Source organism: Apostichopus japonicus, chromosome 21 (assembly GCF_037975245.1).
Source record: "Apostichopus japonicus isolate 1M-3 chromosome 21, ASM3797524v1, whole genome shotgun sequence".
Classification (NCBI taxonomy): Eukaryota; Metazoa; Echinodermata; class Holothuroidea; order Aspidochirotida; family Stichopodidae; genus Apostichopus; species Apostichopus japonicus.
The window spans coordinates 12,555,788-12,699,966 of NC_092581.1; the positions used below are offsets into that span (position 1 = coordinate 12,555,788).

Below are 144,179 nucleotides of genomic sequence, written 5' to 3' on the forward strand. Positions count from 1 at the left end.
CGGATAAACCCTAAGTTATAGTCCTGAATCTGAATGGGCTAAGTCGGCAAAAATCTTACTAGAGGACATAAACGCCAACCGAGCGCTACAAAGTATGAGTATTAGATCAGGGAGCTGCTCCCTGATTAGATAACACAACAAGAGTTGGTAAGCTTGTCTTTGCATGAATAGTTCCTCTCATGATGGTTCCTCTCATGATCACTCAAGTGATTTATAGACCTCTATAGACCTCGTGCTAATCTAGACCGCTGATTTACGTTACGCCTATACCCACGTATTCCTATTGTATTGTTCAATCATGCAAATAAAACTTACTCTGAAATTATAACTGAATTATGCAAGAGCATAGCTTCATATCACTTTGGGGACATAAACAGGAGCAGAAAAGAAAACACCCTTACGCATATGGCAAGCCATGTGGGACAAACACTGCATAATATATCCGCGTATTAATTGGAATTTATACGCGTATTAATTGGAATATACACGCGTTTATATTATTAGCCAATCATATGGCTTAAATATACCCGCATATTAATTCGAATATATATACACGTATTAATTCGAATATATACACGTATTAATTCGAATATATACACGTATAAATTCGAATATATACATTATACACATATTAATTCGAATATATACACGTATTAAATAAAATACATATGGGGATTAAATCCAATATATGCACGGATTAATTAGAATATACACGAAAAAACATTTCCGCTCTTGCTGTGTACATATACCAACGATATATGTTTTGGCAGGCTCGCGAGATCGCTTCAAAAAGCGAAACTTTACACATGTAGGCTACAACACTTGTATATTCGAATTAATACGCGTATATGTTCGAATTAATACGCGGATATATTATGCAGTGTTTGTCCCACATGGCTTGCCATATACGCACGTAGATATTGCATGACGCACCCATGTACACAGTTGTACTTTAGTGTCGGCAAAAATAACATAGGAAGAAAAAGACCATCTCAAAGTTTCATCGAATGAAACGGAATAACCCCCTCTATTTTGTCTTCTTGTGTACAAATTGCAGATATGAAATAAATTGCTTTAATTGTTTGTAATACTTCAGTAAAACAGAAAAACAGACTATATTTACGATACGTGAAACTAGAGCAAATTCAAGCCGAGGTTGATGTTTCAAGAGATGCTCATGAAAACATGCAACTCGGGTGAAGTGACATTTTTCCCTTCAAATTCTATCCATTGGATCATACTTTTGTAAATTACTCCGGTGTATTCAGTAACGCAGAAATTGACTACAAGTCTACGAAGTGTTTCGAACATTAAAAGTACCATACTATTCTTTTCTTTCTGATTATACTTAAATTAATGATTATTTATTCTTTTGATGATCGGATATATCCAATCTTAAAGAGGAGCAACGGCGGATACGTTTGACAAGTGATATGCTATCCACACGTATGCTAGCAGGCTTGCAGAATTCATGTTTATGCATGTCAACCGATATAACCAGTATAGGAATAATTCGAATATACCGGTGCTGTGGCCGAGTGGATAAAGGCGGTGGCATTTTAAGCAATGTGGGTTGGCAATCGGGATGTTCCGGGTTCGAACCCAGCCGGGTCATAGCAAGGTGGGTTTTCATCCAAGAGCAATCTACGGTTTTCCCATCTGAAATGTTACTTTCTAAATTGAAAATATTCCAAAATTTAGTTTAATGATGTTGAGTTGGAAGCCACAAGACGTGTAAATTGTAATCCATAAGCCCTTGCGGGTTTCTCCCACAATTGTGGTCGCTTAAGCGTCATAAAATATAAATGCTGATTATTATTATTATATGGTGATATTTAATAAATGTCGGTGTATATTCAAATTAATGCAGGCATACTTTCGAATTAATGTCGAAGTATGTTAACTTTTCATATCCTCTGTGGTTCTGTTATTATGAATAGCAGAAATGTTTATTCACACAGAGAAAGAAGACTTCTGCCGGACTATTCATACTATCCTTTGTTGGCATACTCCTCTTAAAATCTATATCAGGAAAAGTGCCAAACTGCATTAGAAGAAGATCTTTGTTTTTATATGTTATCAATCTGGATCTGGTTTTTTGTGGCTTGCATGTTGAAGGGCATGAATGGAAGTACATGTGGTGCAAAAATTGGCTCAATGGAGGCAAATTTAGACCCTTCCAGGAGCAGCGAACGAAATTTGTTGTTTACTATTGAGTGAAGAGGTTTGTTTACAAGTGACGAAAACTTCATGCTCTGATAGCAAAACATCTGCAGTCATGATACGGAAAATTGATGGTGCCATGAAAGGCCAACTTGTCAGCTATCCGGTGATGGGCAGCGTTTAGCTAGTGAGAACTTCTATCTAGACTTAGAGACCCCATTGCTTTTTTGATTGTGTGTGTAAGTAGTCAATGGGGCTTTTAATGAGCGCATGCTACCCTATAAGTGTGGGTTAAGACAGTGTATTATATTCTAGACACCGCAATAACTATCAATCCGTTTCGCCCACGTGACTTGCGTACTTTTGACACCAGCCTAGATAAGGGAGTCAGGTTTTGATAAATAACGAAATAACATTGCATCAGAACACGTCTGCAATATAAAGGAATACAAATCAGAGGTATTTCCACCACTAATTTCCTTGTTATAATCAAACAACAAATTTGTCAAAGTTTAGTTTCCTATTAATTTCCACATGGTGGTGGCGAGGGGGTGGAAATTGTCATTGGTGAAGTGGGCGCTGAAATCTCGATTAATATCTTCTGATTAACTTCTTAACATCAATGCCATAAAATGACTGAAAGAGTGTTAAGGATAGTCATTTTCTTAGAAATTGAAATAGGTAAACTGTTTACTACAATAAAGAAGAAGCACATTCATTTCATAGACCCAATATTTATTGATGTCGCAAATTGATATTTTTTTTATTTGTAAACAACCAGATTAATAAAAGGAAGCTTTTTTTTCGGGCATAGATAAAGCAAATTGTACAGATTAATACGAACAAAGAATTAAGTTTTCCCGCATTGTGACACCAGGAAGTATGATACCAATAATACTCAATTTTATCTCATTTTTAATCTATGAGAAGGTATAGCAGCGAGCTGTCTGAAGTCTTTTAGGCCCCCGACCTAGGATCCTCCACGCGGACTGAGGCACAACCCACCAACCCAGCCCCCACCCCCCGCCTCCCATTATTCAGATTCAAGGCTCATAATGCATGAAAGCTAGCTTTGATATATGAACTCGATGTTAAAAAATAATAAGCTCAGCATACTGTAGACAAATTTGTCAATGTCTGGAAAAAATATCGCTTTGATTGAAAAAATTTCGTGATCCACTGATAGGTTAACGCCTCATAGTTTGAGGACTGTCCAGTTACAGAGGGAATATTGCCATCTTAGCTTGATCTTCTTATATAAAACAAACTAAGAAAAGTCCATAAATGGATAAGATACGTATTCATATTAAGAAGAAATAAATGACAATACCTAGCGAGCCGGTATTTATTTGATTTGTGACGATTACAGATAGGACGCTTTTGTTGCATGAGATTCAGATGACGAAGAAACAAAAGGAACAAAGATGAATAAAGGAAGAGTTTGAGACCAGCACAATTAGCATGCATGCAGTTTTTCTTGCAACAATATCTTTTTATGTTTTGTACCTTCTGTTAAATCTCAGGACAATAAACCCCCCAAAAAACTAAAAAGAAAGGCATGAATAAATATCTGAAATATATAAACGAATATTTTTGCTGTAATTCAGATTACCACCATGAGTTCTCTTTATTCCGAAATTTAAAATCCATTTCAGTCGATATTACAGGTAAGATATGGTATGGTACCTCGGATACAACACCATTTGCCTCCTCACAAAACCCTCACTGAGCAGGACGTAGAGTGTATGATAAAGTTAGTCCACCCCCCTCCCCCCTCATGCCACTCTTTTATCACAGGTAGCCACTTTCTTTGCAAGCTAACATTTAAAGTTGGTGCAAGTCGGTTCCAAGCAGATCATTAGATAGGTAAAGTTCATAGAAACATTTACATATTGACTAAAGTAAATCTATATATAGAAACATGACATCATCCAGAAAGAGTATGAATTATAACGAAGATCATCATGGAGTTTTCACACGCAGAAACAGACATACTCCGTTGACGTCAGTTTCTTGCCTATGTCCTTTTGTTTTTCAGTCCTAACGTCAATATTTTCTGCAAAATGGTCGAATAAACCGAACAGGTTGCAACTTACCTATCATGTTGCAACTTATTTTCAACATGTTGCAATGTAAATAGAGGTATCGTATACATGCACTGTCCATGACTTACTTCTCTCAGTGAAGCATACACCAACAGGTATGGTTGACAAAATCGTATGTTGTGCACAGTTAGGCTGGTATAACAACAAGTTACCTTTAAAGGTAACTGAATTTACCACATTACAATGTCAGTTAAGAAATTAACATTTAGTGAAGCTGACTTACTTTCGTAGGTAACGAAAGGTACTTAATACACTATTTAAACCATAGTATAAACTGCAATGAAAATCTACAATACACCATTACCTTGATTTGCTTTGTAGGTAACTTAGGGTAATCTTGGATGTTTGTAGCAATGCTATGAACGCCTGATTTAAGACTAACAACAGGACAGAGCAGAATGATCTAACAATGCAGACTTCTATTAATAATGTAGATACCTATGATTTGAGGCCATACCAGAAGAGTAACTAAACTTAAGATTATTAAAATATAGTCTTACCGAGATATCACATCTGTTTTTTGTTTTGTTTTTTATGTTATTGTTTTCTTTGTTATGATCTATTGTTGTTTAATTTTATTAATAATTTACCCCCCAATGATTTTGCATTTTTATATTTTTTTTTTACGAAAGTGTGTACCTTAAATAAAGAGAAAACATCAAACTTTCAAAAGTCTATGCCCTTCCAATCTCTAATAACCTTTGTGGAAAAAATACGAAAAAACTAAATATTACGTAGATTATGGAGGAAATAATTTTTAATCTTGTACCCTGTTTGTCATTTTATCACAGGTAGCCACTTTCTTTGCAAGCTAACATTTAAAGTTGGTGCAAGTCGGTTCCAAGCAGATCATTAGATAGGTAAAGTTCATAGAAACATTTACATATTGACTAAAGTAAATCTATATATAGAAACATGACATCATCCAGAAAGAGTATGAATTATAACGAAGATCATCATGGAGTTTTCACACGCAGAAACAGACATACTCCGTTGACGTCAGTTTCTTGCCTATGTCCTTTTGTTTTTCAGTCCTAACGTCAATATTTTCTGCAAAATGGTCGAATAAACCGAACAGGTTGCAACTTACCTATCATGTTGCAACTTATTTTCAACATGTTGCAATGTAAATAGAGGTATCGTATACATGCACTGTCCATGACTTACTTCTCTCAGTGAAGCATACACCAACAGGTATGGTTGACAAAATCGTATGTTGTGCACAGTTAGGCTGGTATAACAACAAGTTACCTTTAAAGGTAACTGAATTTACCACATTACAATGTCAGTTAAGAAATTAACATTTAGTGAAGCTGACTTACTTTCGTAGGTAACGAAAGGTACTTAATACACTATTTAAACCATAGTATAAACTGCAATGAAAATCTACAATACACCATTACCTTGATTTGCTTTGTAGGTAACTTAGGGTAATCTTGGATGTTTGTAGCAATGCTATGAACGCCTGATTTAAGACTAACAACAGGACAGAGCAGAATGATCTAACAATGCAGACTTCTATTAATAATGTAGATACCTATGATTTGAGGCCATACCAGAAGAGTAACTAAACTTAAGATTATTAAAATATAGTCTTACCGAGATATCACATCTGTTTTTTGTTTTGTTTTTTATGTTATTGTTTTCTTTGTTATGATCTATTGTTGTTTAATTTTATTAATAATTTACCCCCCAATGATTTTGCATTTTTATATTTTTTTTTTACGAAAGTGTGTACCTTAAATAAAGAGAAAACATCAAACTTTCAAAAGTCTATGCCCTTCCAATCTCTAATAACCTTTGTGGAAAAAATACGAAAAAACTAAATATTACGTAGATTATGGAGGATATAATTTTTAATCTTGTACCCTGTTTGTCATTAGCAACCCGATAAAAATATAAAATCACATTTACTTAGACATTCAAAACAGACAAAAATCTATAATTAACAAACCAATATAGAAGTAAAAATGATGAATAGTTGGTTATTATATTAATGACAAATGTCTCTAGTTTTCTTTATTATATTTTTTTTTTGGCTCTTGTGGAATTGTCACCATGACAATACAAAAACATTTTTTTAAATGAGTAACAGGAGGCATTTGCTTGAATGAGCCCACTGACAACACTGTTTTTTTGCAGTGATATTCTCTTTACACGGAGACACTTTCACACAATAATGGAAGCTATTAGGTATAACGAAGCCAATATTCCTTCTTCTATCAAGATCCTTATAATATTGTTTTATAAACAGCATAGATAAAGTGTTTACAAACCCAAAACACACAAACTTTACATTTGACTTTACCAAAGACAAACAAATGATTGTTTGGGAGTGGAAGTTTGGTGGGAACATCAGGAGGATAAGGATGCCGGGGGGGGGGGGGGGATGAGATATAAAGTATACACCTTCTTTGGAATGGTGATTGAAAGATATATTTTCCATGGCGAGCATTGAATGAAATAAAACCTGAGGGAATGAAATTTAATGAGATAACCTCTTATCGACTAGTCTGACCAATTTTGGGGAAGAACAAATGTAAACTATAGTTTTACATAAAATCAAAGAATTCAATTTGATAAGCTGATATTTACAGATGTCTCTCTTCGTTGAAATAAATCCTCCGAAGAAATCTGACAGACCTCTTGACAAAATCGAAATGTTGACCACACATTCCTAAACAACTAATTATTGTCCACACTTTGATGATCACAAATGAGAACATTTAACATTGAAATTAAAGTAAAAAAAAGAAGTATATTGCGTATAAAGTACCATAAATAGGCAAAAAAAAAATTGGGTTACACATTTGCTTTGGTGTGACTTTCAATGGCATTGACCGTGGTACATGGAAAAGACATGAAATATTAACTGACCCATTTGCGCATATGAAAAATGAAAAAAGTTTTTAAGTCACAGATAATATGTAGAATGTTTTAATTTTATTGCTTTATTAATCAAATTTTAGTACATTTATTACATTATAAACAGCCTCAGTAGTTCCTGTCCAAATCTGGTTCGATTTGTTCTCACCATTCAAAAGATGGAAACCGCAAAAAAAAAAAATCAAAACCAAAAACACATAATATACAAGTGATCCAAGGTGTTCTTATCATCACATCTACAGAAAGGTTTATAAAAATGGAATGCAGATTATTCATGGAGTAGCCCCCCCTCCCTCCCACATCACCACCCTTTACTAGGGTGCATCTCATGTGGTTAGATTATGATGTTCAGTAGATTAACCAATTCGATAAATTCGGTTGCAAAAAAAAAAGATAATAGTAATCCCTGCAAGGATCATTTAATTAATAATATGGGCATAGTTCACAAAACAGCATATATATACAAATGTTTACAAATTGTTAAAATGTTTATTATAATAAGTAGTTAGTATTATTGCCATGGCAATAAGTTTGAAAAAATCAAAGATTGTTAGACTTAAGTCAATTCCTTTAATTCCTTCAAGAAAAACTAGATCCATAACAAAGTAAGACAACAAGTTGACTCCATTATCTTCTTTTTTACATAATTTAACAACACAAAATAGGTATAAATTTGATCTTTGCTTTTGTGTTGTTCTTTGTGCATCTATATAATTAAGTGCTGTTTATTGTTGATGTTTCCTTTCCCTGTTTTCCTTGTTTAAGTCTTTTGTTCATAGGGACCTTACATAAGCTAGTTATAGCTTCTTTGGACTTCCCTCCACCCATTGTTTTTTTTTTCATTTACATTCATCATTTATTTAGTTTAACGTTGCATAGAAGGTACACTTTGTCTCACATTTTTGTATAACTAACCAAACCTACTATGTTATTAACATATAAAGCGACCACTGTTGAATTTAAGGCCACCACCCCCCCACAAAAAAGAAGTTTTTGTTGGATTTGCTTTTATAATTGGATATAAACCACAATGTAATGTTCGTTTTCTTAACCGTGTTAAACTCACACAACAGCTAACACAATAGCATTCCATTTTGTTAACTATTACAATACAGGGGGGGGGGGGAGAGAGCGGATTACACATTCTAATTCACACACTTTGTTTTGAATAATTAAACACCCTAGTTCTTTTAAAATTTACAATGTTTTAATAACTCAAGAATTTTCCTTCTATAACTCACCAATCTATGTACAACTTCCCCATATTTTAAAAATTTATTATTTTATATCCTCTTAATACCAATCCATGTACAACTTAAAAACCGATTTATTTACAACAATATTAACTGAAAGATGCCAATAATATAAAATTGCTAACATACGATTTAGTATGCCTTTTCGGGTAGGAACGTTACAAAAACAGTTAGTCGTGTACGATCACTACCCTCTAGATCCAGTTTTGTTACTCCAACATACTATAAGCCATCGCTGGTGAATAACACCGGGTCACAAGAATATTAGTTCTTGCTGGCTGAAAACCCGATATCAAGCAATGAATTTTCTACGTTGAATATGTCAATTGGCTAACCACTTTTCCCAATGTGCTAGCTACACCGGAGCAAATATAATAAATAAAAGATTAGCCTTTGTTTCACAGTGCCGCAATGTTCTCATTTTGTAATGATAAATAGAAAAATACACAAATCCTCAACGACAGAAACAGAAACCACCGCAACTTTCAACACTGAAGTGTTCCTTGGACCTTAAAAGATCTTCACTATTGGTTACAAAATTTTTCAATCCGGTTACAACTGCTACCAATATTCAAAGGTATCTTCCTGAAAAGTTCTGACCTTCAATTTTTTTTTACATCAAACACTGAGGAGATTAGAATTTTGAGAATGAAATGTGTCGGGCAGGTGAGGTCCTTTTAAGGTGATGGGTAAAAAGTTAAATTACAAACATGTGTGGCCATTATCAAACTTTCTAGCATATTCTGTGGGCAATACTGACGACCTTTACATCCGACTTACTTACTGACTTACTGTAACATCGCCTTTAAACATCTGTGGATAGGCTTTAAAACCCAAACCACAGTAACTAACATCCGTTTACTTTAATGAAACATGATATACCCTCAAATTGCTGTATCTAATTAACTAATTAATAAAAACAAAAGACAATTTGTAAGTTCTGCCATGAAAGAGATCCCCGTAACTGACAGCAGATATAGGGCAATGATGCAGCTTTAATAAATAACTGTACATTAAAAAAAAACGACATAACGCCTGTCCACGTATCAAGCCACTGCCTCTACCATCTTGACCGGTCGAACTCCATTCTTGGAAGGAGACATGGTGGCTGGTATCACCACCCCTCCAGGTCCTGGTAGAGAGGTGTAACCCATCAGGTCCAGATCCACTTCCCTGGCTGCCTGACGGCCTTCGTTTATCGCATGGACCACCAACGATTGCCCTCTGTGACAATCTGACGATATAAGTACGAGAAGGGAGAAGAAACGGATGAGATTTGGTGTCGCACAGTGAAAGGGACATGGAGACTTGCATTTAAGATGTTGATGCTGTTTTCAGTATTTTGATGTCACATTATAAGTGTAATTTATGTATTTATATATATATATATATATGTATATATATATATATATATATATATATATATATATATATATATATATATATAGATATATATATATAGATATATATATATATATAGATATATATATAAATATATGTATATGTTGATACTAGATGAGACTAGTGGAACACTAGTAGTTGTAACTCGGAGTTTCACGCTTTATAGCGATCTTCAGACAACTCAATGGACATAGAGCACTCTGCACCAAGATAGACGCCAACCTACTCTACCTACGCTCCTGACCAGTCAGTCGAGCACTCTCGCCTATCTGCAATAGACGGAACAATGGAACAGCCGAACCAAGTCAGCTTTAACTACTCCATGAAGAATATACCTATACCAACTGCCAACACCTACGAGAGTTGTCTGAAGATCGCTATAAAGCGTGAAACTCCGAGTTACAACTACTAGTGTTCCACTAGTCTCATCTAGTATCAACATATATTCCGCTCTGTCCAATGGACATAGAGCACTCTGCGCCAAGATAGACGCCAACCTACTCTAAATATATGTATATATATATATATATATATATATATATATATATATTATATATATATATATATATTTATACAAACATACATACATTTATACATAAAAACATACATAAAAACATACATTAAGAAAAAGCAAATTTCTCTTGAAATGCATTTCCTGCTGTTCTCCAGGATGTATGGTCTTTGGGGGAGTGGGATCTTGTAAATTGCCTACGTAGAGTGCTAATGATACACTTGTTACCAGTTTGTATGAGGATTGCATCTTGGTGAACTCTAGTTATACCTCATGAGTAGAAAGTATTTCTTAGATATTGATATGGCCCATCCATCTCCACTTATGATGATTTATCTGGCCATGGGTCAATCTAATCAAAAGTTTGTGCATCTCATTAAACAGAAATAATTAAAAATATCATCTAAGACGAGGAATAACGGATGAATAACTCCTGGCTGTAATTCAAATTTATCCATCACCAGTCAACCCCCCCCCCCCCCACCTGTCAATCCCCCTCCCCAACCCTCCCCGAAATCCATCATTTCATTACTTTCAACACAAACCATATTCAATCTCTCATCCTCTTAAATAACAAGTACAAGATGAAGATGTGAGCTCACCTCCTGCAGCAAACACCTTTGGCAAGCTTGTCCTATATTTGCCTTTCGGTGATTGGATATTGGATCTGGGGTCCTTGTCCAAGCCTAGCTGTTCAACCACTGCCTGTTCTGGTCCCAGGAATCCCATCGCTAAGAGAACCAAGTCTGCTTTGAAGATCTTCTCAGAGTCTGGTACTTTCTGCATCTTCCAGCGGCCTGCCTCGTCCTTCTCCCAACTGACCTTGCAGGTTCGGATGCCGGTGACGTTACCCTGGCCGTCGTCAAGGAATTCCTGTTGCCGGGGAGGAGAGACAATTACTTAGTTACATGATGGGGAGGAGGAGGCTTTTTTCGTATCTTCACAAAATATTGCTCCTTCTTTTTAATTAAGTTTGACAATATCTTTGAAACTAACAAAGTGGAAGGAATAGTCAATAATTTTAAAACTGCAAGCAACTAAATGAAACTACCTGGGGAATTTCAAAAACGTTACAAATACAAAGAAATGATTGTTGAATGAAGGAAAGAGCTATTTCAAATGGAGATCTTCAGACCTTGGTCGTGGCTTTTCTCACTTATCCATTGTTTTTTGGTTTTTATTTTTGGGGGGTGGTGTTGGTAGGGTGTGTGTGTTGGTATATATCAGAGGCCACAGTGCTTTACACATGGGGTTAACCAGGGGTCATCACCCATTACGTTTTGCTTTGGGCCAATAGTGTTAATGAAGGCCATAGTTATAAAATATAGTATCAGAAGAAATAAATTTAATAAAAAATGATATCTTAATCACTGACCTCACTCATGATTTCAAAAAGACGTGGGTCTTGTCCATGTTTGATTTTGACCTCCTCGTGGCCATAATCCACTCGAAGAATCCTGGGCCATGTGGGCCACGGGTTGTCGTTGGCCCTTGTTGGAGGAGGCTCTGTCAGGATTTCAAAGGAGGTGATGCTGTTGGCATCCTGCCAAGAAATCAAAACATATCAATCTGGTTACTGCCGTTTATGATGCACTTGCCAGTAAACGTTGATGGGGACAAGGACACAGGATTATGGAAGATATATCCCCAACCTAACAATTACAGTAAGGTAGGAGAGGGGGGGGGTGGGGGTCCAAGGGGGTAATAAAACAGGCAATTATGTCCAGACTATCAGAGGACAAGAAGGGCATATGACACAGGTAATTAATAGACCCAGCTGTCCCCTCCAATATTTTGATGGATGTGGGGGTGCAGCTGGGGGGGGGGGAGTTTTTCATAACCTTGGTGGAATGCTCAACCCTTTCCACTAATATCCTCTCAACATAACAAACAAGCTCCCCTTTGCCTATCTGAATATAATGGGATAAATTTTACAAATATTGTGCTAGTGCGGTTGATGTTTTGCTGGAGTACAATTAGCAGACAAGATAGAAATTTGAGGAGTTGTTCTCTAGGGCACAAACTTTCGGAATCCTCTGTAATGTGGCAGCCCTTAATGATCGAGGGACCTCTTCGTCATCGAGTCCAGATTGACTAGACACCGACTGACTACCATTGTACTTACCATCCTGAGGGATGTTCCGATACAGTCGCACCCGGTGTCCCCTCCACCGATCACCACCACGTCTTTCCCCTTGGCGTCGATGTATTTATTCAGGTTCCCCATCTGATTCTTTTGCCAACCTTCCAGAAACTGCATGGCAAAATAGATCCCTTCCAAGCTACGTCCTGTGAATGAATGAATCAATGAATGAAAGAATGAATGAATGAATGAGAAAAAGAAAGGTACTTGTTAGTCATTCTAGCGGACGTCAAACCTGAAAAGACAAGTTCGTTCTCAAGCGGGGGGGGGGGGGGGGACCTCAATTGCCACTCCTGGTGAAGTAGCAGGTCCTTTAAACAGTTTTGCTATAGGACCTAGTCATGGATCATCATCACTGACCTGGTATTGGCAGGTTTCTGGGTGTGGTAGCCCCTGTACACATCACCACAGCATCGTTCTTTTCCAGCAGGTGACGAGCATCGATGTCTCTGCCAATGGTTGTGTTGGTGATGAACGTAACTCCTTCATCTTCCATCAATTTCACTCGTCTCTGTACGGCCTAAAAACAGAAAAAAAATCAATGAGCAATGTAACCCTTTGAAAGATGATGTTGAACAGATTACGTTAAAATTCGAAACTGAGAGCAACAGCAGTTGCCAGCAGTCATTGCCAGCAGTCAAAGAGTTTCGCAACTGACTGTTTGCCAGAGTCTTATTTAGCCAAAACAATTGGAACAAGGCCTGAGTGGCAAGTGCATAGGAGGGTAGGGGGGGGGGGGAGTGGTGAGGTGGGGAGATGTGGAGGGACCATTATTTGTTCAGCAAACAAATTTTTGGTCTACATACTCATTTTCAAGAAGGCTAGCAGAACTAGTGACCTAGCAAGTTACATCTAGGCTATGTAGACTTTGCAGACTAGACTTTGCACATTAAACTATCATATTGTTACATTCCCAATTAAGATCAATTGTTACAGTATAATCAATTAACAAAGTTGTACAAAACTCAGACATTCCTTACCGGTTTACTCATCTTCATGGTCGGGATGCCATACATAAGCAGGCCACCGACCCGGTCGTTCCTCTCGTAGACGGTCACGGTGTGGCCGGCCTTGTTGAGCTGGTCTGCGGCAGCGAGTCCAGAGGGTCCGCCCCCAACAACTGCTACCACCTTACCAGTTCTGAATTGGGGCGGCTGAGGTGTGATCCAGCCTTGCTCAAAGGCGTGGTCTATTATGGCGCACTCTATGTTCTTGATGGTAACTGCTGGGGCGTTGATGCCAAGCACACAAGCACCCTGTCAAAACACATTCAAACAATATAGAACATAGTAAGATGATAATAACTGGCAAATGACATTTGAATGGCCATGCCACTGAAAGATAAAGCCCAAGAAAATGCACTTTTTACTTTCTGATATTCAGGCTGAAGTCAATAACCTAACACTGTTAAATTAAACACACTCTCTTCTCTGTGCAAACGCGTGACAATCCTGGTGTTGCTGCATGTAAAATGAAGCGGCCACACAGAAATGAAAGCAAGAAAATCAATCAAATGAGGCACAGTATCGTAAATTTAAGCTGCAGCCACTGCAGCTGGGCTGAACGAGCATCAAACAATAGAGATTGTCTGTGTCGTGTGGAGCACAAAAGATTATGCAGCCCCCTCAGTCTGGCTGCATTTATTGCTGCAGCCCCCTCCGCCGCCTACATGACTTACCTCACAGGGTGCAGGACAGCATCTGCCGGTGAATTCTGGAAAGTTGTTTGTTGCCAAAAGGCGCTCCAGGGCTTCCTTCCACTGACCTTTGAAGACCAGGTCATTCCAGGAAGGAATGATATTACCCAGTGGGCAACCTGTATGTGACTGACAGAATGGTGTACCACAGTCCATACACCTAGAATAGGGGGATGGGGAAAAAAACAAACTTAGATATTTGAGATAAAAGGGAGAGGTTCAATGTCCTGAATGGGCTTCAGTTGGGAAATGAGTACAATAAAGGCATTAAAATGTGGAGGAAAGTATGGGTAGATAGCATTGGGTGGGTTGGTGTTAATAGGATGGAGGGGGGGGGAGGATGGAGAGAAAAGAAGAGAAAGCTTTAAAGCTTCTTTACATAAATAAATAATAATCTAATGCAGAGGGCTGCTTTTCAACAAATTTTCCCTCTTAGAAAACTGCCATCGTTTGCAATGGATAAGCCAAAAATGACTTTCTGACTATAAAACTCAGCATGTCGCACCAATCAATTGATTGCTCAGTTCGTTTTTGCAATTATTGGAAGGCCAATTTCATACCTTGCTGCTTGCATCTTGAGCTCCTTCTTGACCACTTGATGGTTATAGATTTCACCCCAGTCCTTGAGTCGTGTTTCCGCAGGACGATAGGGTTTCCTCTGGCGGTGGTACTTCATGAAACCTCTGCGATAAGAATAATGGTATATGACATTACAGCCTCGTTGTGTGTGTACAATAGCATGAGGTCGAGCACAGGTAGAAATTTCCCTTGTCTTGAGTACAATTATTGGGTACATACAACCGTGACTAAGAGTACCACATCTTGCTCTAGTGTCTGTACTAGGTTTACAACATGCTTTTGAGTACGAGTACAAACCCACTGGGTTGAGTACACAGTCAACTATGCCTGAAGACGAGTTCCAGTGATACCACTGATTCACCACAAATGTGCAACCTTCTCACATCTGGATAGTATTAGGATAAAACAACTGCTCAAAAATCTGGACCTAGTATTTGGAAAACATGGGTATGAATATTTATTTGTAGATATTTATTGTAATTACTAAATGACACGAACAGAAAAAAAAAGAAAAAAGAATGGCTGAATAACTGTTTCAAGGAGAAAACTTTGTGGATGAAACAGGTTTCAAACAAGCCAAACCACATCAGCAAGTAATGTGGCCTACCAACAGACCTATACAATCCATTCAGTTGGGCCCAAATATTAGCTTGTATAACAGCAAGTACTGTGGCCTACCAACAGACCTATACAGTCCCTTCAGCCACATCAGCAAGTACTGTGGCCAACCAACAGACCTATACAATCCCTTCAGTTGGGCCAAAATATTAGCTTGTATAACAGCAAATACTGTGGCCTACCAACAGACCTATACAGTCCCTTCAGCCACATCAGCAATTAATGTGGCCTACCAACAGACCTATACAATCCCTTCAGTTGGGACCAAATCATAGCTTGCATATCACATCAGCAAAGACTAACTCAGCTAATGTCAACATTCCATTATCCCAAGTTAGTCCACATGTTCATCAAGTTGAACAAACAAGACTACACAAATAAAGGCAACCTTGCATGACTGATACTATAATAACAAACCTCTCCGATAGCAAAGTGCAGATGTTACGTGCAACTCTGCCATGCTCATCTTAATTCATTCGCAGAGTTGATGACTGAAATCTAATATCAAACTAGCTGACCTATTTTGGAGCCAGTTCAGGCTGTTTTATCATTTGTTTATGTTTGCTGAGCATGTTTACATTTTCATCAACACCTAATCAATGGATAAACTAATCTTCATCGATACTCAATCAATTGATAACTTCATATCAAACAAAACAAAATGCAAGTAATAGTAATTTAGTGTTTACATTTTGCGTCGCAATTTTGAAGGCCCTGAATTTTGCTTCACTCATATAAAATAACTGTAAACACCGGTTTGGTTCCTTATTGGTCTTTTGCACATGTATAAACAAGTTGGTCATCTTGCAACTGCATTTTGCAATTCCTTATGTGGATAAAAGTTATTCCCTAGAACAAATTTGGTTGTAAAAGAAAAATTGAGAGAGAGAGAGAGAGAGTTATCCACACATACCGTGTTTTGTCTAGAGCTTTGTCGATTATCTTTTGTTCCAACTCAGTGTCCGGGATGGTAGATTCTATGTCCTGAACCACTGGCTCTTTCTTCGACTTCTTCGATGCTGGGGAGGTTGGCCCGTTGGTGGTATGTCCCCCTATCACGCCGTTGGTGAGAGGTTTTTTAGCCGCCCTCTTTTGTGTCTCCTTGACCATTTCTTCATCTCGCAGAGTCCTCAGGGCACGGCGATACTCGTTAGGGAACACCTTAATGGAATATTTACAAAGTAAACTTTCATCACTACACATGTATTTTTTTTTTTTAATTTGAAAACCAAATATATTTCATATTACCCAGTATGTAAGTTTTACTACACTGTACTTGACAATTTCATTCAGCTAGATAATGAATCAGTGACCGTAAATAATTCAGTACTACTGTAACCTCTATTGTAATGTGGATTTAATCTACAGTAAGGACAAGCACAAAGCAACCTACCAATGTATTGTTTCCTTACACTTATATGGATGTCTTTATTTTGTAACTGATATTAAATGCACCCAAAGAGGCACAAATTGATCTGGCCATGGAATAATACTCATGTGCACAAGGTCTACATAACTCAAGATCTATCTAGGAAAAGAACTCTATAAACATCATGACTCCCTGCTTTGATACACGCAACAACAAAATGTCTAGCATAACAGAGAAAAACATGATTCTTAATCATAACGACCAGCTACACATGCAACTGAACACTTATTATGCATATGACTTGCATAATAATGAGTAAGAGAATCTTTTAAAGTACGACGGTATTACAGTAGTATTAATACGCAGTACTTGCAACTTTCATTCCAAAATTAATGATTTGTTCCAGGAGAACTCTCATTTCAAAAGAGATTCTAAAGCCTTCATAATGTCTGCTGCAGTTGTGCCTGTGTGGTGCATTCATTGTCCATACATAATTGTGACTAGAATATTATTTGATGACGTGAATTGTCTTGTTCAAGTCTTGTTTTCATCCACAAAGTATTCGTTAATTACCATATTTGACCATAAAAAACTCTAAATATGAGAATTTTTTCTTTACAAAAGGCACAATTTTGATCTATCTCATAATCGACAAATAATCATGAAGGACATGATTGACCTTTCTTCTCCCCCCCATCCCCCATCCATCTCCCCTTGTCCCCCCCCCCCATTATCACTCCTCTTCTCATAGTTCTCTTTCACCCTTTTTTTCTCCACACCTGTCTTTGTCCTTCTCCAGTTCATTCCCTATCCCCTTCCCTTAATCCTCCCTTTGTCCCTCCACTGTTTATCTCCTACCTCTCCTCTACCCCTGTTGGTTTCTTTCTTTCTTCTCTCCATCCCTTGTCTACTAATACCCTTACATCTATCTCTTTGTGTTCACCATGCTCATTAACCTGTCTGTATTCTGTGTGTGTTTTTGTCCCTTCTGTTACTGTTACTTGTCATTTAGCCTTTGAAGAAGATCCTGCTAGGATCGAAAAGACAGGCCAACTAACTTTTACACATTCTCTTACACAGGCTCTCTAGTGGATAAGCAGTTTGCTAACAGTTTTATTTTATTTTAGAATATCATTTCCATTAGACATAAACATGAAATTTATATCTCACCTTGACAAAGTACTTGACATGGTCCTGCCAGTTGGTAAGGATAGCCTGCGCTACTTCTGATCCGGTGTAAGAGATGAACTCCTTGAGGTGTTCCTGGAGGAAGGAGACATCAATATCCTTGACCACCGGTTCTAAGGTTACCATCTCCTTGTTACAGAGACTCTCAAATTTCTCTGACCTTAAAAGAGAAATGAGTAAAGGTTCAAAATTGAATACGAAAAAAAAAAAATTAATCCATGGTTGGGTCACATGTGACATGCATCTACGTAATGTTTAGTATTAAGTAGCTTTTTATCTAGTAAATGTGTGTTATTATGGTCATGGTAAGCTATTCGGGGGTCGCATGACGCCAAAACTTTAATGGGTAAATTATTTATTACCCAATTAGAATACAAACCACCATAAAGACATATCAGGTATATTTCTTTGCGCTTGTTTGTGCTTGTTTGTTCGAAAGGTGTGAAAACTGTGTGTTCAATTTACATATGCACACTGGCTTCAAATAGCCTACCAATTAATTACAGCTGAATAAAGATAAATAACCACACAAGACACACTATTGTGACAACTTTTTGTGACATAGGCAGTCCCGCCAATGTTAACTAATAACCACACAAGACATCATATTGTGTGACCTACTTGTTACATACATAGACAATCCTGCATACATAAACTAATAACACACAAAACATTTTATTGTGCAACCTACTTGTTGAATACATATGCGATCCCACCAGACATGCCAGCTGCAAAGTTTCTTCCCGTGGGCCCAAGAACGATCACCACTCCACCGGTCATGTACTCACAGCCGTGATCGCCGATGCCCTCGGCGATGGCCACGGCACCGGAATTCCGCACGCAGAATCTCTCTGCAGCCGTGCCTCGGAAGTAAGCTTTGCCGCTGGTGGCGCCGTACAGACATACGTTACCCACGATGATATTCTCATGAGATTTGTAGTCATCTGGTAGATCTTTGGGAGGGTAAATTACAACAGTGCCACCTGAGAGACCCTGTAATAAAAGAGATATTCATAGTTATGACTACAAAATCACTCTACGGTAAATCGTTTTGATGGTAAAGGCATTTTTCTTTGAACAACTGATCCTCGATATTTATTCATATTTAGTAAGCATCCCCCTACTTTCACCAGTCACTGTTCCCCATCGTTGTATAAAACTACACCCCCACCCCTTCCTGCCAAAACTGGGAGGGGGGTTTCATGGGGGTATTGTAACGTCAAGGAACTTTCCCTGAAGTCGATCTGTTACATATTTATGTAAGAAGTGATATCAAGAGTGACAAACTTACTTTGCCCACGTAATCATTAGAATCTCCTTCCAGTTCAACATGAATACCACGAGACAGGAACGCACAGAAGCTCTGTCCTCCGTGACCTTTGACCTCAATGCTGATGCTATTATCAGGGAGGCCTTCGTCGCCATATTTCCTGTGGGAGCAAATGATAATTTTCTTGTTTTGAAACACCTGGGAAAAAGTCTCATTGAAAAAGTGAATCGATGTATAATAAATGCTACTTTTCAGCACAGGATAAATTTCGTCGAGCATGACAAAATGTGAACTAACGACGAAATTAGCTGTTTGGGTTTCAAACCCGATTTTGAAAAATGTGGCCAAAACTATCAGTTTTATTGTAAATAAATTTGCTAGGGGTAAAACATTGACACTCTTCTCATTTTTCATCAAATGAACTAGTGACATCTAATCAATTCATTTTATTCCAAAACTTTCCTGTCCAATTTCTATTTCTACTATTATTCAGTATAAATTTGTCATCCATGGAAAAAAAAACCTGGCAATTTGCTAAATTGTTTTATACCTTTGTATCATTGTAGTGAACAGCTTCTCTAAGATACAAATATGAAAAAAGAAAAGTTTCATTGAAAGGAAGATTATCTTGGTGCAAAAGATATTAAGCTTCCTCCTTCAAGCTAACCGACCTTTGCACCTCCCCCACCCCCCTTCCCACACACACACTTTTAATAAAATACAGTAGAAATCCGCTGAGGTCTCCCTTAAGAGAGAAGGCAGTTAGAAATATGGTAGATTAGTCCAAAGCAAGACTATTTCACAGAACTCACTTGGCAACTTCGAAGCTTAGAGTCGTTGCGAACGCACGGGTGGTGTTCCCAGCCTGGACTTTAATCTGACAGCTATCGCTGGTTCCATTGATGACACTTTGAGCTTCGGCAATGAGATGGTTATCCTGCAAAATGAGATATCAAAAAGTATAATTCTTTTCCTTGAAACTCTTCAAAAAGGCATCACTCAAGGAAAAATATAAATCATAATCTCCAGTTTCTTTGAAGAGCAATTATTAAGAAATGTGACAATGTTTGCAGAAGCAACAAACTGTCTTATTTATTCACTCTTCTCCAGCTGGGAAATTTCCTTCCAAAAGTTAAACTAATATTCAGTTTTACATCTGAACAATGTAAGACTCAAAACAGTGGCAAACCTTCTACAGAAGGAAGATTGTAAGGAGTGTTCAGTTTAAGGTTTAAACTTCCAAAAATGTCCTACATGGAGAGAAAAGATTCTTGTAACTTTTTCTCTTCTCTTACCAATCTTTGCTCTAATTCAAAGTCCTGTTTGATACTACCCCCGATAATGTTCACCCCAGGGCGCATGTCCAGAGCGTTCAAGAGAACCTTCTCGAAGTTGAGCATTTTCCCTTTCTGCGAGTTCAGACTCTCTCCTGCCTTGAGCATATCTGACCGACCAATCATATCCTGAAATTTAAATGACAAATATTCCTTCAGTTTAAAAAAAGTTAATAATACTTAACAAGATTACTGCGCAAGATTTCTGCTGACTTGCAAAAGTAAGAACCAATTCAGAATACCACCAGCACAATACCGGTAGTTTAGGTACAGTTACATGTACAGAAATGGATAACTATGATGAGAGGAATTAAAATGCAAATCTTACGCTGTATACTTAGGGACACTGAGCAGTCATGTACAGTATGGAGAAAGTGTTTGCACAAACTTGATCACAGTTCATACTTTGACTTCTTCAAACAAGCAGAAGCTGGCTCTTTGAGACATATCTTGACCATTTAGCATTATATTTGGTCATTTTTGTGTCACAGTGTTAAGGTGGGTAGGAGGGTGGGGGTGGGCGGGATCGGATATCATGTGACAACTACATTATTCGAATGTCTGCTTTACCTGGAATGTCCGGAACCCAAGTTTAGCCATGTAGCTTCTAATTTCTTCTGCCAACATGAAGAAAAAGTTGACAACATGTTCGGGTTGGCCTTCAAATTTCTTTCTCAGTTCAGGATCCTTGTAAGAAATAAAAAAAAAAAATGATCATAATTAAAAGTTAATTAGTATTAATAAGAATCTGCCAACGTCAGTCTTCAAAAAACAAAAAAGAATGTTAATTTTTTGCTGTTCTAGATGAATTATGCAGAAAGGTACTTTGAAACATAACAGCTGGTAGCTGACCTTTCCAACACCTGGAATGTGACCCCTTTGCAAGTGTTCTGTGACTCCTGTAGGGCACAGCTGTAAAAAACTTTCTTTGTTGGGGACACATGTTTGGGTTGCGACCAATGGTTCGGGAAGTGTGGCCCTGTGGAACTGATAGCTATTCTGAGTAGCCTAGGCTTGAACCTAACAGGTCAATGTTAACCTTTGTTGCTTCAAATTACAGTGTCTTTGATCATTTGACTGTAGCAGTGGTATGACGAATGATACATTAGTCAGCCAGTTGGGACAATTTCCTAATGCTAATACCTCTCTAAACTGTGCTCCAATATCATACTTCAAAGCACTGGCATTGGCAGTGCAAACAGTTCCTAACTTTGATCCGATAGAAACATGATATTCATACTGCTCGTACTGACAATACGAGTGCTCTGAAGCAGGATATGACACTACAGTATAGAAAAAAATTTCCCAACTAGGTGCATTAGTGTCAATGGTCTCGCATATGCATTTAAGTGGGTATTACTTACTTGAGTTGCCACTCCCACTGGACATGTGTTCAAGTGGCATTTCCTCATCATTGTACAGCCCATGGCGATCAATGGCGCAGTGGAGAAGGCAAATTCATCTGCTCCAAGCATTGCTGCAATCACCACATCTCGTCCTGAAAAAAAAATATGAAAAAAAAAAGATGCAAAATGTTATCAACAAACGTAAATATAAAACTAAGCCACACTTGAAAAGAAAAACGAAAAGAAAATTCAAACATTCTGATTAATTTGTGCAAGAAAATGGTGGAAAACTTGTAAGTTCTGAGCGTGTTCTCTACCCTCTGTATTCATTTTGGAAGTTGATTTTAAATCAACTCAAGATAACATTATTATTATTATATTTTTTTTAATACTATTTTATTAAGCATTATTGTATTTATGACTTCTTAAATTTTCCTACTTTTTATATTATTATATGTCTTATCAGAGGGCCTCGTGGAAGATTAGCTATTGCTAAACGAGCTACCCTCTTAAAATAAAGTTGAAATAAAAAAAAAATAAATATATTAATGATGTCACTCTTTCTTCTACTCACCAGTTCTCAGCTGACCATCTGTCTGTAGTGTGACCCTTGACCTCAAGTCATTGATGACCAGGGTTTGATGGGTTTCCGCGATACCAAGTTCCCAGGGTAGTCCAGCGTGTTTGATGCCTGTCCAAGTACTAGCTCCTGTTCCACCATCGTGGCCTGAGATGGTGATGTGTTCTGCTTTTCCCTAATGAGATACAAAGGTCATTGGAAATGAGAAATGAGTAAAATTTTCTTTTTTCACAAATGAGTTTTCTCAGAATGTCTTGTTTCTAACAATGCATTTTCTACATTTTTATAACAAATTTGCACAAGAAAAAAACATGCAAAAGGCAATCATCAAGAGAGTAAACTAGGTTAGGGACTAAATCAGTATATTATTGGTTACCTTGGCAACTCCAGCAGCGATGACACCAACTCCCACTTCTGACACCAGTTTCACACTAATTCTTGCTTTGGGATTGGCACACTTCAAGTTGTAAATCAGCTCGGCCAAATCTTCAATGGAGTAGATGTCGTGGTGCGGTGGAGGTGAAATAAGGCCCACCCATGGAACTGAGTGGCGAGTGAAAGCAATGTCTTTTGTCACCTGGTGATGAAAACAAACACTTAGATGAAAGTAGACAGTGTATACAGAATGAAGAGTACCGCGTGTCGGAAAATGTAACTCATAATGTTTGCCAAAGCAGATTTTCATTAATAATGAATCTTGTATATGAATATCAACACTTGATTACTTCAAGCAATTTTTGTGTTTTTACAATCTATCAAACTAGAAGTATCTTTTTCTGGTCACTCGTTTTCCAAACCGTTGTTTTAAGAAGACAAGAATTTCACTTTCAAACATTCTCTTGGTTGATACAAGTGAGCAGGAATTTAGTAAGTATAATATATAGACTGCAAATCTAAGTTCTACACTTCTGCACCAATTAACCCAAAGGATATTAAAGTTCTCTGATATTTTCAAATGGACATAATTAATTTACTTCCTAACCTTTCTATTATTCATGAAGTAGTGATTCTAACTTCAAGCCCAAGCCCAAGCACTCTTCCAACTCTCTACTTATTTAATTCACAGGCACCCACATCTGCTGGACATCCCTCATTCCTTCTACTAACTGACCCCACCTTTCTTTCCCTCCCCTGGACATTTCCACAATCTCACATTATCTTGACCATCAATATCCATTCCTGCCAATGTTTACCCCACCCCCAAATACCATTCACTTAAACATTTGTGGAAAAAATGCCTGTTTTCCCCTGATACCTCCATTGTGAGTTTGAAAGGTTTCCTCCCACTCCCACACCCCCTTTGCTACAGTTCACAGTAAGTAACCTGCCCTAGTTCCCATCACTGCTAACCTTGTACCCTGGTAATTCCCCTCCTTCACCAGGCTTGGCACCCTGTGCCATTTTAATCTGTAGTTCATCTGCATTTGCTAGATATGCACTGGTCACTCCAAACCTTCCAGAGGCTACCTGCTTGATGGCCGACCTAGCAGAGTTCTGGCGGTCAGTGGTCAAATAACGATCGGCATCTTCACCCCCTTCACCAGTGTTACTCTTTGCTCCGATCCTGTACAAGCCAAAGAGAGAAAGACGGGTCTTTAGTGGAGGATCAAAAACTTTTAAAGGTTTATGATAAAACATCAAAACACTGCAACATCCAGAGAAAAACGTTTTAGAAGCTTAAAATATACATTTTCAATACATTGAACGACTGGAGAGGTTTTTATAGGGTTACTGTCGGAGAAGCAAGCATGGCCACCCATTGGCATTCACTGAATCAGAAGCCGAGAAATCATGTTCCCATAGTAACCCATGTGATTGGTCCGTATCTTCCAAATGTAACATGGTCTAATAATAAGACAAATTATGATCTGTTTGCAGACCAATAAATGGCTGATTTGTGTCATGAATTGATTTTATGAGTGTGACACCAAAAACTGGAAGTGAAATATTTTTTGTTGTCTAACCATCTTCATTTATATAGTGTGTTAAATCTTCAAACATGATAATTACTAGAGCACCAATGGTGCAGAAGCTCATACCTTTTCGAGCTTTACAAATGTAGGGCCCACAAAACTTTATGGCCCACCAAATTTCAGGTCATTTTTCAGATTCCACCAATTTTGGGCCCATGAGGGATAACCCCCCCCCCCCCTCCGTTAGCAAAATCCTGGCCACACCACTGGCTATAATTCCTATTTTCCCCCTTTAAATCCTATTTTACCCACTCTCTCAAACAATACCACTGACCTACCCTATTAAACTTTCTCCCCTCTACCTGAGCAGACCTGAAACACTCCTTGCCAAAATTTTGGCTGGCTGCCTACATACCTCAGGCTCAAAGACTTCTAAGAATCGGCAAGTGCTGATTGGCTAAAGGGCTCTCATGCTTACAGTTCAACAGTTAATAACAACTCCCAGTCCTGCTTTAATTCCACTTACAGCCTCTGCAGAGCTTAACCACAAATGTAAACAAACACTGCAGAGACTGGGAGACAAATTAAAGGAGCTTTGGCAAAAGGTGAAGGCTCAGATTTTTTTTAAACAATGGGGATTAATTGTAATTAATTAACTTTTGACGAAAAATGATTAGGCATCACCTTATTCATACACAATCCAACAATCATCAGTTCAACTTTGAATATGATCCATCAAAATCTTGAGGAGATTGAGATATTTGAAAATATTACAAAGAATGACCCCCGATGACCCCCTAAATGACATTTGACCTCAATTTTCCGAACACCCCTCGTAACTCTCATCCCGAGGAACGTTGTGACCAAGTTTCATTATAACTGGCCATACACTGTACGAATAGGAGCAATTTGAAAATATAGGGCTGCGGCCCGGGCCACCAAAGACCCCTAGTTGATCTTTGATCTCAAATTCATGAACACCCTGAAGGTAAAACTTCCATAGTACTATCGTGACAAACCCTCAACATTGTACCATGGAATCTGTAGGAGAAGAAGCATTTTGCGTATTTCCACAAAATGGCCCATTACGGCCCCAAATTTGACCCCAAATTTCGGACCATCTCTGATGGCCCAATACCCAATGGTCCTTGTGTCCAAGTTTCATGAAATTCCATCAAACACTGTGCGAGTGGGAGCGGTTTTACCAATTGTTGACGGATAGAGTGATAGAATGATAGAGTGATAGACGCCGCACTGTAACAATAGCTCACACCAGCATGCTGGTATGAGCTAAACATGAGCATTAGTATAGTGCGCATAAAAACAAACAGCTATACAATAGCAATAGTATTGAATTATGATACAATATGCATTGCGTGTCTTAGTACCATCCAAACTCTTAGCAGGTGTTTTTCAACTTAAAGATCAGTAATACTTCTGTTTCCATGCCAACCCCGTAGCTGTCGTTATCCATCATCAACCTCATTTGTTACCATAGTCATTGAAATTGAAACCAAACACAACACAGAAACACACCCTAAGCTGCTATTAGCTAATTGCAATCAAAATCCTCCGGAAAAATCAACAAAAATAGATGCGACTTTGACAGCAGTAGATAGTTCAAATATTGACAACACGTAGAGTTAAACTAAATTAAATCCAACCATTTATGGTTAACTATCGGAAAAATTTAAGTTCCAACATAATCAATAATAACAATAATAAATTGCTAAAGCAGGTGTTCAGGCCATCTGCAGACTGACTAACAATTGATATATACATTTCTCCAACTGCTATTGAAAATGTACTTAACTATAACATAATATATAATAACTATTCACATTGTACAATACACTTGTCTACTACTGACGATGATGACGACGACGACGTAATAATCAGCCTACAAGGCAGTTTTTTTATGGGGCTATGACAAATTGATATCCTACTGACCGGTTCATAGCTCTAGCAAGAGTAGAATGTGCCTCGATCGATAAGCTTCCAAAGCTCATGGCTCCAGTCACAAAACGCTTCACTATATTTGCTGCTGCTTCCACTTCACTGATATCCAAAGGCTGGTCAGTAAACTTGAAGTCCAATTGACCTCTCAAGGTACATGCTTTAACCTGTAACCATAGAAACAAATGGAAGAGAATAACACTTTACAAGCATGCAAAGGAACACAAGATAAGAAATTACACATTTTTTTTTACACATTCATTACTGCAGTGCTTCCAGAAGCAGAAAACAGAGGTCTAATAAAAGTGGAGCTTTAGCGAGTAGGACCCCTAAGAAAGACCAAAATGAACAACAAAAATGAATAAACACATGTAAAAGAACAATAAAATGAGCTTCAAATCTGGGGAGGACATACAGCAAGATGCAAACCTGGACATAGACATACAATTTCAGTGGAAGATTTAAATTTGTTTAAATTTGTTTCAACATCAGTGGTTGACTGCAGTACTTTAAAAGCCATTTTAGATAACTTGGTGTAAGAAAACACCAACATATTTTGTCATTGTATGAGCACATTTCTTGAGGGAACTGTCATTTATTCCAGCAACGATTATTTGTTGGGTGCAACCAATAGGGAATAGCAAACAGCGTGTTTCACTCACCGATTCCTGTTGATTGGCTGAATATTTCTCGTATGCCGATTTATTCTTGTTTCTAGTCGCATCTTGGAGGAATGCGATACTCTGCGGGTCGTTCACATGTTTCTCACCCCCGTCCCTCCAATGGTATGCTCCTGTTTCTCCCTGACCTCCGATGTGAATGTCTTTACTACGGTAAGCTTTTCCATGTCTTTCGATGGTCTGGTGTAAAAAACAATTATGAATAATTTTTTTAATTATGAAATCATAAATTCCTTTAGACCGTTTCTGCTGATGATGCATATTCCTACGGGGCAAAAAATTGTTTTCAATAAAGTAGACCAAATCCAAAGTGAAAATTTTTTTTTTAAAACCTGCAGTTTTATTATTACAATATTCCACATACTGAAAACAAACCAATTTGTTTCTAGTTGTCATAATGTTGTTACACACAAAGAGAAAGAAGGGATGAAATCGTCAAAAAAGTTATCAAATTTGAAGTTAAAAAAAGAGAAATTAATCAACCATTTTCTAAGACAAGAAGACATGTATGTTCAGTAGACTGTAAAAATGTCAACATTCTCCACTTCATATCCTCTCAAGTTTGAGATAAAACATCACCAAATTATTTAAAGTGACAAAGTTTGCAGACATCAAATGTGGTTTTACCAACTGGAAATTAGAACACATTTTCTTACTTGGCAACCTTTTTTCCTTATTTTAAAAACTGAACTACTTGGCTAATGATGGATGACACTAAGTCAAGAACCGTAAACTCTTAGAATCAGAGAGCAGCAATTGGTGCTCAGTAAACAATTTCACCAAATCAACTGATCAAAGATTCCAATCGATCAAACTAAGACACATTTTTATAAGCATTTTCTTCACAGAGTGAAGGTTATCGTCAAGTGAGTCAATACTAATTCCATTCCTAAGCATTTTTCAAACTCTATTACACTACTTTTTCTTCTTATGAAAATGCAACATGCAAATTTAAATGTAACTAATAGTAATGGTTATATGTTTACACTTTTGAAGTGACTTCTCTGCATTATAAATTCCTACCCCCACCCCTCCCATCCCCACCACCTTCCCATTCTTCTATGTAATGGGCTTACCTCTTCTGCCAAAACTTTGAAATCCACACCATTCAATCTGGATGCGCAGCCAACGAAGCATTTATCTACTACTTCCTTGCTAAGACCCACTGCTTCAAAGATTTGAGCCCCCTGAGAAGGAGAAATACGCATACATGCAAAGTATTGTTATAAAATGTCTGTTAAACATGAAAAGTCCTCAAACAATACAGATTAAAAAATAGGTCTAATCCTAACAATTCAGAAGAAAATGATTTATTCCGTAGAAATTGATAGCTAAAATCTGAACTTCAAAAATCTTGCACTTCCAATGTCGTTAATATATCATGAAGAAAAATTATAAACCAAATTTGTAGGACTACCCTTATGTTATTTGAATATCATAACACATTTTGAAACACAGACCTTGCAGGTATCATTGAATATTCTCACAGGTCACATACTGCTCACAACCTTCACCTCCCACCCCCTCCCCCCTACCACCTCCCCAAACCCCAGGTTGCCTTTCCATGGCACTTAATTCTCTTCTCACATTTACCTTGTAGCTGTGAAGGGTTGAAATACCCATCTTGGCCATGACCTTGGAGATGCCCTTGTTGGCTGCTTGGATCACTCGTTGCTGAATCTCGTCCTCGGAGACATCGATACCGAGGAGGTTCTGCTCGTTCATGTTGATCAGACTCTCGTAGAGAAGGTACGGACATACCGCGTCCGCGCCGAATCCGACCAGGACGCAGAAGTGGTGCATTTCTCTGGCCTCCCCAGTCTCCAAGATCAGACCAACTCGTAAGCGCTGACGTGTCTTGATGAGATGGTGATGGACAGCTCCGATGGACATAAGTGAGCTGAGAGGGTAAACAGAGAGGTACAGATCATAACTACTCGAACCCCCCTAAAATATGCTAGAAGTTCAAATTATGGTCAGTCATGTACCAATATTAACCAGTTTTTGCCAAAATCTTTACAAGTATATTTCCTTTCTTAAATATGCTGTTGCAATAAAAATATCTATCCAACAAGCTTCCATCCGATGAAGACCACATTTGGAATTTTAGTTGTAAGCCTTCAGAATGGAAGATTTGGAAGCACAGGAAGTGGGCATTGACCTTAAATTCGGTCGATGGGGGGGGGGGGGGGAGGGGGTAGGTTGCTATTTTTTTGCAGGATTGGAGTGCATATGCAGAAAGGAGAAATGTCAGAGAGGATTGAAGTAGATATGTGATTGTCTAGGAATAACATTTGGATGACTAGGTCCTCCGGAAGGGTATCATTGGAGACTAATAGCAATTTCCAGCGCGCTAAGATGTGGACACAAATAATGTGCTTTCAAGTTAAAGCATCACATATCAAAGCTTCGAAGCATGATCTCAAAATATGTAAACAAAAAATTGTAAAAGACCTGCCATCACACTTTGCGATTTCATCTTACGATCCCTTTTGTTCAATTCCGGTTCAACTACTGGAGCGCACGAACGTTTGAGACATTTGCGCATCCCCACCACATCAAATATCGGATCGTTAATTAGTCATACCTCACTGGGACCCTATCTTGGCCAGCCTGTCTGTCACTCAGGACCAAGAGCCGGTAGCCTTCTTCCACCCCTCGAGAGCAGTCAGCGCAGATCCTATCGATGGCCGGTATCAGACCGCCTGCTCCATCGGTCACAGGAAAGGTCATGTCAATGGTCTTTGTCTGTTGATAATAGTCCAACATTTATCAACATGATATCAAATATCATAATGTCAAGTTGAGGGTGGCTCAAGTTAGAGAGTATAATAATAATAATAACTGTTTTTTGTATAGCGCAGGTATCCAGAGCACAAGGCAATGTTCAAATGCACTCCCATATAAAGGGTCTAACTGTGATATTTCTCAAAAAGGATGGTTTTTAACTGTTTTTTGAGATCCGTCTGACTGGATGGAGAAATAGGTGCCTCTTGTTTGGCTATGAGATTGTTCCACAGTCGTGGGGCCATCACGGAGAAAGCTCGCCCACCACAGTTAGTTGAATGAAATGATGGCTCTGCAAGCAAATATTTATTTTGGGACCTCAGCCTTTTTTGAGAGTATACTAAACGTACAAATAATCTTGTAAATTTTAATCACATGAAAACGAAAATTTTGTTTCTTCTGTTCTAACTGACATGATTTCCTAGTACTCTGTGACATCCTAAACCAAACCGAAACAAGTTGATACATTTCCTTTTTTTATTATAGTATCATCACTTTTATGGCTAGAGAAAATATCATCATATTTATTTTGAAAACAAGAAGACACCGATTTATCGGTATGGGGGAGACAATCTGGCTATAATAACAACATAAAATGTTGATGTATACTTTGATCACATGACAATTTTGCTTGATTTGTTTTATCTGACACCATTTCCTTGTACTTTGTGAAAGTCTTAACTAATGCAAACAAGCCCATTTTGCTTTTACTGAATTTTATACATATATATAATTATATAATTATAGGTTTACAGTCTTGTTCAGGGCCAAGGCCCTCTCACCCGAATTAACAACTTAACCCTGGTCATTGGTAACTTGTCACTCCTACACACCAAAGTGTGCACAATTCAATCAATCTCTCCTGGGGCACCACAGTGCACCACAACCACGTGTCCCCCGGGGGACTTCCCATAGGGTGCAGCCACAAACCGGCGCACGCAACTATATTTACAAGTTACCTCCCAAGTCCCCATTCATACACATGGGTGAAGAGAGGCAATGGAGATAAAGAGCCTTGCCTAAGGACACAACGTAATGATCTGGCCAGGACTCGAACCTGTAATCCTTAGATCACAAGTCCACTGCCTTAACCACTTGACCACAACGCCCTCATTACATACAGCTACAAAACACATCTTCTAAGTTAGTTCAAACACATCTTCTTAGTTAGTTCAAAATCAACAAAACACCTTAAAAAATTCATAGCCTAGTTATGATACAATGAAAATAACCAAAATCAATGAGAACAAGAGCAGTTACGTTAGCATGTTATGTTAAGTTCAGAATGGTCACCAACCTTCCAACCCTTGTAATCTGTTGTTTTGATGACCTCCAGGTCATGAAGGGTCAGGATGGGAGTCTGGAGGAACAGACGCCGACACTGTTCCTCGCTCGGTTCTAGGATGTTAGCCTCTGGTCCAACTGGGCAAGCCTATGGAGAGAGAATGAATTTGATACTATCATAGCATAAATTTTTATCACATCACATTACGAAAGCTAGAAATTTAATATTTGTAATAACAATAAAAAAGATAATAGCCAATAGGAGAGCGTTTAAATGGAGTGCCAAGGAAAGCAAAAGATCGATATCAAACATAGGTAATGTAAAGAGTCGGCCATATACAAACTCATCAAAATTTCATGGTTTCCACTTTTCGATAATTCAGTGAATTCAGTTATTTCAGATGACTTATGATTTGGATAAAAGCATTGCTCTGATATTTAAAGGGTTCCGCAGTTTGCATTTGTAGGGCTTTGAAAACCGAAGAATATTTTGCGAGCGGTTTGCCCATCCGTGCGTCAAACTCACCAATGACATCACAATACTCTCTCGTATCGGATCAATAGGAGGATTGGTGACTTGAGCAAACAGCTGTTTGAAGTATTCAAACATCAACGGCGAATTCTTGGAGAGGCAAGCTAACGGGGCGTCGTTACCCATGGACCCAAGGGCTTCTTTCCTGCAAAGAAGAGGAACAGAGTAAGGTAAGCAAAAGAAATAATTTGATCATAGATTTATTCAATTTAATCATAGAGTGGTTAGTATATATCATAAGAATATAGCACTTAAATCCCAATAGATACTAACGTTGGTATTAATATATGCCTTATTCAAAAACAATTAATGTATCAGAGGGCAAAGCCCTACGATCCTTTGTCAGAGAGATAGTTAAGAACAATGCTCCCAAAGGTTTCTTTAAAAATATGAATGTATAAAAAAAGCAAAGTCCTCCCACCCCCCCAACCCCCAAGAAAAAAGCAGTAGAAGAGAGCAGCTTTAACCTGTAGCAAGTATTTTGGGGCAAAGATCTTGGTTACCCAACTCTTAAGAACTTGCAAGAAACTTCAACTGATGTTTTAATACTTCAAACATCAGCAAAATCATCCCAAATTATGCTCTAAAAGTTAAATATGACTCATGTTTATGCTTCAATATGCATCTTACTGCCATCATCCTCAAAGTACTGACCATTCTGATATAAAAAAAACTTCTCTTTGGAAGGAAAGAGCTACTTCTGCAAGTCTTATCAGAAACCAGAACATACATCAACAGAGAATTCAATTCCCTTCGCATCTGCCCCCCCCCCCACATCCCCATGACAACCGCATCTCCTTACTTGTTCTTGGCATAGGGTACGAGGAGGAGATTCAGATGCTCTAAGGAATACCCAAAGAGGGGAAGACGAAGGTCGGACTGAACGGATGGAATCTCTCCCTTGCCGTTCTTCATTTCATGAGAATTGCTCTGTGCCCGAGCATTGTAAAGATCCTGAAGATTGATGGCCTGGAAAAAAAGATTGAGAAGAAGATACAATAATATTCCATCCCTGACAGACTTGAGTAGAGCAGTTTTAGCTATGGTCTGCAATCTTGCCAGCCCCTCACCTCCCCCCCCCCCCAAAAAAAAAGGAAAAAGGAGATTTATGATATGTTCATGGCTACATGATGAGTTTTTTAGGTCTTTGTCAAATACTTTGAAGTCAATCAACATATTACTTGGTTCTCTTCCCTCTAATCTACCCCTTCCTTCCCACTCCATAAGTGGTGGTTAAATGTCACATTTGTCCTCCCCGCACCTGTCCTTCCCTTCCCATTCTTCTGCAATCTTGCGTACCTGTTCCTGAAGCCACTTTCCGACGGGCCGCTGGCGAGCAATCTGCAGTTTTAATTCCTCGTCTTTAGTCACCTCCCCAACGACAGTGTCCACGAGCAGCATCCGGCCGGGCTGTAGTCTCCCCTTCTGCAAAACATCCTGATGTGGTACGTCCAACACGCCTACCTCGCTGGCCATTATCATGTACCCTGAATTGGTGATGTAATATCGTGAGGGACGGAGGCCGTTACGGTCGAGGATGGCACCGACGTAGCGGCCATCGGAGAATGTGAGCAGGGCTGATGGGAAGGGGCAGAACAAATCAAGAATAATAAATAGTAAAGAATAGTCAAATGAAATAATGAAGAATAAAAAGAAATCTCTAGAATTGTTTGGCAAGCAAATCACAAACCAGTCAAATTTCCCCCTCCCTCCCCCCCCCCCCCCGAAAGAAAAATTGCCAACAATAGAAAATGATTTTGGAAAAGTTCATACGATTATATCTTCATTCAAGAATAGAAGATGTTCAACTCATACCAGCTTACAAAACTTGACTGAACTCCGGTGGATCATGTCAGTGGCATTTTCAACTATTTTAGTTTTCATATTTGCATTTTAATATAACAACAATTTTTTGACCATCAACTTCCTACTACAAATTCTGCCCCCTTTCAATCTTCTTTAAGAGTATTTGAAAGGAAATTACTGACTGATGACAGTTTGACAAAAGAGTAGAAAAGGGAAATTATGTGAGTCATACCAGGACCGTCCCAAGGTTCCATGGCAAACGCAGCCCATCGGTAGAAGTCCTTCTTTTCTGGTGTCATCAAGGGATCGTTCTGCCAGGCCTCGGGAACCATGGTCATTACAGCCTGAGAAACAAGGAGATAACGCATACCGTATTGAAAATTATTTATCCTCAGAGTATATTAACCAGCTCTGTCATCAAGCAGATCTATCCAGTTGTACTTCGAGCAATGAATAACTAACATTTGGAAGACAGTGGGTTCAAAATTGTTTAGGAAATAGCTTTCGTTCGGGAATAAATGCGCACCTCTTGCCACAGATGGTCTTGCAAATTGTACAAAACTGAACTGATAATGAAAAAAGAAAGACTGCTCACTGCCAAGATTGGCAAACGAGAAAGAGTTCGGTTGATACATGGACTTCCATTTTACAATTTGCAGTCTCTGGTTTTTTCTTTGTCTGTCAAGTAATAGAAATGGCTCTTTTATCCCCTCTCTTCTTCCTTATGATTCCTGTTGACCTTTGACCCCACTTACCTCGGGAAGTGACCTTCCGCCGGCAGTGATCAGAAACTCCAGGACGTTGTCCACCTTGGCGGAGTCGGGCATGTCGGCCTCCACGACCGGGTAAAGCAGTTTCAGTTTGTCTCCGTACTTTGAGCTCATCATCACTCCTTCCCGAGCCCTCATTAGGTTCTCGTTACCTCGTAGGGTGTTGATCTCACCGTTATGGGCGAGGTATCTGCCGAACAATTGAAATCAAACAAAAGGTCTGAAGTTGATCTTATACCAAATGTTCTGATCCTGGCTGGCTAGGTGAATACATACTTGTTAAAGTAAGACAAATAGAAAACAGGGGACTAAAGAGGCAAAAAAAGGGATATTTTGTTTTCCTTCTGATTAGGAAGGTGGACAGGTAGGGAGGAGGGGGGTGGGAGGGGAGAGTACGAGGGAAGGACAAGTGTTTTGACAATACTGGCTAAGTGGACACCGTTACACAATAGGTAGAACATCAAACTATCAAGCAATTGAAAGTTAGAGTAGCTCTAGCAATGCTTCATTGATAATGTCCATTGATAAATGACACTTTAAAACAGAAATCACTGTCAGAAAGTCAAATATTAAGACTTTCTTCATCCGAATATCCAATGCTAGAGCTTTAGCATTGTCAACTGAAAAGTTAACTCAAATTTTAAATGGTGATTTAATCCATGTGGAAAGAACAGACAAATGAGAACTATAAACTTGTTACCCTTTTCTTTAAAATAGGTTTTTGCAGTTTTATGTTTTTTAAATAATGCTTAATTAATTTAAAATTAATTAATTAAAAAATTAATCAATTAATGCTTAATCAACATTATTGTAAATCAAAAAAAAAAAATAATTAATTCATGCTAAATCAATGTATTTTTAACATGAGTAATATAGAAAGAGCTGTACAATGTGCAGTACCTGTGCGGATGGGCCCTCTCCCAGCTTGGAAATGTGTTGGTTGAAAAGCGACTGTGCACAAGGGCGATGTGAGTCTCATAGTCAGAGTCCTGTAGGTCTGTGTAATACTGCCACAGTTGTTTGGGAGTTAACTGGCCCTGAAAGATGAAAAAACAACAATTACATGAAACAAATAATATTCACTTCTTACATGTGTTACCATTTAAGGCTTCTACAATTCTTCCGTTCTCCTGACAAACATTTCTGACACTAATTGAGTGACCGTAGCTCAATGAATGATTCAGTTGTTCAGTTGTTTGGGAGTTAACTAGCCCTGGAAGATGAAAAACAACATGACACAAATAATACCGACTTCTTACAAGTGTAACCATTTAAGGCTTCTACAATTCTTCTGACATACATTTCTGACACTAATTGAGTGAACATAGCTTAATGAATGATTCACTTTTTACCAATATTTCCAAAAACTTTGTCAACAAGAAATTATGGAACTTGGAACACATGGCCCCTTATCTGCACCCCCCCCCTCCCCACACCTTGAGACAGGGTTTCTCTAGTTTCTATTGTTATAATTGTAGTGAATTGTCAACCATAGTCTAGTAGAGCATGATAAGTTATGCAAATTTAATTTGTAATAATGGAATGGAAAATTTCTTTCATGCACTACAGCACAGTATTTCATTTTGGCGGGCTTTTTTCAATTGATGAATGAAATATTTGTGCCTTTTGTGTGAATTGAACAATTGAAGAACAGCATGAGCCCTTTGCATGTCTACCAGGTCTCTCTATTCCAGATGAAAGGACTAGACAGGAAGCAAAACTTTCTGCTTGACTGCTTTCGAATACTCATATTGAAAGGTATATAAAAAAATTTACTGTATACACCTCTCCTGTCATCTATTCTTATATTTGAATACAATTACAAAACAGGTTATAACCACAAAAATTTACATGTACGTAGTAGTGTCAGAATTATCGCTTTACATGAAATTGTCTAAGAACCAGGAATCCAGTTGGCTTTGTGATTCCTTGCCATACAGTTTGCTAAAAAATTACGACACCGTTTGTCTCAAACGATTATCAGCCACGCGAACACTAGAAATGTTGACTGCAAATGACCTTTGATCTCAACTATATAGTTCAATAGAGTTCTTGTACTCTTGCAAGCTGGATCTGCATACCACGTACGAAGTTCAACAGAGATACACATTTGAGTTATTCTGTTTAACAAAGTTTTCAGACTTTGACCTCTGTTGACCTCAAATGACCATTGAACTTTACAGAAAACATGAGGGTTTTTGAACTCAATATGAATACTACTCTTGAACCCACAATAAGACAGATCCCAATACCAAGTATGAAGTTAATCCACCATGAACTTTTTGAGTTACGGTGTTTACAAACAAATGTCGCATACGCATGCGCTTGCACGCTCCCACATCCACGCATAGACTCCTTCAAATATGATGCGACTTACCTTGTAAACGACCGTTTCCAGGGACAAGCAAACAAGATAAAACCTGAGACCTTCATCTGGTATCGCTCTTGAAGTGAGCTTCCTGAGAAGATAAATCTGCCTCCTGAACACCTCCTGATCGGTGGAGTTACTAGTGATGAACACCTGTCGGATGCGGGGCTCCACCGTCTGGGCGACGCTACCCGGGACGGTTTTATCCACAGCCACATCTCGCCAACATAAAACCTGTGAAATTCCAAAGAAGGACACTACCATGCAGTTCAAACTTCTCAGTACAACATCCTACATGACTGAATCCCTGAACACTGTACTCCCGTTCTTACACTACCTTAAGTAAAACTTTCCAGTTGGTTTATGTTTAAAAGAAAAGGTAAAACAAGGCTTTTTCATGATCACAAAATAGTCTTGACAGGCAAATACAAGCTAATACAAGCTAAAGTTCTGGCAGGGTTAAGGTTTCTATCTGAGTCACATTTTGACTTCAGTTGACTCTCACCTAAACAACAGTGCTCTAGTCCTTCTTCCTACAGAAGCCAACAGTATCCATTATGTTGACAAACAGTACTGCACCCCTCATGGAGTATAATATTTACAAGCCAGATTGACCTCAGATAACCTTTGACCAGTAAGAAATGTATTGACCTCTTTGCTTGTCATAAGAATTAATAATCTACCTTGATAACATGAATACCGTTTGCCCAAGTTTATTGTCTAGAGACAAGGGAACTTCCCAGAGTTATATTTCCACATTTGACTCTTATCAGATCTCACATGACATTTTAACCTCCACCAAAAAGAAGGAAGAAAGAAAGTTGTTTCACTCATGGAAGCAATTGTATGTCAAGTATGATAGGTGATATGAGATGCATTAGTCCTGGTGTAGAGCTACTGTATGGGGAGAGGGAGGGGTGAGGGGGAGAGAGGAAGGGGAACACACACAAGAGAGATATGACATTGAATAGATACATCCCAATATACATTTATAGCTACAGTTCAATCAATCAATCACAATTGAAAGACCTACCTGGATCGGTGTACATTCAATCTTTGTATATTGAGAGGAACTATCAAGTCCGTTTATTTGCCAACTTACTTTTAACAGTAGGCTGCTGCCACATATCCAAGCAGAAGATTAAAGCCAAGCTTGGCATTGACATATTCATGAATACAATAGATAGATGAGATTATATTCTAGGTCAATGGATTTCCTGCACATCAGATCACCTGATTGAGCAATTGTTGGGTTTCAACTTTGAGCAACTTGACATATGAGGACAATGAAGTCATTCCTATGGTGGTATGACATGTGATCCACACCACAGCATACACATCTATTACAGTACAGGATCTACAAGCACATGAAAAATTGTTTCATCACACCGATAACCCTGTAACCCTGATATTAACAAGGCCTGTTTACCTTGAAAGTAATTTAAACAATGCTTTGGCAGAGTTCCAAAGTCTAACCAACAACAATTTCACTCTTTCAGGGAATGTAATATTTTCATGGTACTACCAGACAGTAGGCAAAGATGCACCATATGAACACAATGTCTCTAGGTTCAATGCAATGTAGCAACACAAGGGCGTAGGAACCGGGGGAGGGGGGGCTGGTGGGGCGGAAGAATCATTCCGCCCCCCGCTTCGCAAGTCAGAAAACCCCTTTTTCATTTCCAAATGAGAAAAAAAATCTCATTTGGAGCACCAAATTGCATCTAAGGCCAGGTGAAAATGCAAAATTATTTACAAAATGGAGTGGGTGTTGAAGTGTGCTATATTGCACCAAATTGCATCTGAGGCTACCTGGAAATGCAAAAAAAATCCCAACGGGGAGGGGGACACCCCCTCCCCTTAGACCCCTCCCCCAGGCTGGCCATCAGTCTTCAGCCCCCCACTCAAAAGTACCTTCCTACGCCACTGTAGCAACATCTCAAATGGATACGAAATAAGTTAGTACTTTGACCTATAGCACACGCAGAAACATAACAACAGCTCATTTAACAAGCAACCTAATGCAAATTTCATTTTGTCATACTCCAAATTTATTTTGGTAAGTTTGACATTAAAGAGCAATGTAAACATTCTTACTGTCATTTGCTTAAAAAAAACAAAAAAATTATGCAGTTAACTTTATCTTGTTTGTCAAAAGCCTGGGTCAAAGTCAAAAGATAAACATTTGTTGCTATTCGGTGGATGCAGTTGTTTATTAAAACCTATTTTTAATCAGGCAGGTATTAAAGCTGAGGCAGCCATGTTGATCCTAGTTGTACAGTAACAAAATAAACTTTAAACCCTGAAGTACAGTATCTTGTATCCAATATGATGCTTATGAGCTGAGGAATATTAATTGACTTAAAGGCACTGAAGACTGGCCCCAAACAGTTAACTTTCCGTTGCTTGCAAGTGAAGTTTTCTGCTTGTCGCTACAAAATGGTCGTCTGAACTGCAAATCAGGTTGTTCTAAAACATGTAGCAAAATATTTAACATTGAATGACCAATATGTACACTTTAGGAGAGATGTGTAGGTTTGGTGAATCGAACACCAGCTTTGGGCCAGTCAAACTCTCCATTCGGGTGGATCAGAGGCCTAACACTGTGTTTGTTTTGTTTCAGCATATCCATAGTGATGGACGGCAACATGAATTTAACGTAGGAACTATTTTATGGTACTCTTTTGTGACAATGCAATCAGAATGGATGCAACCATACTGAAAGATACAGTGCTCTTAAAAGTTTATTCATACATCACACAGACAGGGCATTTCCAAAGAAAAAAACATCAAACGGCCTTGTGATGTTTTGATTCGCCCAAACATTTCTATATTTGAGCAGTCTTATACTTTAATTGCAGGACTCTGATATGGACAACATTCTTTGATTCAATGCATGTGCCATTGGGAACAATAACACTTCTCCTTATTGGTAACAGGACCCCTTAAATACTTGTATTGGTGGAATGTTTGATATCTACTCAGTCTGTCACCAGTTTCAAAAGGTTTTCTCCATGGTTAATATTATAACTAGATTGTCAAAACTGTAATTTGCCTCCACTGGTTGACAGCTCTGTGTACAAAGTTTTGTTTGCCAAACAATGATACTGAATGTCAGTCAAAGCAAACATGACTATCAGCCAAGATAGGTGACAGGCAGTTGCTAAATTGGAGACTCCCTGGTACACGGCACGGCACGCAATATGTTAATGGGTATGGTAAATTTCACCAAATCTCTCTAGGTGACAAGTCACAGTGTTTACCACAGCAGTCACAGCACTGACAACTGTCACGCAATGCTGGGATATCGTCCAAATCAGCCGCGGAAGATATCACAGCAGACAATTGGGCTATCAATTAACTTAGTGACCAAATTTGGTGTAGCAGGTTAGAAGATTCTGAAAACTCTTGTCTATAATACTACTTGGTTCCCTGTGTACAAAAAACCTTCTATATATATACTGTAATTTTTCCTTATATATAGCAAAATTGTCCATTTTGCAGATCATTTTGCTGTGCAATACCAGATAAATTATTCACTGTTTAAAGATCAATTTTATTCTTATAATCTTCTTCAAGGCCTGGAGCATCCAAATTTACAATTGCGGTGAATCCCGCTGTCCCTCTCACCTTCATTCCGTGTTCTTCAGCAAACGCAGTGAATTTCGCTTCTGCTGTCTCAGATGTATCTTTATCCAGGAATAAGATGCCAGTAGCGTACTGTCCGAGAGGTGGCAATTCCACGTTCTGTGATCTGGAAGAGAAGACAAATAAGAGATTTCCTTTTTCGACTTGTTATTGATGACATAATGCAATTTTCAGTATAAATATATATATATATATATATATATATATATATATATATATATGAATAATATATCTATAGGTAAAGAAAGGAGAGGATATTGAAAACAATTGATCATTTAAAAAATACTTTTTTTCTCCGTACTGCTCATAATTTTGATTTTACAGCGAGAGAGATGTACAAAGAGTGTGGTGGACCAGCATGCAATGTAGCAAAATATAATAAGCAGTGAGTGCTACAAATTATCAAACCACCCATAAAACAAACCGCAGAAGCAAAACTCACAGAAGTGTGCTTCAGTAACGAGAAGACAGGTCAGTGAATAATTTAGTGTTCAAAGTTTGTGTAGCAATATTGAATGATCTGAATTTGGTCTCTTATCATAATATAGTGTGATTAGAATGTGACAAGATTGCTATACATCTGTGGACTTGTGTATCTATAGGAATTTGACAATTTTTGTCCAGCATTTTGCGATGCGATACTGGATAAATTACTCCCTGCGGGTACAGTAAGTGAGAAACAGTCGAACAACTGTATATCACTACATAATCACGCCATCCAATTTAACTAAGCACTACCCAGCTGTCTTTGACTGATCCATGATTCACAAGTCAAACACCGTCAAATGTCTTTGCATGTCTGCAACTACTGTGCAGTAAAACAAACCACTAAAGGATCTTACTGACTGTTGCAGGTACAGGGTACACTTCACATGGAGGCCACTACTCAGCCGGCTCTTATTGGTGATCTGCGGGCATGATGTAGTGTATGATTTACTGACCACCCCGAAATAGAGTACAAAAAACTATAGTACAGTACCTGCAGTGTAATATATATATTACACAGAGTCACAGACACATTATTAAATTTGATATACAATACCAGGGTCGGTTCTGTGGTTGGTAAAGAAATTTAGGTACATTATGTCTACATAGAAGATTGCTTTGAGCTATAACGAGAACTATTACTTCAAATTTTCTTTCTATCCTTTTAAAGTTTTGCAAAAAGCAGGATATGAGAATAAGAATACATGTTATATCAAACTTTCAAACAAGCCAAGGTTCATTGTCCATGCAATTATTGAAGTAATGGTAAATTGTTTCACATATTTTTACAATGAAGACTCCATGATATATATGATAAAGTATTAGTTTCTGCACCTTCAGCAGCAATAAAGCGCATTGGACAACTTTTGTTGGAGTCTGGGCCATATACTGTAAGACTAGTTACTATTACTATTATTATTGTTATTATTATCTCATTTTACACGGAGACATTGTTGTGTTTATTCATTATCATACTGCAGAGTGCAGACTACTCCTAAAGTCAAGCCATGGACTGGTACTCAGCACAGATGAGCTACTGTATGTACACAGAGTTATGTATGCCAACAGCTGTTCCTACTTATTTTAAGTCTGTCTAAATATGTACAGTGTATATTACCAATGTAAACAGATGGATGGGATTGTGTACCTCTCATGAAAGCAGCTCTGATTCATTTGCCAAACACAGAGGGGAAAAAATAAATATATACAGTATTATTAATCACACCATTGCAGATGAAAGTGCACCTGTCATGGCCAAGACTTCACAGATGTTGCTGAACACTGAAAATCCTTACTGCCAAATCAAAATAAACTGCATATGACTCAATTTGCAGCTTTTGTGTCTTTCACAAATATGGTCTACAGTAGAAAAATTGTGTGGTATACAGTATTACCATGAGAAATTGCAGAAACTTTGTAGATTTGCAGGCATTTTCCAATCTTATTTTACAATTTCCTATGGATTTTTCCCCCCAGACAAAACAGCACAGAATGATGAACTGGTACCTGTACTTTGTAGCCAGCTAACATATTTCTAAATGCCAAGCTACTGAACAGGCAAATTGGTACCACCATGCAGAGCTACTTTATTTAAGAGTTAGTCATCCAAGAACTAGATCCACTTTCAACCCTGTAGTCTCCTTACATCTAGACTTACATCTGTCATCTGTGACATTGTTACCTCATCTGAGACATATAGTACTGTATTACTATTTGAGCAAAATACACAATAAAGATGTAAATAGAGAGTTGAGGTGGGTGTCTTCAAACACTTCTTAGCATCAACTTTTTCTTTAAATGCTACACAAACTCAACAAAACGTACTATTGGGGCTACAAAAAGGGAACTTTCTCCCTCCAAAATGTAATGATAAGCATGTTGTAACAAGAGCCCAAATGGGCACTATGGTTCCCTGCTTAGTGGAATGTGAAAGTGTTGTTCATACTGTATGTCATATTTATGCCTGATATATGCTGCTATAAACCAACAACTGTATTCCTAGTTTGGATACAAACTGAGTTAAGGTTGTGGAGTTTATTGCAATTTTAAATTTTGGCCACTCCCCAAAAATTGGGCCCAATAAATATTTTGCACCCAAATGATCTCAAAATATTGGGCCCCACAAATTTGGGCCCAAAGAATGTGTCCCAAAATGCATTTGAGGCCTGGCCCAAAAATTGAGCGCAGAATTTATTGGGACCCAGATGGCCTACGGCTACATGTACCAGCTATTAACCAACAACTACTGTATCAAGTTTGGCTACAATCTGACTTAAAGCAGCATTTTGCGTCCTCGACTATGATATTTCTCAACCTCACTGACTCCACTATGCTCCACCATAACTAGCTTATCTATTTATATTTTACTTCAAATGGGTGGCATAAAAGTCAAAAATATTGCAACTTTCAAATTTGTTGTTCTCCAAGATATTTTCCGTTGGGAACCCAATAAACCTCGCCCATAATATGAATATTTAAACACTACGAACGTCATTGACAGATACGTAATATAACACCACGCTTGATTTGTGTACAGTCTATATGGCAGTTGTACCAGGGAGTTGCATAACAACTCCCAACGCAAAGTCTTGAATCTAATTTTAGCAATGGCTCATAACTAAACCTGCATCTCTGATTGGTTGAATTCAAACTAATGGGTTTGGGAACTGAATGCGATTTAATTTTGTATGTGGAATACTCGCCAATTAACGTTTTTGGCAGGGAAAAACTTGGCTAATATCTTAATTTGCTGTTTTGTGATTTGATGTATGTAAAAAACTTGATGGACATGTCAAAAAAGTAGAAAACGGCGACCAAACGCAAAATGCTCATGAATAAACATACTATTCACTGATTGGTGGAATTCAAACTAGTGGATTTGGAGATATGAAAACTTTGTCGAGGACACTTTTACTCGTTATCGATATAAATCGTTAATTACTCGCTAATTAACGTTCTTGGCAGGGTGAAACTTGGATGGTATCTTAGTTTGCTCTTTTATGATTGATACATGTAAAAAAATCGATGCACATGTTAAAAAGGTGGAAAAAAGCGACCCAACACAAAATGCTGCTTTAAGGTTGCAGAGTTAATGCAATGTAAAGATTTTTATGTTTGACCCGAAAATCTCATTAATATTCATAAGGTCAGCACCAAACACGATAGGGTACATCTACATAGCAAGTATCACAAATATCCATCACTCTGTTGTTGAGTTATTGCAGACCCAAGCAAGTGTCACACACGCACACACAACCTGACTGCATAGGTTCATTTGCTTCCAGCAAGGAATAAAAAAAGTTCTACAAACGCCATCACCATGCATATTCCATAGTGTGAAAAGTTTCAGTGTATTGATGCTAAGAATGTATAGACTGGTATTTAAACAGCAGAGTATCGTTAAGTTTTGACATCATCAAAACTGTATTAACATAAATAATGCCCTAAGGTCTTAATCATTCTAATCTACAGTATAATGTCACACATCATCTCTAGTTATCTTCTGTTTGGCAAATGTTTTCTGTTTCTATCTTTCAAAACTTAGGTTCAATAGGCTGTGAAGGAACGAGCCTATAAAGTAAACAACCCATTATCACAATTTACACAACAAATCCATTAGCTTTGTAAACACAGCATTTACTATAATTAATTGCCCTTCTGTGATACCACAAACTATTAAATTAACGACAAGGATCTTTCTTCAAAGAATAATTTTCTGCAAGAACTACTATCTCTGGAAGTTCATAGTCAATCAAACAAGTTTTGATCCTATGTGCAACACCGATGACAAATGCACCTCCCTTCTGGATCCTCCTTTTGGATCCCCTCCTTCTAACCTTTCCTCTCTTCAAGGAAGCAAAAATGCAGCAAACCCAAATCTATATACTTTACTATACAACCTCTGTCTCACTGGCTTACTTAATTAGCTTATAAACAGCCTAACAGGCCTGTCATGGAGGGTCTGTGGGCTACAGCCCAAGGGGTCCTGCAATCACTGTAGGGAGGAGCCTAGTGGAAAATATTGAGGGGTGCCTGGAGAGACACGCCCGATATTCGTGTTTTCTCATTTTCATAATATAAATCAAGAAACTTGAAGGGTGCAAGGAGGGCTGTCCCAGTGGGCTGAACTGGTTTTGCACCGTCTACAGGCTGCTGCCAATACTGTGTCTACTTGAGCAAACCAACGATACCTTAGAAGACGAGCGTAGAGTTTATGGGGGATCCCAGTCAGAATACCAGCCCCGTCTCCGGAGGTCTCATCACAGCCACAAGCTCCTCTGTGCTTCATCCTCCGTAGCATAGTCTCTGCATCTTTGATAATCTGTTAGAAACAAATTGACATAGTAGGTGTTAAAAGATGATTGACTGTAAGGAGGGGGGGTTCAGAATTTTGCAATATGAAAGCAACAAAACTTATACTGTGAGTCTATGATTATATACAACAAACATCTTTCTTCGACAAAATTGGAAACCATACTTTGCTCTACTTCGTGCTTCGATGCTTTTGGGTAAAGTGAGAACCATCAAAATGGGTCGCCTTGAGATCATCGCATTCAAATTTGATGTACAGTACTGTAAGTACAGTACTGTGAACTGCACAACTTTAACATTTAAGATGAAATGTGGAGGGGAGGGGTACTGTAGGTGGAGGAAGAGGGAGTGGAAGAGGGAGTGGAAGAGAAGGAGGGGGGGGCTAAGATCATACAGCAGATGCACACTGCCAACCAGGCTTTGTGTTACATACATTAGTACAGTACAGTGACTGCACAAATAGTGTATCAACAAGTACAGTACCAATTAAGTTCCATTTACCAATTTCTTATTATAAAATAAGCTTTCTTGATTTACTGTGAATGTGATTATTTTCACATGCCGTTACTACCATACTGTACTGGCATACTCCCTAGTAGTTCACTGTATGCATTACAGAAGGTTATCGCTTTGAAAAGAGACACTTTGCATACCTCTGAGGTACGCACATACTGTATCTCTACACACACCCAGGTACTAACAGACCTGTCCTTATACATATTGTTACTGCTTGTGAGTAATCCAGAACATTATAATTATTGAATGCTGTTCATAAATTAAACATAATAGTGTGAAAAGGTTACCAGTAATGACTCTAGATAGGCACAGTAAAACAAGAATGAAGAGGCTGTGAGGAGACAGGTAAGCGAGGAACCAAGTAAATCTGCTCGTCAGGAATCCTATCCAGAACAATATCTCACTAAATTGCATGCTGTTCAATAATAACTCAAAAAGTTTACTGGAGCAAGTAGTTTGCATACATATGTGTAGTTAATCAACATCTTATTGTGTTTAGGGACTCAGGGTCAACAAGGAGGATTACATGTATGTAGTTTGCAACTTTGCATATATATATATATAGTTAATCAACATCTTATCTGTCTGTGTTTAGGGACTCAGGGTCAACATACATGTTAAGGGGGATTAAATGGGCCACTTAACAAGATATAAATCGATGTGGTTTTAAAGGTTAATATCTGTCTGTCTTGATGGGTATAAGTGTCACCTGTTCGGATGTTGCACGACCATGGACATAACAGTAAGTTTACTGTACATCTAAATAACTGGCAAGTAATTATAGCAGTACAATCACCATTCTATCATATTTACTGTCAAGGTAATTAAAAACAAACTGCTTTCAGGAAGAGAGTTAATTGTTGTCATGCAGTCACTTTTGCCATCCTGCAGTACTACAGTAGCAATCTTCATATTTGATGAAGTCTACTGAGTTACCTTTGCATGCCCTTGTGTAGTGAATTGAATATTCAGGAGGACATTTGGCCCACAAACTATCATAAGAGCTCCCAAATGACCCGCAACTGATGGGTTAGACTTGCAAGTGATGTCACAAACTTGCAAGTGATGTAGCAAACAAGCCGACCTGCCCAGATACTAGACAAAATCCCACATCTGGCGGCTGAGTTGTGTGTCACCTCATGAAAGATGCAATTCAAATTGTTAACACTCAATGCGACTACTGTACAGTACATTTGCTTTACAAAGTTAGCATAAAAATTATCTGTACCTGTATAGATAAAAAATAAATTAAGTTAGAAAGGCCTGACGTTTCAATTCTAGCAGGATGTTCTTTAAAGACCAGGTAAGTGGGGGGGGGTTGGGAAGTACGGGCTCACTGGGGGTTGGCTTGCATTCCATCTATAACAAGTTTGACAAACCCAACTTTCTTGTTCAGTGAGCACTGTAATCCAAAACTTCTCAACATCTACAGTAGTCGACATACTCCACCACAGAATTATGTTTTTACAGTAGCCAATTGGTTTCTGTTGTTCCACAATAAAACATATTATATAGCATAATTTAACCCCAAAACATCCTCTATGATATCCAACTACAGCAATTACTCCTCACCAGTAGAGCTTCTGGAATTGAAATCACTGTACTACATTATCTATATGGTATACAGAGAGCAAAGGATTAACTACAGTACATGACCATCAATCATCCTGCACATACTGTATACTGTACATATGACATTCACACGACTTTCAGAACAACATGCATAGGATTATGCAACTTCTGAATCAGATTCTCTGGATAACGAATTAAGACTGCCACGTGTGTTCGAAATTAATTATATGATGTGGTGTGTACTTCTTTAACATACAGTACTGCAGTCATACCCATGTTCCACTGCATGCTCCCAAATTAATGACCTCAAATACTATTTAAAGGAGCAGCTTACATCATGTTTGCAGTGTGTCTAGCTTCTACTGTACCCACAATCACGCATGCTTGTACTGTACAGAGAATTTTTACAGATGGTGTAACGTTTAATGAAGTTTGAACACACATTTTCGGGATGTCATGTTCAAATGATCTTGTGAAAATTTGGTATGTATCCTACATGTACTGCAGGAGGAGTTAAGGGGAGAGGGGGAGAGCTGGAAAGTGGGGTGGGCTTCAATCCTTCATATTAATGGTCTATAATGTACATAATTAGTATTATCAGTCTAGCAAATTGTTTAACTTCAATGACAGTAATTAGTAGGTGGAAAAGTTGGTTACATGAATGGAAGATTAACACCACAGAAGTTGACTTATTATTTAAGGACATCTTATTCAATGACATTCAGATGACACTCAGGACTCTGAAACAGGGACTTGCACGTAATCCTTATCTAAAGGTAAATAGATGTATCAGTAAGTATTAACTGTCACGACGTGACAGTACACATTTCTTAGTAAACATACTGTACAGTACCTGCTTCAATATGGTATCACAAAATTTAGGTTACATTCAGGAGTCTAGGGTACAATGAGATGGTAAATAGGACCCACCCCCTAGTGTAATACTGTACTAAAGATATAAATACTGTAGCTATTAATAAACCTGATGACTTTAAACCCACTTAGGAGTCTTTAATTATAGAACTGTCCAAACAATTACCTATACTTATACGTAAACTATTAAAACTTCAACTAAGGTTCGCAATGTTAGTGTTTTTTGGCTATTTAGTTTATTTTTATTTTCTTGTATTTCTATACTCTTATTGTTGCAAATGTGAAAATTAAATAAATATGTATTCAATTCAATGGGCCTTAATTCTGTTTAGGAGAAGAGGGTGGAGGAGGGAGGGAGGGGGGGAAGGAACAAAAGGATAGATATGGAGAGTGAAAAATCCCTCTCCAATGATTTGAAATCACAACTGTTTATTTTATTAAGACAGCAAACACATGTCACTTGTGAATCCTGGCAGAGGCACGTACTGTACTGTACAGTGGAGTACTATCACACAGAACAATATGGACAAACAGTTCAGTTATGTTTAGAGTGAAATAAAATTCTAATTTCCATGAAAGAATGAAAGAAAAACTAGGGAACAGTTAACAAGCCTAAGAAGAGAACTCTCTTTTGCACTATATATCCATTTAATAACTACATTAAACAACTAATGTAGTTTTCTTAAATCAACTTGCAAAGAACTGTTTTTACTACAAAAAGGATGAGCTACAGCCCTCATTTAAACCAAGACTGACATTGTAAGGAAATATTTACCAAACACAAAACTCTTTAACCATTGTAACTGTATATTAAGTAGATAACTCAAAAGTTAAGGCTACCAAATCAAGTTTCTGTCTAGATATAAAATTATATAAAATAAAGTTCTCTAATCAACTGTACATTTCAGTCGCAAGGATTAGGACAAACTGATAGTTCAAAAATGGCTTACAGAGGAGTTTATGAACCCATGTGGGGTTAAACTACAAGTTTGGAAATGTCACAGTCTAGTCATGCAAGAGGCATGCAATTGACATGTGTTGGAGTAATGCCAGGAATAAATGATACAAACAGTTTGACATCAATGAACTTTGACCATTAAACTGTACGTAGGCTATTGTTTTCTCCATTTACTGTCATAAAATTTGTATTTTATGGATGAGTAGAACACTATTTGAAGGTCATATATACTTATTATGTTTATTTTGGAATTTAATTGACCTATTGTTCAGACGTTATGCAGGTAAACATATAATTAAAAAGAGTGACAATGTTGCACAGAAAGGTTCTGTAAGACAGTCAACCTCTCCCAACCCCACACTCACCTCAGGGAAAATCATGCAGTCAGAGGACTAGAGGAGTGTTTTTTACATTCAGTAGGGAAAATTAGACCTACAATTTATAATGTAAATATGCCTCAGAGTGCATTATCTGATGTGTAAATGACTAATTTGGAGAGGCACAACCATATACAGTTATACACAACTGACCATGGTCAATACAGTACAGTTGGTGAGTCATACCTCAACAGTCTCACCCCTTCAGTGTGCTACCATACCAGAAACACTTGATACTTTTAATATATTTTTAATAACCAATTCACAGAGATATAGGCACTTTCGTCCAGTTTGTAAACCAGGCAGACAAATTGGTGAAAGTTGACCTTATCATCACCAAAACATCCAGCAGTTACAAGCAGCCATCAACAAACAATCTTAGCATTGCTGATCCGGTCATATGAAAAGGTCAGCTACAGTTCAACCTCAGAAGAATTAGAGCATTCTATTTTGGAATATTACTTTTCAATGCAGGGATATTGGAGTGGAGGGTGAAAGTGCTGTGTTTGTTCTATAATTTACTTCACAGTGAAGAATATTGGATAAAACTATAGACTGTATTATAGGCTGTACAACCTTTTGAATTTGGAGGGAGGGGGGGGGGTGGATGGAAGGAAGGAGTTTTATGACCGTCATAGCTTCCTTCAGAAGTTTTATGTTATCATTTATTTTTAATATAATGTTTTTGTTTTATTGTACAAAAAAACATCTTACAAGGTACTGTACTCCGGTCAACTTTTAACAGTGCAATTCCTTTCTATATTGGCACATAATGTACATCATATCCCTTTTTCTTATTATAATGGAATGGGCTGACACTGAATATTCATGAGGGGAGTATACTGTGTATTATAAGTACAGCAGGTCACCCTGGATGATATTAGTTACCACAGTAGTACAGTACCTGATGTGATTTCCCTCCTTTGATGTTCACGATGAAGCCAACTCCACATGCATCTTTCTCATACTGGGGGTCATACAGTCCTTGAGCAGGAGGGAGACCTGTCTTTGGGTTGACCTGCATGGTGTATCTGCGAAAAAAATCATAAAAAAATATATATATTTTTGTTTGCATGGATGGGTGTACAGTACTTACGTATTCCAAGATACAGTACTGTACTATCTTACAGATTTACAGTATATATTCTCTTCAGGTCTACAGACAAAACATAGCCTATATGATTATAATTAATTCCTAATAACACACATAATTAATTATTGTTGCAACAGTTAAATGCAGCAGATGAGCCTAATTAAATAATAAACCTAATTTAATTACTACTTGTTACTTTATATTAGACTTAACACAATATAGTTGTAATCTACACAGCGGATACTTGTATTGTACAGTACGTAATGTACTGTATGTCTTACAAGGCAAATGGTCAATAACCCATTGAAAGCTTTGACTTATAATGCCCAATGAGTTACAGTAGGATTAGTGATCAATAGGTCTTTTCATGTGATCCTTGGAAAGGAGGCCACTGACAATGGTATTTAATTACGAAGATGAACTGTCAACACAGGGCTTATTGACCGGTAACACATAAAGCTCTACGCTTTACTTTGCTACCCCTTCAAACTTCAGCTAGACTGATCATGTAAAAAGCAATCCTGATGTGTGGCCACAACAACATAACATATATATACATTGAACTTTTATTTTTGGCATTTCCAGTATATTTTCAATTTTGTCCCCTAGTAATAACTATAACGATGTAATGATTGGTCATTCTTGAAAGGAATGGCAACAAAATTAACCGTTCTGACAGTGTAGCCACAATTGCAGCACCATGCTTTGTCTATTTTTGGCATTTCTACTCATATTGAACTTCCCTACATGCATAAATTAATCGACGGTACAACTCCCTAGGCTATACCGTACACGGATGCTATAGTCAACCTCTTTTAAGGGTGTTCCTTCAAAGTTGCAGGGTATTCTACTATTCTGCAATTACTCCAATACTAGTACTAGTCTGCATTATCTTGGTTCTCGAGACTATAGAAGGAAGGAATGGCCTGCACAAAATGTAATGAACACCAAATTAAAGGGTGTAAGACTCGGGCACAAAGAGTCGTCTCATGTCGGTAATCTGAACTAGTTTCGAATGAGGTGTAACAGAAGTGTTAGACACCACCATCGATCCCAGAAAATACACACAAATACACACAGCTTGCTACCGTTGGTAATTAGACACTAGTGTACAGTCAATACATACAGCTACAGTCAATAACCACAACACAGTGTACATACCAGCATGGACATACCACAGTTCTAGCTACAAGGTATCATGTTTCAATACTACCTGCATTTTGAGTTTTGTACAGGTAGCAAGAAAACGTAATTTACAAGCAACGGGAAGTTAACTTTTTTCAGAGGGCGGCACACGGTTTGGGGCGAGTCTTCAATGCATTTTTAAGTTTCATAAGTACTGTACAGAGCATGAGTCTGACATTTCAAAAGATTTGAATGTTATCTCTCTTAGTTTCTTGGCTTTTGTTCTTTTCGTATGTTTTGTCTTTGAGCATCTTGTTTATTCCAGTCAAATTGTGTAAGACTTAAAATTTAACTTGTGGTAGGCCTAACTTCAGTTCAAATGATCAACATGCTCCAGCTTCCCAACCCCTTTTCCTTTTGATTATTATTAACCCCGAATTTATGTCTTTATAATGGTTTTAAGCCTAGGTTTAAGCATTCCATCTGCCCTGCCGTAGAATTGGGTAGATTTTGGGCCAAAGAAGTATCACTGTAAACTTGTGACTTTGCAGCGTCTGATTGATCCCCGCCGTATAAATAATAGCCTACTATTTGTACTAAGTTAGGTCTAGCTGGCTATATATATATCTATATATATATATATATATATATATATATATATATACATATATCTATATATATATATATATATATATATATACATATATATATATATATATATATATATATATATATAGTAAAACTAAAAGTGTGCTAACGCCCAATGATGCCGGTTACGAACCTGGAGGCTGGGGTAAAGTAAATAGGCCTAGCCTAGAGGGGCTACATACACGACATTAAAAGAAGTAACAAACGAAAACTCACGTAACAGTCACAGTTGCAAATTCAACTTCCAGGAGGTAGTAAGTTACGTGTCACAAAGTTTTGTGGGGAAGCTGGTCATAAATTTGCAAAAAGAGTATGTTCCGATCATAAATTACAAGCCGAAGCAGCGTACAGATGTGTATGCTATCACTGTAGCAGTAACACAACGGGAGTCAGTACAGATCACACAATCGCAGAACAAACGAATTGGGCATCCGACGAATGATGCAAACTTTGTATGGATATTTTCGACACTTTTAAGTTAGTAGCAGTCTATAAACTCTTTTGTGATGTAGAATTTGGTGTGATATAGTGTAAATAAATTTAGCAATCACATACGATGGCTGAAACCAGGGAACAGTAAATTTCCCTGGAAAGCGTTATGTAACAACCAAACCACCCGCTTTCAAACACTAACAGAAAAGTACTAAGTATGTATATTTTACTGTACTAGACTGTACACGCTGGTGTTATGAAAACACATTGCACGTGCGCGTGTAAACAAGTTCTCTGGCGGGAGAAGTGCTATGGTAGAACCCATAGGTCAAATTAGTCAAAACATTTTGAAGGTTAAGCTAGTTTTGCTTAGAGAAATAAATCTTTTTTAGCTATTAAATATTTTTTTAAATTAGATAAAAAATATCTTGGGTACACTCAATGAGGCACTTTGATAGAAACCTGCATTGTTATTCATTTATTTTGAATGATCTATTGTATAGTAGGTGAAAAGTTTTCATTCATAATTGGCCGTGGATCACGCACGCAGCTGGCGAGCTGTTAATCATGAACAGGGCTGCTTGTATCGGCGTGATCAATGTTTTGCTCTGGAAAATTTTTGCAAGGCAGTGCAGCGTGTGCAGTCTGTATGGGCGGCCATTACCGCAAAACAAAATATAAAAATAAATAAAAAATAAAAGAAAGTTTCTCCATCAAAAAGACATTTACTTCATTAAAAAAAAAAGGTTACGATTATGGACGGTGTTATCAGAGCCATATATTTAGATCTGGGTGTTATCAGAGCCGTATATAGCGACCTCTATTTTATGAGTTGAAGGCAAAGTAGTTATCCATATTACTGTACACTGGTTCTAGTTGGATCATGTATTAGTGTATTAAATCCCGCGTGGTGTGTCAATCTTTGGAAATCCATCGTCCTAGATAGACGTGTGGCCAACGATTCCGGTGAAGTTTTCATCGTCAGTCCGTTATGAGCTAGTAACTAATAGGAGTCATAAGAGAAGCCTTACTGATCTTATTGACAGTTTTAAATATACTTTCCACTCTCTATTATATGGTGGTAAAATAATTCCAGTTGAGGAACACATTCTGTCGAGTATCGTATCGGGGCCAGGCATTGTGAACGTATACCTTATAAGCTGTGTATAGCCGTGCAGTGCTGGTTGGAGGATGACACGCGCTGCTGACTAAGTGACATTGTGCCATATATAGCCTACCCGGCATGGGGATTACGCGGTCAGCTTAGCGACGACAGCGAGTTGACGATTCTGCCTTCGTGTGACAAATTAGCGAGCCTTTAATGGATAGATTAGCGAGTCTTTCACAGACAGATTAGCGAGCCGAACCTCGGAGACCGCCTGCGAGGGACCCTAGCATTCACATGCACAACATATGTAGATTAGATACCGTTTATGGCAAGCCATGTGGGACAAACACTGCATAATATATCAGCGTAATAATCGTAATTTATACGCGTATTAATTGGAATATATACGCGTATATATTATACAAATAATAAATGGTTATGAGTGCAATAGTGCAAATATTTCATGAGTTGAAAGATGGAATGTTCCATTCAACGAGGCGCAGCCGAGATGAATGGAACAAATTAAATCTTTCAACGAATGAAATATTTGCACTATTGCACGAATGGAAACCATTCATTATTTGTTTTATACAACACCTTCAAAATTTGGATATAATTGGATGTAAAATGCACTCATGCAACATATTGTTTTGAACAGACAAGTTTCTCTGCTCTCTTACCATTGATAAAAGTGCTATCAAAAAAGTATAACACATGGTTCTATTTCATAGAGTGCAATAGAGCGGATTTTGCATGCAATCGACGAGCAATTGACCAACCAAATGGCCGGAATATAATTAGGTGTTGTATAATATTAGCTAATCATATGGCCCAAATATATCCGCGTATTAATTCGAATATATACACGTATTAATTCGAATAAACACACGTATAAAATAGAATACATATGGGGATTAAATCCAATATATGCACGGAATAATTAGAATATACACGAAAACATATTTCCGCTCATGTTGTGTACATATAACATGCGCGTATCCAGGATTTTCTAACCCGGGGGGCGCGAATTACTATCTAAGCGGAGCGCCACCATCGGTTGGCGCGGAGCGTACAAGAAAATTTTTGGTTTTGATACCCCCCCAGATCACCGGAAATGGCACTTCTCGGGCTTGAAAATGAGCAACCAGATGTAGACTTTTGCCTGAGAACCAAGTATTTCCCAAAAGTTTTTTCCATTCATAACCTTTTTGAAGATTGTCACCAGTCACACATCATGTTCGACCTGATTGCATGTCCTATGGATCATTGCTTTTGTAGGTTATTCTACGTCACGGCCCACAATATCCGAAAGCCCGACTTTTCAAGGTTTTAAGCCATTACTTGTTGAGAATTTGAAAATTGACTTTTCTCGTGAATAAAATCACTTGAAAACATAGCCATAATGTTGCAGAAAATTCAATCTATAGACAACCAATATAGAAAAACCTCCTTGAACCCCTAACAGACAGGTCAAAATTGAACGAGTAGAGGAAAGTATGATGAAGAATGTTGGTGAGGAGATTTTGGAAAATTCTGACACAGTTAATTTATTGGTGTAGAAATATTGCAACCTCTTATAATGGCTTTTACAAAACTTGGTTGAAGGAACAGAAAAATAGGAGATATTTCCGATATGAGGTATATCGAAACCGAACACTTCACTCATAGGCGTAGGTCCCGTAGGAGGCGGGGGCTGCAGCCCCCCCCCCCCAATTGTTTTCCCATTTTTTGGGGGCACCTACTGAAAGAAAAATAAATAGCAATGAATAGCTTAAAATGATCTCCTTGGTAATTGAAATAAAGTTGTAAGCTTGGCCGACATTACTACTGTAAAAGAGAGTTTTGACATAAATGGATCTGTATGGTTTTTCTCCATCTACATAAGACATTTGGTTGTTTACATTAGCATCCGGCGGTATACTGTGCAACTTTGACGGACCGTGCGGTACACGATGCCATACAATGTAATGAGCGATCTTGCCTATATGATATTGGCATCGACATGTTGAATGCGCGCTTTGCGCGCGAAAAATTTTGGCTTTTTTTTCGGGCAAGTCATTACAGCCCCCAAATCCAATCTTGCTCCTACGCCTTTGACTACACACATTGACAGTTTTTGAGGCTGTACATCGTGGAACATGCATTTCAATGCTCATTGATATGATGTTATATCTGCTCTTTGCTTTACAAATTCGAACAGGCGTGTAGCGAGTAATTGCCAAGGGAGGGCGAAGCCTGTAGGCAAACTATCTAAGCGAAGCGCCACCATGAGTTGGCGCGAAGCGTACAAGAAAAATTTTGGCCGAAAATGCCTCCCAGATCGCTGGAAATGACACTTCCCAGGCCTTGTAAGTTGCATCTAAGCATTGTCTATTTTGAAATTACTAGCGATGTCATAAAGAAAATTTGCGTTATGTTCCCCGACGACTCGGTCGAGTTCAAGTACATTAGTGAGAGAGGAAAAACGGAAACGTCAAAAATGGAGTTGTCGGGGTAAGGGGTAGGGTGAGGCGCACACCCCCTCCGTAATCCTTGATCTGTCACTGGCTACCCTGTGTATATAATAGGGATCTTTCTCTTCCCGAGATCTTGGCTATCTTCTACTCCCTCCTTTTCTCCTTTTTCTCTCTTTTTTCTTTTTCTTTTCCCTTCCTTCCTCTCCTCCTTTTCTTTTTTCCCCTCCTTTTCCCTTTTTTCTTCTCTTTTTTTTCTCTCCTCTTTTCCTTACCCGGGGGGCGCGCGCCCCCAACGCCCCCCCCCTGGATACGCACCTGTATAACAACGATAAATGTTTTGGCGGGTTCGCGAGATCGCTTCATAAAGCGAAACTTTACACATGTACAACACATATATATATTCGAATTAATACGCGTATATATTCGAATTAATGCGCGGATATATTATACGGTGTTTGTCCCACATGGCTTGCCATAACCGTTGACTATGGCTTCGGACTTCATACGTTGGTTGTTGAAGGTTACAGCAACATTCCGGATCGGAAATTGCGTACCTTTAGCTTCATGCGAAAGCGGCGGGAGTATGGGAAGCCATTTTATTTTTTATTCAGTATTTAATGATATCAACAATTATTTAATGATATCAATAATTATTTAATGATATCATGAATTATTTCATGATATCTGAAATTGTTTTAATGATATGTACGTCATATTTGATGATATCATTAATTGGTGCAAGGAAATTATTGATATCATTATTTTATTTGATGATATCATAATTAAACTTTCTGATATCAAGAATTGAATCTGTGATATCTTAAAATAGATGAACTATTATAGATATCAGTAATTTAATTCAAGATATCATAAATTCAATTTCAGATATCTGTATTTAAATTAATGATATCAAAAAGTATGACGTACATATCACGAATTCGGCCATATTTAATGATATCATAAATTCCAATTATTGATATCATCAAATATGGCGTACATATCACGAATTCGGCCATATTTAATGATATCATTAATTCGAATTTTATATCATAAATTCCAATTAATGATATCATCAAATATGACGTACATATCACGAATTCGGCCATATTTAATGATATCATCAATTACGCCCTCAGTTTGAGCGCCTGGGATTATGTGGCGGGAAGTACAGTGCAGTGCGGTTAGTGCATTATATTCTGTCTAGAACTGGTTGAGCTTCAGTCCCCGCCATATTAAGAGCAGTTTTACGTATTGAGCCTACCGTATAACTAATGTAACAGGCGCGTATCCAGGATTTTCTTACCCGGGGGGCGCGAATTACTATCTAAGCGGAGCGCCACCATCGGTTGGCGCGCAGCGTACAAGAAAATTTCTGGTTTTGATACCCCCCAGATCACCGGAAATAGCACTTCTCGGGCTTGAAAATGACCAACCAGATGTACACTTTTGCCTGAGAACCAAGTGTTTCCCAAAAGTTTTTTCCATCCATAACCTTTTTGCAGATTGTCACCAGTCACACATCATGTTCGACCTCATTGCATGTCCTATGGATCATTGCTTTTGTAGGTGATTCTACGTCACGGCCCACAATATCCGAAAGCCCCACTTTTCAATGTTTTAAGCCCATTATTTGTTGAGAATTCACATTTCTCGTGAATAAAATCACTTGAAAACATACCCATAATGTTGCACAAAATTCAATCTATGGACAAGCAATATAGAAAAACCTCCTTGAACCCCTAACAGACAGGTCAAAGTTGCACGAGTAGAGGAAAGTATGATGAAGAATGTTGGTGAGGAAATTTTCGAAAATTCAGACAGAGTTAATTTATTGGTGTAGAAATATTGCAACCTGTTATAATGGCTATATATAAAACTTGGTTGAAGGAAATGAAAAATAGCAGATATTTCCGATATCAGGTATATCGAAACCGAACACTACACACATAGGCGTAGGTCCCGTAGGAGGCGGTGGCTGCAGCCCCCTCCCCCCACCCCCCACCCCCCACCCCCCCAAATTTTTTTCCCATTTTTTCGGGCACCTACTGAAAGAAAAATAAATAGCAATGAATAGCTTAAAAATGATCTCCTTGGTAATTAAAATAAAGTTGTAAGCTTGGCCGACATTACTACTGTAAAAGAGAGTTTTGACATAAATGGATCTGTATGATTTTTCTCCATCTACGTAAGACATTTGGTTGTTTACATAGCATCCAGCGGTATACTGTGCAACTTTCACGGACCGTGCGGTACACGATGCCATGCACTGTAATGACCGATGCTTGCTTATATGATATTGGCATTGATTTTGCAGCCCCCAAATCCAATTGGGCTCCTACGCCTTTAACTACACACATTGACAGTTTTTGAGGCTGTTCATCGTGGAACATGCATTTCAATGCTCACTGATATGATGTTATATCTGCTCTTTGCTTTACAAATTCGAACAGGCGTGTAGCGAGTAATTGCCAAGAGAGGGGCGAAGCCTGTAGGCAAACTATCTAAGCGAAGCGCCACCATGAGTTGGCGCGAAGCGTACAAGAAAAATTTTCGCCGAAAATGCCTCCCAGATCGCTGGAAATGACACTTCCCAGGCCTTGTAAGTTGCATCTAAGCATTGTCTATTTTGAAATTACTAGCGATGTCATAAAGAAAATTTGCTCGGGGGGGGGGGTCGCCCCCTTCCCGAAGTGCGTCATGTACCCCGACGACTCGGTCGAGTTCAAGACCAGCCACAGTTGGTTCCATATAGCACAATTGTACAATTGTTTAAGGCGTCCATACACACACACGCGTTATGATAGACCATATATAGTATTTATATAGATACATTAGTGAGAGAGGAAAATGGAAACGTCAAAAATGGAGTTGTCGGTGTAAGGGGTAGGGTGAGGCGCACACCCCCTCCGTAATCCTTGATCTGTCACTGGCTACCCTGTGTATATTATAGGGATCAGCGCTTTAACTATGACTGTTCCTCTTTCTCTTCCCGAGGTCTTGGCTATCTTCTACTCCCTCCTTTTTTCCTTTTTCTCTCTTTTTTCTTTTTCTTTCCCCTTCCTCACTGTAAAAAATGTCTGTGATATAACAGCTTTACACCGTTCATCTACTAAAATTAATCATGTTGTTAAAAAAAATTGTTGTCCATTTACAAAATGTATTGTAACAACATTTTCTGTATATGGGAACAAAATCTTCATAACAATACATCAACTGCTGTGTCGGAACAAAAGCATCAGGCTCGATCCAAGTTTTCATTATGCGGTCGAAGTGATCGCGAAAACGTTACACCGAATCTTGCATCATAAAACGAGAACCGTATTTTACATGTTGTTGGAATTTTAGAAAGTAGCATATACGTTTAGTCTTACGCAATCAATGAGTTTTTTCCGAAATAGTAAAGTTAACAACTGTGTCGCAAAGTTGTAGATGACCTTTGTACACTACTTACAGTTGAATGACGCTGGGCGCGCACCGATGGTCCGAAACCGCTGTAATTACGGTAAGTTATGATTTCAAAGCTTTTCAGTCCTTTTTAATCTAACATGAGTGCAACTATAGTGAATTGAGTCATATGAAACTGTTACTTTTTACGTAAGCATTTATTAAACGTTCGTTCGTTTGTTGGTTTGTTTGTTTTGAAATAAGCGGCAAAGCAAGAAGGCTAGGCCGAAAGCACAGCTCTCTGTCGGTCCATTGTGTACATACTAGCACAAGATGCTATGGCAGTTCTTTGTTTGGCGAGCATATACGATCGCTTACTTCTAGCATATCGTCGTAGCTGTTTTGACAGTCATACCAAACCTAAGCTTACATTCATTCTTTGGCGGTATCGTTTCTATTGGCTATGATATAACGCAGCCTAGACACAGGTCTCCAATCAGTGTCTATGCTTTACTATATAACATAGATTCTCTTAGGAAACTTCTTGATATCACTTTTACTGTTTAGTTTGAAGCCCCCCGATCGGCTTACACTAAATCTTGGGGGAGTCGTGCAGTCCCCTGTCCTGAATCTTGGGGGAGTCGTGCAGTCCCCTATGGCACGCCAAATGGTAAAATTCAGAAATGAACAATCTAGGCTAGGTTTATGGTTAACAAACTCTGGTCTATCACTAAAATAGATCATCGATCAATAAAATAGGTTTTTTTGTCTGATAAATCACGTTTTTCCAGTGATAAATCAGAATTTTACTAATACAACTTGTTTTGTTTTTCTCGCTGAATTTTGAAAACTAATTTTTGGTCGGTAAAACCACTTGTTATTCCTTGTTCAATTCTGAAGGATGCTACTGCATGCAATGGGGAAACCCTGTATGTACTATGTGCCTGTCATTTGATGCCTTGGCGTATAAACACGATATCACAAGAACCAAGATGTTTGAACTCGAAATTTAGTATTTATAGGTATGTTTGAGTGGGAGAGGGCTTATGTGGAAGTTGACTATACAAAAAATTCCTGAAGGAAATTTCTTTGTAAAGGGAAAATGTGAGTATTGCGGGCTAGAAAAAAATTACAGGCAAAGTCTACCTCCTAGCCCTCCTCCCCCCCCCCCCACCCATCCAGAACTGTGCCTGAGCTGCTAATTGCCCCTAGCCTACTTTAAGTATCATGATCAGTTGATGTATGCACTGTTGTATGCTATACTAACCTGGTCTTAGCATGAATGTGTTGATTGTGGGTGTTATGAATTATGCCAAACTGTAACCTACTTACAGTATTAACTGATAAGATTTGTCATCTGTCAATATATATGTAACCAAAAGTGTTTTATTGTTTTCCTTTCATAGGATAGGCTTCGGCTAAACCTGAGATGGAATAGTCAGGGGCACCGGATTTGTAATGTATTGTTGGAGAGCCTGACCCATTTCCGAAAGGTTTTAATTTCCATATGTTTTACTCTCTTGCAGATGGTTACTTGTTCATGTGGTGTTCACTCTGATACTGCAGCTAGAAAGGTGTGTCACTACCCGCTTCATCAAAATCAACCAAATTTTCAATTTACTTGTCCTGAAGAAAGTGCAACAGAATTTTTGTAAGTTATTCAGACTATAATAAGACTATGATTGGTCTCACATATCTATGCACTAGATCATCGGGTTTCACTTTTTTCGTGGTAAAGTGCGTCACGGTGACCACTGGACTCATCCAGAGTGCAAGAGTTTCACTTGCAGGCTACTCTTGCATAATTTCTGAAAGAAATTGCTTTTAAAATTATAATCCATGGATCTTTATACTCTAAGATATTCAAGGGCATAGGAATCGGGGGGCTGGGGGGCGCCAGCCCCCCCAGTGAAAAATATGGAGGGGCGGAAGTATCATTCTGCCCCCCCCCCCCCCCCACTTCGCAAGTCAGAAAACCCCTTTTTCATTTCCAAATGAGAAAAAAATCTCATTTGGAGCACCAAATTGCATCTAAGGCCAGGTGAAAATGCAAAATTATATACAAAATCGAGTGGGTGGGTTGAAGTGTGCTATATTGCACCAAATTGCATCTGAGGCCACCTTGAAATGGAAAAAAATTCCAAAGGGGAGGGGGACACCCCCTCCCCTTAGACCCCTCCCCCAGGCCGGCAATCAGTCTTCAGCCCCCCCACTCAAAAGTACCTTCCTACGCCACTGAAGATATTAATAAAAAATGCTTTTGTTTTTATGTAACAGGTTGCAATCCATTTCTTAGAAACAGAATGGCAATAACAGTTGATCGGGAACCTCTGCTGTATCCTACATCCATTATTGCTGCGTTGAAGATGTTGTTCATGAGCTACTATGTGTTCAACATATGCTATCCCACAGAGGTTCAAGCAACCATGGAATACATACAGAGGTACAGTTTAAACCTAGTTTCTTAACAGATTAACAAAGGAGGTGCATTCAAACTACAGTTCCTCCATCTTGTTGAGATCCTGCAAGAAGAACTGCAAAGTCATGTTCAGTTTGTTCAGTAATAGCTTTATGTCAGTGTCAATGCCAACAAATGTTGTGCAACATTAAATGTTTTCTTTAAACTACTAGTGCACCTGTCACGGCATGCAAATTACAACAGTTTATACATAATAAAACGGATAAAAACTTTTACTTATATACATATATATATATATATATATATATATATGTATATATATATATATATTATATATATATATATATATATTATATATATATATATATATATATTAATATATAAATTTTGTGTGAAGTTTTACTAATTTTGGGGATACTTTTACCAAAATTAAATAAATTTAGGTTTTAAGCACTGGGATGTTTTTGGTAAACAATGATAGATTGGACTCATGAAACTTTTTTCAAATTATTCCCTACAGAATACTGTTCGAGATTGATCCAGGGAGAGGGTCTAGGGCAAAGAAATCTTACAGATGGTGTATAAATCCGAAAGTAACTTCTCTTTATGAGTGGATGAAGGAAAGTAGAGAGTGAGATATGCAGTGAATGTGGCCAAAAGTATTAAGCTACACTCTTAAAACACCTGGGTCATATTCATGACCCAAACGCAGGGTCGATGGTCTTATAACCCAATTTGGGTTGTACCATACACTAAGCTGACCTAATGCTAAGTCCGAAACTGACTTTCAACAACGAGTCAAAATAATATTGCACTATGATTGGTCAACATTATAGGAATATGAGTGCATCATGTCAGATCAGCCAATTAACGAACACACATTGACCGTCTGATAATATTGGCCCTGCGCGCGCGCCATAGACAACTTGGCTGTAGGACAAGTTTGCTGACAGAGCGAACATGATCAGAAGCACAGATGGATTCGTTTGTGAAAGATAAATTAGAAGAATGGGGCTTGATGGAATGGGCTTATTCATTCCAAGGTATAGTATCATGTGCAAATATCATTTTTATATGTAATTAAATTTCAAGAAATGCTGACGTAGCATACGAAGACATAACGTAAGGCTAAGTCGGTGACTGAATTCGTAGTCGTACTAGCCTACGGCCTAACGCTAAGCCATAACATAGGCTAGGCCTAACGTAGGCAAGGCCTGTAAACATTACACTATCTGGTTAGGCTAAGTAGTTTCTTTAAAATATTGAGATAATGTATATATGTACGAAACCTCTACTAGGCTCTAGTATCCGGTATACAAATCCACAATCCTGATATGAATATTAGGCCCCTAATGGTTGAAATTGTAAAATATGGAGCTAATTTACAGAAAGTTCTGTCCAAGTTGTTAAACGGACCCGTTTAGCCTAGTCGCTGCCAGTTAGCCTACGTACAAAAAATGCAAAGTTTTCGATAGGCCTAAGAAGTAAGATGTCAATATATCCTATAGGGCCTAGGCCTATTACTACCGTTAGGATCGCCCGTGGATAGACCCATGGACTTGCACGGAGACCAAACATGATTCCATATTCTTACATTTGCCGAACTAAATATTTAAAATAAATATGACGATGCACAAAGTTCTGCATAAGTAAGCATTGTTGACGATGCATAATTAAGCATTGTTGTGCCAAGTTTGCTGAGTAAATATGATTAGGCCCCTAGGCTAGGCCTATTTGCGATCATGAGGATGACGGCTAGATTTGGACAGGCTAATGGGGTGTTTTTTTTTGTATACACAGGGCAGCTACTGTAGTGTGAAGCATTTAGCCTAACGTTAGGCCTAGGCCCTGCTGCGTATAGTGTTATAGGTCTAACGTTAGATATGGAACAAGCACCTGTGAAAAAGAGTTTTTACCAGAATTTTAGGGTTAGGCCTAAATAACAAAAATAGCTTAGTCCTAGTTAAATAGCTAATGTTACATCTGATTAAGCAGTAAGTGTACTAACATACTGTAGCTTATCTGACTTCCGAACAAAAGGCAAAGAAGACCAAAAAAGAGGCAGAACTTGGAATAAATTTACAACAATTTCATTTGAAAATTTCTTGGCAATGAAAATTTTGAATTATCATACAAAATAACATTTAGGCCTAGCCTAGAATGTTATAGGCCTATGCTAGGTCTATTTGGTCAAGATGTGAAAAAAACAGCCTGTTTTTGCATATATTATGGCTGAAAATAAGTAGGCCTAGCAGATCTTATTTGTTCATATCGCTTTTTGAGCACGTTGCTATACGGTAATATTGGAACGTATTGTTAGGTAGCCTAGGTTTATATGCATTATTCGGGCCCTGCAGTATTCGGGCACCTTATGATACCCTACGATAAATACTTGTATATAAATTCCACAAATTAAGTATGTACAGTTAAGCAGGGGGGGGGGGGGTGTTGTAACAAGTAAGTAGCACGGGGTGCCTGTAACTGTGCACTTTTCAGCTAAATTGCTTCAACATTCATTGAAAATATTCAGATTATGATGCCAGCACCAGACAACCTCAATCTATATAGGGCCTGGCATAATCGTCAGGGTTCGAAATATGTGGTAGTTCAGTAGGCTGTAGCAGAGTGTAGCCCTAGACAACCAAATATACGTTGGACTACCACAACTGTCAGAACACTTAGTAGCAGTAGTCCGATGGGCTACCAAAATTTCCCAATTTGAAAGCTTTTATCTGTGATAAGTTGTTTTCACCCACACTAACAATGTGTAAATCTTTTCCATAGCAATACTGTATATTGTATATATCATGAATCATCATTGTGTAAAAAATTATACAGGAAAAATTGTTCACAGTCCAAGTCTGGGCACAAAAAAATGCTTTCTGTGCAGACTTGTCACATATTTCATCCTTTTTCAGATTAATCTGGACTTTGAAGTTATCAAGCCAAAGTGTGGGGACAAATTGTTCCTGTTATGGACACCTGCACTCGCTAGGAACCTACTGCATTATGCTGACAAGCAAAATGGTTGGTCTTGACACCTGGGGATTGATCAAGACAGCAGTCAACTATCAGGTAACTATGTTGCAATAACTTAACCCAGGTAAAATGCATGTGAACTGTTTTCATGTGACACTGCCAGTGATGTGTCACTGGGCCCCGGTTGAGCTTCACCTCAGTCAGGGGAAATAATGAAAATGGTGTGTATTTGGAGGAGGGGGTCAGTCAGGGGATTAAGGTGGCCAGTCAGATAACAGAATAGTGTCAAGTATTATGCTTGATTGCCATGTGTCAGTACACAGTGTCTCAGGTCTGGCATGGGCACAACCCTGCACAGTCAACATAGATGACATCGGATTTGTTATAAGCTACAAATGTTTTCTATTCTCGCATCAGAATTCTGGTAATATTGTCTTGCTTCATCGACGAACATTCATTGGCCTGGCATCCACCCAACTTTGGATCACAATCAGAGATGCTGTTGAGAAATTGGTGGATTTGTAGAGCCGTCAGAGATCCTATCCACACTATATAATGCATAATGTTCCACTGAAAGCCTTTTTGTAACTGATATATCATCATATATTACCACAAATGTGTTAGCTTATAACACAGGCATAATCAGTGCCTCGTTGAGTGTTAAGTCTGTGAATCTTTCCCCAAGGTTCTTATTTTCCCTCTTTACAGATGATGAAGTATGCAACATTGCACTGCAGTGCATTCCATGCATTCTACTAATTGGGTCACAGAAGGTGAAGGGCAAAGGAAAACGGGCTACAATTGAAGATGCCCTAACTTCATTTGTGGATTTGCAAAAGGTGAGCTGAAAGCTAAATTTGAAGTAGAAAAATTCCTTTTATTAGATCATCGTCGGTTACAGGTTCATCTAGGAAAATTGACAGACGATACAATTATGGATGAAACAGGCAAAGAGCTTGCCTTCTGTTCTCGAGCAGTGTACATCGATTGGTGAGACAAGACATTCATCAATTACAATCCCACCCTGCTCCTAGAACCACCATTTTATGTTCCCATCTGAAAGACATGAACGATGCATTCAGCCACTTTCCCAAGGGGAATGGTGGAAGGGGACTATCAAAGCATCGGTCACTAATGCTCTGCAGCTGTGCCAATCAAATGCCCGAAGAACCTCACCAGCCCCAGAAATTGTGAAAACATTACCCACTAGCAAGTTCTCACACAGACCACTGCACCAGGTTGCATTGTACAAACCCTAAACCAAATTCATTACAAGTAGAGTTGTAACAATGATTCCTCATTCCAGTATACACATGATATATGAATACATATATGTATATAAATGTGAATGCAGAATATATTGAGTGTGCAGTGGAAGAGTGTACAATCTGATTCACACCGATCGGATAGGACATTGCGGTATTCCAGGCAGTATGCTGGGATAGTATAATTGTCTTGTTAACTTTTGAACACTGTGTTCATCCATAATCCATTGTCCAGGGTTCCTCGATGAGCCTCAAATTAACTTACAGAGGCCCGACAATTCTTTATATCTGAATTAGTAAAAAAAACTTGTTTTCAGTACAATGCATAAAATACCTGGCACCTCTACTACCCTCTATGAAATTGTGGCACTATTCATCACTGAAGTTGTGAATGCTTCAATGCTAAATATTGCACATCCTTAATCAAAACAAAGATTGCTTCTATCAATACCCCACCTTCTGGTGAGTACTACAATATATGATCCTTTCTATATGGAAGGCTTTTTTTGAATAAATCTAAGAAGTTTGCTTCCATAACCTTTTCTTTTTCATTTCAGATTGGAACCAATTTTCTACACTACCTTGAAGGGGTGAAACAAAAGCAACCATTCGTTCTAGCTATTGGAAGCAGCAGGGTTAGCCCGGAACAAACTTACATAATCATACAGAGAGAAGCCATTCCACAGGAGTCGCTGCTTAATGCCATTGATTTATGTTTAAAGTGTTTTCATGTTTTTGATATGGATTATCAGTGGCAATCATACAACACCCGGCAGTTCCTCCAGACTGTTGTATACGACATTGATGTACCTGGGAAAATGTCATTATCAGTTGTGTCATTGAAGACATATTTGAAAATCAAAATGAAGTAGGGCTGAAAATTTTCATACCTGGGTCCCATATATATGCTTCAACAAGAACTTTCAACAAAGTTGAAACAATAGTCGCACAGTGCAACACTAGAATTAACTTGGCAATCAATTCAACTGTCCATTACAATTCCTTTTTACATTACAGTTGAAAGAATTTGGACACAATTTTGTTCAATGCCGAGCAACCTTTATGATCATCTGAAGTTGCGTGATTTTAGTTGAAATCTCAACTGTTAGTTGAATCACGTTTATGGGACCAAGGCATACTTGCCTCATATACAAAGCAAAGATATGTTTGTATTCTAAGAAGAATTGGCAAAACGTTTTCAGCCTGTATGATCATATTTGTTTTCATCTCATAAATTCCAGTTCCAAAGTTGCAGCTCACAAATTGTTTTGCTGTCATGAAATTTTAGAAGGAAATTATATGGATTGTCCCAGTCCCAGTTATCTGCTCTAAATAAATTTCTTGGACTATTTTCAATTGAACGGCTCTTGGAATGCAGAAATCTGCCTATCCATTCTACACATATTTACATATACAATATTTACTTGTGCTGGGTTATGTACAACAGCAGTATAAATATTACACATAATATTTGGACTCATTACTTATAGGCTTGCCGCCGTTTAATGAAAGCCATGGATAAGTGTTAAAAGGGGGGGGGGGGGGAATCTTTCTTTACGAGGCCTAATTTAGTGAACATTTTCAAGCCTGACCATCCATCACCCCATCTTTTAAAAATTTGGCAACCATGTTTTGATTGTCATTTTCTTCTTTTGTTATTACATCTTAAGTAAGGCAAATACCTCCCCATGCGAGCTAGTCTATGCTTTAGCTGATAACTATCACTATGAAGACACACACATGTCTAGCTAGAAAGTGTTCGTTCATACATTCAGCAAATTTTATTTTATCCAAACAAGTCTAATAAAATGTTGAAATTGTTTATGTAAAAATTGCAATGGGGTAAAAAAAAATATTAAATCATTGGTAATGCTACAAACAATTCCTTCCTTTAGATCTTGTACTATGGTACCATGTTAATGAAACATTCAGTTTTGTTACAATTTTACATTTCAGTTCACTTTCTTTGAAGGAGTTATATCAATAAATTGCTCTGTCAAATGAAGCCTTTTGTATTTATGTATTTTTTCCTATAAGAGTCAAGCTGACCCAAATTTGGTTAATTTTCCATCATAACCCTTGCCTGGGTCAATATTTACCAATATTTCTGGGTCAAATTTTCAACCCATAAATTGGGTCACTTATTCTGACCTTATTTTCTGGGTCAGTTTGACCCAAATGTGTTAGGTTCCCTCCTGACTTTCATTTGGGTCAAAAAGTGACCCAATTTGGGTCAATTTTAACCCAAGTGTTTTTAGAGTGTACTTGGTTTAACTGCATTTAATTTTGTTTTGTTTAATGCCGTATACTTTTTGTTTTTTGTTTAATGATACCTCCATTTCAAAAGCACTGACTCTGTGAACTATTCTGCTATAAATCACTAAATTTTACAGATTCATGTTACAATGTAACTTAAAGTTGATTTTTAAAATACTTAATAAACAGTAAGGTAATCTGCTTGCTTCAGAAGTATTTTAACCAAACATTGTATATTCTGAAATACAAAATATGATTCTGTACAGAACAACCTCATAGCTTTTGCAGTACAAGTTGGATGTAACTATATAAAAATATTCAAATTTGAGCACTGTCAAGTAGATTTTCTGATTGTTCTATATATTGGAAAGGGTTCATTTTAGCAAAAAAATATCCCAGTGTGCCTGAGCATTTCAATGGAAGTTTCATCACTTTGACATTGACCATCAATCTAACTGTTTTCTTTTTTTCTTTCTATTGATTTGGGAGTTGTTCTGATAGCAGTAAAGCTTATATTATTTCCAAGAGTAGCAACTGTACTCATTCGAAACAAAGTATTTTTACTAGAAGAAATCCTTTTAAGTACTCTAAGCATATAAATAGTATTTGAGTTTCACACTGTTTATAGCTTTTTGTTTCAGGTTCAGTTTCAATGCAACTTAAGTGGTTTCCAGGTTCATGTTATTGTTTTGTTTCTTATTTCTTTAGTATGTCATAGAGTAGTATTTTTTAGTCGTTGCTCTTTCATTCTAGACACTATCTCTTTGTAAGAGTGCTAATTACAATGGACAGCAGTATCCTTGGTAGGTTCATAAGGTAAATTGACCCCCTGCTATTCAGCATTTATCAATCTTGCTTAAATAGTATTTTACCTTTGGAAGTCTAATATCATCAGGAAAGTCCAGATTAATATGCTGAGATAGTTTAGTAGTAGTATGATAATATCACTGTTTTTCAACGCACTGGTAGACAAATTCACACTTTATCCCTGTCTTGGAATGATATCTAAACTGTCCATGTTAGTGTAATATATTGTTACATTGTTGTTTGCAGTGCTAATTCCACATTTGCTGTATATGATGTTATCCTAAAAGTCTAAAACACCTGTCAAGATTGCATGTTGATAAATAAAGATATGTGTGTTTGGTAAATTTGACTCTCTCAATGTGTTCCTCTTGGTATAACGTTTATTTTTTCATCTAAATCTCTTTCATGTACAACAAATTCCTCTCCACATATGATTCGCCCAGGATCACAAATTACTTTACCCATATATAGCAGCTTCATTTGAATAAATAATTTTTACTTTCAACCACAACTTTTTACCGTGTATACAAACTGTTATTTGGTAAATTAACGGAAACATTCTGTCTAGAAACGAAAAAAGTTCGACCAATATACAAAGGGTATTTTGAATGTTACATCACTTTTTCCATGTTGCCACATAAAATTCTACCTGAATAAATAGAAATGAATCTGTTTCTACACAAACCGTAGTTGTGCATTTACAGTTACTGTTGTACACTGATGAAAAAACAGATGGAAACTAATTGACAGCTTTTCTTTTGTAAATATACAGAGAAATTTTTTACAGTGCTTCCTCTCCTCCTCTTCTTTTTCCCCCCTCCTTTTCCCTTTTTTCTTCTCTTTTTTTCTCTCCTCTTTTCCTTACCCGGGGGGCGCGCGCCCCCAACGCCCCCCCTGGATACGCACCTGTGTAATGTATACTGCACTGCACTAGACCCATACCAACTACCACCAGCTTAGTTCCATAAGGCCAGTGTATATATGGATGAGTTACTGAGACTACGCCGCCGTATAACCAGACATATCGCAGCCATATTTAATGATATCATTAAATATGGCCGAATTCTTGATATGTACGTCATAATTGTTGATATCATTAAATCGAATTAGTGATATGTACATATCACTAATTCGAATTACTGATATCATGAAATATGACGTCATATTTGATGATATCACTAATTCGAATTAATGATATGTACATATCACTAATTCGAATTAGTGATATCAGTAAATATGACGTCATATTTGTTGATATCATTAAATCGAATTAGTGATATGAACATATCACCAATTCGAATTAGTGATATGTACATATCACAATTACATTTAAAGATATCTTTAAATCATTTCTTGATATCACTAATTCATTTAATGATATCATTAAATGAATTATTGATATCAAGAAATGAACTGAATTAATGATATCATTAATTGATTTAATGATATCAACAATTCGAATTCTTGATATCAACCATTGATTTAATGATATCATCAAATAATTAAAGATATCATTAAATATTGAATAAAAAGTAAAACGGCTTGCCATACGGGAGTTGATAACTCTCGTTGATAACTCTCGTTGATCCCTAGGACGATGCAGATAGTTGAGAGGATTGTGGGTATGTTGATTATGAGAGCTTACATGTTGTTACGTTGAGTTTCAATTATAACCGGTATTAATTATATTTAATAGTTTCATCCAATCACTATGCATCTTCATATACCTGCAGACTGCCACTAAAAAATCATTATTGATATTGTCCAACATTAACTTAACATTAGCAATGCCTTAAAATTGTATGTACCGGAAGCCTTGGGCTACTTTCTAAACTAGCCTCTCCCTTTGTTCCAATTGCAGAATGTTTTATTCTTTGAGATATCTCTTAGTTATCCGAGGGGCAACGATTTATATGATGGTGATTCTAGAAAGTACTTTGAAAGCTATACTAACAACTTGAATTTGAATTTTTAATTACAAGTTTGAGCCAATAGGCTTACCTACAGTGATTTTTCGGCAAACTTCTTTTCAAGGCTATGGTTTATGAATATTGTCAGTATATTGTTTCTTTGAGATTACATTTCTGCATGCACGCAGTAATAAATAGAAATAGTGATACAAAACACACACAACCAAGATCAGAAGAGAGTTATTATTTCCCAACTGATTATGAGATAGGTAGAACAGGTCATGCGTGCATCATTAGTGGGAAAACGCCGTCATGCATGCAGTCTGAGTCAGATCAGTCTATATGTGTCGCTGATATACCACTGTGAGCGATAATGAGTGTTTACTCCGTGCTAGTATTTAAGGTAATAGAAATGAAGGCTATGATCAGTGTATCGATCCGGGAGATCGGAGGAGGGGAAGGGGCAGGATTATTACGACAACGGTCACGGTCTCCTCATTGCAACCGAACCCTATTCTACTGCAATCATGAACGCCTTCTTCATGTACCTCAACTGTAAGAAATTAGTCAAATCGATCGATACGGTACATTAATAAAGTGGAATATCATATATATTTTGGTATAATAGCACAACACATTTTATTGACCGGTAGGAGGCGACGGACGGGGGGGGGGGGGTGTTCAGCTGGAAGCAGCGGACAAATCACAAAGTTGGAGGAGACCAAAAAAAGAAGAAGAAATTCCAAATCCTAAATGACCTTTCTGCATCTTCATGCTCACCGTACGATAATAAGTAAGTACCGGTAAGTATGCAATGATCTTTCCGGCGACAGCGCTGACTTATATCTCAGTGTAGTACCTTTGGGGATATAGTCTATGTATTCCAGCTTCGTGGTCGTATACCAGGGAGCTGCGAGTGGCAGCACCCTGACCGTATCGCCTGCAATCGTATAATATGGTAGGCCATAAGGGAAACTATAACTGATTCAATGTCCTTACAAATTAAAATTATTACGGATAATTATTCTATTTAATACCGCCATTTATTTGCAGCCAATCACCATGTATGTTCATATGCCGATCTTAAATAGAATTGTTACCGGCATTAAATAGAATTATTACCGGCATTAAATAGAAATAATACCGGCATTAAATAGAATTAATACCGGCATTAAATAGACCAATCTCGTTAGCGAATTTTGCAGCGTGAAAGCAGCGCAATTATTACTGCTGTAGAAAGCAAAGTACAAAGCAATGGCACGCTTGACATTGCAAGAACAATTTCTGAAGATTTTCGTCGAGAAGCGAACGATAATTTTAGGTCGTTATTGACAAATGTTGACTCCCAATGTTGCAATGGGCATATAAAAAAAACTTGATAATTTTTACATCGCCACAGTTCTAATTCGGGGATTTTACATTATTCAGGAGCAGTGAATTTTTGAACCTCGCGCCGACTTAATCTTATATATTTTGAACAGTGGAAAACGATGAGCCCTTGTGACGTCATCGCGGCACTGCGTTTCCGGAGGGGGGGGGGGGGGCTGTAGGGACGCTATCATTAGCAAGCTATACACTGTAGCGAGGAAAGTTAAAATTTCAGAAAGTCAAATAGCGATTTAGATGGATGTTATGGTGGAGTTGCAAGTTGGCAATCTTTTTGAAGAATAAAACGTTCCAGAAATCCCCAACTCGGTTTTCTTCATAATATGTTGTTCAGATATCCAAGTTAATTAGAGTGAGATATTTTGTTTTCAAAGACGTACGCAAAGTCTTTACACACTCCTGTGTAATGTATCAAGACCAAGCTTAGAGTGTGATCGGATCAATTTCTGACCAATGTGCCGCACTGACATCACGTCCAAGGGCGGCGGAACAGGGGGGGGCACAGGGGGCACGTGCCCCCCACTTTTCCTCAGGTTAAAAATGTGCCCTTTTTCTACATAAAAATTGAGGTGTCTCAAGTAAGCAGCCAGGGAACCAGAATGAACACTCGGGAAGGGCCGTTTCCGGCCATCTGAGGGGTTTGTAAAACCACAAATTTTCTTGTACGCTCCGCGCCAACCGATGGTGGCGCTCCGCTCAGATAGTCGTGCATACAACTTTGCAAATCCTGGCTACGCCCCTGACTTTTAATGAATTTCTGTGGGTCAAACTCAAAGCTATTTCGAATGGAAAAAATTTGTTAAGATATTAACAAGAATAAACTCTAATTCGGAAGATTCCTACTTTAGCAACTAGCATGATTTCACCTCATTTTGTCTCAAAAGAAAACTTGTTCCTTGTTTCCCATTTTGCACATTGGATATTGCAGTGCTAGTATGCATATTTACCTTGAAGGGGGGGGGGGGACGTTGATGGAGTGATGTGTATACGCAAATGAGAGTTATAAAGGGTACTAAATATAAGGCTGCATCAGTCCAATCGAATTTCTGCAAAGTGCCCTTTGATGTCGGTGCCCCCCCCCCCCCCGCAGATTAAAAGTGCTTCCGCCGCCCTTGATCACGTCTCGACGTAGGTCAGTGTTAGATGACCGAAAGGACTGGATCCCATTTTTTACTAAATAATTACTTTAAGCACAAAACAGAGCAGCGGGAGAAGACTTAATGACGGTTTGGGATGTGGAAGTTTAATCCGGTCGGTCTGTTTCAATTTACCTAGACGAGCACGTGTAAACCATCGTAATATATCTCGCATTGTATAATACACTTATGTCATGTTCTTATTACATCATGGGACCTTATGTATATATACTTTAAGTCAATCTAAATGCAGGTTTTAATAATAATTTATTTGAACCATAGCAGCTCCTTCACCCCCCCCCCCCCCCGCCCACAAACTCCTGGATTGGCGCCAGATTTTAAGACACCTATACAGAACTTGCGGTGAAGGATAATAATAGGAAGAGGAATTCTAATAATAAAACTAACAATAATAAAAAGAAGAATAAGATTAATAATATGATGTCATAGATTGTATTTCCAGCCATTGTGACGAAGTTACCAACATTAAATTATAAACTATGCGTCCATTGTTTGAGTGCATGAATGTATATCCTAAACTAAATTAGACCGCATGAATCTAGCATGCACAGAACAACTTTACAAGTTGGTGGGGCTATGACAGTCAACTGACGGTTTCAGACCAACTGCTCAGATCCCACATGTATAGTATTGACTGACACACACAAATATCGAAGATTGTTATTTTAATACGTTTTTACCATCAAACGAATTTTTTATAATCTTGACCCAAATATTTTGTCTGGAGTGATGGCATGTCTACATCAAATCTGTGTTATATATCTCCGTCCCGTATATATGGCTACATTTAGTCTGTGGTACAGATGTATACCAGCGAATTTCAAGGGCGGATCCAGGATTTTGTAAGGTGGGGAGGGGGAGGTGTGACCGTAGGGTCATTGGATTCGACTCTCGTGTAGGGGGTGGAGGATCTGGGAGGTCATGTATTCACTTAATTAAGCAGTCTTTACGAATTACTTAATGGTTAAAAATGATAAGTACCTTGAAGCATCACATGGTTTGGCTGATTTGCCTAATCATTTAAGAGATTACTTGGTTCAGCTTGATCCAAAAAGTTATTGGCGAAAAGATTACCCCACACACTCCCCTAGCCACCTCAGCCCCGTAGTCCTCTACTTCTCTCTTCACCTCCTCATCCCGCTTCTTGTGGCTCTTCACCCCTCCTTTAGATACGAGCCATCTTGCTACTCCCCTTCCTCTTTCTTTTCTCTTCAGTTATCCTGTCTCCTATAAATTAAATTACAGAACGGCTAAAAAAAAAAATAGTATTGTTTTCTTGTTCTGTTTTATTGATTACTTAATTTGGGATTCACAGAATGCAGGCAATGGTCGTATACACACAAGTTGCTTGTAATTATTACAAGGTTCTCTGTAAACGTTATTCTAGCTTAGCATGGCTTCATCTATTGTGTTCGGTTCAGCATCCAATAAAATCTACACAATTGTTTTATTTGCCCTTCACTGCAGGAACAAATATCATTTCCCATCATTCGTGTGTACTCAACTAGTGGTATCAGATGATGTAATGCATTATTGCAAACTTTATCTCCTTGCTCAATTCACGTGGCAACCAATTAAACCCTGATTGCGCTCACTTATCAGCCGCATTTGTAGCACTGTGATGTGTGGAGCAGTTGTCAAAGATCCTGAACAATCACTATCTTATTCGGATCACGATCCAGTCTATTTTGTCAGTCCACAGAAGGAAAACAAAGATAATTTCCACGGCATTGCATTGCAGTCAACTCTTTAATAATATCAGAATATTTAGTCAGTTATCTCCAAGTTTCTCGCCTTGGCCGATCCACGGCGATTCAACCTGTATTGCACTCAGATATCAGCTGCATCGAACAATGCTAGTTCTGTTTTGGTGACAGATTTTCCTTACTCTAGAGATCAAACATGTTGCTAACCAACTCGAAATCATTTGTGAAACCTAAAGCCGGATCTCAAAAGAGATACTTTGAACAGACTTTTGATCATTGAAATCGTAGTGAGTTGGAAAATCTAGAACAGTGAAAAACTTCCAGCCTACACCGGGATTCGAAACTGGGCCTCCCACTCTATGTGTGGACACCCTAACCACTAGGCTATGGACGCTGATTGTATGTCCAGAGGCTCGAAACCGTTAACAAAGGTCGTTATTTTCACTGTTGGCGTTTGTCACCTGTATCGAACAATACTAGTTCTGTTTTGGTGACACATTTGCCTTACTCTAGAGATCAAACATTTTGCTAACCAACTCGAAATCATTTGTGATTCCTAAAGCCGGATCTCAAAAGAGATACTTTGAGCAGACTTTGTTAATGAAATGGAGGTAAACGACAAAGGCAAATGAATTTATATATATAATTGAAATCGTAGTGAGTTTCCCCAGATGCAAAGAACTGTTAGTACTCGTAAAGCCTCAATGGCTGAGATATATATTTCTGCTTCGCTATTTGAATATCCTAACATGGAAAGTACTTTTTACACAAATGGCACCCCATAATAGCAGTTAACGTAAAATTTTGAACTGATTATGAAAAGGGCATTGACCCAAATAAATTATGCTGCAGCTGATGTCAGTGGAAACGGATATCAACACCAGTTAAGTTCCAACCGAATACAACACTTCACATACTTGAAATAAGTAATCATCACATTTTAAATGTAAATTACTCATATGAATGGACGTTGTAATCCTAATGTGTAATTTAATACAACTTAGACTTGTATAACATTTGCGTTTAGGCCAGTACCAGGCAACGTAATTAATGTACAATCGCCAAGTAGCCTACAGGCTAAAGTAGGCTATGTTAATGAGTGTAGGCCTAATTTGAGGCCTAGCCTACGGTTGGAAAAGCAAGTTACGAAAATTTGCAAAGTAACCCGACCTTACGTAACCTGGTGTATCTTGACCTTGTAATTGTGCATGTTTCTAGCCCTACTGAAGGCCATCGGTTAGGCCTAAGTAAATGAGGCTAAAGTACTTGATGCCTGTGAAGATGATTTCTTATGATTACCATTACTAATACTAGGATTAAAGGTAGGCTAGCCTAGTCAGTATAGGCCCAAATTATACTAGCAGGCAATAATTGTTAGGAGCTTTCAAAAAGTACTTTCATGGAGGTCTTTACTCTCCATATTTTTCTGAGACATTGTTAAGGAACACACAAGATGACTGAATGTCCCAGTGAGGAAAAAACTTCCTTGAAGGTTTTCAATTAAACAGTTTAAGAAGTTTGACCATTTGGTGACCATATTTGAATATCTAGCATATTTGGGGCCATTACAGCATATCTTTAGCATGGAAATGTAAGTGTAGCCTACTGGAGTTGTATTTCTAGCCACTAAAGTTAGTGTGGACTTTCACCTATGTATAACCGTTTGCATGTTTTGCAATTTTGTTAATTCTTTGAAGTCACACACTGAAATAGAAAGAAGTATCCACTACGGCCCATGGTATTAAATCTGTAGAGTCCCTGAACCCTTCAAGTTAATTCAGAACATTTCTTACAGTAGGCCTACACAAGGGCTCTAATGTATCATTGCGGTGATGTTAGAAATATCGTAATGTGCTGATGAAACTGAATGTCAGGGGTTGGGAATAATGCTGGTTTCATGTTGGTTTTCAAGAGGCTCAGGCAAATTGTAATTGGTAGTCAGAGTCCCAGCCTTAAATGTTTCTAAAAGTTAAGAATGTCATTGATGAATTGTAAACAATTTTAATTTCATCAGTGATCAAGTGCTTCAAAACAAAAAGGGGAAAAAAGAATGTAATTTAGTAAAATAGCGATCGGAACGAGAGGGACAAAACCAAAAGCATTTACTACCAAGACCGGAAATTTGTAAAAAACATTAACATACTGTAGTTCTTCATTTTCAGTTACCATACATTTTTATTTGAAGTAATGAAAGGGAGGAAGAAATTCATCTCAGAGTGTTTAAGTTCAAAATTTGGTGAAATTCTTTTACTATTCCTGCCAGAGAAAGTTTTGATCAAAAACGTTTGTTAACCTAAGTTATATGTGTACACTGCACTGTACTGTATAGCCTAAGCAATCTTTCCTTGCTGTAAGTGCTTGCACACTTTCAATAAACAACAAAACTTTACCTTTGTACTCTTGGGCAGCTCATAAATAGACCACTCCAGTGTCAAATTTAGTGGAACGATCCCTAGAAAAATTTAACTGAACATTTCCATACTCCAAAGAATCAAGCATCATGTGACTGGTCCATGATTGCACAATGGAAATCACCATAACAATAAGGATTGATTAATAAAGTTTCTACGGACTTTCCAACTAATTTAAAATATAGTCGGGACCTCCTAGAGCACTAGCCTTAGTGCACAGCAATGAATGAACAGGTTGGCAAGGGGTGAACAAATTTCAGTGTAAACTTCTTACAGTAACTTCCATAAACACACGGCATAATTTCTGTGTGGGTGTCACACAGTACTAAAAACTTCCTAACTTTATTTTACCCCTTTTCCTTTCAGAATAAAGCTTTAATAAGCATCAAAGATGAGTGTAGACGAAATTTGCGAGAATACAAAGATGGGCAGAGAATTTGCCATCCTAGGGAACTATGAAACATCTATGGTGTATTATCAAGGAGTTCTTCAACAGATACAGAAATTGATGACGACAGTGCACGAACCAGAGAAGAAGCACCTCTGGCAGACAGTAAGTGGCATTGTACTATTTAGGAAGGTTGCAGTCGCAACAGGCTTACTGTACAGAACTAGTTGCATGACAGCTAAATGCAGCTGTTACGCAAGTTGGGTGTCACATATCAAAGGGTATATTGTATACCTTTTATGCATTTAAGAAAAATTAAATCCTATTATGAATTGTGTAGTTGTATATGCAAGTTGTGTCTGCTTGGGTAGAATATCAAAAATTAAATAATTTTCCCATATCCAGACAACCTCCTCTTCTGCTAATGTAAGGATAATGTATGCTTTCAATATATACTATATGGAATTAAAATAAAACAAAACTGCTTATCCACTAAAGAGCCTGTGTACGAGAATGTGTTACTTAAGTAAGTTGGCCTGACGTTTCTATCCAAGCAGGATCTTCTTCAAAGGCTTCCTCAGACCAACTTACTTTTACATATGGACTTGAGAATAGATCAGTTATTTATGCTATATTTCCTTTCCTGCCCTTAAAAAATGGTACTCTGCCAATCAACTTTGTAAAACTAAGAATCACCTCTTTTATTATGTGTGTTACTACCAATCGTGATAACATTAGTGAAATGTTGTGTGACAAGATGGTGAGACTAAAGTTATATGTTCTTTGTTATACTTGCAGGTCAGACAGGAACTGGCTCAAGAGTATGAACATGTCAAGGATATTAACTTGACATTGAACAGCTTCAAACAGCCAACCTCCAGTCCCCGGGGAAGCAGTGGTGACAACTACCAATCTCCATCTTATGATGATCCCAGAGACAAAGATGTTTGGCCTCCACCTACTCCCTTGGAACACAACAGGTTGAATTTCGTCATTATTTGCATCTTGTTTTATATTCTTTTTTATTAAAGTGAAATTATCAGACACAATAATAGCTGCTATGGTTGTTCCTTCATCCTATGCTCTATGCAGTGGGGTAGTGTGCGTGTGTGTGTTGGTGCGGGAGGAGGGGGGGGGGTAGTGGCATACTGTATGTGGTTGGTGTGGTGTTTATAGAAGAAATTGTCTCCCTTTGGTCAATAAGAAGTGCCTATGTACCCTTTTTCGGGATGTCAAAAAGGGCTCTTTCCCGTGGAACTGAAACTGCAAGTGGACCTTTTGTCGAATGTGTAAACTTTAAAAATGTGACTTCCATTGTATTCAATTTGATTGACTGTATTCCATTTTCTTTCTGTGTCAGACCATCGCCTGTCCAGCGACAGGCCCGCAAAGAACCTCCACGCCGCTCAGAACCAAGCCGTCCAGCCCAGCGCGTCTCATCAAGAGACCAGCGAGGTGGCCGTCCATCAAATTCAGATCGCAGAGGGGATCCCAAGAAAGGAAAAGACAAGGGCAAAGGGGGAGGAAAGGTAACAGATAACATCATTCCTTGTTGTCAAGGAGATGACAATGCAAATGAAGACACAAATTATTTGTTTGATTCTCATAACAAATTGCCATGGCTAACCATGTTTTGTTACTGTACTGAGGGCTAGCCTTATTTGTGTATAACATACTACGATTGTCAGATTTCAGCTTTCTTATCATCCCAAAGTTGTTACAGCAATATTACCTTCCTCACTCGCAATCAGATGAGCTTGATTGAAGCTAGTTTTTGTTTAGCTGCACATGTAACTGTCACCTATCCGATGTTTAAATAGCTTGATAAGAAGGAGGATGACGATGATGTCAAGCTTCAGTTTCATGAAATAGCTCTGATCTTTAAGAAAATGTTCACAACCTTCATGAAAGATTTTCAGAATAGCAAAGATGTTTGTACAACACATTTGGTACTGAAAAGTGATGGGTTTTTTTGGGCCCCATTTTGCTTTGAAACACCAGATAAATTGTTCCCTGCCTTTAGAAATGCAACAACATATTTGTATGTTCATACTACCCACCATATTTTTCTGCAGGGTTTATTTTTTACAAATTTGTCAGATGTTTTGCAAGCAATGAAATTTTGTTGGTTCTACGAGAGAACAACATCTGACTGCTAGTTCTGTCTGTACAAAATCCCATAATGGACTATATCGTAAACTAGGCTCCTAACTTTTATATATGACTCGGGGAATAATTGATCCGGTATCGCATTGCAAACAGCTATGCAAAATGGGCAACTTGCCAGTCAAGTGCAAAGATGTATAGCAGGTTTTGTACATGTAGAAAACATAGTAATTTACATGAGACAAAAATTCAAAGCCTTCAAGAAGGCTACACAATATTTACATACTTGATTATTCCCTGTGATTAGACTTTTGACTTTGGCCATTTTTGTTTTCAGGACAAGAAAGGTGATGGCGATGAGAAAAAATTTGATTCGGCAGGGTTTGACAAAGATTTGGTGGAGAACCTGGAACGAGACATCATTCAGAGGAATCCAAGCGTGCGATGGTGAGGTTGAGAATATATATTCCTTTGTCTATATTATTATTGAGGTCAGCAGTTTAGGGCAATTGAAGGTGGAATTACTCTAATCACTAATAAGATAGGGAGCTTTCCTTTGAACCGGTGCTGTGGCCTAGTGGATAAAGACTGGCATTTTGAAGCAATGAAGCTTAGCAATCGAGAGGTTCCTGGTTTGATACTCATCTGGGTCATAGTAAGGTGGGGTTATCATCCAAGAGCAATCTAAGGTTTGCCCATCTGAAATGACTTTCTAAATTGTAAAGATTCCAAATTTGAGTTAAAATGTCGAATTGGAAGTCCCCGACGTGTAAGTTGTAATCCATTAGCCCTTGCGGGTTTCTAACACATTTGTGGTCACTTAAGCGTCGTCAAAATAACTGCTTATTACTTATCTCTGCATCATTTTCTTGATTGGTTGTGTACTAGATCTTAAGCCCACCCCAGTCTGTCTTACTGTGGTGATCTAGTCATCATTAGTTGTTCAAGGCGTATAGCGAACTCTTGCACACTGAACGGGCCAATCGGCACACAGGTGAACAAATATTTTTCTGTTGAGCACCAGTACTCGTTTAGGTCACATGCAAATTATCTCCCCCCCCCTTTGGTTACAGTCGTCGAAGGTTGGCAATTGTAGTGGTAAACTGCTGCACACTGCATGACCATCGCCAAACGCCATTTGGTTCAATGCAGCATGTTGATTTTTCATATGCAATCGAAGTGGTTAACCACTGTACACTGCTATTAGCCCGCCACTTCTTGAAATAAAAACGAAAAACCTCCTGGGAGACTTGGGTAGAGAACATTGCTCAAGTCACTCGAGTGAATCTACTGGGTAATGTAATGTAGTAATGAAAGGCAACCACCTCTTTAAAAAATTAAGTTTTCCAATGGCTGGAGTTGTCCCAGTAGTCTATATTAAGTCAACAGTATTCCATTCAAAAACTTGTCCTCTCTGAATGGCAGGTGGAGGGTGGACTTGTTACCTTTCCAAGCTTTTCCATAACATTTCTTTTTATTCAACTAGGACTGACATCGCTGGCCTGCCAGAAGCCAAGAGACTTTTGGAAGAAGCAGTAGTACTGCCTATGTATATGCCTGACTTTTTCAAGGGCATCAGAAGACCTTGGAAGGTTAACATCATTTCATTTTTCTCCTCTTTTGAGCTGGGGTATAGAAGCCAGTATTTGCACTTTCATGAAATTATATGTGCACAGTTGCCTCAAAGGAGCTAGGGTACTATATATTTTGTTACGTTGGGGTGCTCCAGCTCAATTAGTTCAGGGCTTCGTTATTAAATAAGTAGAATTAACAGCAGATAAAGAGATACTTCAGACATAGATATAATTGTAGAATATAAGCTTTATTTATTATGAGATTATATTTTTGCTAGAGTGCAGATCCAGTATAGTGTATCTGAACTACACTCTCTGAAGTCTGGAATGCTAGTCCTTTCTCATACTAAAAAACTACAGTATCTAAGTCATTTCAACTTCCTGTGAAGTAGCAATAACCTCTCTGTGACATAAACTCTTGGTCACAGACTCTTTTACTTATTATTACTAAGGGAGTCTAAGGCACATAAAAGAGGGCTATGACTAAACACATTTGTATACACATGAGATGCAACAGGTTGTCATTTGAGGTTAAGCATCAATATTTCATGGAATTAAGACAAAGAGGGCTTCTTCGACTATGATGTGGGTGAATAAACTCCGGAACAGGAAGTAAAGTAGTTACTCTTAAGACCAAGAGGCATGGAAGCACATGTTTAAAGGAATATGATGGGCATATAGCTACATACTACATTACAATATATATATATAATATAACGTAAAAAAATCTATTCGTGATAATTTTGCAGGATTCCCAGTTTCCGAACATTTCAATCTTCATAGTCATTCTCTAAAAAACCTAAAATGTATTTTTATTGCCTCGAACTTCAAATCAACTACTGAACGTAAACGTAAAGAAATCGGTTGGATCTTTCGTATTAAGTCTCACATCACCGGCCTCAACAAAGACTTGGGACCCTTAACAACTATCAGTTCTACAAGCATATGTAATCCGTTCTTTGCTCCTTAATCCGCTTCCTGTAGAGTCATGGTTTATTTGGTTTTAATTCCATCATTGCAACGTACACTTATCTAGCATCATACTTTCATTGTGTTACATTTTGTACTTTTCATTCGACTGCCAAGTATTGCTGACAAAGGTTCCAGGGGGACCGAAAACTCCAATATATTTTCTAAAACTTACTCCTTATTTGTCAATTATGAGTCATATCTTATTTCTCTGGTTTCCTCTAATAATATATATATATATATATATATATATATATATATATATACATATATATACACACACATACATACAGCAGAGTTCATGGGTTCAGTCAAACATAAAAGTTACAACTTAACAGTTACCACACACACACACACATGTTTCTAGTTTTGGATGGGACATGTTGACAAAAATCTGTTGCCACATGAAGAATCAGCCTTTCACATATTGAACATATTGAACATCTAGGGCAAACAACCATGTGCATTTCACCTTTGATTGACAATGGGGACAATTTATGAAGAAACAACTTTTGGACTTGTTTGTTCATTGAATGCTTAAGCTATTAAGCTAAGTACCCAGCTGAATGCATTTCTCTGCACGAGAGTAGTTTTTAGTGTGCATTTAAGGTAAAGATGCACAAGTTGTATTTGTTTGTAATTGCCTGAATTTGTATTTTCTGTCATCTATTTACTCTTCAGGGTGTATTGATGGTCGGTCCTCCCGGTACTGGTAAGACCATGTTGGCTAAAGCAGTCGCCACTGAATGCGGAACCACGTTTTTCAATGTCAGCTCTGCGTCCCTTACTTCCAAATACCATGGAGAGTCAGAAAAGTTGGTCCGGATATTATTCGAGATGGTAAGCCAATGAAAATTTCGGAGTATTTATGGATTCTTAAAATGGGAATGTAGAGTATTAATCCCATTGTTGCAAATATACCGTCGGTTTTAATCGTTTATTTGAAGTTCTGGTTTGGATTGAAAGTGAGTCATGAAATAAGAAGCAAAACACTAATATGTCGCAATTATCGAAAGCATGTATGCGAAAAACTTGAGAAAACATCTCCAGTGTTAACTTGATATCAAGTATAGAATGTAAGTAGTAAAATTAAAAAATGTACTGTTGTTGTTTATGAGCCATGCAGTGCCCCACTCGAATCGTTGTGCTTACGTATGCAAAATTTCCAGCTGGCACGTAGAATGGGATGCAAATTTTTTATTACGCTCTTAAACAGTAACTTTTCATAGGTTTCAACCATAGATGGTCTGGATCTTTTGCATTTCCATTGCTTTTTCACAGTTTCTTTGCCTGGTTTGGATGGGGTCGGGACAGTTTTGGAAAGTGGCTAAAGGGGTAGAATTAATTTCAGTTCATTTCCACTTAATTACGCCACAGACTTATCCACATATGACAGACTTGCAAGAAATAATATTGTATATTACCTATAGCACAGATGTTAATGTGAACAGAACAGGGATCAACATGCAAACCCAGAAACTTCACTCAGTATTGTCAAGAAACAGTTTAAACATTTGTCTATAAATATTTTCAGTGGAATCTAATTTGATGACACTGAGACACAAGTATCATCTGCATTGTTTCCTTTTTTTGGCTTCTTTATCAGAGAGTAGAGATTGTTACTAGCTAAAAGGTTCAGGGTTGTTCCTAGGGCTAGTGATAACTATACCCTTTTACAGGCATGAGCTTTTTCCGCGAATTCGCGGAAAATCTGTGATTTCTTTTCTACCTCAGGGACAAAACTATTATCCTAACACACTGTAGCATATGCAAACTTGAGCCTATACCGCAATTTTTGCAAAGATCTTTTTTTACCCCAGGCTTATCCTTGCTTTTAGAAAATGAATGTGTCATCTCACATTGAGCTGTTTTAATGTCTCACTGATTTAATTTAAACGTGCTAAGTTAACTAATGTACTCATTCGTAGTCACACCTTCTTCTCTTATCACACTGGCAGGCTCGGTTTTATGCGCCAAGTACGATCTTCATCGACGAGATAGATTCAATCTGTAGTAAGAGAGGGGGCTCTTCGGAACATGAAGCAAGTCGTCGTATCAAGTCGGAGTTGCTGGTTCAAATGGACGGTAAGAGGCGTTGCTCTCAACGATTCACCAGGCTGATAAGATAAAGAAACCATTGCTAGATTTACTTGAATAGATGCTGCTATATCTACTCATCAGGTTTTTGTAGAAATGTGATTATGTGCTTGTGTTTGCATTGATGTGCTTGACCAGGAACTGTGATATCCACTGTGACGCCCACTGTGATATCCACTGTGACACCCACAACAACATGTACTGTGACACCCACGACGACATGTGTTGTGACACCCACAACAACATGTACTGTGACACCCACGACAACATGTACTGTGACACCCATGATGAATTCTGCTGTGAAAACCACTGTATTATTCATGATAACACCACTACTTGTGCTGTGACACGCACTATGATATCGACTGTGACACTATCCTCTTGTGACACCTACTATGAAATCCACTGTGGACACCCACTTAGATATCCATGATAATACCCATGTACTGTAACATGCATTGTGACACCAACTATGTTATCCACTGTGACACCAACAAATGCAATTGGAATTACCAAACGTCCTGTATTCTGGTCATTTAATGGTTTGCCTTAAATTTCCATCCTTGTGATACAAAGTTTAATGTTTTCTTCCTACCTGCTACAGGGGTATCGGAGGCTGTGAGTGACAATGCTGGAGAAGACGGCTCCCCTAAGAGCGTCATGGTCTTAGCGGCGACAAATTTCCCCTGGGACATCGACGAGGCCCTCAGGAGGCGTTTGGAGAAGAGAATATACATTCCATTACCAGAACGTTAGTATTTCAAACCCCTAGCAGTGTAAATGTAGGCTTGTTCGACTAGGATGTTGACATCGGGCACTGGCAAAGTTTGCTAACAAATGATGTCGAAGTGTTTTATGTAATTTAGTTTAGAGTCAACATTCAAGCGTGGGACATCTTAGAACTCTCAGACTGTAATAATGACACAAGCAAATCAGCTATGAAGTACAGGCAACAAAATTGGGCTATTAACTGGCTAAATGCCAGTGTGTTTTGCTGTTCGCCAGTAGAAGAAATAAAAAGGATGGAATTTTTCTGGCAGGAGGACATGAAGAGCATAAACACATCATGATTCCGTTACACAAACATACGTAAAACATGGTTTCTGTACCTAACAAAATGACCTATGTTATTGCTTATTATCATGCGAACGTTATTGTGCTTTCTCTCATAAGCCTATACAGTAGCTGATGCCTGTTGTAATTCAGGCAAAATGCTAGTGAATAGTTGGTTTTAACCAGTAGGACTTTTTAGCAATTTTTTAGTAAGTTGCTAAAATTGTGAAATCGTATGACTGGAAGGATATCTTTTGTTCTATTTGTAGCATGTTGGAATATCCATGAAAAACATATTATGAAAACATATCATGAAAACATATTTATTTTACTGCGAAGTAATGTTTGTATTTTTTGCTTGTGTTTAGGATTGGTGTTTGTTTTATTGTGTAGCTTTTATTTGTTTCTGTAAAGCGACGTGATCTTTTGTAGAGCGCTGTATCAAATACATAGTAATAATGATAATCATAATAACAGAGAGGAGAGTCTGTCCTTGGGCATGTCTGGGATTATTAAATTGAATGTATTTGTCATAATCAACTATAAGAATTGTCACTTTGTGAGTTGTACAACTGGGGTGTGAAAAAACACACAACAACTGATCGTTGTCTTTTAAAGCCATCCTACTTGTTACATCTTCTCAGTTATTAGCAGACATTTTTCAAGGAAAAAAAGAGTAGTATTTTAGAAAGATTTTAATGATTATACCTACACTTGTGAATATTTTAAATCATATATGTCAAAATAAAAATAATCTTACTCTGTGGTTTCTTTTCATGATGTTGATATAAATCTACTCGAAACATTTACTCCTGGTCTCTTCAGAGGAAGGTCGGGAGGCTCTTTTGAAGATAAACTTGAAGGAGGTGCCTTTTGCAGATGATGTGGATCTGTCAAGCATTGCCGAGAAACTGGAGGGATACTCTGGTGCCGATATAACTAACGTCTGCAGGTGGGTGAAATTAAGGTTGTTTTTTTAAAATTGACAAGGGAAGCTTGTAGCTGCAAAATCCATGAAGGTTTCCACACTCAGACTGTCTCAAAAATATAAAAAATCTGTAAATTTAAGCCCATGCTTACGTGTTTCCCCCCCCCCCCCCAATCTGGTGATTTTCGAGGGGCTGATGGTAAAACCAGAATCAGCCAATACCTACCCTTTGGTAATTGATAATGAAACTTCACAGTGACTGATATGATTGCAACTACTTACTTGCACTATGAAAGTTATTATAAAACAACATCACACACATTTATCAAAACTTATTGCAAACAAGTAACAGTGTGACAGGGAAGGGAAGTTAACTGTCTAATTCCCTCAGAAAACTTTTTTAATGTTTATTTTTTTTCTGGTGCTTTCCACAATCTGGCTTGCAATCCCCTAAAAGTTTTGGCGACCCATTTTTGGACTGCTGCCCATATTGTGGCTTTAGTGCAGCAATGTAATGCATATAAATGTCAATAACAAGCATTTCATTGAATTTTGTGGGACGCAAACATTGCTTTGCCACCCTCTACACAAACCTTGTTGACCCTTTCTGTTTTTTGCTCGCGACCAATCAAATTACGTCTATTATTTAAGCATTAGTAAGAAGGTTTATTACATATGTCGATCGTAAAAGTAGTAACCCACTTAAGATGCAATTAAATCTTTTTTCATCTGTGTCTTGTAAGGTGTCGGAATCAGGGAAAGTAGTTGCCCACTTAAGATGCAAATAAGTCAACAATGAATTTTTATTTTATAATTTTTCATCGTTTTTTTTTATATTTTTTTCATCTGTGTCTTTAAAGGGATGCTTCCATGTTGGCCATGAGGCGTTGGAATCAGGGAAAGTAGTTACACCCACTTAAGATGCAAGCATATCAATTTTTTTTTTTAAATTTTCCATCTGTTTTATAATTTTTTTTTCATCTGTGTCTTTTAAGGGATGCTTCCATGATGGCCATGAGGTGTCCGATTCAGGAAAAGTACAAAGAATTTTTATTTTATAATTTTTCATCTGTTTATTATTTTATTTTTCATCTGTGTCTTTTAAGGGATGCTTCCATGATGGCCATGAGGCGTAGGATTCAGGGTCTCCGTCCCGAGGAGATTCGAAACATTCCCGAATCAGAATTAAACCTTCCCACCACCATGGCAGATTTCATCGAGGCCTTAAAGAAAGTTTCGAAGTCAGTTGGCAAAGACGATCTCGAAAAGTACAAAAAGTGGATGGAGGAGTTTGGAGCAAACTAGAATTTGGCAAATTGTGATCTTCTTCTTCAAATGATTCTCTTTTGGCCTTGAAAACACTGATATCTACCCTTTTTTGGGTATTTGTGTTCATTTTCCTTTTTTTGAAAATAGATAAAAAAATTATGATTTATCATTGAAAACTTGAGTGTGATGCAGTGAACTTATCCATATATCCATAGGTAACTTTAAGGTGACCTTACCACTGCATAGTTGGGGGTGTCAAACTTCAAACGTTTTTTAATCTGTTTGATGGAACAGCCTGTACAACAACTTCACACAACACAACGGTAACAGCCACAGCAACAAAAAATATCGGTCATTAAAACATTCTACCTTGGGAAAGTGTTGGAGGGGGGGGGGGAAATATATTCGGCATTATTGTTATAATTTTTTTGATATTTATCACCTTCATAGGATCCTGAATTTTGGAAATAGTCATTACAGAATGTATCTGTTTCTTGTTTTTTTCTCATTTTGTCTCATTAAATGATTTCTCTGAATCTATTTTTTTGTTCATTTTGCGAGTTTCCCGTCATGCAAGGAGCTTCTTCTTTAGCCTCTCTTAAATGCTACACAAAGCCGACACATCCAAACGTCACTTACAGCTCCTCCTTATTCAGTTCAGAGTAGGTGTTCAAGGATCTGTGCCCTACAATATCGTGAGGAAAAATTACCTCCAATTTGCAGTGAACATTTCAGTTTTGGTGGTAAATTTTGTTTCCTCTAAGGATTCGAGTGATGTTCGTTGCTTTCGTACAACTGATTCCATTGTCATTATCCAATACCGATGACATACAGGGATTACTGTCATTTGTAACATGTCAGTAGTACTCTCAGAAGAAAATAATTTTCAAGTTTTCATTTACCATGATTTACTGCCAACCCAAAACATATTTCCTCACTGCAGCAGTCAGTAAATTGGACCGCTCGGGTTGTAAGTCCACCATTAACAGTATTAGAATCTCTCGATATCTACTCTTAGAAAACTTATTTAATTTGTACTTTTTGGTAAATAAGTTATAACTGTTCAGGTTATATCCAAGAATTTCTTTTTCATTGAAGAAGTTGAATTCAACACCTGAATATTGAAAATTGCATCTATTGTGCAATTAATGGATAATTAGAGGATAAGTCAAAAAGGTTTCCTGGGGTCAAAATATTCACTATTAGCTTGCGGAAATCATAAATGTTAAGATATGACAATTCTAACAACTTCAGACTATACTACCCAATTGTAGGTGGAAAGACCTTGGGCTCATGATACCCTCCCACCCCAGTCCTGTCTATTGTCAGTGTCATGTGATGAGTGTTCCTGACCATTAAACCCATTGAACAAAAGAGTTTGACCATACATTTCAATTTTGTATTTTTGAATAAACTTTCAAATGTCTTAAAAACATATTTTGTAATTCTCCTTATTTGCCTGTGTTGAAGTATTTAAATATCATTACCCTGATATAAGAATCAATCTGATTCTCCTTTATGACGTCATTGGCGTAACTGTTACAACTATTTATTTATTTGTTTTGCCACAAAAGTACAAAGTGGAGGGAAGTCTTCCATAATAATTAAAATATTAGTATTTACTACCGGTCTTATCGCGTATCTGATGTCATCCCTCTGTTGCCATATATCCACCAGTGTAGGGGAAGGGGCCGGCCGAACCTATAGGGTCCTTGTTGGGGACTTGAGTGTCCCTCCTGATCCTTTTTTTTCTACTAAACTAAACTAACCTCCCAGCATTGTGAAAAAAATAACCTCATAAGTTTGTTTCATTTATTTCTGCCATTATACAATGAAGTCAAAGGCGTAGGAACCGGGGGGCTGGGGGGCGCCAGCCCCCCAGTGAAAAATGTGGAGGGGCGGAAGTATCATTCCGCCCCCCCCCCCCCCCGCTTCGCAAGTCAGAAAACCCCTTTTTCATTTCCAAATGAGAAAAAAAAATCATTTGGAGCACCAAATTGCATCTAAGGCCAGGTGAAAATACAAAATTAAGTTTACAAAATGGAGTGGGTGTTGAAGTGTGCTATATTGCACCAAATTGCATCTGAGACTACCTGGAAATGGAAAAAAATTCAAAGGGGAGAGGGACACCCCTCCCCTTAGACCCATAGACGTACGAGGCGGGGCAGACTGCCCCCCTTAACTTCCAGAGGACAAGAAATTCGGGCAAAAGTCTGGAAAAATTCGGGCAGCCTAAGAGGAGAATTTTTTATATATATATATATATATATATATATATATATAAATATGCAGTAGCTTGCCCGGATCTTTTTCAAATTTTTGCCCGACAATTCCATGTTTACTTTATTTAGCATCATGATGCCCGAATATTTCCGTGTAACACCACCGTAAGCGCAGCTCATCTGGGCTACCACGATTTTTTTCTAACTAGTCAACTGTACACCTGGACATTTCCGACATGAGTGTATATAAGAAACATGTTCTTTTTCATGGATGGTAAGGGGGTGGGGGGGGGGCCTACAAGCCTAGAAGTACAGGTTTATCATATTCTTTGTTATATTTTATACTTTTTTTGTGAGACAAATTGCAGTCTCACCTGACACAGCGACATTATCCCGCCTACGTGTCGATTGTTGAACAATGTATGTTTTTCTGGAGGTAGCTGAGTACTGTGTTAAAATAATAAATACGGTAACTAAATAGGAGCTTAAAAAATAAACTGTCCTATTTTTCCCCTTCAAAGTGATGTTACCATTTTTCTTCTTCTAATTTACCAAATTTTTGGGGAAGTGTAAATTTCTAAAACGTGAGATTATAAAATAAAGAAGGTTTGATGCAACTTGCAAGGCCTCAGAAGTGCCATTTCCTGCAATTTGAGAGGCATTTTTTGCCAAAAATTTTCTTGTACGCTACGCGCCAACCGATGGTGGCGCTCCGCTTAGATAGTGTCACGGGAACTTTCGTGCACAAAAATTTCTGCCCCCAAACTGAAATGGTCCATACGCCTATGCTTAGACCCCTCCCCAGACCGGCCATCAGTCTTCAGCCCCCCCACTCAAAAGTACCTTCCTACGCCACTGAATGAAGTACATGTCTTAATACATAGTTATAGCAATGAGGCAATATGATCAGAAGTAAGATAACTTGTCGAGTCTGGTCCCTTACAAAGTAAAACAAGAAAAATACATTTTATATAGCATGATAAAGCAGAACGATACGAAATTATTCATTGAGTAGATAAAGTTTGAGATGTCTTTTATAAGATGAAATTGAATTGCTATTCCTAATGTTTTCACTTAGAGAATTTCAGAGGGCGAAACCAGAACATCTAACCAGAGTGCTCCTTTTTATGAGAGACAAGTGCCACTTTTGGTTATATAATGTACCCTGGTTCTTTGTGGTAGTAACAAACCTATTTTTACTTGTTCTTTTGTATTAACAAAACTATTGTTATTTCAGAAGTGCTCATTTAATTGTTGCAAACTTAACATTTGCCCTGCTGTTGTTAAATTATGAAACAGTTAAAATGTGCTCTTTTGCTAAAAGAAAAATTATGAAATCCACTCAGGGTGTAGGTTTTAGGTAACTTTGTATTCAGCCTCGTCAAAATATTGGTAGTCCAAAATTAGCACATTCTCGATACCGATGAGAGCAACAATATGCAAATAAAATAAGGAAAACAAGTGTTTCGATAAAATCAATTAGCCTTTAACGGTAACTGGTAAATCCGATGTGAACAGTTAAAGGAGTGAAAGACTCGCGCACATAGAAACGCCTGATGCCGGTAATTTGACCTAGTTTCGAATGAGGTGTAACATAAGTGTTAGACACCACCATCGATCCCAGAAAATACACAGCTTTACTACCGTCGGTAATTAGACACTAGTGTACAGTCAATACATACAGCTACGGTCAATACCCACAACACAGTGTACATAGCAGCGTGGACATCTCAGGTCCAGCTAAAGATAACAAGGTATCACGTTTCAGTACTGTCTGCATTTTGTAGCATCAAGAGGAAAACTTCACTTGCAAGCAATGGAAAGTTAATTTAAAGGGCGGCACGCGGTTTGGGACGAGGGCGAGTCTTCAATGCCTTTAAGTTTCCAGCTCTTGTGCCAGGCATGAAACTTCCCCCGTTAGTTCATCCAAAGACACTGATGGGAGGGGGGGGGGGGGGCTCTGCTGATATCAAGTTTTCGCCGCTGTCTCTTACTTCCTTGTCTTGTGCATCTCAAGCAAGATCCCATTCCAATATATTTATTCCATTATTATTCCATTCACTAGGGACCACCCCAACTTACACCCCCTATAAACCCCGCAAAGAGAGAGAATCAAGGAAAGAGACAAGTACCAACTTTGTTCATTATTATAAAGTTCAAATTTAATGACTGCTGTTCTTTGAGGGTTAACTATATTAATCCAAATATGACATCCCACCTCATTATCGTTGTGGTCACGATAACTAAGGTGGATATTGGTAATGTTTAACCACAAGCCATTCTAGGAGGCCTTTGATAGTCGGATAATAAAGAAAGCGACTGGAATGCTAACTCTAAAGTATTGACAATTTTCCACTTGCAAATTGAGGCGTCACTGATCCAAATTGATTGACCGATCAGCACATAAGCTTCAGTCCTAGGCTAGGGATTGACTGACAAAGCAAACCACTGTAATCTAGGCCATTAAAAATACATATATATATATAGAAATGAATTTCAGGTAGTGAGCAATTCGTGATTTCTGAATGCATAACTTTAGTGGGTGATGTTTATGGACAAGGTTATTTACCTGTTGCATTGTTCTGATGTGTACGACTTTATAATTTCGCTAAGAGTACTCCAGAATTCACTCTGAAACTTTGACGATGAAAATGGCTTTCATCAACACTATCCATTCTATAAAGTATGAAATAGAGAAGATAAAAAGAAGACTGCAGTCACCGTGGGCTTTGAACAAAAATTGTATGGTCTCGCTGCATTTACGATATTTTTGCTTTTTCAAAGTAAAGATGCATTTAAAACAACAATATACTTCATCCAACAAACACTTTCCTATCATTAACATTTTCTCAAATACACAACTTACTGAAAATCAATGTATTTTTTCATTACACAATGCGATTTTCTCAATGAGAAAATAAATGTCATTCAATCATACTTTACTCTAAAACTGCGACATAACTTGATAGTAAAATGAGGAAGGGAATTAGGTGGGTGAAGGGTTTAAGCTACGTGTAAACATAATGCACACGTTGAAGGGAATCCCGTAGGATTGTCAATAGAGAAAATGCCATCACTATACGGATGATTGGCGTGTTCTTCATGACAATCAAACGAATTGACTGCGACCTTAAAAGAATAAACAACGAAAAGAAAATTGATAAATAGCTGAAGGGCCTATATATCAAATACATCAACAAAAAAGTTCATTTTAAGTGCAAGATTTGTCAAAGAATACAATGAGTTTTTTTTTGTTAACATTCAGTGCGTAATTTTAATTTTTACGCTTAAGTCATTTTCGGAAAAATTTAGGTCAAACTCATTACACTAAAATACAAATAATAACATTTTTCAAAACTTCTACCGAGGAGCTGTCGAGAACGAACTGTCACCCTCGCCGGCTAGGAATGTATAAAACTATTAATTTGTTTACATTTTGTTTTGTGAATGAAATATTATTAAAGACATGATAACTAAATATTAGGTTATTTTAGATAAAACACAAACCATTCATTAGTAAAATGTTCTGTATAAATAGTTAAACGATTTATCATTGATAGTATACAAATAATAAATGGTTATGAGTGCAATAGTGCAAATATTTCATGAGTTGAAATTGCATCTTTCAACGAATGAAATATTTGCACTATTGCACGAATGGAAACCATTCATTATTTGTTTTATACAACAACTTCAAATTTGGATATAATTAGATGTAAAATGCACTCATGCAACAGATTGTTTTGTACAGACAGGTTTCTCTGCTCTCTTACCATTGAAAAAAAGTGCTATCAAAAAGTATAACCCATGGTTCTATTTCATAGAGTGCAATAGAGCGGATTTTGCATGCAATCGACGAGCAATTGACCAATCAAATGGCCGGAATATAATTATTTATTGTATAAAGTAGGAACCTACATTATGAAGGATATACGAGTCAGTGGTAGATGCACTCTGGGATACATCCGTGGAAATAACATCTTGTTCTTTAGACCTGAAACAAGTTAACGACCATCAGATAGTCTTGTTCAAAAGGTGAACATCTGCATAAATTGATACAGGTTACAAAATATGATTTAAGAAAATAATTTGTTTTTCTTGTGATGTTTTAAATAAAAAATGAAATCCAGCTTGCAAAACAACAATTGTTTCAATTGGAAAAACAATATATAAAGGGCTCTTCAAAGTATGGTTAAAAAGTTAAAATCGTTTTCAGCCAGGATTCGGTTAACATTTACGGATCGAGTTATCCAATGTTATAGCTTATACATGTCTCGGCTGCATACATGGTATGGTCAGTCGCCATGATGGCGAAACAACGGAATATTCCGTGCGGGTTGATTGCATTTATTTATAACGAAATACTGATCCACAGGCCGAGATGATACGGATGGGGTGTCGTTATATGGAAACGGGTGGAAAGTGCTGAACGCTTTATTCACTGATAATTCGGGGAATTTCAGGTCCCGCCAGTAGATTAAGGGCTCTCACTCCTGTTCTACTACATGCACAAACTTCTCTCCCCCCTGTGAGTGTAGAGAGTTGATAATGTTATACGTTATCATCGAATTGGTATCAAATTACTAAATATGATATTAAACAGAGTGACTGTGATTTTCTTGAAAGTGCAAGACTTGGGTGCGCCGATGCAGCGGAGCAATGGTTCTGATCCGGTAAACTGCCCCTGATAACTACTGGCGACTGTACAACCTTTGTTGGAGTTTTCAGTGAATGCAAAACTGCGATATGATGATAAATATTGCAACATAGTGAATAGTATAGAAAATTTTATGAATTTTATACGACTTCGAACAGTTTCCCCTCCCAGCAACCCTTTCCCAGTCCAATCCTTACCCGACCCCCCCCCCAATCCCCATACCCCCACAATTACCTATAGCTTCAGTTGAACAGGTTAACTTAACAGTTGAACTTAATCGTGCCTCTGCACATATCGTTTATCTTACTTGAGTCTGACAAGCAGATAAAAACTTCCATCGTTGAATCTTTGTGTACGCCGCGAGAAGAGCAAACACTTTGGCTCTAAAGTATGTATATCCACATGCAACGTTGCCAGGTGTACAGTCAGTATAGTACATCCAGTCAAACAAACCAGAGAGATCTTGGGCCTGCTTATTGTACAAATAAACTATTTTAATTGAGTCTGTACTGAACACATAGTAATCAGCGATCAAAGTCTGTAAAGACCATATAAACCTTTACTCTCTGTATATATATAAGTAGGACAATTAAAGCGCTTTATTTTTTAGTGAGATCCTGGATATTGGAAGCAGTGTACAGCTATAGCCTACAAGATGACATTTCAAATAAAAGGACAAATTTAATATCTTCGACTTTTTATGTTTTTCTTTCGAGCAACGTTGTAATTTAAAGAATTGTGTTGGTATACTACGGAAAATAAAAACTGTCATAAAATGAATATCTTTAGGAAAAGATGTTTCTCCGCAAAGGTAAGTAGGCTAACTGTTAGATAGAGGCTTTCATTTCTTACTAAGCAGTATCATGAAATTAATTTAGCAGCTATCGTAACAGCTATCGATTTGTGATAAAGTGCGTGTGTATACATATCTGTGGTATACATAAGTTCCCATTACATTAAAGATCCTCAGTATTGGCCCCAAATCTTCTACAAAATTCAAATACTGGTCATTTATGTTCAAAACTTCAACAAACAGTTTACTGCTATCGTCAGGGTATGCGTTCCTCTGTTAGACATTGGACTGACTAACTGAAAACTGCATCTACTGTAAGCCTGAGAATAATTTGGAGCGCCAGAATCTCCGGAAAAGAGTATTTTTGGAAGAAAAACTGATTGTAAATATTATAATGCTAAATTATGGGAATGGGTGGGGTGGGTGTATAAACTGATACCTTTTAAGTGGTTTATTTCATTTTCTTTTTCTATGAAAGGTCTGTACACTTCTTAGGCAATATATACTGTTTAATACATGCATGGGTATACATACTTACACATTAACATTTATTAACATTTATTACTATATTACCATTGTATTTAAGTAGTGCTATACAATGCCACATATTTATTATTTGCTCATTCATTTTCAAAGTTCAATAGGAATTTAACAGCCACCCTTAATAATTTCTGAAGCATGTTGACATGTTATTTCATTAAATTTTTTATTGACAGTTTATGTTGATCATTCTCCACCAACTGATCCACATAGGCCTATAAATCTAACAAATATAGCGGCCAAACTCCAATATCAAGCTTATAGCACTGTGGAAAAAATAAATTATTACTAAAACCTTGCATTTAAATGAACTTATATTCTACATAGGCCTATATATGTAACCATTCGACGTCAAACTTTTTTCGGGGGGGGGTGGGGGAGTGAGATGGTACCCCAGGGCCGCATCCCTCCTATATGAAGTCTTGGATCTACCCCTGACCCCACCTTAAGTAAAAAAAAACACAAAACAAAAAGTAAAGCTGCATGTAAAATCCACTCTCCTCCCGTGTTTCGATTACGGTCCATTCCCTATACCGCACTTCTCCAACAACAAACCAACACAACAAACGCAATGTTTCTGTTACATTATTGAATCCGCTATATTTTCGATTTAATCCACCCAATAACAGTATGCTGAATTTGTCCCACGTGACTTACCATGGAGGTTAAGTCAATCAAAGTCCACAATAAGACAATAAAAATAATGAGACTATACGTGTTATATCTTTGACTATTATATAAAGTTGTAACAATTATTAATAAACTATGTACTCGCAAAACTGAGCGTTAAACTCTATAATTTTGTTTGCACACGTTTTGCTGTATGATATACTAAACTGCCATATACATACGTTGAATTCCGACAAGCTTTTTTTTTCGCATTGCCAAGTTCCCATAATTCCCAGATGTGTGAATTATTCTCATTTATATTAGGCACGAATCTTGGAAATTTAACAAATCTCTTCGGATTGTTTATTATCTATTTGTAGGCTTACACAGCGTTAGCGCCTATGTTACGTGACAAAACAAACCACACTCACTCACTCACACACAAACACACACATATATATATATATATATATATATATATATATATATATATATATATATATATATATATATATGTATATATATATATATATATATATATATATATATATATATATATATATATCTATATATATATATATATATGTATATATATATATATATATATATATATATATATATATATATATATATATATATATATATAAATAAATAAGCCTGTGTATATGTAACAGCGCTTATATATTCGTGTTCCTTTCGATTTTGCTCACAATGTTATTTCAGCAGTGTAGCACTTTTTACGTAGGTTCTTTTTATTTCGCATTACTGCATGCTTGCATGGATCTATATTGCTAAGTCTGGAGCACGTTTCTGTTCTTGTATTTTTTTGGTCAGCAAATCGTATCGAACGTCGAACTTATCCATGCAGTAGCCTACAGATGCATTTTTGTTAAAGTGTTACGAAGTTGCGGTTCAAAATTATAGAAATTATATTACTGTTAAACATGAAAAGACTAAGTGTACAGCTTCATTAGATGTTACTTAATCGTTTCTTTCACTTAATCGATGTTTCTTCTCAATATTAATTAATTCTGACTCCAGTCATAATGATATGTTAATCTTTAGTTAATAAGACTACACGTGCGTTTGACTGGCAAGGCTCGAGACGATCTAGCCAGTCCAAAATGCGTTCGACTATGGTCAAAGATGTCATCAAAATGTAACATAATGCCAAACATGATCATCTCTCGGGGTCGGCCACATGACGTCATCCACGTCGCACATAAAAGTAATAGCAACTCATTCCATGAATTTATTGTCTGATAAAAAGTGGCAAATATGGTCCCTAGGGCCGGTATCGTACAGTGCACTATGAGAGAAAGTAAATGAATATACAAGGCGAATTTCTGGTAAACACCTTAGTAGGCATGCACGCGCACTATCACTGAAGACACCATTCGAGTGGGCTAGTCACCACGCAAGCCTAAAGATACGCGTAACATAAACTTGACTCGAATAACGACTCGGGGCCTGGGGCCTGTTTCTCGACTCGACTTACGCACACAGGACTTAGTGCTCTGCGGACTCGACTTGCACTAAGATGCCTCTAGTTAAAGTAAAGTACTGTTTTGATCTCGGTTTCACACAACTGTTCTTCACTAAGACGTGTCTAAAGATGCGTACATATTCCTTTTTGTTGACATGAACGGAGGCTATGACCTTTGACCGCGAAACGCTTTGACAGTTCATCGCACGCACGGTCTTGACAATTGCGAGAATGGGAAAGGTAAATACCTTATAAAACGCCACTATTTTGTCCAAAACTTTGGTAATATTAATATTTTGAAGTCAAATAGAAGGAGGGACTTCTCGTGCCGTTATCGAGACGTTAAGTTGTCTCCTTCGTTGTAATTAATAAGCTAAAGTGCAGACTGAATGGGACTAAATAGCCTAACCACATAACATTCAGCTCTTTAAGTTTAACCACAAGCATAGGCTAGCATAGGTGTTAGCTATTACTACTATTAGTCCTATAGCCTACTACTAATGCTTACGCTTATGTTTTCCGAGTCTGGAAACCGCTAAGGCTGATCGCGAGGAACCCACACTACAGTTCTCTTCAAGAACTAGGCTAGTATGGGCTAGTATTACAGTCGTCAGTTAGAACTTAAAATGTTTCAAGTTACTACTACTATCCTACGTAGGGTAAGTTATACTGCTATAACCTACAGGCTACAACTTTACAAAGCCAAAACTAGTCTATATACCTAGGGGCCTAGCCTAGGCTTAGCCTGCTTAGGTAGGTCATGGCGTCAGTGCCCAAGGGGCTGTGATGTAGGGGCCTGTTTCACTAAACTCGACTTTCGCACACAGAACTAAGTGCTATGCGGACTCGACTTAGATGAGTCTTAGTAAAGTACTGTTTGGATCTCGGCTCACAAAACTGTTTTTTTCACTAAGACGTGTCAGACTTAAGATATGCGTACATTTTATTTTTGCTGACAAGTGACATGAACGAGGCTGTAACCTTTGACAGTGAAACGTTTTAACAGCTCATCGCACGAACGGTCTTGACAATTGTGAGAATGGGAAAGCCTGGTAAATACCAAGTAAAATGCTTTTTATAACCACTATATTTGGACAAAACTTTGGTAATATTAATATTATGACGTCAAATAGAAGGAGAAACTTCTCGGGCCGTTATCGACAACATTATTTTTCTCGTACGTTTATACGTTCTCTTACACAGGCTCTTTAATGGATAAGCAGTATGCTAGTAGTTTTGTTTCATTCTTTTATTTTTCTTAAGAGACATATGTCTGTATGTATATTGTCAAAGTTATATAGGGAGTGCTCTACTCATTAAGCCATAATTTTTTTTAGAGCACTTCATTTCACAACTCTTTGTATTATTGTTACTTTATAATATGTGTGCTTATTATTATTATCACCTGAGTGTTGTGATAAAAACAATGAAATGAAATGTGATCTGTCATATATTAGTATCATGTAATATATATATAAGACTGCATGTTAAGTGGACTGTTAGTGATTAATTAAATTTTTGCGTATTCGCACTTTCAATCTATCCTTTACTTTGTGGTAAATATATAATATTTTCCCAGAGGGTTACCAGGAAACTATTGTGTTTGTATTCATTTTGATATACTTGTACTTATATCTTCGCAAAGGTGTAGTCGACTCATTACAGAAGTTGAACCCCTCTTCCATTGAATTAACTGTAACTTGTGGTTACATTACAAGCACATGCCAGTTCCTAAAGTATGTGTTACTAAATATCTCAATATTTTTTTTCCATATTGACTGAGGTAATTTTGAATAAAGACAAATAAACACAGCTTTTTGTAAGATGAAACTCAGTTAAATTTTATTGTAATCAATTTTTTTTTATGTTCAAAATTGTCAGTACTTTAACATTGTAAAGGTAGTTTACAGCCTGCTGGGAATCTGAGCAATCTGTGCCCTTATTGCTAATCCAGCGGCTCGAGCTGCCCCTGAGTAGATCTCTGTCTGTGGATCATCTGGAAGGTGCTGGTTCATCTCGTGTTCTGGTTCCTGCATATCTTGAGCCAAATTGAAGAGGACAGCACATGCATGTGTATGAATTGGAAAGGGGGGGGGGGGGTAGCGGGGCATCTGCCCCCACTTTTTCGAAAAATGTAAAAAGTGCCCCTTTCGAGAATGAAAAGTGCCCCTGCTGTTCCCTTTGGAATATAAATTAACTATTTCCATGATAACAAATTCGTCACACTACTCCCCCACTCCCCGGCCATAAATGATGACCGCGCCCGCTTATCAGGATGAAATAAGTCCCCAATTGTCTTCCTATACGCTCGATCCTTACAAAAATCCCAGTAAGTGGTCTGTGACGTCAGCACGGCAGATGTTCCTCTAATGCTGTACATTTCTTTTACAAATATCTTGTTGAATAACATTGGAAAGTCATTAATTTCCAATGTTTGCTTAGCTGTCATTAAAAATTGTATCCTGAAAAGTGGTATATCGTTGTTTACTTTCCGAGTGTACAGTTTGACAATTTTCTGAAAAATGCTGATATGGCAATTTCTTCTGAAGTTGGTAATTTGATAATATCCTGACCAATTTTAAAATTGCAAATGGTCGTATTAAAAAAAATAATAGACATTTTTTGCCAATTGAACAATTTTGTGAAAAATGTTGAAATGACAATTTATATAGCATCTCTTTATTTCAACAATTTTCTGGAAAAAATGTTAAATTGTTTTGACATTTTGTCTCAAATGTACAATTTGACAATTTTCTGAAAAATGTTGACATGCCAACTTATCACATCTCGTCATTTCAACAATTATTATTGTCTCAAAAATGTCAAACTTGTTTAGGGTAAGATATCCTTATCTTGATTGTACTATTAAGCTACCATACTTTCTTGGCAAGTTTCTTGTTGATTTAGTCTGGAAACCTGATAAATCTGGAATGTTTGCTAAGCTTTTAAGGATCTCTGTATTAAGAACTTCATCATGAAAAGTGCAACTACATGTTGTAGTCATATTAATTTTCTAGTCAGTTAAAAATTTCAAGGGAAAATAAAAACATTTCCAGCTGAATTTGTCTTGATGACGTCATCCACTATGCTGTTGCCCAGATGCAAAGTTCACAAAATACCACCGAATTTGATAAAATCATATCTTTAACATACAAGATCGCTATGAGTTTATGTGGTTTTGAGTTGTTGAGTTGAGTTGTTGACAATTATCAGTAGTTCAATATATTAAGCCATCAACTTCAGCCACCGGAATAAAAATCCCTTTCATAATGAAAACTCATTTTTCTCGGCTGACAATGTATAGAGTGTCGCTCAGTTGGCGCCCACTTATATAACGGTAATCCAACTGAGGCATGTCTGGCACAAATTAACGTGTCGGTTCGCTATAGGACATGTTACTCTTGATATACGAACTAAGTAAAAGCATAACGACAGAGAGGAAAATACCATCCATGTAAACTTGTGCCAAATGTTGTGATTGGAGCGGAGCACAAACTTCGAGGGGTAGGATGGTGGGGCATGTGACTTTGACTTGAAGGGTGAAACCACAAATGCAAATCTTAAAAAAAAATAAACTAATAAAATGGATCCTTTGGATCTGGAATTTAAAGGTTCTTTTTTTTAGCAAACGGACACTCATTAATTTTCTTGTTGTCAACAACTGGACACTACTTAAAAAGGCCTAACAAACTGACACTTCGTAGTTACAGAAATGGTAGAAGAGGTGTTTTCATTACTAACAAGGGGCGCCATTCTTATTGTTGAACAATGGACATTTTATAGGGACATGACGACTAACTTGCCCCTCGGTTCCACCTCCCCCCCCCCCTCCCGCCCTTCAAACAACCCTGCAAAGTTGATAGCAGAAAATTAGTGCCAGTCAGCTTTCGAAGTTATAGGTTCATCCCATTGTAGACTAGGCGAAAGGCAGAGAAAGAGAAAAAGATGGAGATAGGGAAGGAATAAAGAGGGAGTGGGTTGTGGGTAGTTTTAGATTATTATTTACTGATTTACATTTCTGCCTACTTAAACCTGCTATAGAAAAAATCAAACTGGTTCAGTATAGCATGATAATATTCTGATAAAGTCGGCTATGCCAAAGTTTGTTCAGGGCAATGCGGTACCTATAATTTGTAACTCATGCAACATCAACAAAATCAAAATGTTTACCTATGATACTGAAATCAATGGGTGGGCGGAATATCCACCCCATTAAGGTGTTTTGCCTTAGACACACATGCACACACAAGACAGAGAGACTAAGGGTGGAAGTGGAGAGAGAGAGGTTGAGGGAGGTGGGTGGAGGTTGAGAAAGGTGGAGAGAGAGAGAAAAGAAGAAGAAGAAGGAGAAGAAACAACAACAACAAAAACAACAAGGAGGATAAATATATATCAATACTTCCTCCATAATGCGGTGGATCTACCGCATTACTTTATCGATAAAGTTTCTGCCACCAGTTGGACCAGACAACATATTGAATGCCGGTTTACTAGGTCGATATTCTTGCAGTCAGGGGCGTAGCGAGCGGGGGGGGGGGTGTGGGGGGTGTCACACCCCCCAATAATTTGTTCGCTGTCGGCAAATTTTGGGTCTGTCGGCAAAAGGAGAAATGGTGAAGAGAGCGGAAGGGGAAGAAAGAAGGAAAGCTGAATAGAGAAAAGGAGAACGGGAGCTTCTTCCGTGCCAAATTTGACTTAAAATATGCACCAGATTGCATCTAAGGACGTTTCAAAACCAAAAGTTTTCCAAAGGGGAGGGGGACACCCCCTCTCCTTAGACCCCTCCCCCATTTCAGTCACCACTTCCAGATCCGTCGGCAAATCAAATTTGACTTAAAATATACACCAGATTGCATCTAAGGACGTTTCAAAACTAAAAGTTTTCCAAAGGGGATGGGGACACCCCCTCCCCTTAGATATCCCCTTAGACCCCTCCCCCATTTCAGTCACCACTTCCAGATCCGTCGGCAAATCAAATTTGACTTAAAATATGCACCAGATTGCAAAAAAAAAATGGATTCGTGATTCCGTAAATAATACGTGACTTTCAGTGAAATGAGAGAGTGGATTGTATTATTTTATATCAAAGGTTCATATGACTCTTGATTTAATCACCCTATACAATTTTAATAATTTTAACGAGGTGATTTTAAGCACCATGAATGATGTCTTTTCATATTATTTCCTCTCATTTTGCAGCAGCCGTGTCTGATGATGATTTTTAGTTTACAGTCGCTTTTCGTTCTCTGTACGTTCTTCTACTTTGGAGTTTTGCCCAAACGCCAAACAAAAATATATCGCCGTATTGGTCCATTTCGAACCAACGGACTGGCAAAAGACAGGTAGGGTCATTCCGTTTGATAGGACTTGGTCATTAATTCATATATTCCTTATCCATCCATCCATCCATCCATCCATCCATCCATCCATCCATCCATCCATCCATCCATCCATCCATTCATCCATCCATCCATCCATCCATCCATCCATCCATCCATCCATCCATCCATCCATCCATCCATCATCCATCCATCCGTCCGTCCGTCCGTCTACATATATATATATATATATATATATTTGTATATATATATATATATATATATTTGTATATATATATATATATATATAGATATATATGTATATATATGTATATATATATATATATATATATATGTATATGTATATATATATATATATATATATATATATATATATATATATATATATATATAATGAATTACCTGAATCGTGTGCATATGTGGTGGTTCAGTCTGCTTTGTATAAAGTTGATGTATTCAGGATGGTGAATTTATCTTTTTCCTTAGTTATACTTCATAGACACGGAATAGTAATTGAACAGATGGCTGAAATAAAGGGCGTGAAACTGAGTTGATAATATTGTGTGTATTTACCTGTCAAACGCTTTCAAACATCAAAGCCCTTACAAATAAATGCATCTGTTTGTAAAACAATGATCACAGCTTAACAAAAAAGTCGGCAAATAGCATACAGAGTCAGACTGTGCAAATAAAACAAATATATTCAGCTCTAATTTAGAAAATACGGGTAATATACATAAAGGCATAAAAAGCCCTCTATTTTTGTTTTCGTCTGATGTATGTTGTTTTGTCTCCCTTTCTTTTCTCAATTGTTCTATAGTTTCTTATTTTATTTACGAGCATTCTATTATAACTATAAAGTTTACCTGTAAATAAAAGCTTCGACAAAAACTCGAGAAGAGGATGTTTCACGTCATGATGTTAAACACTGATTTTCGTACGGAACTGATATTTGTGAGTTCAGCTTTGAGAACCACAGTCAAGCTTTCGAATGCGATGATTCGCGGAGAGAGGGAAAGCGAGAGAGAGGTGGAGAGCAGGCGGGATGGTTCATCCAGTTGATGTGCGTAATGTGCTCATCCAATAAATTCGACAGTAAATTACTAGATTTGTGCCCGTTTGAATAAATTAGATATTGATCCTTTAGTTGCAAAAAAAAATATTTAGTTCAACTTCTATATCGTTTAAACGATTCTTATAGAATTAACAGGGCATTATAGAACTATATATGTAGCAGGCCAGTTCGCATGCACTCGACCGTGTTTGCAAGGCAAACTCCTGCCGCCGCGAAAAATATAATCAAACAAATTTATTATGGGGCTATTGCATCATTGTCAATATACTGTGAGGATAAAGTCAGATTAATAACCGGGATAGTTTACTTTAAACACACACTTAAGGACACATTAGCCTGTATATGGTAACACGGCATCAAAACAGATTCATATATATGAGTGGGTATTTATAGCGATTAAAACTATATGGTGAAATTATATACCAATCTGTATTGGGTCTTTGCGATATAAAAAATACGAAAGTATTCTAGATTAGAAACTATGGGTGTGACTGCCCATGGTATGAATATCTGATACCCCAGACTCATAATTCCACGCTCAAAACGTTAAACTGATGGTGATGGTGATGATGATGATATATACTTTTAGTACAAAAGTGTAATATCTTTATTTTATTTTTTATTCCGCATGTATGTCTTCAAGCTTACACTTTGTATTGAATTAGTTTTCAAACTCACAAGAATGTATGGAACGTATATATGGGAGAAACGAAGGCTTAAAAAAGGGAGGGGTCTGGTACGTATAATTGTCCCAGGTGCCCGACTTGTCTCGGTGGCGGCATTGTCCCCGAAGTTGAACGACTTGTACCGGTAACGTTATTGTCCCCGGTGCCCGACTTGTACCGGTGACGCTATTGTCTCAGGACGCCGTTTACTGAGAACGAGACAATTTTGGAGTAATAATTTTTTAAAAAGTAATTTGTTTGAGCAAGCTGCAACTATTTATAATTTAACGGTACATCTTTGTATAATGTTTTAAGTGATATATGTGGTCAGAATAATCTCGAAGAAAAAGAAGCTTTACTAAGAATGTTAACATATAGCAAAACAATATTTATAACGGCAGAACCATGTAAATTGTGATGACGTACCATATTAAGTCCACTATATAGGATTATGTGGTATTACTTGTACAACAGATGGTTAGCTGCTCTGTGATTTTAAACATTCAACAATTTTGTAGAGGTCAAAGGTCAATATGTTTGAAATTTGAATCATGAATAGTTTGAACAGCTTTGTTGCAAATAGTCTATTTGCTCTTATCTTGCGAAATGTATTCGTAAACGTTTGGGGAGGTAAAAACTTTGAAGGGATTTTTCGCAGAAGGCGGGATCTTTGCGCAGGAGGCTGGATTTTTCGCAGGAGGCTGGATTTTTCGCAGGAGACTGGATTTTTATGACAACTGATTTCTTGGTGTATTGGTAGCGTTACCTACATAGGCGTAGGAGCCCAATTTGATTGGGGGGGGGGGGCTGTAACGACTTGCACGAAAAATATAACCAAAGCATGACGTATATCTCCATCATTTTTTTTTTTATATTTTCAGTTCTATTCTTCATCCACTAACACCGGACGCTAGGCCATCCTACTCTTGCCAACCAGTCAATAATTTCGTCTTCGTTAAGACGCACAAAACCGGAAGTACTACACTGCGCTCTATAACGTCACGTTACGGATACACACGTGACCTCTCCTTCCTGCTAAGCAACGACGGCCGAATAGGACATTTTAATGGCATCTCTCTCCGTTATTCTTCAGAGTCGTCTAATTTTTTGCCACCGTTAGGGGTGAAGAAGAATGATTTTCCAAACTACCAGAATTATAACATATCCAACGTTCACCTCAAGTACAACAGACGGAGCTTGGATAAATTTATGTACAGACGACACAATTTAACGTTATTCACCATTTTGAGAACGCCGGAGGAACAATGGTTGTCATGGTTTCAGTATTACAAAAAGTACACCAAAGTTGGTTTCAAAGCTGATGGTATTTCGGAAGCTGCCATGCCCTACATCGAGAGGTTAGAAAAGGAAAATGGCGATTTTAACCAACAGTCTAGAGACCTCGGTATCAATGACAAGAAACATTTTAACGACACCTTATTAAGAGAAACGGTGACAGAAATGACCAAAGATTTTAATTTAGTCATGATCACCGAATATTTTGATGAATCATTAATATTACTGAGAAAGATGATGTGTTGGACCTTCGAAGATATTTTGTACGTTTCAAAGAGAAAACAGCCAATGAAAACTCAGTTCCCTGATGACGTCAAGGAGAAGCTTTACCAGTACAACCACGCGGATGTTTACATTTACGAATATTTTAACCGAACTCTTTGGAGAAAGATCGAAGAATATGGTCCAAGTTTTAAAGGGGAATTGAGATATTTCAGGCAACTTTTGACTAAGAAGCAGAATGAATGTATCGGCCAAAATTCGACAACCAACGGCAGAAGGGAATTTGTGGAGTATCACAGTTTACAGAATACGTCAGAATTTTGCGAGTTGTACGTCAACGAAAACTTTCAATTGGATAGTAAAATTTATAGAAAGCAAGGTGGTATAGGTAATATGTGATGTAGGCCTATATTATACGTTTCTTTGTGTTGGGGATAGGGGGGGGGATGGGGAATAAGGGAAAATTGGTCAAATTTCAAATGATGTGAGCTTGAAAAGTAAATACCTGATTCTCTATACAGATAAGTAAATTTGGCCTTAAATCGGCTTTTTTGAGTAGTTAAGCTGTTGATAATTTATTTTAATTTTTTTTTTTTTTTTTTAAAAGATGCTAAAATCTAAAAAGAATGAACGTCATTGTCTTGACTAGTCAAATTGCATGTTAAACATGCATGTTAAAAAGAAACCAAAAAATGAATTATAAGAGAGCTTATACATGTTGACCCAACGTTTATCGTATTAAAGTAAAATATTAACATGTCACTATACACAGAGGTATCATTTACCAACGACCAGAAATGAAAACAGTACGTCAAACTGAGTTTGTTTGTATTTTGCTATATTCATTATAGTATTTTTAAAGTATTTTCCGGAGGTTGGTGTAAGGGAGGGAGTGGGCGGATTTATGAGGAGAATCCCTCAAACCATTCCATCATCCGTTAGATTCTATTTCTCATTATTTTCTTTATTTTTGTGTGTGTTAACCTAAAGATTATAGTACAACGATGTGTAGTATTATGTGTATAGTATTATAAGTTATAATTATGCTTTTAGTTTGATATTTCTTCATTTTCATTTCATGGTCTTTTCAAGAGCAAAAACATAAATAAAACACGACATGCCAGCCGAGGAGTATTATGGTTTGTATGTGTCTGTCTCTGTGTGTATGTGTCTGTCTGCGTATGTGTATGTATAAAAGGATTTTGACACAAATTTTTCCATTACAAATACCATCTCTGAAAAACTGTTCGACTTTTAAAAGTATCTTCTATACTCTGACGGCTGAAATTCATTTTTTTTTTGACAAAACCTACGGTTGCATCTTCAAGTCATAATCACACTTTGTTAGCAGTTTTTTTCTTTTCGTCTCGTGAACTGCATGGATGCAAACTATAAAAAAAAAAATTGGTAATGTCATCATAGCATTTGAGCTTAAAAAGTCTTGGTTTGACATTATAGTGCACTAAAACATTTACCAGGGATAAGGAAAATTCTTAAACAAGCAAGTTACTGACTGTTGCTAAATGGAGAGAACACTGACGACTAAGGATAAACCAGCAACAATAACACAGCGGGAAAGTAACCTATTTATACTGAGGATCTGCCATAATGACGTCACAGACCATTTTCTATGGTACACTTCCTGGGGGAAGAAAAAGTTTTTCTTGGAAAAATTATTTGACATTGAAGCAGAGTTATAGGAACATAATATTGAGATAGGGGGTTTTATCTAACCCTTACAACGCGAAAAGCCGATATGGCGGCTTCCCTGTGAAAGTACAACGAGAGGGCAATCCATGGAGTTCCAGATATCATCTCCTCCATAACGGAAGCTTTTAATCTCAATTGATCTTTTTTCCTCGACCTTAAACACCAAAATCTGCATTATTTTAAAATTAATGCATTTCCTTACATGTTGACAAGCAGAAAATGGTTAAAACCCAATTTAAGTTACTTGACCTTTGACCTCTTACCTATGAGACATCAATCACGCAGTCACGAGTTAAGCAGTTTGAACGTGATCGGCCTTACGGTTTAGGAGGAGTTCGCGACACGCTTGACCTTAAGGGCTTAAGTTCTTGAACTTCTCTCTAGTTATACCCGTCATTAGATAGCTGACACGTCTCCAAGTTCTCTCTAGCTAAGCCCATCATTGGATAGTTGACACGTTTCCAAGTTCTCTTTAGCTATTATACTCACGATCAGATAGCTGAAACGTTTCCAAGTTCTATCTAGCTATACCGGTCATTGGATAGCTGCCACGTTTTCAAGTTCTGTCTTCCTATGCCTATCATTAGATAGTTGACACGTTTCCAAGTTCTCTCGAGCTAAACCCGTCATTGGATAGCTGACACGTTTCCAAGTTCTCTCTAGCTAAACCCATCATCGGATAGCTGACACGTTTCCAAGTTATCTCTGGCTATACCCATCATCGGATAGCTGACACGTTTCCAAGTTCTCTTTAGCTATGACCACCATCAGATAGCTGACACGTTTCCAAGTTCTTTCTAGGTATACCCGTCATTAGATAGCTGACAGGTTTCCAAGTTAACTCTAGCTATACCCATCATCGGATAGCTGACACGTTTCCAAGTTCTCTCTAGCTAAACCCATCATTGGATAGCTGACACGTTTCCAAGTTCTCTTAAGCTATACCACCATCAGATAGCTGACACGTTTCCAAGTTCTTTCTAGGTATACCCGTCATTAGATAGCTGACACGTTTCCAAGTTCTCTCTAGCTATACCCACCATCAGATAGCTGAAACTTTTCCAAGTTCTCTCTAGCTATACCCGTCAATGGATAGCTGACACTTTCCAAGTTCTCTCTATCTATACCCATCATCGGATAGCTGACACGTTCCCAAGTTCTCTCTAGCTAAACCAATCATTGGATAGTTGACACGTTTCCAAGTTCTATTTAGCTATGACCACCATCAGATAGCTGAAAGGTTTCCAAGTTCTATCTAGCTATCCCCATCATTGGATAGTTGACACGTGACCAAGTTCTCTTTAGCTAGACCCACCATCAGATAGCTGACACGTTTCCAAGTTCTCTCTAGCTATACCCGTCATTAGATAGCTGACCCGTTTCCAAGTTCTCTCTAGCTAAGCCCATCATTGGATAGTTGACACGTTTCCAAGTTCTCTTTAGCTACGACCACCATCAGATAGCTGAAACGTTTCCAAGTTCTCTCTAGCTATACCCGTCAATGGATAGCTGACACTTTCCATGTTCGCTCTATCTATACCCATCATCGGATAGCTGACACGTTTCCTAGTTCTCTCTAGCTAAACCAATCATTGGATAGTTGACACGTTTCCAAGTTCTCTTTAGCTATGACCACCATCAGATAGCTGAAAGGTTTCCAAGTTCTCTCTAGCTATCCCCATAACTGGATAGTTGACATGTGACCAAGTTCTCTTTAGCTAGACCCATCATCAGATAGCTGACACGTTTCCAAGTTCTCTCTAGCTATACCCGTCATTAGATAGCTGACACGTTTCCAAGTTCTCTCTAGCTAAACTCATCATTGGATAGTTGACACGTTTCCAAGTTCTCTTTAGCTAGACCCACCATCAGATAGCTGAAAGGTTTCCAAGTTCTCTCTAGCTATACCCGTCATTAGATAGCTGACACGTTTCCAAGTTCTCTTTAGCTAAACCCATCATTGGATAGTTGACACGTTTCCAAGTTCTCTCTAGCTAAACCCATCATCGGATAGCTGACACGTTTCAAAGTTCTCTTTATCTATACCCACCATTAGATAGCTGACACGTTTTCAAGTTCTCTCCAGCTATCCCCATCATTGGATAGCTGACAGGTTTCCGTACCATGCATGAACATGAAGATGTTATCTTATGTAATTTCCCGAAGTTTTCAAACAATGTCAGTGAAGCCTCGTTCAAAAGGGAAAGTAGCATTGCTCTTCAAAATTACAGAGACAGAACAAAGTTCATAGCCAGACAGGCAAAAGGGCAAACTTAAAAGACTTACAGAATATTTTCAAGTTTGATTGCAAACATGTAGGAAACATGTAAAGAAGGCGTAGTTACTGTTAATAAGTACCGAAATTGGACCTACTTGGCCAGTGTGACATTGTTCGTGATTTCGTGTCAAAATCTTTAATAGCAAATAAAAGATTAACCGCACTATTGTTTTCCGCACGAAATGTTCAGTCTTCAAGTCTTAATTAAGCCAGGAGTTTAGTGGTGGCGGATCATTCAAGCAGCTAAAAGCAAACCAAGACAACAAAAAACAACAAAAACAAAGCAAGGAGCCTATTTGTATGCAGGTTATGATTTTATAGCTATTCACATTAGATAGAAGTTCTCACTAGCTAAACGCTGCCCATCATTGGATAGATCACAAGATGGCCTTTCATGCCACCATTAAATTTATCATGATGGCGAAGATTTTTGCTATCAGAGCCTGAAGTCCTCGTCACTTGTAAACAAACCTCTTCACTCAGTGGTAAACAATTTTCGTACGCTGATCCTGGGAGGCCTAAAGGGGTTTAAGATTGCCTCAATGGACCCAATGTTTGCACCACATGTACTTCCACTCATGCTATTCAATATGCAAGCCACAAAAAAAAACAGATCCTGATTGATAACATATCACAAAAGTTGTTCTCCTATTGCATTTTAACCCTTTTCCTGCAGGAGAACATCCGCGCGGATTGAGACTCTAATAGGAGTATACCACCATAACCGTGTCGCACCCATATAAATTGAACTACTTCTATGGTCGCACCACAATTAATTGCTCCCATTTATGGAACGCCAAAAGAACCTCAGGTGGCGTTGCTACCCTTAACAGGAGGTTCTACTACCCTAAACAGGAGGTGTTGCTACCCTAAACAGGTGGTGCTACTACCCTAACAAGAGATGCTACTATCCTAAACAGGCGGTGCTACTTCCCTAAACAGGAGGTGTTAGTATCCTAAACATGAGTTGATACTACCCCGCAACTACGACCCGTTGCTAAAGCAAACCGCAGTGAAGTATAATGTTTAATGCAGTACTACTCATGCCCCAATTTTACCTTCTCAACCTAGAGAATATTACCATATTTGTAATGTGAAAATCGTTTTATTGATTGCGTGCTGCTTTAAGAAATTACTGGTAAAAGTTATATCGATTGGGAAGCTGTTGCTAGTTGTCGACCATTCCGGGCCAGGCTAACAGAATAACATGTATAGAATTTGTGTGAGGAGAAATTCGAATTATTATTTATTGTTTGTTCGCTCATCATGAGAATACGTAACTCTGCAAGACTGACAGATGTAAGAGGTAAAATACCATTATTTTCCGACCGTGTATAGTTTTAAAAATAAGAAGATATAAAATAGAGCCATTATTTGTGGCGGGGTGTCATACCCCCAGAAGTCGATCAAAAAGAAAAGAAAAGGGGAAGCTGGCTCTTTGTGCCCCCTTACGCCCGATTTTCCCAGGTAACGGTGATATCACAAGTATATCTAGTTTCGCCATCTGCAATGTGTTTACGGAATATGGGATCGAAAACATGTTGACATGAATTTGCACTATACACTCATTTGGATTTTTGCACGGTTAGTTCTTATTATTCGAACAGTACGCTGATAGGAGGAGGAACTGATGTAGGCGTAATGGGTTAAGTATCTCCTTAATAATTTGGTAAAATACAAGCCTTAACAGAGAATGAAGGGAATAAATTTCCAAATTTTTGCAATTTCAGAGTAATCCCCTTTTCTGCAGTTATGTTTGTGCTTCAAAATTGCTATGAAAGACAAGTACTGTCTGAAAATGCTACCCACATTTCCATCTAATACTATACAGTGTACACAATGGGAAATAAATTTCTATGTTCCCCTCTTGGGGGAATCGTGATGCACAGCTGACGATGATCACACAGTCACGGTCTCTATACAAGGGGACATGGGTTGAAAGCTGCTCAGTCGGTACGTTGTTTTTTTTTTCGTGTCCAGGTTCTTTCCTGGGTGCCTTTTTAAGAAAGTAGCTAATGTGTAGCATTATGTTCCCCTTCCGGGGGAATCGTGATACACACTTGGCGATGATCACACAGTCTCAGTATTGATGTAAAGGGACTGGGGTTGAGAGCTGCTCAGTCGGTTCGTTGTTTGATACCCAGGTTCTGTCCTGCAGGTGACTTTCCTGAAAAATCGAAACAGTCGCTTCTCGACCTTTCGGATAAGATCATGTGTAGAATCCGTCTCTAAGGGTATCTGCCGAGTCTGCCCAAAACGTATAACGTGTACCCTGATATTAGTTGAATTTTTCTTGTTTCTCACGGTTTATGGTAGTAAGATTTTGTTTCACTTCATGATATTACGTTACAATAAACGTTGTGTATACCTCGCTTCAAGGATGCGCCTAACGTAGTATGTAATGTGATATGACGTAAACTTTGAACAGACTGACCAATCATGAAACAGTAAGTCATTTCTTAATAAGCTACATATATCTTATGCCGAATAATTTGTTATTTCTGAATGTATGCTATTTTAGAGTTCTAACATTTATCGTAAGTGATACATTTTCGCAATTAGTTGAAATAACCATCATGATGAAGGTTTTGCTTATATTAAGCTATTTTGTGTGGTACAAATTACTGTAAGTTGTTACGTGACAATATAGGCTGGATCAAACTACTGGTATGTCATAGTTTTTTCTCTCTCTTGTACGATGACAATTTGTTCTTGTACAAGGTTCATTATTTCTGTACATCTTGGTGCACTGTGCACGGTGTATACGGTGCACGCTGTACTGTGCACAATGCATGGTACACAACTGACAAGTCCTAACCACCATATGGTAGCTGAAGGCTCAGTGGGCTATCATTCAACATTTGCCACCGTGACCGATTAGATTTTAAGCTAGAAGAGCACAAAGATTCGCATATTGCTCCGTGCACGACCCACCAGCCAGCTGTCGCTGTGGAACCTTCTTGTTTTTAAAATACCTTAAATTACCTAATTCAATCCTCCAGATATTTAGACCATCATTAGTTTATTTCATCCTCTTCAATATCCAAGCATCCAAACAGAATGGTGATGACTCATCAAACGCCAAAAAAAATCAATACAGTATGTCACCATAGGGCTATTTTCCGGCAATGGTTTACCCCTCAGACTGACGTGCCCTACTCTATAATTGTGATGTGACTACCTATAATAGTGCCCACCGCTCCATGCATAATTAATGTCATCGTTTATCTTACACACCCTTTAATGCTAAAACGATGAGCCTATCGGCTGTGACTTCATTCCGGACATATATAATTATTAACTTGAACGGGGCCCGTAGCCAGCTAGTCAAATTTGGAGGGGCAGAGTGTTTGTTTGGAGGGCAGAATTTTTGTTTGAGGGGGGCATTTGCACTAGGGTCACACATCCGGAGTCTTATGTATGCTAAGTTCTCCCATACCGCCCTCATTTCGTTTCCGCCTAATTGCGTCCTGCAGCTTTGAGTTCTCAGCTTATCTTTGGTCAATTGGCCTTTGAACACACCGCCATAAATGTAGCTTCTATACATGGAATGATATAAGATTGGCGAAACAGCGTTATAGACTTGAACAAAGAAATGCAATACAACACAATAACAATATATAGAGGATCAGGCCCTCCATTTCTGTTCTTTTTTCGTCTTAACAAGAAACAGCTCTATGACCGTTTATGTATGCACAGGTGGACGTGTCAGTTATTTTTAACTATAGAGAATTAATATAATAATGAAGTTTCGTTGTGTAAACCACACGGAATGTGATGAACCGTAGCGCCTTTACAATATTTACTGTTCTCTGGGTTTTGAATAGACTTGACTCCATACTTGCTTGCTTGTTTGTGCATGATGTGAGAAAGGACCATTACACTATTCGTCACGGTATAATTTGAAGGTGCCAAAGTATGGGTCAACGTCGTACTATTTTCGTTTGGTTTACTGCATGTGTTGTAGTCATTTTTGGTCTTCATTTCGGCAGCGAATACTACTTTGGGATGTACTATACTTGCTACGACAACGAGGCCTTTCGAAAATATGATTCAGCAGTTCGGAGAGCCCAAAACGCATCGGAACCAGATGGTATTTGGCACGAATATTTCCTGGACGAACTGGAGACTCGACATGGTTACAATCTATCGAAAGATGACCTGTTCGTAGCACATAAACGAGGCTTTTCTGTGTCACATTTTGATGTCTTCCCTGGTAGTGCTACGCTTCACGAGTCTTTCTCCAAACATGATCACAATGTAATACAAACTTGCGATAAAACAGTTTCCAACGTAAGCAAAGCGGCTCGCGAAATTATTTTTCCCACTTCGACGCGGCCACATGGGCGTGGCTTATGAATACGTCACAGGCCGGCAAGTTTGTGACTTCGACTTCGAGCTCTTACGTATATAGCTCTTTAATTATATACTCAGCTAATATACTCAGGCCCAATATACTCAGGCCTAAGACATGACTTCATGAGATCCATGATGATGTGCGACTGCTTCTCCCAGTCAATCGGGTCTTCTTGGAGCTCTTGAGGTAAATTCCATCACAAAATCAAACTGTGTTTGTTTATTAGATGTGTTATGAACCTCCCGTGTCAGGAAAAGTTTGGAAAAGAACCTCCCGTGACAGCAGGGTCTGGAAAAGTTATAAATGAACCTCCCGTGGTATTGATTATTACACTTCATATTACACCAGGTAGGCCCACTGACCTTTCAATGCTAAAAACCTACAAAGATACATGTATTGTATTGTGCCCCATATTGTTTTATCCATCATTCTAAATTATTTGTTCATTTATAAATGAACCCCCTTTTAAACTGCAGTAAGGAGCCTACGTGCTTTCATCATTAGTTTACGTACGCTACTGGGTATTGTTACGGACTTGAAATATTCTACCCATTTTATTAAACAGTTGTCACTTGCGTCTGTATTAACTATAACCAGAGAGCTGTTACTGTTAGAGTAGCAGCTCCCTGCTATAACTATGACTAAATAGCAATGTCCCTCTGTACTATACTATTTATTACACTGGTACGTGTACTAGAATCCCTGACATGTAACTTAATTGAGAACTTTCAGCACCCAAACAAACACCCGAGAGATGTCACTGCATAGTCTGTGACGTAGACCAATAAGCCGTAACAACGACCGATAGTCCACGCCCATTATGCTAATATGGCCGCGTCGAAGTGGGAAAAATAATTTCGCAAGCGGCTCATCTGTGCTGTAAGAAAGTCATGTTTGTTGGACTTGCTGGTAAGTGGGCGACTATGCTTCGACAGTTCCCTTTCGTCGTTAAATGTCCTAATGATCTATATATGGAAGTGAAGATTAAGAAGAAGAAGCCAGCTAAATCGGCTAAAACTAATGTAAATAACTGTACTGTGGTAGTTGATCATGTTGATGTTCCAATGGCTATCGCATCGGCCGATCTTGTAGTCTTTACACATATTGGTAGTTACATGTCATTGAATCTCTGGAGGGATTTATTACGATACAAACATGAAAATCAACGTTGGGTATTCAGTACCATTGAGAGTGCCATCTATGTACGGGGACTATTACCTCCTTGGAATTTACGAAATGAAACGTATGACTTTGCGGATACCTACCTGAGCCATACCGATGTAACGACTGTTTATGGAAGTTATCAACCATTCCAAATAGGAAAACCGAAAAGACTTTGGAATGATACAGAACATCTCGCAGGTAAAAAAAGAGTCATATCCTGGACAGCGAGTCATTGTGAAACTTTACAATGGAACAGGCATGGATTTGTCCATGATCTTGAGAAACTTTTATCTGTAGATACTTATGGAAAATGTGGAAAATTATCAATCTGTTCAGCGACTTGGGAAGCAAACTGTTCCTTGAAATTTGATAATCTCATGAAAACTTATAAATTTGGTTTAGCGTTAGAAAACAGTTGTTGTAAGGAATATATCACCGAGAAGTTCTGGAATATGTTATCACTCGGAACAGTCCCTGTTGTAATTGGTCCACCTTTGGAGGACTTGGTGAAGTTAGCGCCACCGAACTCTTTCATCCATGCTGATCAGTTCGAATCAATGGATAAGATGGCGGAGTATCTGTTATACCTCGATGGAAATGACACAGCTTACAAAGAGTATTTCACATGGAAAAGAGAAGGTCAAATACTACAAGACACAATTCCGGAGCATTACAAACGTGCAGTGAGCGATGGAACTATATGTAAACTGATGAAGAGGCTGCAAGAAGACTCTGTGTCCGCGTCGGAAAAGGGTGTTCCAAGAACTCCATTTAACGTTTATTCATCCTCGTGGGAAGACACTTGTGTGTCTTGCGGTCGCCATCGTTGGCTGAAGAAGTACGAATATCCGCCGGACCACAAACATAAATCGAGCAGCTTGTGGGCATAACACACAGGACACACAGATACACACACGCATGTTTTTATTACACTCAGACCGAGGACCCCATTGTTTTTCCATTGTTCAAATCCACGTACTCTAACCTTAACAATACCCCTACAATAGAATTCTTCCGAGGACTTGGTGATTCTTTAGAAATCACAACCGAGGACCTGGAATTCTTTGTTCAGTTCCTCGGTCAGAATACGAAACAAACGCACCCGTACACAAATCCATACATAGAAGAACATGCAGAAAAGTTCCATCATTTCTGCCCATCAACTCTAGTACATCGACCAGAAAATAGTTTTAAGCATAAAATAAGTGAATAACAAGTCGAACTGGTCGAGTGCAGTATGAACTTGCATCTGTAGAAATGCCTATACCTATGTCCAGCTGGTTGTAAATTTCAAGCCGGTGCCGAACGATTAATCCCGTGTAGTATAATTACCAACACAATGAAATTGAACGAAAATTACTGGCAGGATTACAACACAGTGTGTCATCGTTGCAGGTTTTAAGAAAAATTGACAGTTTTACCCTTTTTAAATCCAAACTTAAGACTCGTTTATACTGCAAAGCTTATAATATCTGATATCATTTTTTGTATTTTTATTTCTGTGGTTTGTCCATGTTTTTTATATTTTCCCGGCTCTTGCGATTATTTACGTTTTCAAATTTTAATTTCCAAGGTTTTTATATAAAATTTTTATTTATATTTTTCTATTAAATATCATATTTTCTTATTTGCTATATTTTATATTCACTTGATTTCTGATTCGTAAATTGTGTCCTTGCTATATATTTGTTTTACTGTTTTTCATGTAATTATGATATTCTTTTATCCACTATATTTATTAACTTAATTTAACTTGATTTTTGTTTTAAATTCTTTCTTATTATTGTTTAATTACTCTTCATGTAAAGCGCGTATGAATTATATATATTTTATAGTATTTGCGCTATATAAGGAACCATGATAATAATAATAATAATTTTCTGTTCTGTATGAGATCAAGAGTTGATCGATGTATTCAAAGTCCCAACTGGGCCACCGAACAAAACTAAGTTATCCTTCCTCGGAAAGATCTCAAAAGCTAGTCGGTTTTCTGTACCCTCCCCCCACCCACCCACACCCTCACCCCCATCACCACCACATTTTAATTTTAACATCCATGAATCATATTGTGTTTAAGCCCCAGAATGATTTATGCGAATTTTCTGTTGGCTGAAGTTGATGACATAGCAATAAAGCTGATATTTTTTTTTGATCCTTAGACAAAAACCACATCATCATATAAATTTGCATCGATGGGGTTTTCAATTATCAGTGCATGCCGGGAGTTTTTCTCGCCAATATAATTATTCCTTATTTGTCTCCATAAAATCCTTTCAAATCTCTAGTCGCTGCCTTTCAAACTATACTTAGGGGAATTAATATAAGTTTATATATAACTATTAGAATCCCTTCCTATAGTTCCCAGTCAATCTTCTGGGACTGGTACGGCAATATAGAGACTGTTACCTCTCACCACGTAAATGGTGTCCCGCAGGTTGGGTACCCGGTACAAAGAACAACACGGTCAGGGCGTCAGACGGCGATCTCTGCTCTTCTTTTGAGGTTTTCATTTGATATCACACTTGACTTAATTGTATGTATGTATGTGTGTATGTATTTTAGATGCTCCTGCAAGCAGGAACTCGCAAAGAAGCCTCATCGGCTTATCAAAGCCGAAAGCTGACTCAATTCAGTCTGTTGGATTTACATTTAACGTCCATGATTATGAATTGTCAACAACTCTGTAACTGGACGACATACATTAATCTTGAAGTGACTCGAACTCGGGACCTTATGATTGAAAGGCACCGGCGTTAACCACTGTTTTGTGGTTAACAAATTGAATTTTGCATTGGAGTAGAGTAGTTAGCTGCATAATCGTGTAAATAGCAGTTGGGCAATTGTATGTGATGTATACCGGTAACGTTTCGTACGGTAAATGCCAGGTGTAAGGCATGAGTAACTGAATTTCTATGTATTTAATGCATTTATATGGGCGTTTGGCCGTTTAATTATTATTTTTCTATACTCAAGAGACCTATAACTAATGAATAATTCGCAGATTGAAATTCAAAGGTCATGTATATTTGTAAAAGTAAAATGAAGAAATGAGGACATTTTCTCAGGGGCTGGGGAGTGATGTAAGAGTGCATGTCATGTTATGTAAATTTTCATATTGAAAGTATTTTAACGGCTGAGCATGTCAATGTTATTTCTGTTTATGATAATTAGTTTTAGTAGCAGCTGTTATTGCTGTTAGTTTTGGATGACATTCTAGTGCCGAGTCTTGAGTGAGATTCATTGGGAATAGATATATGCAAGCACGCAACATACACCGTGTATGTTTCTTTACTGTACAATGTTCAACTTATCGCCAAAGTCACTGTTTTCAATAACGATGTGGCATAGCAGGATGAGGAGGAATCTTTTAAGAAAGTTCGTACAACAAGATAGAAAGTCTGGGCACGAAAACCAAACAACTCGATCCACTGTCAACCCCAGTCCCCTTATCGAGAATAACAGTATGAGTCCGTGTCGATGAACATCAAGTGAGTATCACGAGTCCCTTGGAAAAGAAATGGATATTCCACATCAGGTTTTCAATCGGAAGCGGTTGATTGAGGAAATATTCGTACTTGGCTTTGACGTTTTGCAAGAATAAGTAATGATTAGGACCGTTAGTTGGGCAATTCTTGAAAATGACGCCCTTGTTGAATAAGAAGAAGGAGTTCATGTTCATGTTCAGGTTCATGTTTACATATATACACCCTTATGACATTTCGCGCATTGACCAACCTGAAGCTATCACAGGATTCATCCCAGGATTCATCACAGGATTCATCCCAGAATTCTGAAGCTATCACAGGATTCATCCCAGGATTCAGATTCATCCCAGGATTCATCACAGGATTCAGATTCATCCTGGGATGAATCACAGGATTCATCCCAGGATTCTGAAGCTATCACAGGATTCATCCCAGGATTCAGATTCATCCCAGGATTCATCACAGGATTCAGATTCATCCCAGGATTCATCACAGGATTCATCCCAGGATTCTGAGGCTATCACAGAATTCATCCCAGGATTCGAATCCTGGGATGAATCTGAATCCTGGGATGAATCCTGTGATAGCTTCAGAATCCTGGGATGAATCCTGTGATGAATCCTGGGATGAATCCTGTGATGAATCCTGGGATGAATCCTGTGATGAATCCTGGGATAGCTTCAGGTTGATGCGCATTGAGGTTAAACCACTGATCTACACTAACTAGTGTAGATCAGTGGGTTAAACTCGTTGATTTCGCGCAACTACTTTGAGATAACAACCCGCGGGAAAGACTGAAAATTGGAAACTGGCCAGAAATTCTACCTGTTATTTTCATCGTCCGCGGGGTTTACCTAACAAACTGTTCATCGCTACATTTTATATGTTGGTATTGGTATTATTTGCTTATTTGACACAATGTGAAAGCTGTAATTTTACAGAAGTTTGCAAATGAGGGTCCATTAATTTCTGTAGGCTAGCCTAACTTCAGTTTTAGTGTTACAAAGTTAGACCTAGCCTATACAGCGCATAGGCTTACGGAGTGGTCTTCAGTTAGAGTAAGAGTAAGACTAGGGCGGTCATAGTAGTAAGTACGATCATACCATTTAGTTAGGGTAATGCTAGTTATACCAGCAGCCACAGGCGTTTCGAACGTATGGCACACAGTATTTAGCTATAAGGACAATAAGATCACATTCACAGGGACCAGGCTAAGTCAACATTAGGCCAACCTTAGCATGAATTGCCTTAAATGATTAGTCCGAGCGTTGCACTGCAGTCCAGTATAGAAAAGAAAGATGCATTTAAATGCATGTCTTAGCAATACGAAAAAGGGACCACCATTTCATTCCATGTTCATTCTTCTATTTCTAACTAATGTAGGATTAGAGATCCTTGTTGCCTATGCCTAGGCTATTCCTAGCAAAGTTTCACAAACTTCTTTATACCTAGTCAGCCAATATCTAACGCTAGTCAGAAAGATGAAAGTCTTAATTTGTAATTGCAAGGATGTTAAACCATTCTAGGCTCAACCCCAGAAGATTGTATGCACCTTACATCGAGAGCTCAGTTTAGGACCCTATTAAACTCTTGTACAAAGTCACAGCACCGTAACTTCCTTTCATGAACACTTATTGGCAGTTGTATTGAACAGAGCGTAAAAGCTGAATACGTGTGTATGTGTCATTTGGTTACTCTTCGCATACATTGGTGGAAATTAACAGGTGTTTTCAAACACAAATGTTGAACACTTGCAGTTGATATTGGGGGAAACAATGGGTGATGCTATCATATCCATCATATTTATTACTTTTGTGTAGGACAGGTTTAATTGTTGCCAATGTTTGCAACTTTTGCTTTACTGTTTGTGCATTATTAAACGTGAGCCATTTTCAAGAAAGTCTGATTTTCTTTTGGTCATGTTTCATGTTTATGTAGGACTTCTTGTCCGTCACTATGGCCGGTGTCATTAGGAGATTAGAAGAGACGGTGGTGAATCGTATTGCAGCTGGAGAAGTCATACAGAGACCGGCTAATGCCTTGAAGGAATTGATAGAGAACTGGTACAGTATTAACATCTCTCTACTGCATTATTTTAAACACGAATTTCCATATTGGATCAATAAAGTTTTACTTACTTACTTAAGCAGAGCTGTCTTCGAGACTGAATGGGATAAACTGATCTTTTTCGGCGGAAAGTCTGCTCTTGGGTTTGATTATATTGATGAAAAAAAGAAGAAGACAAATTGACTTATTTCAGGGTATATACTGTATAACCGGGTATATAGAAGATATTTGATGAGCCTAACATCTGGTTAAGTTTATGACCATGCTAGTATAATGGATATGAATTTTTGTTGACCAAGCTGGTATGGTTTGAAGAAAGTAAAATTCTGTGTGAAGCATATAGCCTTTTTATCTTGTATTAGGAATTGTAATTCAATCCAACTTGTGAAATAGCATATAACTTCACACATGTATTCAAACATTTTTTTTAAATAGTAGTACAAGTGTAAAGGTATCTGTCATTGGGCAATCCAAAACGTGATAAGGTTGACATGCCTGCACTACTTATGGCTTCATTCATACTGTTCCATTCTTCATTCAGTCATTTTGCAAAAAGAAGGGTAATTTTAGGATGTCTTATGATTGTTTTGTTTGTACACTTAAAACGTCGGAATTAAAGTAAATAGTTTCAACGGAAATGCTTAAAACTAAAAAAAGAACTTTACCCTGCATCGTCTATGAGATGACAAATAGTTTTACATATTTAATTTTTCCCCTCAGTTTGGATGCAAAAAGTACAAGCATCCAAGTAACAGTGAAGGCAGGTGGCCTGAAGCTACTTCAAATCCAGGATAATGGAACTGGTATAAGGGTAAGAAAATTGATAGAGATGGGAAGAGGTCAGGGTAGAGGCCAGGTATGAATGGAGGACTTTCTTCCTTCCTCCCTCCCTCCCTCCTTCCCTGTCTACTGATCTACCTACCTATCAACCAGTCTAATTATCTCCCTATGGGCATACTCCTCTACCTACAATTCAACCTACCTTCCTACCTCCGTATTACTCCTACCAATCTACCTACTTACTACTTGAATGAAATTTTAAGCAGTGTTATATGTCACACCAGGATCATCCAACTGATGAGAAAATTTACAGAGCTTTAGAAAATGACATATTTTTATCGAAGTCACTCATTTTCCGAAATATCAGTATCATGGTGTATCTGTATATATCTGATCCGACTCTTTAGTAGGTGTTTGCATCAAGTGATGTTTGATTCATCCCACAGGGTCACGACTCACTGTGTACTTTGAAAGTTTGGATGAGTTTGAAATGACACACAACCGTGGATTATATATATATTTTATTTTTTCTTGTTTTTGCTTTGCGTCATACAGAAAGATGACATGGATATTGTGTGTGAAAGGTTTACCACTAGTAAGCTGAAAGACTTCAACGACTTAAGGAGTATTGCAACTTATGGATTCCGAGGAGAGGTGAGGTCATCGACCTCCACAAATTGAAAAAGGAGTAAAATATTTTGCAAATGAGGCAACTTAATTTAGTTTGGTTGATAATAAATTATAGCGTCGTACTAACAAATCCATAAAAAAAAAAATTAATAAAATTAGATCATTCCGAAGTTAAAACCAAATACTTTGATTGGGAACAAAATAGGTGAAACTAGAGGCTAAGGAGTTCTAAACTTGATTTCAGTTCTGAGCATTCATCTGATGTCAAGAGCTACAGTTAATTGTGTGACTTTAATAATATTCTACTGATCAAACATTACTATAGCATAGATACCTTTACTCTAGCATAGATACCTGTACTCTTTGATACTCTATCATAGATACCTGTACTCTATCATAGATAACTATATTCTATCATAGATACCTATACTATAGCACAGATGCCTGTACTATAGCATACATACCTTTACTCTAACATAGATACCTTTTATCATAGATACCTGTACTCTATCATAGATATGTATATTCTATAGCACAGATACCTGTACTAAAGAACAGATACCTGTACTATAGCATAGATACCCGTACTCTAGCATAGAATACTCTTATTCAACATAGATACCTGTACTCTATCATAGATACCTGTACTCTATAGAACAGATACCTGTACTATAGCATAGATACCTGTACTCTAACATAGAATACTCTTATTCAAGCATAGATACCTGTACTCTATCATAGATACCTGTACTCTATCACAGATACCTGTACTCTAGCATAGATACCTGTACTCTATATTCTATAATAGATACCTATACTATAGCACAGATACCTATTTTCTATCATAGATACCTATACTATAGCACAGATACCTGTACTCTAGCATAGAATACTCTCATTCAAGCATAGATACCTGTACTCTATCATAGATACCTGTACTCTATCATAGATACCTGTACTCTAGCATAGATACCTGTACTCTTTGATACTCTATCACAGATACATGTACTCTAGCATAGATAGCTGTACTCTATATTCTATAATAGATACCTATACTATAGCACAGGTACCTATTTTCTATCATAGATACCTATACTATAGCACAGATACCTGTACTCTAGCATAGAATACTCTCATTCAAGCATAGATACCTGTACTCTATCATAGATACCTGTACTTTATCATAGATACCTGTGCTCTATCATAGATACCTGTACTATAGCCCAGATACCTGTACTATAAGCATAGATACCTGTACTCTAGCATAGAATACTCTTATTCAAGCATAGATACCTATACTCTATCATAGATACATGTACTCTATCATAGATACCTATACTATAGCATAGATACCTGTACTATAGCATAGATACCTGTACTCTAGCATAGAATACTTTTATTCAAGCATAGATACCTTTACTCTATCATAGATACCTGTTCTCTATCATAGATACCTGTACTCTATGATAGATACCTGTACTCTATCATAGATACCTGTACTCTATCGTAGAAACCTTTACTCTAGCATAGATACCTGTACTCTAGCATAGAATACTCTTATTCAAGCATAGATACCTGTACTCTATCATAGATACCTGTACTCTATCATAGATACCTGTACTCTATCATACATACCTTTACTCTATCATAGATATATATATATTTTATGCAAACTTTTTTGATAATTGTTTATATATGATTGATTTGCCCATAGGCTTTAGCCAGCATCAGTCATGTGGCTCACCTCTCTATCACAACTAAAACAGCTGACTCTAAATGTGCTTTCAAGTGAGTACAATGTTTTGAAATCCAGTCATCAGATTTAGTCGAAAACAATTGTTTTTACAGGTTTTCTGTTCATAATTTGCTTATAAGTTAAAACAAAAAGTAGCTCAATATGAATATATGATTTACGTCTCTGAAAGTTGGAGAGGCAGAATACAAAATAAATGCTCAAACAAACAATTGAACAGCAAAAGGAAGGGATGACAAAGAAACCATTGTTATAAATGCACTCACTACAATAACCACTGAGCATGCACAATTGATTAATTTGCTTGTAAGAGAAAAATAACTATATATCGTAAGTAAATGAACAATGATTTGAAATGCTGACCTAGAAATTGTTAGCAAAATTGTCATAACAATATGATGCATCCAAAACTGGAATTCTATGGAAACCTTTCTTTCCAAGAAGCTTTCATCTCTTCCGCGGCACCGACGCTAATGCAACAAGCTGTTCAACCTATCTCTGTATGTTGGGTATTGACAGAGATGTAGTACTGTGTAAATGCAGGAAAGCTGCTATAGTTACAAAAACCTTGGCACTTGAAAATGACCCCGTTTGGTTTTGTATCTCTTCTGTCGTAGGGGCAGCTTTACTGATGGAAAACTTAAAGGTCCTGTCAAACCATGTGCTGGTAACCAAGGGACTCAGATTACGGTAAAAGAAATGTTTCAGTTTTGTTCTTGGTTCCTGCATTTTGTCGATGTGCGTAATACATTATATATATACCATCTACTCTTTACACATTGTTTTCTTTTCCCATTTATGTATATATGTCACTTTTAAGAAGACTTAAGGTCACAAAGGTCATTATTAGGCTAGATACGAATATTAACTGAATGTTACATGTAAATCACTTCTTTCTTTTATCCAAGGAGACTAGTTTGGTAAAGCCATGTAACCATTGAATAGCACATGATATGTGCAGCTTATCTGCACATGATTGTTTTGGATATGAACTGTGTCTAATGTCACATGTGATTATGGAGTGCCACATACATTGTATTTGATATATCTGCATGTGTACCATTGAATTCAACATGCATTGTTTATGATATATGTATGTGACCATTGAAATTGCACATGTATGCAATGCATTAAATAATTATGTGTGACGTTTGAGTTGCCATGCATTGTGTGTGATATATGAATGTCACCATTGAATTGCACATGTATGCAATGCATTAAATAATTATGTGTGACGTTTGAGTTGCCACATGCATTGTGTGTGATGTATGAATGTCACCATTGAATTGCACACGCAATGTGTTAAATATTTATGTGTGACCATTGGGTGCCACATGCATTGTATATGATATCAGTATATTACCATTGAATTGCATTATGCACATTGAATTGCACATTACATGTGGCCATTGAATTGCGCATGTATTGTACCTGATGGATGTATATGACCATTGAATTGCACATGCATTGTATTTGACTATTTACATGTGGCCATTGAATTGCGCATGTATTGTACCTGATGGATGTATATGACCATTGAATTGCACATGCATTGTATTTGACTATTTACATGTGGCCATTGAATTGCGCATGCAATGCATATAATGTCTGCATCTGAAGATTGATGTTCACATGTACGCTGCTAAGCATTTAAATGTTACGATTGAGTTGGCGCATGCAGTTTTCATTTCGCATTCTTCTGCGGGTTTTAAAGCTCTGTATTCTTATGATTATCAGGACGCATTTTATCAATATCATTCTAATCAGGTGGAAGACTTATTCTACAATGTCGCAACTCGAAGGAAGGCATTAAAGAGTCCATCCGAGGAACACGGCAAGATATATGAAGTCGTCAGCCGCTATGCAATTCACAACTCTGGAAAAGCCTTCACCCTTAAAAAGGTATTTACTAAACATTTGAGCGGCAAAATTTTATATAATTTTTCAGGTTTTGTTTTTGTTCCTTGGACATACAGGTCTTACATTTTGGTCGCCTGAGCAGCAAATTTGGTTGTCTGATGAAATTGTAGGAAACATAACCAAAGAAATGACCAATGTGAACACTGTAGGTGAGATGTGTAGGTTTGGTGAATAGAACAGCAGTTTTTGGCCAAAAAAACTCCCCTTAGGGTGGATCATAGGCTTACAGTACCACTGTATTATTTTAGTTATCTCCAACATGATGGAGGGTAACACCAATTTATCATTTGACATATATCTGGGTCTATTTAGTTACAATGCAATCAAGATTTGATGTAAACAATTAGTTGTCTTTGGACAAAGTCCAAATCTAATTTTGGTCATTCGAACCGACATTCGATAAATAATAGTTTAAAATCTTTGTGGAAATGTAAAAAATTGTAATTAGAATTTTTTATATTCTGGTTGTTGTTGTATTTGTCATGAAATGTCTGTTTTAGCTCTGCTGGGTATGAATATTAAATGTAGTTCCTTTAGTTAAAGAGTTTGAAGGGGATGTCCCCATTCTTCTGAAGGGCCATTTTCTTATGCAAACTATAAGCTGAACTAGACTAATAATGATATTCCAAAGGGGAAATGTGGAGGGTATCCTTTATTGCTGTCAATCCCCTGTCCATCCTCTCCCCTTCCCCCACCCACCCACCCACCCCCACCCTCCCCACTCTCCCAACCCTTGCTGCTGCTACATGTGTGTCTCTGTGTTTGTCATTCTCATCTCTTCACCCATTCACAGCAAGGGCAGAGCAGCTGTGACCTAAGGACCACTCCGGCAGCATCTGTTGTGGATAATATCAGGACAGTCTTTGGTCCAACTGTGGCTAGGTGAGAGTATAAATTTGCATCTCATTATAAAATTTGCATCTCATGTGAAAAAACCAATAGTCAATGTTCCTTGGCAAAAACTAGTTGGAGTCTCATTTTTTAGCCATGTGGATTATTCTTTTTACTATATCAGTGTTTTCATGCCACAGCAACCAAGTACACTGTTAGTTTGAATACATCAGTAATGCCAAGAAATATATGTATATGACGAAAGATTTTTCAAACAAAATGTCAGCTCTTGCCCTGGACCTTCAGATCAGAGGTACCCTAGCCTGGTGGACTTTGCATATAATAATTGGGGCTGACAATGTTTGTATCAAGAACTGGGGGAGGAAAGTTTACCTGCCATTTGTACCTTTGTATTTGAGAGAGGAAACAATGTAATATTGACTAACAATAGCGGTACAGCACAAAACTGTTAATACTCTTTGCTATATCATAATAAACAGGATGTCTTTTGAGCAGAAAATTAATTTTGGAATGTCGTAGACTTTGATAAACCGTTGCCGGGCAGTCCAAGTTGTAGATCTATACCAATTTTTTAGTAATGAGAAATGACCCTTTAAACTTCTGAGGCTCTGCTATCAAAGTGACTGAACTACTTAGTCTAAGACACAAACTGATGGGCCAGTTTATCAGATGCAACAGGAAAACATTTTATGGCCTCAAACAACCATGCGTTACAACTTATACAAATACGTGGCTAAAACACAATGTAGAAGACCAATGTTTTTGGTTTGTTTGTACTAGAATTTATGAAATAAAGTATTAACTGTAACATTTAGATCCACACTGTGGAGCTGACCCAAGTTAAGCCTTAAGGGAGCATTCCAGTGATAAAATCATTATTTTGAGAATCTGAAGTTTATTCTGTTTGACAAGGTCTTTCCGTAAATGTTTTTCTCAGTTTTACTTTAATTTTCCGCTTTTGCCGAGCTTGCAGATACATGTCACAATTTAACCTGTAATGAAATGAGACGAAAATTAAGCAACAGCAAGGCCATTCATTGTTCAACGAATCAAGAATAACTATTGGAATAATTGAATAAATTAAAAGTGACCTTTTTTTTTAGATTGATAAATCATTTCAAATTTCATTGATTGTAGTGCAATTCTTAAGCATAGTCTACAACAGGTACAAATGTTTGCTAATTAGAAAAATTGACAATAATGATGTAACACAACGATTCACAAACAATTTTTTTTTTCTGGTGACTCACATGCTCATCATGTTCCGGAGTTGTAATTGTCAAGAGGTATAAGTGAACGAGCACTGTCTATTGGGATACACTGACAAACGACTGTTTCAGAGATATTATTTCAAATAACAGAGAGAAATCACTTCAATAGCAGATTTTTATTATTTATAATGAACTTGTCAAAATCTTCTTGATTTTTAAGGACTTAGTCTAGCTGAATGTTGTATTAATGTGTAAATTTGAAAGAGACTTAAAATTGACTAACATTGTATCTAAATGATTATCATTCTTTTTGGTATTTTACCAATTTAAGAGCAAAAAAATAAACAGGAAGTTATTCTTGAAATGTTATTGTTTGGGAAACCTGTTACTGGGGAAGGTCTTTGTATATATGAATAATTTAGTGATAACATTTGCAAAACTGTTTTGAAAAGGGGAGGGGGGAGGGGGGAAGGAGAAGAAAGTGTGAAATTTTGGTTTTAAGCTTAAGGTTCATACCATGTAGATATAAGAAAGGGTTATTCTAGGTGTTTGTACCGCTGAAGTCCAATTGTACCTTATTTCTTTCAACCAACAGGGAACTACTAGAGGTAGACCACAAAAATGATAAACTGAACTTCCAGGTCAAAGGTTACATATCCCACGCCAACTACTCCGTGAAGAAGTGCGTCCTCTTACTATTTATTAATCGTAAGTAAAAGATTGAGAGGGAAAGCCGCAAGAGATTTTGTGTACTCCCTCATTACCGATTCCTAAGAAGGGACACCTGACTGAAACAGCCAAAAACATGAGTGCCACATGGTCCTTCTTATAAACTTGTTGGTCTCGTGTTCACCCAGCCATGAGGTAAAATGCCGTCACACTCTGTAAACACCACCTGGGTGGTTACCATGGCAACTATCTTTACTGTGTTTGATATTACATGTTAATAATCAATGAACAAATACTGATCCACAGTCATTTGTTTACACATTTCATGCTGACCTCACTAGACCAGCGTGCATTTAATTATCTTTGGGAGTGAATCAGCTGTTGCCGATGGATTAATTTGAGTGAAGAAGTACAAAAGAAGTAGAGTACTACTCTAGGGAGTTGAGGAGATGGAGGGAGGTGGGGTGTGTGTGTGGGGGGAGGGGGGGTTTGGACGGACTGCAGATCAAGGTTAAGATGTGGATGTTGGTTTGTTAGAAATATTCATTTGAATGGTTAATGGAGTGAATCTGTCCAGAAGAAGACATGAAGAGAATAAAACAAGGATTTTAGAGAGAATTACAGAGAATCTTAGATTTATAGAAACTTTTGTGAGAAGATGAATAGAATGATGACCCAGGTTTGTAGTAAGGATTATATCAATGTGAAAGACACTGGGAACAGAAAGAGCGAGTGTCAATCACAGAGGGAATTACTCAGTGGGTAGAAGGAAGACATTTGGATGTCCAAAGAAAGTGATGTTTTAGATTATATTATTCTTAATTTGCTAAATGTCTTGTCAAGTATCTGCATTTTGAAAACATGCTTCATATTAAAGCTGTATGTTGATCAGGTTGTAATTTTGTGCCACTCAGACGAAGTTGTTTCAAATTCACACACACTTTGGGGAATAATTTAATGTTCAAATTTGGTGTAGCAGTTTTGAAGGATCTGAAATTAGCCGCCTCATAAACTGCTATAATTCATGTATACAAAAAAAAAAACTGCTCTTCATCTTTGGACTTGTGTAGTAATTCGACCATGTGTTATGACATATTGCGACGCGATACCGGATAAGTTATTATTCTCTGGTGATCGGATACCCATCAATCTAAGTAAACAGATCTTTGTGGTTTAAAGCAATTGACTTCTTCTTAAAGGAGTTTATACAAACCGCTCATTTAATTCAGAAAATCATTATAACTCACACATTTAAATGAAATTGTTGCGATGTTCCATTTGGATCCCTTTGAAGATTAGATCACCTTATTTTGTTACGTTCCGATGAGACGAACGTATTCGCCACTGATGCAATGTCTTAAAGCAATATCTCAAAGGTCTGAGAGCAATAATTTCACCTTCAAAATGCCATTAAATTTTGTAAGATTTTTAGAATAACACTTGAGCAAAATGTTCATGTATTTATCCCTGCAGACAGATTGGTTGATTCTTCCAGCCTTCGTAAAGCCATAGAAGCAGTTTACTCCACGTATCTCCCCAAAGGCATGCATCCCTTTCTTTATCTGAGGTAAAATCTGACATTTTCTTTTTCATGGAGCTTATTTGTGGTTCACGATCCTGATTTTTGTCGATTTTTAGTCAATTTTAAGTCAATCAGTCGATCAATCAATCAATTGTAAATAAATAGCATGACGAAGAGAAAATTTTACAACATAATAGGGAGAGTATGGATTCTGACATTAAATAAATATGAGAATGGGTTGTAAAAACCCAGAGAGTAGAACATACAGTGGAAAGATAATTGAATGATTGAGAAGCCTATACTAAGAAACTTTAACAAGAAAACTTAACAAAAAAAGGCCCTTTGTTGTTTTTTTGTTTAGTACTTAAATAATACAACCCTGAATGTTCCACCAGAGCTACTTGTGAACCCCCCTCCTTTCCCCTTCCTTTGCCCCCCTTGAGTAATGATCTCATTGAATATGGTTTCATTCTTCTAAATACCCAATCTTCCTGCCCAAATCAGATTGTTAGTTACAGTAGTCAAGTGGTGATGATGGAAATGTTATTGTAGAAGTCAAGCTAGGCATTTAGGTATGACTGCTATCGAAATTTATGGAAATTTGAAGTAAACTTGTGCAGAATTAAGATGAGAGGTGGGGGTGTGGGGGGGGGGAGAGTGGTTATTGGTGGGAGGTATGAACTATCATTAAAGTCATATTTTTAACGAGGATCATTACTGAATAGGTCAATGCAAAGCTCAGGGTCAACGTCTGTTGTCGAGAGGTGTTTAGATTGTTTTATTCACGTTTTTCAGTTTTTTTTTAATCTTTATTGTTTGGCCATCCTCCTATTCTGCACCGAAGTAGCTGTGCCTTAGTTCCATTGCTCGCTAGAAATTTGTGTTCTCATTTTTCAGTCTGGAGATATCACCCCAGAACGTAGACGTCAACGTTCATCCGACAAAGCACGAGGTCCACTTCCTGCATGAGGATGATATCATCGAAGATATTCAGAAAATGATCGAGCAGAAGCTTCTCGGTTGTAATTCGTCTCGGACATACTTTGCACAGGTTAGTTGGAAACGAGTCAATTTTCACTCGGCACGAGTTCAAAACCCACTGCCGAATAACATGTCGTCAAAGAATGCCCATTGGAGCGCAGGAGCGTTGGAGCGGGTTTTTTAAAAATTCTTCAAAAAAATAATATTTACATAAAATAAGGAGTGCCTTGTTTTGGTAAGAAGGTACCTATTTTTAATCTTTGTAATTTAAAAAAAAAGTCTCTTTTTGTTGGAAAATGAAGTAGAATGGGTAATTACAAAAGTGCACTTTTGACCAAAACGGTGGAATTTGTGATACGGAAATATAAAGAGGATCCCATTATGTACAGTATATCTTTTAAGTATGTTATCAAAAATTTTTTAGGTGAATCTTGCTGTCATTTTAACTTATTCCCAAAAGTGTAAAAATCTTGCAATTTCCTTGTGTTTTTTTTGTTGTTACATGTTCCTCTCCTCCTTTATCACTTGTCAGGCCCTTCTACCAGGAGCTCCTGTCGCTGTTTCAGAAGTTGCATCGAAAGATGTCAAAGATGGCAAAGAGCAGCAGCAGACGGATACTCAAACGAAAGTAAGGCGCGACGACCAGATGATACGGACAGACGCCAGGGAGCAGAAACTCGACGCATTCATCGTGAAATGTCCTGCCTCTTCCTCCCAGGATGAAGATGCAGGATCCGACGAACCAGTAAAACCAGTCGACGGAGAGGAGCTTCCTACGCCGATGGATGTAGACACCCCTTCAACTTCTAAAAGTCGCCGGTTAGGTTTAAGAAATGACTCCATTGTTTCCATTGTAGTTTATATGTAGATTTTAGTCATTGAATCTCTTTTTCTTTTACTGCGACTCACTCCCCAGTGTGTCACATAACTCTGTTACAGCATATCCCCAGAATAAAGGTATCGAAAAGGGTTATCTCAGTCCCATCTCAGTAGTAACCAATTTTGGTGGATTTATAGCATAATGCATAATCATAAAGGTCAAAGGGCAATCATACAGTGGAAATGCAAAATGCAACAAATAGTTTACTTACTGTTGTAGGCATCAAAACCAGTTATTTTTAATATTCCAAATATGTAAATTTAAGATTTAAACAGCAAAAAGTGAAATAGAGCAAATAACATCATACCCATTAATGAATTGTTGCCAAAAAGTAATCCACACATTTGAAAATTTGAATGACAAGCAAAAGTGTTGGCTTTTAAGCTTTGCAATGGTGAGTAAACTTATCACAAATGTTGATTTATGATAAAGTGAAGAAATTAGTTGAGCAGCCAGCTGTATGTACAATTAAAACTCTATAGCTTTGAGGTTTTGTTTTTGTGTGGGTTTGCAGTCACTACTCAGATATAAATGAGGTTGCTCCAAACTATGTACGAATCTAAAAAAATTGTACAGAAGTTCATGGATTTGAAAAGTTCTGTTGTTATGCTGAATACTGAATGATCTCAATTGTGCAAACTTGTTGGATGATATCTTAAGCTCCAGTATTTACCAAAGAGGATGTCGTCCTTTAAAAGTGGGAAATTAATGATTTAAGAAAATCTCCCTTTTTAATATCATGTGAACAAATTCTTAACAACATATTGTGACACAAAGAAAATACCAGTTGTGACTTAAAAGTCCCAGTGTGTCAATAAATCATTGTTTTGTGAACTTTAAGGTTTAGGAGATGACATGAATGTTGGTAACACATAGCTCTCATTTTCAGAAATATTCCAAATATGCTTGTGTTTGGAAGGAACTTTTTTTTTGCTACAGCTGTATTGTTTGAAAATATGTGAGAATTGTCCAAAGATCCATTGTCCAAAGAACTGTCCAAAGAGTGTTAGCTCAGTGGTTAGCGCTGGTGCCTTCCAATTATAGGTCCCCGGTTCGAGTCACTCCAAGATTAATGTATGTCGTCCAGTTACAGAGTTGTTGACAATTCATAATCATGGACGTTAAATATGAATCTAAGAGACTGACTTCGGTAGCTTAAGTCTTTGATAAGCCAATGATGGCTTCTTTGCGAGTTCCTGCTTGCAGGAGGATCTAAAATACATACATACATACATACATCCTCTCCTAGTTGCATGAAAACTGACTTCAGAGAAATTAAAACAGCTCCAGAGCAAAATTGTGCTGGAGATGTTTGTTTGCATCAAACAACTCAAAAACATTTAAAAAAAAAGAAGAGGAATTGTATGGGTGAGGGAGGAGGGTGAACGGGGGCAGGTCGGCTTACTTTTGACCTCTTGTATAACCTCATCTAGGAAAACATTTGAAAGATTCTTTTGAAAAGTTCAACAAATGGACTGTTTATGGTTTTGATTTGGATCATTTTGGAAGTAGACATTTTGAATATCATCATTTCTTTTTTAGGAAGAGAACGATTGACCAAGTTTCATCCACTGCACCTGAAGTTGGTTCTTCCACCAGTGGAGCTGAGGTCAAGGAAGGTGGGAAACAGGCGGACAAAGTCCGCTACCATCGGGAAATCAAACTCACCAGTATTCTGAATTTGCAACAGTCAGTAGAGGTCGACACCCACAAAGGATTGCGGGAGATATTTAAAAACCACACCTTTGTCGGCTGCGTTAATGCTGAATATGCATTATTGCAGCACCAAACTAAACTGTACCTCATCAACACAAGTAAATTGAGGTAACTGCTTGTTTTTTACTATATATTTGTATAATTAAGAATATAATGTACCTCATCAACACAACTAAATTGAGGTAGACTTATCAAAATTAAATCAGTATACTCTGAATTTGTATGACATTACTCTAGACTACCTCACCGACAAAGGTAAATTGAGGTAACTGTTTATTTTTACTATAATTTTGTATAACAAAAGACTAGAATGTACCTCATCAAAACAACTGAATTGAGGTAGACATACCAAAATTAAATCAGTATACTATGAATTTGTATAACATTACTCTAGACTGTACCTCACCGGAAAAGGTAAATTGAGGTAAATGTCTCAAACCTCTACTCACATATCCTCTGTGTTAACCAGTAGACTGTACCTCGTCCAGGTCTGAAGAACTCTGATAACCATTCTGTCCAAAACTTCTCTTTTTCTGGTAAATTTTAGTTAAGAAAATCCGCTTTCCGATTTAAATACAGCTCCATTTTTAGTGACAAACGTTGCATATGCAGTGTTAAAGATGAAAGCGTTATGATTTCTGATGAAAACATATCATTGAGTAAACTGGGGAAAAGTGTTGCAAGGTTTTCTAGCCTTTGAATACAGAACATAATCTTGTCTCTTGTTTTCCTTATATCAACAGTAAGGAGTTCTTCTACCAACTTGTCTTATTTGATTTTGGAAACTTTGGAGTGATGAAACTTTCTGTAAGTAAAATCAAATTCCTATCCTCTAATGCTCTACCAACTGAGCTGTCCAACTGTTAGTTTTTGGCATGCCCTGTACAGCCACTTCTTTGTTGGTGGGAGAGTTGGGGGGGGGGGGGGAGGTGGGGAGTGTGACAGCCGGAAGCAACAGTCCCTACCAGTTACATACTATGCAACCTGGGATACTTTATTTACCAAATTTATCAGAGACAGCAAAGGCAGAGATTGCTTGAGAAATTCTGGGGAAAAAAAGTAGAACTTCCTGTGGTCATTGATTCAATTCCCATTGTAGCAAAATATTTCTTTCATTTTTCATATTTTTTGGTAATTTCTCAGTTACTTTTCAGTTTTTCATTTACTTACAGACAAACTACATGTAAGAAGATACTAATGTAATCTGTACAAAATTGAAAAAACTGTCAAACTTGACCGACTGTAACCTTAGTATCATACCTTCTTTTCAGTTTTGGGAAATACTTTTAATTTTTTATTTTTTATTTTGTTAACATCTTATTAGAATCCTGGGTCAATATTCGACCTGGCAATGATTGCTCTGGACTCCAAAGAGAGCGGTTGGTCCGACTCGGACGGGCCAAAAGACCAATTGGCTCAATATGTCATGGACTTACTCAAGTCAAAGTCAGAAATGATGATGGATTACTTCTCATTGGAGATTGATGAGGTGAGACTGTTGGAATTCTATCGGCTGAATTCCCCTAACACCCCTGAACACCCACTGTTACACCCCTAATGAGCCATATCTCCTAGACCTTTAAAATGTAGCCAATTTGTAAGTGATAGCTTGATGGCTTTACAACAAATGAACAAAGATACCCAACTCTTTTCTGCGTAAACCTCTCTTTCAACAACGCTTTCCGTGACTTCACAGGCTGGAAATCTATGCACGCTACCTCTATTATTGGATAACTACATTCCACCTTTTGAAGCTCTGCCTATGTTTGTGCTGAGGCTGGCCACTGAGGTAATATATATACCTTCTTCTTACGATGGCATATTTCTGTGAAAATTTTGTCAGGATATTATTATTATTATTATTTACCAGATTTATATAGCGCTCTTTTCATGCTTAAGCATGTTCAAGAGCGCTTTACAATGACAAAACCCATAAAATATGAATATGAAGAATAAAATGGATGCAGCTTAAATATTAATATAAAAATAAAAATATATATATATATACTAAGGAATTATTTTAAAAACAATATAGATTTACAGTGAAATTCCTAAAAAGAAAATATATCTCCTCATTGTAAATGATTTCAGCCTGGTATGTTGCCTGGAGATTACAATAATGCATTATCTTCTAGTCATTCACTCCACCTTGCACTGCCAGTCAATAGATCACAAATTGAAGAGTACATTAGGCTCTGCAGCCTAAAGTCTCTGGAATGCTTTACCATATTGCACATATAAACCGCTCCTAATGTAAATTCATTCAAATCGCCAAACAAAAACCAATCTTTTTAATTTGTATTTGTAATTGTTCTGCAAACATGAACAGTATTTTTGGTTTTGTTACTGGATGGAGTGCTTTAGAAATGTATTTTAAAATATTTTTGTAGTGTGATTGGGTGGCCTGTAGCTCTCTGTTGGACAATAGTTACCAATGGCTACTCACCACACTAATCTACTCTTTGACATTTTGAGCTGTGGCGTAGTTTAAAAAGACACATGCCACTGTTTATGTGAAGCTGTGATGTCTAAATATAACCCGATAACAATATCAACTTTCAGCTAGACAGGTGGATGTGGTTTCATGCTATATTTTATCTGAAGAGAGGAACACATGGCCTGGGGAGGGAATTGCATGCGTGAGTTCACTGATCCACTGCGATTTGTGGGAAATTACTGATTTTGAAGGGTACCTACAGTGATGTCTATGGGAGTGGCCAAAATTGAATTCAGTGAAATTGCAACATTGCTTCTGAAACATCAGAAAGAGGTGCTATTGGCAGTTTTCCCTTTTTTTCAAGTTTTGAAGTATCTAGGTGGTTACATCACAGTCCTGAATGTTAGGTATTACAGCTTTGTCAGAACTACTTTCAAATCCAAGCTTTTTGTGAATGCGCCTGAGCACTCTGATAAGATTGAAAAAACAAGTGCATGGGCATATGGAAACCATAAAAGAAGGCTGCTCTAATCTATATCATGTTAGTGTCCACGACCTAAACCTGTTCTCTAATTTACCTCGACTCGCTCAAGCAGGAGATTGTGTCCATGTACGAGTCAAAATACTGTTAGGGCCAACATTCAAGTTGTTTTAATACTACCGTTAAGATATGTGTCCAAACAGTTAACCCTGGCATGATGTTAGGTTGGTGGAGAATGCTTGTGTTCAGGTGCTTAGTTGGTACATGTAATCATGTCCTACCTAACCAGACAAGAAATACATTAGATGCAGACATGGTAAGCAGAGAAATGCCTGCTGCCTCGATTTATACTTACCTTGAGCAATTCCTTCACCATCGCATGCCACTTACCCCTCCCCTTCCCCCCCCCCATCCTTCCCTCAACATACAATCCTGTAATATTTGCATCGTATCAACTCGAATAACCAAGAAAATCTTTAAAACCAATGAGAGTTTTACACACCTTTTATTTGTCTTTTGCATAAATTACACTTTGCTTCTTCTCGTCTGACTCAGGTTGACTGGGAGTCGGAAGATGAGTGCTTTCGGTCATTTGCAAGAGAATGCAGTCTCTTCTACGGTGTCCACCGCAAGTTGAGACTGACGGACGAGAAAACAGATGGTGCTAAGGTAAGTTTACACTCGTGTCTGCATATCAGAGTTGTTTGATGTGTTTATCTGATCGATAAAGGGATGACAGGAATATAAAATAACCCATTAAAAAGGAGGACTTTGGACCAAAGTTTAATCTCAATAATCTATAGCGCAGTTCAGGTTTTCATTATATTCAGCTTTTTAATGTATGCTTTATCTCTAGACTGCTTCGTTAAGGCTTAATTGATGATCACTTCATCTCCTCATTACGGGCCTTTATGTTAATGTTAATCCAATGTATTCTTAAATTGTGATAAAATAAAAAATAAAATAAAAACACATACCATTGTCCCATCGTGTCCACAAGCAGTAAACGCCATATTTTTTTCAAAATCAAAATAAAACAAAAACTGTTTGCAAACTGCTTTGCCACTAAAGAGCCTGTGTAAGAGTTAGTGGGCCTGAAGGATCTTCTTCAGAGGGTTGAATGACAATGACATAATGTTTTGTACAAAGATATGTCACAAGTCTCAGTGGCCAATGAATGAGTGTCTGTTATGGTTGTTTTTAATCTGCTTAAATAACCCAAATCACTAGTTTGCCATCTTGATACAGAAAATGTTCATTTTGTTACATTCTTCGAGTACTTCTCAACCTCTCATCGAGGTTTTTCTTTCTAATTTCAGAGTCAAGATGCTAAGGAAGAGGACTTTCCTACTTATAATTGGAGATGGACAATAGAGCATGTTTTATACCCAGCCCTGAAAAACCAATTCTTACCACCGAAGGAGTTTGCAGAAAATGCCAGTATTTTACAAATCGCAAACCTACACGACTTGTACAAAGTATTTGAGCGATGCTAAATGACATGACCCGTTGAATAATGGTCTCTCCAGGCTCCAGCCCATGGGAGGAAACCAAATGTATACAGCTGTTTGCCGAGAATAATGCTTTTGGGTCGAGGGTGCTCTCGTGTGATATAACACACAATTCAACTGTCAACGCATTAAAGGCATTGAAGACTCGCCCCAAACAGCATGCCAACATCTTTAAAAAGCTTTCCGTTGCTTACAAGTGAAGTTTTTCTCTTGTGGCTACAAAATGCAGACAGTAATGAAACGTGATACCTTGTTATCTTTAGCTGGACCTGAGATGTCCATCGCTGTATGGTTTGTACACTGTGCTGTGGATATTGACCGTAGCTGCATGTACTGAATGTACACTAGTGTCTAATTACCGACGGTAGCAAGCTGTGTGTGCATTTTCTGCGATCAATGGTGGTGTCTAACACTTCTGTTACACCTCATTCGAAACTAGGTCAGATTACCGGCATTAGACCTTTCTTTTTGCGCAAGTCTTCACACCCTTTAATACACACAGTTTGTCGATTCATGGAGAAAGGGTATGTGGAAATGTTCCTCTATGACCGGGGACATGATATTGATATTAACCCCCTTCAGTTGATGTCATGTTATAACTAACGCTGGCCATCTCAAAGCAGCGATGACATTTTTCATTAATGAAATTTTTCATCAAACGCCCAAGTTAAGAACACATCCAGAAAACAGGGATGTCTGGTCACTGAATTCTATACTCAAGTGTTACTATGTGAAGGCAGAGAAAGTGTGAAATCAGAGATGTCTGGTCACTGAATTCTATACTCAAGTGTAACTATGTGGAGGCAGAGAAAATGTGAAGTCAGAGATGTCTGGTCACTGAATTCTATACTCAAGTGTAAATATGTGACTGCAGAGAAAGTGCGAAATCAGAGATGTCTGGTCACTGTATTCTATACTCAAGTGTTACTATGTGAAGGCAGAGAAAGTGAAATCAGAGATGTCTGGTCACTGAATTCTATACTCAAGTGTAAATATGTGAAGGCAGAAAAAATATGAAATCAGAGATGTCTGGTCACTGAATTCTATACTCAAGTGTAACTATGTGAAGGCAGAGAAAATGTCTGGGGGCATGGTCGCCTGGAAAAGTTTCTTAAACATGCTAATTTCAATCATTCTAACAATAATTAGATGAAAATGCAATGTTAAATAGGCAGAAGAACTTTTATTTGTTGCTATAAGTTAGTGTTCACATCCAATTTTTCAATATCAGATGATTAAAAAAGTTGGATTGCAATCATTGCATGTTTTATTCCTTCTCTGAAACAGTGAGGTTGCGATGATGGTAATATTTTTGCAAGGCGTAGTCAAGAAACAGAGAGGCGGCAGTCTTCCTCACAAAATGAATACCAGGCGAATCCATGCATGCATTTGTTATATTCAGATGTAATTGGTATATTTTGAAGTTATGCAACATGGCAAATGATACCGCATAGATCAAAACAGCCCCAGAAGGAGTTAGTAAAACACTATGCAGTATTTTTTCTGTTTTTATATTATTGTCGACTTCAATGAGGGTAGTCCTGCTCAGTGCAGAAGCACTGCTTTCAAGAGTAGCCCTTAATATAAAATACATATACAATATCATGCAGTAGCAAAACTGTAAACATCCAAAAGCACAAAAAGGACAGCAAAACGATAGACAAACAAATATCAGACATCTAAACAAAATATGTAAGTTTTCATATTGCATTTCAAAATATTAAAATTTGGCAAGCATTTCAAATTTGCACAACAAAATCCAGCCCTGATACGTGTGTAATAAAGGAGTACAGAGGCCAGGATTTCTGGCGAAGGAAAGACATCGTCAGTGGTATGCGACGATTACATGACGACTGTTGGGTACTTGCTGGTTATATCAGTTGTTGGAGAGAAAGGGGCAGTGTGATTGGTGGAAGGGATGTTGGAGGAAGGTGAGAGGTTGTATACAAGTAAAATGTTTATTGTATGTTTCAATGTGTGCTAACTACATCTTCACACTAAATACTCTTCATCATTAGTCAAAGACAGGGTGTGGAGTGAAAATAATTTTTTTACTGAATAATTAAAGGATTGGTCTAGGAATCAAAAGATCACATTTCACATTGATTTATTTAATTTTGCAACTGGTCTGGTCAGGTTTGGAGTAGGTGGTGCCACTATCTGAGGTCACTTCATTTGGTTGAAACTTTTCTGTTTGAAACCACTTTTTTCTAAGGAAATTCCCGAAAGTCATTGTGTGTGACTCTTAAGACAGGAATATAGGTGTTTTTGTAGTATGCCGAGTTCTTAACTGTTGGGTTTGGCCCCTGACTTGGCCAAACATGAAGTATGTAGGCTATGTTTTTTTTAAGAAAGCCGTGGGGTTATGAAGTTTGGTTTGGTTTGGTTGAGCTCCTCTACCAGAGATTGGCTCCATCTCTATGGCGTAGGATGTGGATGAATATAATAAATTCACCAGGCATTTTAAATGTGATATATTCTGTAGAATTTGACTCACACAGAACTAGATCTGAAAGTTGTACATTATAGTTTGTATCCATTTTGAAGAAAGTTTATTTCGAAAGAGTTGTAACTGAAAAATAATAAATAAGACACTCAGCGTTGCCTATTTCTCCCCCCCCCCCCTCTCCTCTTTGTGTTTCGTTTTATTCACATTGTACAAAGTTGGGCTTATCATCTCATACATGCAACTTGGGAAAGTACATGAGAGAAAGACCCTTGAAATGACACTTTTGAAACCTTATAAAGCAAAAACTTTGGCTTGGAACATTTTTACCAGGTATATTCATCCATGCAGTGTTGGATTTATAACACCCTCTAAGACCCTATGACAAGACCATAAGCTTGTTCCTCCCCCCCCCCCCTGCCCACTCCAATCTTGCTTAAAGTTGGTATGACACACCAGGAAGTGGTCACAGACATCCCTTGACTTTGGGGTTCCCTATACTTTGGGGCCACATGAATTTGGGGGCGCTCTTCATTTTTCTCATCTGCCTATTGGATACTACGGCACCACATATATTGATACACTCGAATCAGGATCGGCAAAAACCAACTGAAAGAAGTCTACCTATAAAGAAAGATAGAGGGTATGATGTTTTGATCCTACCAGCCTGTGAGTGCATAAATACATGGAGCTGGAGCATCAAATCGGAATGGAAAACAGCATGGTTTTGTACCCATGGAAGTAAGAGTAAATAAACAAAATAGGCCTAATGAAGAAGAAGAAAAAAACAAAACAGGTGACCCTGGATATCCTAAATCATGCCCTGTTTTAACCGATAGCAAACCACCGCCTGCACAGAAATGTAAAATTTGAAAGCATATGGTTTACAGGTGACTAACTAACTTCGTTCTTATTGGATCAAGGAGATGACTAATTGCACATGCTGGCATTACCAGATGCATAGTAACAGCATGGAGCTATAAACCTGGGATTATAGCTCCATGGTAACAGTGAGGGTATAAGGCATGGGGGTTTTCCCACATTTTGCTGACAAAGACTTTTTTCCAAATTTCAGGTTAAGTTAGCAATATAACCCTTTCCAGTTGTCACCCCACCGATTCCAGTGGCACACAATATGACACTCATCGAAAAGGGACAATTTTCCAATCTGGAAGCTGGAAACTCAATATCATTGTTTCAAACTCAAGATATGGTAGACTGAATGTAACCTATTTTGACTGAGTGGTTAAACCCTTCTTTCAAGCTTATTATTCCACGGAGTGGTTAACCGAGTCGGTGATCTGTAATGCCTTCCCAAATAAATGCTGTTGAAAAGCGCGGTTAATTTCCTATAATAACGTTTTAGTTGTAGATTTTTCCTTGCAATGTGATATCTTTGGAATGTTTGCCTACGTACCTGTCAACGTTCTCTGTATTCAGATTTTCATGAAAATGCAACTCTAAACTAGGAAATAAGAAAAATAAATGATCCCATTAATTGTGGACACTAATTTATAGCAACAAATAACAGTTCTTCTGCCTGTTTAACACAGCATTTTCATCTAATTATTGTTACGATTAGATGATTGACATTAGAATTTTGCTAGCTCTGCCTGCCAGGTTCAGTCCAGTTAGTGTGGCGCAGATAGATTTAGAAGTACGCCACCTACAACACCATCTGACTACACACGTATCGTCACCTGACAAATTTAGTCTGTTTACCTTCATCACATTTTGAACTGCAGGCAGGCTACGGTAACGCTGTGTGGACCATATGCATCATTATCAATAACAGTAAATCAAAGGGTCGGATAGTTCATCATCAGAGAGTTTACACAGAAGTTAGTTCTCGTTCAAAATAGACGGCGTATCAAGTGAAAGTGAGACCGCTTACAGTTCTTAAATGTTATACTTTATATCAGTCTTATTAAGTATGTAAAAGTTAAGAGCGCCTAAATTTTCGATCCTAACATGATCATCTTCTGAGCCTTTGAAGAAGCTCGGTCGGCTAAGTGCTTAGATCAGAAAACATCAGACCCTCTAACTTTTACGTATCTACCCATACACAGGCTTTTTGCAGTAGTTAAGCAGTTTGCTAACATTTTTTATCTGTCTAAAATGTAGTAAGACTAACGTTTTGTAATAGCTGTGAATGATTATGTTTATATCGTGACCAAATAAAGCCTAGGCCTACAGTAGTTGTTAAGTTGGATATTGGAA

At 37.8% G+C, this 144,179-nt stretch overlaps 6 protein-coding genes and 1 long non-coding RNA gene across 13 annotated transcripts in view; 6 read left to right on the forward strand and 1 right to left on the reverse strand.

Annotated features, from left to right (window-relative positions):
• Positions 1-2,881: 2,881 nt before the first annotated feature.
• Positions 2,882-52,798, reverse strand: LOC139962501 (uncharacterized). Its single transcript, XM_071962522.1, has 36 exons — positions 52,362-52,798; positions 50,184-50,310; positions 44,863-44,993; positions 40,169-40,292; positions 36,548-36,772; positions 35,071-35,207; positions 34,156-34,360; positions 33,633-33,744; positions 32,894-33,171; positions 32,397-32,563; positions 31,589-31,739; positions 31,076-31,210; positions 29,579-29,739; positions 28,585-28,891; positions 28,068-28,178; positions 26,974-27,171; positions 26,306-26,478; positions 23,793-24,006; positions 22,819-23,019; positions 22,437-22,617; positions 21,881-22,014; positions 21,087-21,203; positions 20,478-20,645; positions 19,995-20,119; positions 19,204-19,342; positions 18,604-18,905; positions 17,895-18,072; positions 16,269-16,516; positions 14,719-14,841; positions 14,141-14,318; positions 13,443-13,718; positions 12,823-12,982; positions 12,445-12,608; positions 11,695-11,862; positions 10,922-11,192; positions 2,882-9,641 (listed from the first exon to the last, which is right to left on the reverse strand). The coding sequence occupies exons 2-36, from the start codon at positions 50,301-50,303 to the stop codon at positions 9,454-9,456; spliced, it is 6,270 nt and encodes a 2,089-aa protein (XP_071818623.1). The 5' UTR covers positions 50,304-50,310; positions 52,362-52,798; the 3' UTR covers positions 2,882-9,453.
• A 6,404-nt stretch (positions 52,799-59,202) lies between these two features.
• LOC139962923 (uncharacterized) lies at positions 59,203-62,609 on the forward strand. The gene is made up of 4 exons (XR_011791399.1): positions 59,203-60,195; positions 61,052-61,176; positions 61,803-61,968; positions 62,465-62,609. It is a non-coding gene; the product is annotated as an uncharacterized lncRNA (long non-coding RNA).
• Positions 62,610-76,167: 13,558 nt separating this feature from the next.
• LOC139962780 (katanin p60 ATPase-containing subunit A1-like) lies at positions 76,168-89,640 on the forward strand. 3 transcript variants are annotated; one of them, XM_071963100.1, is made up of 11 exons: positions 76,168-76,293; positions 78,188-78,374; positions 79,008-79,189; positions 79,570-79,738; positions 80,653-80,762; positions 81,802-81,907; positions 83,540-83,698; positions 84,817-84,943; positions 85,560-85,706; positions 86,834-86,960; positions 88,043-89,640. In XM_071963100.1, exons 2-11 carry the CDS (start codon positions 78,213-78,215, stop codon positions 88,239-88,241), a joined length of 1,488 nt encoding a protein of 495 aa, XP_071819201.1. In that variant the 5' UTR covers positions 76,168-76,293; positions 78,188-78,212; the 3' UTR covers positions 88,242-89,640. The 3 variants fall into 3 exon arrangements, with proteins under 3 accessions (XP_071819201.1, XP_071819200.1, XP_071819199.1); XM_071963099.1 differs by having other exon boundaries at positions 76,192-76,336; XM_071963098.1 differs by having other exon boundaries at positions 76,212-76,356.
• A 5,918-nt stretch (positions 89,641-95,558) lies between these two features.
• LOC139963023 (galactosylceramide sulfotransferase-like) lies at positions 95,559-107,549 on the forward strand. 4 transcript variants are annotated; one of them, XM_071963482.1, is made up of 3 exons: positions 95,559-95,895; positions 103,712-103,854; positions 106,473-107,549. In XM_071963482.1, exons 1-3 carry the CDS (start codon positions 95,860-95,862, stop codon positions 107,506-107,508), a joined length of 1,215 nt encoding a protein of 404 aa, XP_071819583.1. In that variant the 5' UTR covers positions 95,559-95,859; the 3' UTR covers positions 107,509-107,549. The 4 variants fall into 4 exon arrangements, with proteins under 4 accessions (XP_071819583.1, XP_071819584.1, XP_071819585.1 ...); XM_071963483.1 differs by having other exon boundaries at positions 103,715-103,854; XM_071963484.1 differs by lacking the exon at positions 95,559-95,895 and adding an exon at positions 98,493-98,752.
• An 8,772-nt stretch (positions 107,550-116,321) lies between these two features.
• On the forward strand, positions 116,322-119,886 carry LOC139963072 (alpha-(1,3)-fucosyltransferase 7-like). Its single transcript, XM_071963556.1, has one exon. It carries the CDS (start codon positions 116,345-116,347, stop codon positions 117,506-117,508), a length of 1,164 nt encoding a protein of 387 aa, XP_071819657.1. The 5' UTR covers positions 116,322-116,344; the 3' UTR covers positions 117,509-119,886.
• Positions 119,887-120,729: 843 nt separating this feature from the next.
• On the forward strand, positions 120,730-141,859 carry LOC139962513 (DNA mismatch repair protein Mlh1-like). 2 transcript variants are annotated; one of them, XM_071962537.1, is made up of 18 exons: positions 120,730-120,992; positions 122,042-122,166; positions 122,891-122,981; positions 123,506-123,604; positions 125,295-125,368; positions 125,951-126,023; positions 127,101-127,235; positions 128,047-128,135; positions 129,912-130,024; positions 131,459-131,552; positions 132,405-132,558; positions 133,021-133,307; positions 134,911-135,192; positions 135,828-135,891; positions 136,409-136,573; positions 136,781-136,873; positions 138,558-138,671; positions 139,322-141,859. In XM_071962537.1, the coding sequence occupies exons 1-18, from the start codon at positions 120,987-120,989 to the stop codon at positions 139,496-139,498; spliced, it is 2,235 nt and encodes a 744-aa protein (XP_071818638.1). In that variant the 5' UTR covers positions 120,730-120,986; the 3' UTR covers positions 139,499-141,859. The 2 variants fall into 2 exon arrangements, with proteins under 2 accessions (XP_071818638.1, XP_071818639.1); XM_071962538.1 differs by having other exon boundaries at positions 120,731-120,988.
• Positions 141,860-143,681: 1,822 nt separating this feature from the next.
• LOC139962514 (cystatin-A-like) overlaps positions 143,682-144,179 on the forward strand; it is a 15,102-nt gene continuing 14,604 nt past the window's right edge. The window contains exon 1 of the mRNA XM_071962540.1: positions 143,682-143,839. The gene's annotated coding sequence lies outside the window, so the exon portion shown is untranslated. The remainder of the gene's footprint in view (positions 143,840-144,179) is intronic.

Excerpts from the sequence above, each read along its gene's own strand:
- LOC139962501 (XM_071962522.1), bottom strand. The coding sequence starts at position 50,303 with ATGCAGGTCAACCCAAAGACAGGTCTCCCTCCTGCTCAAGGACTGTAT. Across the intron at positions 31,740-32,396 it reads GTACCCTATGCCAAGAACAA|GAAAGAAGCCCTTGGGTCCA; the intron begins GTAAGGAGATGC and ends TCTTCTTTGCAG. Across the intron at positions 29,740-31,075 it reads CAGATTACAAGGGTTGGAAG|ACAAAGACCATTGACATGAC; the intron begins GTTGGTGACCAT and ends TATTATCAACAG.
- LOC139962780 (XM_071963100.1), top strand. The coding sequence starts at position 78,213 with ATGAGTGTAGACGAAATTTGCGAGAATACAAAGATGGGCAGAGAATTT. Across the intron at positions 78,375-79,007 it reads AGAAGCACCTCTGGCAGACA|GTCAGACAGGAACTGGCTCA; the intron begins GTAAGTGGCATT and ends TTATACTTGCAG. Across the intron at positions 81,908-83,539 it reads GCATCAGAAGACCTTGGAAG|GGTGTATTGATGGTCGGTCC; the intron begins GTTAACATCATT and ends TTTACTCTTCAG.
- LOC139963023 (XM_071963482.1), top strand. The coding sequence starts at position 95,860 with ATGAATATCTTTAGGAAAAGATGTTTCTCCGCAAAG. Across the intron at positions 95,896-103,711 it reads AAAGATGTTTCTCCGCAAAG|CAGCCGTGTCTGATGATGAT; the intron begins GTAAGTAGGCTA and ends CTCATTTTGCAG. Across the intron at positions 103,855-106,472 it reads AACGGACTGGCAAAAGACAG|TTCTATTCTTCATCCACTAA; the intron begins GTAGGGTCATTC and ends TTATATTTTCAG.
- LOC139963072 (XM_071963556.1), top strand. The coding sequence starts at position 116,345 with ATGTTTGTTGGACTTGCTGGTAAGTGGGCGACTATGCTTCGACAGTTC.
- LOC139962513 (XM_071962537.1), top strand. Across the intron at positions 126,024-127,100 it reads ACCAAGGGACTCAGATTACG|GTGGAAGACTTATTCTACAA; the intron begins GTAAAAGAAATG and ends CATTCTAATCAG. Across the intron at positions 138,672-139,321 it reads AGAAAACAGATGGTGCTAAG|AGTCAAGATGCTAAGGAAGA; the intron begins GTAAGTTTACAC and ends TTCTAATTTCAG.